Below are 128,537 nucleotides of genomic sequence, written 5' to 3'. Positions count from 1 at the left end.
GCAGGGAGCAGCCAGACCCCACTTTGGGTTACGTTATCAAGTTGCCCGTGTTGGTAGGTTGTTCCACTTCATTTCTGATTTGAACTCCATATGCGAATATCCCATCATTGTTCATTCTCTGTGCTGTGGGCCTAATGAGAGTACTTCCAGTTTGGGGCTCTTGAGGATGAAGCGGCAGGCAGTTGGCTTTCCTGCAGACAGGGCTCAATCATCTTACATAAACACCCAGGGGGGAAACTGTGGAGAGATGGCCATAGATGTGTAATGGAAGCAGGAAGGAATTTGTCAGAGTGGCTGAGCTGGTTTTCATCCTCCCCTGCAGGGCATCACAGTTAAACAGGCTCCCTTTTAAGAACCCTGAAGGGTCTGTAAGGAGAGACACAGTGAAGGGGAATAGCGGCTGTCTTTTCACGGGTCTCTACTGGCTGACTCTTTTCGGCATCAGATAAGTTGGTGCCGCAAAATAAAACACATACGGTGGTGAAGAAACCCCTGCTAATGCAGGAGACCCGGTTTTCATCCCTGGGTTGGGAAGACCCCCTGGAGGAGGAGATGGTGACCCACTCCAGGATTCTTGCCTGGAGAATCCCACGGGCAGGGGAGCCTGTGCTGTGTCAGTCAGTCGTGTCTGACTCTCTGCGACCCCATGGACTGCAGCCCACCAGGTGCCACCGTCCACAGGGATTCTCCAGGCAAGAATACTGGAGTGGGTAGCCATTCCCTTCTCCAGGGGATCTTCCCAACCCAGGGATGGAACCGAGGTCCCCCGCATTGCAAGCGGATTACTTACCATCACTAAGTCCCACTCCTGTGATCTCCATGGACTGTAGCCTGCCAGGCTCCTCCGTCCGTGGGATTCTCCAGGCGAGAACCCTGGAGTGGGTTGCCGTTTCCTTCTCCCAGAGGAGCCTAGTGGGTTACAGTCCATGCGGTCATAAAGAGTCGGACAGACTGAGCAACTGAACAATAAGCAGCCCAGGTGTCTGTACTCTAGCAATCACACTGCAATCGTGGGTTAATCCATGATTAACCACTACCCTGAATTTTTTGATTGTTTGCTTTTATTGTGGTAAAAGTCATATAACACACATTATTTTAACCATATTTAACTGTACAGTTCAGTGGCAGTAAGCACATCCACATTATTGTGTCCTACAAGTATTTACTGATCATTTTTGGCCTAGTTATTACATTGTTTTTGCGTAAGGTTGTATCCTTACTTTTGTGTAAAGTTTTCACTTTCATGCACCGGAGGAGGAAATGGCAACCTACTCCAGTATTCTTGCCTGGAGAATGTCAGGGACAGAGGAGCCTGGTGGGCTGCTGTCTATGGGGTCGCACAGAGTTGGACACGACTGAAACGACTTAGCAGCAGCAGAATCCTTACACAGGGATACAAAGTTGTATCCGTACTTTTGTGTAAGGTTGTATCCAGCTCTTGTGAACCCATGTAGCCCGCCAGGCTCCTCTGTCCATGGCATTCTCCAGGCAAGACTAGTGGAGTGAGTTGCCATTTCCTTCTGCAGGGAGTCTTCCCCACCCAGGGATCGAACCTGGGTCTCCTGCATTACAGGCAGATTGCTGTCTGAGCTGCACTCTAGGCTGTGGTTTCACAGTTTATTTATTTATTTTTATTTTTGGCTAGCTGGATCTTTCTTGATGCACACAGCCTTCCTGTATTTGCGGGTAGCCAGGGGTACTTTTCCTTGCGGTCGGAAGGCATCTCATTGTGGTGTCTTCTCTTGTGGCACAGCACTGGGCCGCAGGCTCTCCGGCTTCAGGAGTGTTTTTTCTTTTCTTTTCTTTTCTTTGCTTTGAAAGCTTTACTCTTTTACCAAAGACCTACGGTGAATTACCTGTCTTCCAGCCAGCAGGCAGCCTGCAAGGCTGCACAGTTGGCTGCAGTCTTTCTCTCGAGGAACGTGGAGTCTCAGCTGCGGCTGGTTGAGCCGAGCGACTGGCTGGCACCATGCGCCCCTCCCCAGGCGTGTGGGCCTGTGCGTGTGAGCGCGGGGTACGCTCGTGATCGCAGGGGGCCGGACTCACAGTCCTGCCTGCACAGAAGGACCGGGAGCAGGTCTTGTCCACATTTTCTGTGGCCCCTGGTCTCACTGCTGTGTCTCTACTTGGCCTGTGTGCCTGTGTGTGCGCCGTGGGGTACCCTCCTGACCGCTGGGGTCTGGGGGCGTGGTCCCGTTTGCACAGAAGGACCTCAGGCAGGCCTTGTCCGCATCTCTCCTGTCCCTCTGGCCTCGCTGCATCGCCACCACCGGGCCTGCATCTTCATCTTCTACCATCCACCCTCTGCCCCGGCCTTCCCTGGAGGCGGACTGGCGGCCGGGTCCACCTGTCGCCTCGCCTGCTGCCAGATGGACGCCCTCTCCTTCTACCATGCTGGGCGTCTGCATTTGCTGGACGTCTGGCCAGACGAACTTGGTTCAGTGACGGGTTCGGAAAGGCAGCAGGAGTCAGTCCTTTTTTCAAAATTTTTTTATTATTATTATTATTTATTTATTTTTGGCTCTGCTGGCTTTTCCGTTGCTTTTGTGTGGGCTTTCTGTAGTCGTGTCGAGTGGAAGCTTCTCTTCTTGCAGTGCGGGGGGGGGGGGGTTCCATTGTGGTGCCTTCTCTTGTCGTTGAAACCGGGCTCAACACTTGTGGCTCCCAGACTTAGTTGTTCCACACAACACGTGGGATCTTCCTGGAGCACCCCCGTGTCTCCTGCATGGGCAGGCGGATTCTTTTTTTATTTTTATTTTAACAGAATACCATTTATTGTTGATGGTTTTAATTAAGTTAGTGAAGCTAAAGAGAAAATGAGGCATAATTTATGTATTTGATAGCTTAGTGCAAGTTACCTTTATGTTTAGATCCATCTTTTTGAATATGTCACCAGTCAGTTCAGTTCAGTCGCTCAGTTGTGTCCGACTCCTTGTGACCCCCGTGGACGGCAGCACCAACTCCTGGACTTTACTCAAACTCCTGTCCACTGAGTTGGTGTCACCAATGTTTGTTCTTGTTTGTATATGTTTATACACATTTGATGGATATATTGCTCATTATTCCAAACACACTTTCTAGGTTCTAATGTTTATTTGCAAAAAATCTTGGTATTTATAGACAACATGTGTCCATTTACATGATAGAGTTTTACAAATGTCCTTTAAATTTAGTACTTTTTTGTTCATGGAAGTATTCTGATATGTAGTCGGCAAATAATGATGTTTGCTCTACATTTTTAAAGAAAGAGAAGCAATTGACTTTCTCCATCAAATACCTGGTTTAGATCATTGTGGTTGGCAGGTGGATTCTTCACCACAGAGCCACCAGGGAAGCCCGTGGGTGGCTTTGAGAAGGAGCTGTGTGCATTCAGGAATGGTGGCTTGTTCTGTGGGGTTCAGGCGTCCCCCTCCAGTCATCTGTTCGGGGAACCCAGCCACGTGTGTCGCAGAGAAGCATGCAGTGGATGACTGAGTCATAGGCGCATGAGACACAGACACCCTGGATCCTTCCAGGCCCGCTTGGAACAGCCCCACGGAACCCCCTTCCAGGGCCCTGGCTCTGAATACAGAAAGGCCAGGTCCCTCCGTGTGTCCCACTCACTGTAAACCATGAAAGTGCTTGTTCCTTTTGTTTCAGCATCCCTGACAGCACATCCCATCACTCACCAAGGCAGGGGGGGAAGATCTGGTAAAGGGACCCAAGGCATCCGGTTGTACTCAGGGTTAGGCTGACTGTGGTATTTACCAGATCACGTGTTGAGTGAGGAAGACTCAGCTAGTGGAGGTGATGGAATCCCAGTTGAGCTATTTCAGATCTTAAAAGATGATGCTGTGAAAGTGCTGCACTCAGTATGCCAGCAAATTTGGAAAACTCAGCATTGGCCACAGGACTGGAAAAGGACAGTTTTTATTCCAGTCCCTAAGAAAGGCAATGCCAGAGAATGCTCAAACTACCACACAATTGCACTCATCTCACATGCTAGCAAAGTGATGCTCAAAATTCTCCAGGCCAGGCTTCAACAGTAACATGAACTATGAACTTCCAGATGTTCAAGCTGGATTTAGAAAAGGCAGAGGAACCAGAGATCAAATTGCCAATATCCACTGGATCATCAAAAAAGCAAGAGAGTTCCAGAAAAACATCTACTTCTTTATTGACTACGCCAAAGCCTCTGTGTGGATCACAACAAACTGTGAAAAATTCTGAAAGAGATGGGAATACCAGACCACCTGACCAGCCTCCTGAGAAATCTATAGGCAGGTCAAGAAGCAATAGTTAGAACTGGACATGGAACAACAGACTGGTTCCAAGTTGGGAAAGGAGTATGTCAAGGCTGTATATTGTCACCCTGCGTATTTAACTTATATGCAGAGTATATCACGAGAAATGCTGGGGTGGATGACACTCAAGCTGGAATCAAGATTGCCGAGAGAAATATCAATAACCTCAGATACACAGATAACACCACCCTTATGGCAGAAAGCGAAGTAGAACTAAAGAGGCTCTTGATGAAAGTGAAAGAGGAGAGTGAAAAAGTTGGCTTAAAACTCAACATTCAGAAAACTAAGATCACGGCATCTGTTCCCATCACTTCATGGGAAATAGATGGGGAAACAGTGGAAACAGTGTCAGACTGTATTTTTTGGGGGCTCCAAAATCACTGCAGATGGTGACTGCAGCCATGAAATTAAAAGATGCTTGCTCCTTGGAAAAAAAGTTATGACCAACCTAGACAGCATATTTAAAAGCAGAGACATTACTTTGCCAACAAAGGTCTGTCTAGTCAAAGCTATGGTTTTTCTAGTAGTCATGTGTGGATGTGAGAGTTGAACAGTAAAGAAAGCTGAGCACCGAAGAATTGATGCTTTTGAACTGTGGTGTTGGAGAAGACTGTTGAGAGTCCCTTGGACTGCAAGAAGATCCAACCAGTCCATCCTATGGGAGATCAGTCCTGGGTGTTCATTGGAAGGACTGATGTTGAAGCTGAAACTCCAATCCTTTGGCCACTTGATGCGAAGAGCTGACTCATTGGAAAAGACACTGATGCTGGAAAGATTGAGGGCAGGAGGAGAAGGGGACGACAGAAGATGAGATGGTTGGAAGGCATCACCGACCCAGTGGACATGGGTTTGGGTAGACTTCGGGAGTTGGTGATGGACAGGGAGGCCTGGTGTGCTGGGGTTCACGGGGTTGCAAGGAGTCCGACACGACTGAGTGACTGAACAGAACTGAACTGTACAGCCTAGTGACTCAGTTACACACATACAGACATTCCTTTTCTAATATTCTTTCCCAGTGTGGTTTATTTCAGGAGACTGGATATAATTCTCAGTGCTCTACAGTAGGACGTTGTTGTTTGTGCATCCTGCATATATTAGTTTGCATACGCTAGTGTCAAACTCCCACACCATCCCTCCCCTGCCTCTTGGCACCCACAAGTCTCTATGTCTGCAAGTCTATTTCTGTTTTGTTAAATAGGTTCACTTGTGGACACCGTATATTAGTATTGCATATTGTTCTCATTGCAATCTAGGCAAAGCACTGTAGAACTACCATCTGTGGTTTATTTTCTCTTCTCACAAAGACAGTTTCAGGATTCACACCATGCTTCCTAAACAGGGTTATCACCTGCTTCACTGTGCATTCAATTTCTACATAGTTGGATTTACATGCTTTGTGCATGAGAAGTATGGCCGATGTCCTCACTGACACATATGTGCATTAATCAGTTTATTGATCAGTTTAGAAATCCAGTAACATCAACAAGAGCACAGGAGATTCATACTAGGAAAGTCATGGGTCATGACTTCCTGGGAGAGAAAAAAATGACAATTTCAAGGAAAAGGTCTATTATCTTCACACGGATGATTGTGACCCATTAGTGCTGTGACGCTGCTCATATTCTTAACTTTGTTTTCTTCTTGAAACATGAAAAAAAAAAAGCACATTGTTGAGCTGATTAGGATTAACGTGATGTTGCTCATAGCATGCAAGAGGAAACAGAAGCAGTGGATGGTGGAACCAGTGGGTAAATTTTCCTACAGCTTTCACAGAAGTCCCTCTGTGAGTGTGGCCATGTGGGGTTGCATAGAAGTATCACCTGGTGAAAGCAGATGTGAGCAACGCTGTATCAGCTCTTATGTTGAGAGTCACTGAGTTACATATTCAGAGGTCTGAGATGTAGGAGACTATATACTGTGTCACCTGTGCGGCTCTCATCTTCTGTAGACTCATTTATCATCATGAATGTGTGGTGGCTGCAAGGTCATTCACTCACAGTGGGATTCACCAGGGGTCATCATATCTCACAGCTTGGGGCTTCACACAGCATCCTCCTCTGTCTTCAGAGCATCTCACTGTGGAGTCTAGACCAGTGTTGTGTTTGGACATTTAAATCCAAACACTTACGGAAGCCCCATCCTTTGCCGCTGGCAAAGTGGACTGTTTTGTTATCCTATTCTTTTCATAAATTAGTTTTTATTGAAACGTCCTTGATTTGCAACGTTGTATTACTTCCAGCTCAGCAAAGTGATTTATTTGTATGTTTGTTGTTGCTGTTTAGTCACTAAGTCATATCCCACTGTTTGTGTCCAATGGACTATAGCTTGCCAGACTCTATCCATTGGATTTTCCAGACAAGAATACTGGAGTGGGTTACCATTTTCTACTCTAAGGGTTCAGGGATAGAACCCACGTCTCCTGTGTCTCCTGCACTGGCAGACAGATTCTCGACCACTGAGTCACCTCCAAAGCCTCAGTTATACATATATGTAGGTAAATGCACACCTTTTAGATTCTTCTTTATAAATTATTACAAGACATTGAGCATAGTTCTCTGTGCTAGCCACTATGTCTTTGTTGTTTATTTAATATATTTTACTGTGTATCTGCTCATCTGAAACTCCTAATTTACCCCTTGCCTGCTTCCCCTTTGGTAACTATTAATTTTGTCTGTGGTTGAGAGTCTGTTTCTGTTTTATGAATGGTTCATTTGCATGATATTTTAGACTCCACATGGAAGTGATACCATGATATTTGGCTTTCCTCTGTGACTTACTTTACTGAGTAAGATCATCTCTAGCTCCATATATGTGGCTACCAATGGCATTATTCCATTCTTTTTCATGGCTGAGTAATATTCCATTGTGTATGTATCCCATTCTTAAAACAGTGAAACCCCTTCCCCCAAAGTGTTAACCTACTGAAAAAAAGCTCAGTGTTGTACGTGTTATGTTTCTACTCACCCAACTGATGTTCTCTGTTCTTATGGAGGACAATCGTCTGTGAAAGAGAAAGAAGAAGGGGAATAATGGCCATTGACATGCGTTTGTTTCCAAGGATTATTTCATAACAGCTTTTTAAAAAGATATCTGTGCCAATGGGAATTTTGAATTGAATGTCCTGGTGGTGTGTTTTCATTTTGGATACTTGTTGTCATCTGGGGCTTTACCTGTTTCGATGACATTATCTATATTTTCATTCGGAATCCCCCTTTCACTGGTCAGCTCCTGATACTTCTGAAGTTCTTCTTGCGTGAAACTGGTTCCTTTGGCTGGATTTCATAGCAAACGGGGCAGAAGAGGTGTGCATTAGAATCTTTCATAGGTTATAGAGTGTCACCTGGCTCCTACCTGTGGAGATGGGTAAGTCTCACCAACACCACTGCCCTCCCCCATCATCTAAACCCTGCTCTCCAGGTACTTTCCTACAGACGTGCCTGAGTGTGCACACAGGTCTTCACCTGTGTCCATGGGGGTAGAGTCCGCATAGTTAACATGTTACCACATTCCAGCTCTCACAACTACTGAGTGAGGTACAGATCATTCAGCTGTGAGCTTAAGCATGCCCCAGTGAGATGCAATTTTTCATGGTACATCGGAGAAGGTCGTGGCAAGTCTGAGACTCAGGATTTTCCCCAACTCTAACGCTTTCTGTCTAGAATTCCACCCCTGTGGTTTGCATGAACGCTCATGAAATGAATGGGGCAGGGGAATGATTTGGAATTTTCAGAAGCACACTGACCCCATTGAGATGGTGCAGGACCATGTGTTCTTTGCCCCACCCCTGATATTTTCTGCCTGCCTTTTGTCTGTGAAAGATTGTAGTCAATGTGTAAGTTTCATCAGAGAATTGCGAATGTCATATAGCAAAGGAAAACTGTCAAAGGAGATGAAATAATAATGTCGTTATGAAGCAGAGACAAGCACCTGCATTTCCCTCCCGAGGGCAGTAGATACTGTTCTGGGTCATATCATGTGAGCTGTCTCACAGATACTGAAACCCCCACCCGCTGGACAAGTTAACGACAGGATGACCAGACTGTAGCCGTGACAGAAGCTGCCACGATCCTGAGAATTGATTTCAAGGAGATGGGACTCTCAACTGTCAATTAACTGTACCTAAAGCAATCATGATGCTGCTGCTCATACCACTGATGACCGATTTCAAAATGACTGTTGGAGCTGACTGCTGTTTTTGCAGGGAGCCCCCTCCCTCTGTCTATAAATCTCTTGTCCCACTGTTTGCCAGTTGTGGGGCGGGGCAGTCAGCCTTCGGACAGAAGCCCACCCTCCCCCCAGTTGCAAGCATCTGAACGAAAGCAGACTTTTCTTTCTAAGAAGCTGGCCTGTTAATTGCCTTTTGAAGGGCAGGCAGCAGGGTCCCACATTTGGTAACCACATCACACATGCTACTGAGGAAAGAACTCATGGTCTGTCATCCTCAAAGAACAGACACAACCCCCACCCATCCCCAATGAGGATGTAACATCAGAGGGGATAAAGCGATGTGGCAGTGAACCCAGGGGATTGGCCGGATGGCAGAATGACTGACATTCCAGACCACACCGCCTCTGCAGTCTTCAGTGTGATCCAGTGATATTTGCAGAGCATTGGGTTCAGGTTCAGGCAGTACTTTTATGATTGTAACAAAGGAGAAAGCATTTGTCGTGGAGATGAATGCAGTCATGGCCGGGACCTGTGAGTTTTCTAAACTCAGATCTAAACCTTGGTTCACTTTGGTGTCAGGACCCAGCAACTTTGTTTGTGTGATACTTGGCAAGGAACTCATGAAGCATCCTGAAATATTTCCTTGGATTTCTGGGATAAGGGTATCTCATTTTTTAAAAAGCCATCTGATAGAATCCCCAGTGGGTACGTTTCTTCATTTTTCTAGCCGACTTTCTATATCCCTGACTCACGTCGCATGAAGCCTGAATTCTCCATGTGAACACACATCTGTTCCAGCGTGCTTCAGATAAGGCGCTGTGCTTAGTTTCTCGGTCGTGTCCGGCTCTTGGTGACGCCATGGAGTAGAGCCCACCGGGCTCCTCGTCCGTGGGATTCTCCAGCCAAGAACACTGGAATGCATTGCTATTCCCTCCTCCAGGGGATCTTCCCGACCCAGGGATCAAACCCAGGTCTGCCCCACTGCGTGTGAGCTCTTGCCCATCTGAGCCGCCAGCCAAGCCCTAATACAAGTTATGTGTGTACCTCTCTCCTTTCTGTAAAAATACTGATCATACGAACACAGCTACTTTGTACTGGGTAAGCGATAGTACGTACCAGAACCTTCAGTTATTTTTGTGATCTTCTTTCGTCATCGTTTTCAAAATAAAATACCAGCATGTTGTCTGATACATGAATGATGTGCAAATAATTGGTACCCGCAACTGTGACAGAGAAAAAAAAAAATCAAACCTCAATGTGATTAACTTCTTTTCATTTGAGCGTGTCTTACTTCACATGCTATTGCCAATCTTCCCTTGGATGGTGAACTGTATCTCGCTGAGATTTCTAGTGATGCGTTGTTAGAACCAGTTAAGACAGCTGGTGAACTAGGAAAGCTTTCTCCACACCCCCTTCTCCTGAAGAGAATGAAGACTTCCAGTCTTCTAGACTGAGCAGTCTGTGAATGATAGAAAGTTGTTTATTGCAACTGTAGTAGGTGTGGAACCTCAGCCATCTCATATGAGCTCACAAGAGCTGACTATTAAATTTTCACGAATTTTGTAACCCAGTTTGCAAGTACAATCATGGTTAGAAAGGAATTCAACAATTTAAATGCATGATATTAAAATGAATGTCAGTACATCATCCTGAGTTATTTCCTAGTACAAGAGGTAATAAAAGAGGTACAAATTAGTCTATTGCGAAATGTTGGACATATATAATCTGAAATGGTTGCAGATTAGATCCTGTGGCTCTGTGTCCGCAGTTGAAATTAAAATAAATGCATCAGACCAAGATTAGAGTGCTCTGCTGTACATTTTTTCCCATAAAAATGAAACATACAGACATTTGATCACTGAATAGAATATTGCAGTACTGACATTAATATTGGAGAATTATTTCCTGTCATTTTCAACTTCAGAGATAGAAATCTATATTAATGCCCCTTTCAAATTATGTATTGATATTCATATTTGAGAATTGTTTCTCCTTATTTTAAGCTATGGAGATAGAAATCTATGCTAAAGTCCATTTCAAATTATGTAAAAATTAGTTTGAAATTTTGGCTGTTATTTTAACTGTTTCCATTTTTGGACTTTAAGTTAATCATGTTCTACTTACTAAACTTGCTAACGAGCAACTTTTAATATTTAAATAATTTATTTAGTCAGAACAAATTTCATCATGTAGGTCAAGTAAAAGCCAAAATTGTGAAAGAGTCGATATTAGCCTAAGTGGGTAATTGCACTTCTCCATGCGCGAGGAACATGAGGAGTCAGTGTTCTGGGGCTTTTTCTCAGAGACCATGAATGGCCACATTCCAACCTTGGACCTCATCCTGGTGTTGTGGGACAGAATTGATTGCTGAAAAATTAAATGGCTTTTCCAAGTTGCATTGGTAATGAGTAGAGGAAATAGTCCACCCATTGAGATATCTAGTTGTTTTGGATGAAATGGAGACTATCCATCCAAACACATTCCATGGTTTGGGGAAGACCACCCATCAGAGAAGCTGGAATACTCACACTCTATGACGTAAACACCTCCCTCTTGTCTCTGTAGCACTTCTGAGAAAAACTGGCATCTCCCATCAATCCTGAAAAGCAAACAGACAAGACATTCCTTCCTCACCATTCACTTCCCGGGGCTTGAGGACACCCTTCCGGGAATAGAGTTCGCACACCCAACTTCACAGCCATGACGCACACCTCTCCCTGTACATTGGACACCGTACCCCATGTCAGAGGTCCGCAGACTCCTTGTTCTCAGCTGAGGAGGATTGTGCTTACTTGACATAAAATGTAAGGGAGAGGTATTGGCAGTCATCAATACATTCAATCTGGCGATTATAACACCTCAGTGGGCCCCCTTCCACAATCTTCTCCTTGTTATCCGCGGCTACGTAAATAGTGCGCCGCTCTCCTGTAACCTAAGAAGGAAGGTCTTCATAAACGTCAGTCAGGCTCTTTTCTGGTTACTCACCGATACCCGGCACTATCCATGCTTCTGCACTTACCACAGAGGAGAAGTGAATTTAATCTTACTAAGCAAAGAGGAGTTCTACCCCCTACCTTGCTGAATAATGTGAGATGAAATCATCTTTCCTATTGGAGCACAAAGCATAGAATTCAGAAATTTTTGCAGACAATTCACAGTTTTTTGAAACAGCTTAAACAATGCCAGTCAAGACCAGGACAGTTTGTAACTTTCTGAGTGTTAGCATGTTAGGCTTTTTTTGTTTGTTTGTTTTACCTACAGATGAATAAGATAAGTGAAAAATACCAAGAACAGACAGAGGGTAATGTTATGTTCATGTAGATACGTGGACCACAGAAGGTGCACATCCTGGTCATCCGTATACACCAAAATATCTCTGTCACATGCACACACAACCTCACACGCACACGTGCACACACATGCGCACGTGCACACACATGCACACACACACAATCAAACAAGCAAGAACTTCTAGCAGATCAGCTCATTCTGGGTACCTTTGAGGGGTCTGTCTCAGCTGGAGTTTCCTGGGCCGCACAAACCAGAGCAAAGAGGAGCGTCAGGAACACAACCTTCATCTTGTAACTCACGTGGTCCTTCTTCTAGAGAAGCTGAGGGTGCCCCAGTTGTTGGAGAGGATGTGAAATGGTTCCACTTTTTATGGGCTCTGTCTCTTGGCGGAATACATGTTGATCAAACAGTGGTTAATCACAAGACCATGGTGAGGTAAGCATAATCTTCTGATATCCTGGTTGGCAGCTGAGCATTTTGGTATTCTGTGCTTCTTATACAACTCCTGGGTTATTCCTTTCACATTGAAGAGGTCTGTTGAAGCTTATTTTCTAAAACTAATGATGGCACCTTTGGTTTGAGAAGATAAATATGTGGTATCTCTACCAGGAATCAGTTATCAGGGCGTTCCTCAGAGGGGTCTATATATTTTTTTTAATATTGAAATTGAAGTATAGTTGATGTACAATATTTTTTGTTACAGGTGTACTGTATAGGTATTCATAATTTTATTTCTCCTTTTGGAGTTATAAAAATATTGGCTTTTTTATTCCCTATGTTGTACAATCTTTATTTTTCAAATAATTTTTGTATGTTATTTATTTTATGCATAGTACTTTGTACCTCTTATTCCACTGCTTGTGTGTGCATTACTGACTTCTTTCCCTCAGCATATTCGTTTGAATAAACATCCATATATTTTTGTAGACTCCTTTCCCATTGACCCTGCATAGTATCATCAGGATATGTTCCACTTTTATCCATTCCAGTGTTGATGGATACATGTTCATAGACAAGATTTTGTAAGGAAGAGAGCCATCTTCTCTCTTGGGTAGAGACTTAGGGGCTCAACTTCTGGATCTCGGTGCCTCTTGATTTTCGATTCCTGCCAACAGGTGACGAGACTTTCCATTACTCCATCCTTGCCAGGACTCAGTATGGTCAGTTGTTTTCATTTCAGAGATTGTATTAAGTGTGTGAGTGTATCCAATTTCAGAAGTAGTTTCCATTTCCTCAATGAATAAAGTGGTGGATTTGCCATTTGTCTGTTTCCTTTGCTAGGTGTCTCTGCAAGTCGCTTGTTCACGACTGTGTGAATTATTTGTTTTTTTAGGCTTTTACCTTTTCTGGATATGAGTCTCTTTTCAGATGGCGATGTGCGAATATTTTTCCCCTGCCACTGGCTTCACTTGTGTTTCCTTAAAGTTGTCCCTCAAAGATGCAAATATTTTGATTGAGGCTTGGTTACTAACATTCTGTTCCCAGTGTGGGATCCTGCTTGGTTTAGATTCTAATCAGTAACCGCCTAGTCTGTGGTCACAGAGTTTCCGCCTGTGTTTTTCCTCTAGAGTCTTTCTTGCTTTGGGTCTTAAGTACACGTCTATGAGTCTCTCTGTGTGAGTTGTAAAGCGTGGAGCGATGAAAGGGTTGAAGCTCTTTATATTTTTTTTGGCATATGAATTCCCAATTTCTCCAGCAGTCCTCCTTATAAGATAATTATGCTCTTCTGAATTTCCTTTGTAACTGTATCCAAAATCTATGCCTGTATAGTCCTGTCCCTTCCCCATGAGCAGATTTGGTTGTGTTTTGGTTTGTGTTTCCCCATTCTTGGTCCTTTTTGGGGGCAGTGTTAGACACAGTTGGAACATGAAGACCGTATGACTAGCCTTCAACCAGTTTGTGTCAAAAACCAAGTGTTCACGGTTCACAAGCTTGTGAAAATAGAATTTTCATCCGTTTATGGATCATTGCTGCTGCTGCTGCTAAGTCACTTCAGTCGTGTCTGACTCTGTGCGACCCCATGGACAGCAGCCCACCAAGCTCCTCTGTCCACAGAATTCTCTAGGCAGGAATACTGGAGTGGGTTGTCTTTTCCTTCTCTTTCTGGATCATTAGAGCAGTGCATATTTCTGTTGATTTTCACAAACCGTGTCTGAAATAGCAAGACATTAGTTTTGCTACATTTTGGAGCCAAAGGAAATAATCCTTGAGTAAATGCTGGCTGCAGAGTTCTCAACATAAGCCGATACTCGGTTTCAAAAAACCGTAAGGATTTAATTGACTTAAGTTCTACTGTTGTTTTTTTTTTTTTTTTTTTTTTGATATGCTTTTTCCTGTTTAGTGATAATTACCTTAGGAGCTCCTGTGATTTAAAGAAATATGTAATGAACAGCATGGTGACTATGACAAATAGGATTGCACATATATCTGTCAGTGATTTAGAGCAGAACTTTTAGGTGTTTTTATCTCATACACACACAGACACACACACACAGGGTAAAATGAGTAACAGATGTGTTAGTTAACTTGTGTCTTATGTAAATCACCAGTGACGGTTTTTCTTCGACTCTGCCTTCCTGCTCTTTATCTCCCTGCAATCTTCTAAGCGTTGGTGTATATCCACGCTGATTAAACTTAATCCACTTGTGATAGAGGACCCCTCTTCCCCAGGGTTTGATATATTGTCAGTTGGATAAAGATCCCTGAAAATAATTTCCCAGATAAAAATTTTTTAATGGTTCATATTTCCTGCCTGGTTCCTAATGTTCTTTTCATTATTCAGATGGCAACAGTTTCTCTGAGAATTTTTAAAAGTCTTTTAGTGGTGTATCTCCGTGGTCACACTTCTTATAACTTGTGCTGTTTTTTTTTTTTTTTTTTTTTAATTTTACAACACACGCTGGGTCTTGGTTGCGGTGTTGTGCCTTTCGCTAGTGCTGGACGGAGGGCTTGTCCTTGTGACGGTTCTCTTGTTCGGGCTCTGGAGCACAAGCAGAGTAGATGAAGTGCATGGACTTGGTTGTGGTACAGCAGGTGGGATCCTCCAGGATCAAGGATTCAATCTGTGTCCCTTGCATTGGCAGGTGGATTCTGAACCACCGGACCCTGGGGAAGTCCCTCTGCTCAGTGATTTTTTTTTTTCTGTTTCTTAGTTTTAATTCTTGTTTTAGTGGCTTCCTTGGGTGAGACCTAAGTGAGCATAGCTTCATTCGTTCCGGGGCTATTAGTGGTCATCCTCCACTCTTCCCCAGAAGCAATACTGGACACCTTCCAACCTGGTGGGGGGTCGTGTTCAGTATCGTATCTGTTTGCCATTTTACACAGTTTGTGGGGTTCTCCCAGCAAGAATACTGGAGCGGTCTGCCACTCCCTCCTCCAGTGGACCACGTTCAGTCAGAACTCTTCACTGTGACGCGTCTGTCTTGGGTGGGCCTACACGAAATGGCTCATAGCTTCCCTGAGCTATGCCAGCCCCTTCAGCACACAAGGTGTGATCCATGAAGGGAGTATAGCCTATTCGTCAACCGCTATTGTTCTGTTTTCTGTCAACAACTCGAGTTAACGGACACCTATATGTTGACCTTGGAGACCAGTGTGCGGTGGGAACGTGCATTCAAACTGCACGCAGCTTGCAGTGAGCCTTGGCAGGGTCCGTGCCCAGTGCCCTATTCAGTCTTTCTTCTCACTCCACAGCCGTTCAGGTGCACCCAGCCTTCCACATCCTTACGAGCCTACCAGAGGTCTCCAGAGTGGTCTAGCACGGCCTCATCTTTCCCATCCCCCTTACACATCTTTCCTGGTCTTTTGTCTAGTCCAGTGTCGTGACCTCTGGGGTACCCATGATGCTCGTTTTGCCCATTAGTAGGCACGAGTCAATGACTATTACTTTGAAAAATGTCTGATGAGGAACTTCTAAGCAGAGCCTTAGGTAACTCAGCACCTGCATCAGCAGCAAGGCCTCTGCTCCTGGGGTTTGAGCTGCAGAGTAGCACCCCCTGGTCGAACCCCACAGACCCCATGCTTTGTAAACACCATCAGGGCTCTGGCTTTACTAAACACTGTTCACTTTTCTTGTATGTGTGTGTGTGATCAGTTGATAAATCGTGCCTGACCTTTGTGACCCCATGGACTGTAGCCTACCAGGCTCCTCTGTCCATGGGATTCTCCAGGAAAGAATACTGGAGGGAGTTTCCATTTCCTTCTTCAGGGGAGAAGCCATGTGAGACTGCATTCTGCAACATCCTCGCCACCTCCTGCAACCCCACAGCAGATGAACACTGCTTGACACCATCATTGAGTTGTTTTCAGGTTCCACTTAGGACAGCTCAGATGAACGTGTCTGACCAACCAGTCCCATTTCTCTTGTGACATCTGATCGAAACCTCATTTCGCCATATAAAACTACTTTCTGTGGTGTATTCTCTCATCTAGCAGAAACACCTGCAGGATTCACACCATGCATCGTAAACAGTTATTTCCTCCTTCGTTGTACACTCGATTTTATGCGTGGTTGAATTTACATGTTTTGAGTGTTAGCAAACACAGAACCTTTGTTCACTACACATATGTGCTTTAATCAATTTATTTATCAGTTTAGGAATCTAGTAACATAAGCAAGAGCAGAGGACATTCATAGTTGGAAAGCCGTAGATTCAGGGTCATGATTTCCCGGGAGAGAAGAAATGATGATTTCAAGGAAAAGGTCTTCTGTCTTCATATGTGTGATTAGGACACATTAGTACTTTGATGCTGCTCGTATTCTCACTTCATTTTTTTCTTTTAACATGAAAAAAAGTAATACATTGTTGAGCTGATTAGGATTAATATGATATTGGCTGTAGCATGACAGAACATAGAAGCAGTTGCTGATGGAAGCAGTGGGGAAATTTTCCTACAAGACACGTTTCACAGAAGTTCCTCTCTGTGTGTACCCCTGGGGGTTCCATGGAATTGCCACCTAGTGAAACTAGCTGTGAGCAGTCCAGTATCAGGTCTGATATTGAGAGTTACTAAGCTATGTATTCACAGCTCTGAGATGTAGGAGATTATATGCTATGTGACATGTGCCACTTACATCTTCTGTAGTCTGATTTATCCTCATGCACGTGCGGTGGCTGCAAGGTCATTCATTCACAGTGGGATTCCCAAGCGATCATCCTGTCTTACAGCTCAAGGCTTCACACCACCTCCATTGTCCTTAAAGCGTCTCACTATGGATTCTAGACCAATGTCAGGGTTTAGATATTCTAATCCAAAGACTAAGGAAGCCCAAGATTTTCACACTGACAAGGTGAAGTATTTTGTCATCCCATTTATTTTTAAATTAATTTTTATTGACATGTAGTTGATGTTCAGTGTTGTGTTAGTTTCAGGTCTAGAGCAAAGTGACTCATTTATACATTTGTTGTTGTTTTATCGCTATGTTGCGTCCCACTCTTCTGTGACCGTATAGAGTATAGAGTCCCAGATTCCTCTGTTCATTGGATTATCCAGGCAAGCATCCTGGTGGGGGTACCATTTCTTATTCGAAGGATCTTCCTGACCCGGGGATAAACCCACGTCTCCTGTGTCTCCTGCATTGGCACACAGATTCTGGAACTCTTGAGTCACCTGGAAAGCCCTCAGTTACATATATATATTTAGGTATGTGTATACCTTTTGTCATTCTTCTTTTTAAAGTTATTAGAAGATATTGAGTATAGTTCTCTGCTCTCCCCAGTTTGTCTTTGTTGTTTATTTTATATATTTTAGTGCATCTGCTCGTCTCAAACTCGTATTTACCCCTTGCTGGTTTCCCCTTTGATAACCATTAATTTTGTCTGTGTTTTAGTCGTCTCTGTGTTTTATTGCTTTATTTGAACCATATTTTAGATTCCACATGGAAGTGATAGCATACGATATTTGCCTTTCTCTTGCTGAGTTACTTTACTTAGTAAGATCATCTCTAGCTTCATCCATGTTGCTGCATCTGGCATTATTTCTTTCTTTTTCATGGCTGAGTAATATTCCATTGTGTATGCATCCCATTCTTAAAGCAGTAAGCCCCCCTCCCCAAAAGTGTTAACCTACTGAGAAAAAAATGTGTTGTATGTGTCATATTTATACTCACCTGACCGCTGTTCACTGTTCTTATGGAGGACAGTTGTCTGTGAAAGAGAGTGAATAAGGGGGAAAATGACCATTGACATGCCTCTATTTCAAAGGATTATTTCCAAACAGCTTTTATTAAAGATATCTCTGCCAATAGGTAATTTGAATTGAATAGTCTAGTGATGTGTTTTCATTTTGGATACCTGTCATCGTCTGGTGCTTTACCTGTTTTGATGACATTATCTATATTTTCATTTGGGATCCCCCTTTTGCTGTTCAGTTCCTGATACTTCTGAAGTTCTTCTGGAGTCAAACTGGTTCCTTTGGCTGGATTTCATAGCAGACAGGGCAGGAGAAGTGTGCATTAGAATCCTTTATGGGTTGTAGAGTGTCATGTGGCTCCTACCTGTAGTGATCAGTAAGCCTCACTAACACCACTGCCCTCCACCATCAGCTAAACCCTGGCCCCCAGGAAGTTTGCTACAGACGTGCCTGAGTGTGCACACAGGGTCTGTGGGGGTGGAGTCCCCGTAGTTAACATCTTAGCAGATTCCAGTTCAGAGAACTCCTGAGTGAACTACTAATCATTCAGCGGAGACCTTAAACATCCCCCTAGGAGATGCAGTCTTTCATGGTACATCAAAGAAGGTCAAGGCGGGTCTGAGACTCAGAATTCCTCCCAACTCTTATCTCTTCCTGTCCACTCTGTCTACATTCTAGAAGTCCAGCCCTGGGGTTTTCATGAACCCTTATGCAATGAATGGGTGCGAGAATGATGGGGAGGTTTCAAAACCACACTAATCCTAGTGAGACGGAACAGGAGCCTGTGTTCCTTGCCCCACCCACCATGTTTTTGGCCTGCCTTCTGTCTGTGAAATGTTTAAGTCAAAGAATAAGTTTAATCAGAGAAATGAGAATGAGGAAAAGCAAAGGAAAACAGTCACAAGAGACCAAATAATAATATTGTAGTCATGAAGCAAAGACAAGGACCCGTAGTTCCTCCCCAAGGACAATAGATATTGTTTTGGGTCATATCCTTTGAGCTCTTTGCTACCACATGGACTGTAGCCCGCCAGGCTCCTGTGTCCATGGGGATTTTCCAGGGAAGAATTCTAGAGTGGGTTGTTATGCCCTCCTCCATGGGATCTTCCCTACCCAGGGATCAAACCAGGCCTCCACATTGGATGTGGGTTCTTTCCCATCTGAGCCACCAGTGAAGCCCTATTATAAGGTGTGTGTACCTGTCTCCTTCGTATAAAAATACTGATCATACGAGCTCATCTACAGAAGCTACAGTACTTACCAAGACCTTCAGTCATTTTTGTGAACTTCTCTCCATCATAATTTTCAATATAAGTTACCAGCGTGTTGTCCGATACATGAATCACTTCAAAAGTATTTGTACCCTAGACTGTGACGGAAAAAAATAATTCAAACTTCAGTATGATTAACCTCTTTCCTCTTCAGTTGAACGTGTCTTATTCTTCACACGCTCTCTATCGTCTGTTTTCCCTGTGATGGTAAACTCTGTCTCGATGACATTTCTAGTGGTGTGTTGTTAGAACCTTTTAGACAGCTAGAGAAGTAGGAAAGCTTTCTGTACACACCCCTCTCCTGAAGATCATTAAGACTTCCAGCCTTCTATACTGGGCAGTCTGTGAACGACGGCAAAGTTGCTCGTTGCAGCTAGAGTATTTGTTGAACCTCAACCAACTCATACCCGCTCACAAGAGCTGATTGTTACATTTCCAGGAATTTTGTCACCCAATTTGCGAGCACAGTCATGGTTAGAAAGGACTTCAAAAGAATTAAATGAATCTTGGTAAAATAAAATTTACTACATAATCCAGAGTTATTTCTTAGCAAAAGAGGTAACAAAAGAGGTACAAGTTAGTCTACTGCCTAATGTTGGGCATATATACCCTTTAATGATTGCAGATTAGATTCTGTGGCAGTTGAAATTAAAACAGTTGCATCAGGCCAAGATTAGAGTGCTCTGTTGTATATTTTTTCCATGAAAATGAAATCCATGGATATTTGATCACTTAATGTAATGTTACAGTGTTGATATTACTATTTGAGTATCATTTCCTGTTATTTTCAACTGCAGAGATAGAAATCTATGTTAGTGCCCCTTTCAACTTCGTATTGATATTATATTTGAGAAATATTTCTTGTTATTTCAAGGTGTGGGGATCGAAGTCTATGCTAAAGTCACTTTCAGTGTATGTAAAAATTAATTTGAAATATTTGCTCTTATTGGGAAGTGAAGTGAAAATCACTCAGTCGTGTCTGACAGTTTGCAAACCTTGCCTGTCACCCATCAGACTCCTGTGTCCATGGGAGTCTCCAGGCAAGAATACTCGAGTGGGTAGTCATTTCTTTCTCGAGGTTACTTTCCAACCCAGGGGTTGAACCTGGGTCTCCTGCATTGCAGAGCTCTTATTTTAGCTGTTCTAATTTTGGGGCTTGAAATTAATCATGTTCTCCTTACTACACTTACTAATAAAGAACTTTTAACATTTAAAGAATTTCTTCATTTTAAGCAAATTTGATCATGTAGGTGAAATAAAAGATATAAAAAGTTTTGAAATAGTGTTTATAATCTTAAGTACGTTTACACACTTCACCATGCCTAGTGTACATGTATAATCACCGTTCTGGTGCTTTTTCTGAGACCATCAATGGCCATATTCCACCCTTGGACCTCATCTTGGTGTTGTGAGACAGAATTTATTCCTGAAAAATTAAATCGCTTTTCCACGATTGCATTGGTAATGAGGAAACAGTCCAGCCATCCAGATATCTAGCGGTCTTTGCTTGGAACTGAGGCTATCCAACTGAACACGTTCCATGGTTTTGGGAAGACAGCACATTGGAAAAGCTGGAATACTCATTCTAAGACGTAAACATACCTTCTTTTCTCTTTGCCACTTATGTGAGCAACAGGCATGTGCCACCAACCCTGAAAAACCAATAGACAAGACATTCCTTCCTCACCATCCATTTCCCAGCACTTGAGGACACCCTTCTCTGAATAGAGTTTGCACCCTCAACTTCACAGCCATGACCCACACCTTTCACCGCACATTGGAGCCTGGACCCCATGTCTGAAGTCAACAGTCTCCTTGCTTTCCGTTGAGGAAGATTGTGCTTACTTGATATAGAATGTAACGTCGAGGGTTTCGCAGTCATCGATACATTCAGTCCGACGATAGTAACCCCTCAGTGGTCCCCCGTCCACAATCTTCTCCTTGTTATCTGCGGCTGCATAAACGGTACGCCACTCTCCTGGAATCTAAGAAGGGAGGTCTCCATAAGCATCAGTCAGTATCTTTTTTGGTTACTCACCAGTACACAGCACCACCTTTGCTTCTGCATTTTGCACAGAAGAGAAGTAAATTCCACCTTATTAAGCAGAGTTCTACCCTCTACCTTGTTGAGTATCATGACTTGAATTCATGACTCCTATTGGAGCAGAGAGCGTAGAATTCAGGGGTTTTTCTGAAATAAAACAGGTCATGACAGGTCATGACTCTCTGAATGATAGCATGCTAATTTTTTTTTTTTTTTAACATATAGACAAATAAGATGAAGAAAAAAATAAAAGAATGGATAGACAAAGGGTTGTATTTTGCTCAGGTAGTTACGTGGACCTGGTATGTATACAATGTGATCATGCATATAAATGAGCTTATCTCTTACATGTACACAAAACAACCACACACACACACACCAACTCAAACAAGCACAACCTTCTAGAAGATAACCTCCTCCTGGGTACCTTTGAGGGGTCTATCTCAGCTGGAGTTTCCTGGGCACCCCAAACCAGACCAAAGAGGAGAGTCAAGAACACAGTCTTCATCCTGTGACTCGTGTGGTCTTTCTTCTAGGGAAGCTGAGCGCATCCCAGTTGTTGGGGAGGTTGTGAATTGGTTGCACTTTTAATAGGATACGTCTCTTGGCAGAATACATAATGATCAAACAGTAGTTAATCACACGTTGTGGTTACATAGACGTCATCTTCCGATATCCTGGATGGCAGCTGAGCTTTTTTAGCATTCTGTGGTTCTTATAAAGTTATTTATTTTTAGAGAAGCTGCAGTGGATCTGGACATTAAATCTTCAGAGTAAATAACTCATAGAACACTTGAGATATTTCCAGGACAGTGATATTTATATTCTCGTCCATCCTCAAACAGTCCACATATCCTCAACCTCTGTGTTATTTCTTTCACATTGAAGAGGTCTGTTTAGGCTTATTTTCTAAAAGTACAGATGGCACTGTCCGGTTTAAGAAGATAGATATGTGTTGTCTCTACCAGGAATCAGTTATCAGGGCATTCCTCAGTGTGGTCTGTATTTTTTTTATATTGAAATTGAAATATAGTTGATGTACAGTATTTTTTGTTACAGGTATACCATATAGGCACTCATAATTGTATTGCTCCTTTTGAAGTTATAAATATGTGGGCTTTTTTATTGCTTTATGTTGTACAATATATATTGATACATTATTTATTTTAACATAATTGTTTGTACCTCTTATTCCACTCTTCTTCTCTCAACCTACCACTTTTCTTCACCCCACTGGTCACCACTATTTTCTTCTCTGTTATCTTTTTTGTTATATTTTAGAGTATGTTTTATTTTTTATTTTGCACATATAAGTGGAATAGAACCCTTTGCCTATCTGCTCTGTTATTTTTTCTTCCTCTTATTTGTCCGTAGGTTAAAAAACTTGCTATCATTCATAGAGTCAAGAACTATCACAGTCATTTGCCATGATATCATACAATATTTGTCTTTCTCCATCTGACTTATTTCACTTAGCATAATACCCTCAAAGTCCATCCACGATGCTCTAAACTTCACATATTCATGGTTGCCAAGTATTCCACTGATTTGTGTATGGATATACACACATAGGTGTGTGTGTGTATACATATACAGATGTTCATGCTGAATTTAGAAAAGGCAGAGCAACAAGAAATCAATTGCCAACATCCATTGGATCATTAAAAAAGCAAGAGAGATCTAGAAAAGCATCTGTGTGTGTGTGTTGGTTCCTCAGTCATGTCCGACTCTTTGCGACCCCACAGATTGTAGCCTGCCAGGCTTCTCTGTCCATGGAATTCTCCAGGCAAGGATCCTGGAGTGGATTGCCATTCCCTTCTTCAGAGGAACTTCCCAATCCTGGGATAAAACCCTGGTCTCCTGTATCATAGGCAGGTTCTTTACCGTTTGAGCTACAGGAAAGTTCATCTATTTCTGCTTTATTGACTGCGCTGAAGAGTTTGACTATGTGGATCACAACAAAATGTGGAAAATTCTTCAAGAGAAGGGAATACCAGGCCACCTTACTTGCTTCCTGAGAAATCTGTATGCAGGTCAAGAAGCAACAGTTAGAACTGGACATAGAACAACAGACTGGTTCCAAGTTGGGAAAGGAGTACATCCAGGCTGTATATTGTTACCCTGTTTATTTAATGTGTATGCAGAATACCTTATTTGAAATGCTGGGCTGGATGAAGCTCAAGGTGGTATCAGAATTTCCTGGAGAAATTTCGATAACCTCAGATATGCAGAAGACACCACCCTTATGGCAGAAAGTGAAGAGAAACCAAAGAGCCTCTTGATGAAAGTGAAAGAGGAGACTGGAAAAGCTGTCTTAAAACTCAGCTTTAAAAAAACTAAGATCCCAGCATCTGGTTCCATCACTTCATGGCAAAAAATGGGGAAACAATGGAAACAGTGAGAGACTTTATTTTCTTAGGCTCCAAAATCACTACAGATGGTGACTGCAGCCCTGAAATTAAAGATGCTTGCACCTTGGAAGAAAAAGCTATTACCAACCTAGACAGCATATTAAAAGGCAGTGAGACTACTTTGCCAGCAAAGGTCCATCTACTAAGTGCTGTGGTTTTTCTGGTAGTCATGTATGGATGGAAGAGTTGGACCATAGAGAAGGCTAAGCACTGAAGAATTGATGCCTCTAAACTGTGGTGCTCGGATGACTCTTTAGAGTTCCTTGGACTGCAAGGAGATCCAACCTGTCAATCCTAATGGAAATTAGTCCTGAATATACATTGGAAGGACAGATGCTGAAGGTGAAACTCTAGTAATTTGACCATGATGAGAAGAACTGATTCATTGGAAAAGACCCTGATTCTGGAAAAGATTGAAGGCAGGAGGAGAGGGAGACAACAGAGGATGAGATAGTTGGATGGCATCACTGACTTGATGGATGTGAGTTTGAGCAAACTCCGGGAGATGGTGAAAGACCGGGAAGCCTGGCTAGCTGAAGTCCATGGTGTTGCAAAGAGTCGGACATGACTGAAGGACTGAACTGAACTGATGTGTGTGTGTGTGTGTGTGTGTGTGTGTGTGTGTGTGTATACACATACATATATATATATATACATACACATGCACAAATGTCCTATACCTTCTTTGGGCTCCCAAGGTGGTGCTACTGGTAAAGAATCCACCTGCCAAGGCATGAGATGGGTGCAGATTCCATCCTTGAGTTGGGAAGATCCCCTGGAGAAGGGTATAGCAGCCAACTTCAGTATTCTTGCCTGGAGAATCTCATGGGCAAGGAGCCTAGCGGGCTACAGTCCCTGGGGTCACAAGTGTTTTACATGACTCAGTGACTAAAGCATCATCACCATGGTTTCTTTATATATTTTATTTAATTTTAATGAAAAATTTTCAACAGGACCCAATTTTCATCTTCTACCCCACTCAAGGATCCCTCCCAAACTCATCTCTCCAATTTAATTTTGCCTTTAGGGTATAACTTACTCTCACTGCAGCGTATGAGATTTCTGCCTTACATGCAGCCCCTGACACTGAGATCCAGGTTCTTTGAACCACCTTCCTGCCAGTCCACGCGCTATGCAAACTAGATTAAAGAACCTATGGGCAGCCACTCTCTAAATGACACTCACTTGGGCAGTTTGCTTCCAGGATGACACCAGCACTATGATGATCATCAGTTCAGTTCAGTTGCTCAGTCGTGTCTGACTCTTTGCGACCCCATGGACTGCAGCACGCCCCCCAGGCCTCCCTGTCCATCACCAACTCCCAGAGTTTACTCAAATTCATGTCCATTGAGTTGGTGATGCCATCCAACCATCTCATCCTCTGTCGTCCCCTTCTCCTCCTGCCTTCAGTCTTTCCCAGCATCAGGATCTTTTCAAATGAGTCAGCTCATCGCATCAGGTGGCCAAAGTATTGGAGTTTTAGCTTCAACGTCAGTTCTTCCAATGAATATTCAGGACTGATTTCTTTTAGGATGGACTACTCAGCTTTCTTTTTAGCCCAACTCTCACATCCATACATGACTACTGGAAAAACCATAGCCTTGACTAGACGGATCTTTGCTGGCTCAGTAATGTGTCTGCTTTTTAGCATGCTATCTTGCTTGCTCATAGCTTTTCTTCCAAGGAGTAAGCGTCTTTTTATTTCATGGCTGCAGTCACAATCTGCAGTGATTTTGGAGCATATACTAAATAACGCCTACCACTGTTTCCTCTGTTTCTCCATCTACTGGCCATGAAGTGATAGGGCCAGATGCCATGATCTTCGTTTTCTGAATGTTGAGTTTTAAGCCAACTTTTTCACTCTCCTTTTTCACTTTCATCAAGAGGCTCTTTAGTTCTTCTTCGCTTTCTGTCATAAGGGTGGTGTCATCTGCATATCTGAGGTTATTGATATTTCTCCCAGCAAACTTGATTCTAGCTTGTGCTTCATCCAGTCCAATGTTTCTTATGATGTACTCTGCATAGAAGTTAAATAAGCAGGGTGACAATATACAGCCTTGACATACTCCTTTTCCTATTTGGAACCAGTCTGTTGTTCCATGTCCAGTTGTAACTGTTGCTTCTTCACCTGCATGCAGGTTTCTCAAGAGACAGGTCAGGAGATTGGGTAGTCCCACCTCTTTCAGAATTTTCCACAGTTTATTGTGATCCACTCCTCAGTTTTCTGGCACAATAGATGATTAATTGGTATTCTTTAGAATTTTTCAAAAGTTGACAAATCTGTTGTGTGTTTATGGCTTTTGTCCCTCAGCATCTTCGTTTGAGTAAATACTTATATTTTTTGTAGATCCAGTCCCATTGGCCCTGCATAGTATCTTCAGGATATGTTCCATTTTTATCCTTTGCCGTGTTGATGGATCCATGTTCATCAACAAGTTTTTCTAAGGAACTAAGCTGTCTCTTTGGCTGGATAGTCATTTAGGAGTGGAGCTGGTGGATCTCAGCACCTTCTGATTCTTGATTCCTGCCAACAGGAGATGAGAATTGCTGTTGCTCCATCCTGGCCAGCATTCAGTGTGGTCAGTTGTGTTCAGTTTGGATATTATAATAAGTGTGTGATCAAATGCAGTTACAGTTGTAATTTCCATTTCCTTAATGAGTAAAGAGGGGTGATTTCCATATCACCCCTTTGTGAAGTGTGTTTGTGACGTGTCTCTGCAAGCCATTTGCTCATTCCTGCGTGGATTAAGGTTTCATTTTTTATGAAGTTTGTAGGTTTTTAAGATATTCTGGGTATGAGTCCCTTTTAAGATAGAGATGTGCCAATATGTTTCCCCCATTACTGTCTTCTCTTCTGCTTCCTTAAGATTGTCCCCCAAAGATGTAAATATTTTGATTGAGGCTTGGTTATTAATATTCTGTTCCCAATGTGAGATCCTGCTTGGTGTATATTCTAATCAGTTACCGCCTAGTCTCTGGCCACAGAGTATCCACCTGCTTTTTACCTCTAGAGGCTTTCTTGCTTTCTGTCTTGCATATAGGTCTACAAGTCTCTGTGTTACTTGTAAAACATGGAGCAATGAATGAGTTGAAGTTATTATTTTTTTTTTTTTTTGTCAAATGAATTTCCAATTTCTCCAGCAGTTTTCCCTCTACGGTAATTATTTTACTGAATTTCCTTTGTAACTATATCCAAAATCTATTTGTATATTCCTGCACCTTCCCCAAGAGCAGGTTTCGTTGGGTTTTGGTTAGAATTTCCCCACTCTAGATTCCTTCTTCTGGGCAATGATAAAAGACAGTCAGAGGATGAAGGTCATATGACTAACCCTCAGCAAGTTTGTGTCAACAGCAAAGTGTTCACACTTCACAAGCTTGTGAAAATAGAATTTTAATCGATTTATGGATCATTAGAGCGTTGTATGTATGTTTTGATTTTCACAAAGGGTGTCTGAAATAGCAAGACATTAGTTTTTCTGCATTTTGGAGCCAAAAGCAATAATCCTTGAGTAAATGCTGGCTGCAGAGTTCTCAACAGAAGCAGATATTTGCTTACAAACATAAGGCTTTAATTAAGTTCTACTGTTGATTTCTTTTTGTTTTTCTATGTGTTTTTCTGTTTATTGTATTATCTGAAGAGCTCATGTGAATTAAAGATGTAATGAACAGCATGGTGACTACGACAAATAGGATTGCACATGTAACCTGTCAGTTGCTTAGAGAACTTTTAAGTATTTTTATCTCTAACACACACAGACACACACACATATGGGGTAAAGTGAGTAACAGATGTGTTAGTTAATTTGTGTCTTATGTAAATCACCAGTGACATTTTTTCTTTGACTCTTGCTTCCTGCTCCTTATCTCCCTGCAAACTTCTAAGAGTTGGTATATCCACACTGATTAAACTTAATCCACTTGTGATAGAGGATCCCTCTTCCCCATGATCTGATACATTGTCAGTTGGATAAAGATCCCTGAAAATAATTTTTCAGATAAAAATTTTTTAATGGGTCATATTTCCTGCCTGGTTCCTAATGTTGCTTTCATTATTCAATCTGCACCTTTTTCTGTTAGAAGTTTTACAAGTCTTTTAGTGCCGTATCTCAGTGGTCACACTTCTTACAGCCTCTGGTCAGCTTTGTTTTGATTTTTAAAAACATACACTGGGTCTCAGTGCTGTGTTCTGCTTTTCTCTACTTGCAGTTCGAGGGTTTCTCATGGTGACGGTTCTCTCTTTCGGGGTCTTGAGCACAAGCACGGTTGATGTAGTGCATGGACTTGGCTCTGGTATAACATGTGGGATCTTCCCCGATGAGGAATTCAGTCTGTGTCCCCTGCACTGGCAGGTGGATTCTGAACCAGTGGACCCTGGAGAAGTCCCTCTGGTCAATTTGTCCTTTCTTTGTTTTAATTCTTGTTGTAGGTGGCTTGCCTGGGTGAGAACTAAGTGAGCATTGCTTCATTCTTTCCGGGGCTTTTAGTTGTTATCCTTCACTCTTCCCCAGTAGCAACATCGGACACCTTCCAACCTGGGGGACTCATCTTTCCATGTCATATCTGTTTGCCATTTTACACAGCTCCTGGGGTTCCCGCAGCAAGAATGGAGTGGTTTGCCCACCCCCCTCCAGTGGCTGACGATTTGTCAGAACTCTTCACTATGACCTGTCTGTCCTGGATGGCCCTGCACGAAAAGGCTCACAGCTTCACTGAGTTATGCCAGCCCCTTCAGCACACAAGGCGGTGATCCATGAAGCGGGTATAGCTTAGTCGTCAACCACTATTGTTCCGTTTTCTGTCAACAACTCGAGTTAATGGAGACAAGTATCTTGACCTTGGAGATGAGTGTGTGGTTGTAACATGCATTCAGCGCACATGTAGCTTACAGGGAGCCCTGGCAGGGTACGTGAGCAGTGCCCTACTCTGTCTTGTCTGTCACTCCTGCAGCATTTCCGGTGCACCCAGCCTTCCTTATCCTCAGGAGCTCACCAAAGGTCCCTGAGTGGTCTAGGAATGCCTCATCTCTCCCATCTCCCTTAATCATTTTGCCTGGTCTCTTGTCTCATCCAGTTGCATGATCTATTGGGTACCCATGATGCTCCTTTATTCCCATCAGTTGTCTGACTAACCAATTCTATCTCTCCCATGACATCTGACAGGAACATTATATCACCATATACAACTACCATGTTTGGTTTATTTTCTCTTCTCATAAACACACTTGCTGGATTCACACCATTTGTCCTAAACAGCATTATCCCCCCCTTCTTTGTACACTCGATTTTCTTCACAGTTGAATTTACATGTTTTGTGCATTTCCCAGTAGAAGTTTGTTCAGTACACATGTATGCATTAATGAATTTATTGATCAGTTTAGGAATCCAGTAACATCAGGAAGAACAGAGGACATTCATAGTTGGAAAACCGTGGGTTCTGGGTCATGATTTCCTGGGAGAGAATGAATGATGATTTCAAGGAAAAGGTCTATTATCTTCATACGTATGATTGGAACACATTACTGCTTCGATGCTGCTCATATTCTTACTTCTTTTTTTTCTTTACATCTGAAAGGAAAGTAACATATTGCCCATAGCAGGAATGGTAAAAGAGAAGCAGTTTCTGATAGAAACAGTGAAGAAATTTTCGTGCAAGAGTCATTTCTGAGAAGTTCATCTGTGTGTGTGCCCCTGTGGGGTTGCATAGAATTACCACCTGGTAAAGTTAGTTATGAGCAGTCCTGTATCTAGTCTTATATTAATAGGTACTAAGTTACGTATTCACAGCTCTGAAATGTAGAAGATTATAAACTATGTGAAATGTGCCACTTACGTCATCTGTAATCTCATCTATCATCATGCATGTGTTGTGGCTGCAAGGTCATTCATTCTCAGTGGGATTCCCCAACGATCATCATATCTTACAGCTCAGGACTTCACACAGTCTCCTCGTTTGTCCTCAAAGCATCTTTCTGTGGAGTCTAGACCGTGTCCATCTTTAGATATTTAATGCAAAGACTGAGCCTTTGGCACGTGGCAATGTGAAGTGTTTTGTTATCCCATTCTTTATTAAAATTGATTTTTATTGACGTATAGGTGATGTGCAATGTTGTATTAGTTTCAGGTGTAGAGGAAGGCGATTCATTTATACATTTGTTGTTGCTGAGTTGCTAAGGTGTGTCCCAAACTTTGTGTCCTATGGGGTATATCTTGCCAGACTCCTCTGTTCATTGGATTTTCCAGGCAAGAATACTGGATGGGGTTTCCATTTCCTGCTCCAAGGGATCTTCGTGACCCAGGGATAGAACCTGCCTCTCCTGTGTTTCCTGCATTGGGAGGCAGGTTCTCAACTTATGAGTCACCTTAGAAGCCCTCATTTATACATATATGTAGGTACATGTATACCTTTTTAGATTCTTCTTCTTTTAAGTTATTACAAGCCATTGAGTATAGTTCTCTGTGTTATCCAGTAGATCTTTTTTGGCTTATTTTATATAATTTCACGTGTATCTGGTCCTCTGAAACTCCTAATTTACCCTTTGCCTGCTTCCCCTTTGGTCACCATTAATTTTGTCTATGAGAGTCTGTTTCTGTTTTATTAATGGTTCATTTGCATCATATTTTAGACTCCACATGGACTTGATAGCATATATTTGCCTTTCTCTTTCTGACTTACTTCTCTCAGTAAGATCATCTCTAGGTCCAACCATGTTGCTGCAAGTAGCATTATTTTCTTCTTTTTCATGCCCTGGTAATATTCCATTGTGTATGTTCAGTTCAGTTCAGTCACTCAGTCGTGTCTGATTCTTTGTGACCCCATGAATCGCAGCACTCCAGGGCTCCCTGTCCATCACCAACTCCCGGAGTCTACCCAAACCCATGTCCATCGAGTCAGTGATGCCATCCAGCCATCTCATCCTCTGTCATCCCCTTCTCCTCCTGCCCCCAATCCTTCCCAGCATCAGGGTGTTTTCCAATGAGTCAATTCTTCGCATGAGGTGGCCAAAGTATTGGAGTTTCAGCTTCAACATCAGTCCTTCCAATGAACACCCAGAACTGATCTCCTTTAGGATAGACTGGTTGGATCTTCTTGCAGTCCAGGGCACTCTCAAGAGTCTTCTCCAACACCACAGTTCAAAAGCATCTGTTCTTCGGCGGTCAGCTTTCTTCATCGTCCATCTCTCACATCCATACATGACTACTGGAAAAACCATAGCCTTAACTAGACGGACCTTTGTTGGCAAGGTGATGTCTCTGCTTTTAAATATGCTATCTAGGTTGGTCATAACCTTCCTTCCAAGGAGTAAGTGTCTTTTAATTTCATTGCTGCAATCACCATCAGCAGTGATTTTGGAGCCCCCAAAATTAAAGTCTGACACTGTTTCCATTGTTACCCCATCTATTTCCCATGAAGTGATGGGACCAGATGCCATGATCTTCGTTTTCTGAATGTTGAGCTTTATGCCAACTTTTTCACTCTCCTCTTTCACTTTTATCAAGAGGCTCTTTAGTTCTTCTTCACTTTCTGCCATAAGGGTGGTGTCATCTGCAAATCTGAGGTTATTGATTTTTCTCCAGGCATTCTTGATTCCAGCTTGTGTTACTTCCAGCCCAGAGTTTCTCAGGATGTACTCTGCATATAAATTAAATAAGCAGGGTGACAGTGTACAGCCTTGACGTATTCCTTTTCCTATTTGGAACCAGTCTGTTGTTCCATGTCCAGTTCTAACTGTTGCTTCCTGACCTGCATACAGGTTTCTCACAAGAGAGGTCAGATGGTCTGGTATTCCCATCTCTTGAAGAATTTTACACATTTTATTGTGATCCACACAGTCAAAGGCTTTGACATAGTCAATAAAGCAGAAATAGATGTTTTTCTGGAATTCTCTTGCTTTTTCGATGATTCATCAGATGCTGACAATTTGATCTCTGGTTCCTCTGCCTTTTCTAAAACCAGGTTTAGCATGTGTATGTATCCCATTCTTAAAGCAGTAAAATACTCCTCCCTCAACGAGTAAACGGACAGAAAAGAAACTCAGCCTTGTTATTTGTCACATGTCTACTCACCCAACCGATGTTCTCTGTTCTTATGGAGGACAATTGTCTGTGAAAGAGAATGAATAAGGGGAAAGATGACCATTGACATGCCTCTATTTCAAAGGATTATTTCAAAGCAGCTTTTATAAAAGATGTCTCTGCGAAAGGGAAATTTGACTTGAATGTCCCCGTGATGTGTTTTCCTTTCGCATACCTGTTGTCGTCTGGGGCTTTACCTGTTTCGATGACATTTTGAATATTTTCATTGGGAATCCCCCTTTCACTGTTCAGTTCCTGATACTTCTGAAATTCTTCTTGAGTGAAGCTGTCTCCTCTGCCTGGGTTTCATAGGAAACAGGGCAGAAGAAGTGTGCGTTAGAATCTTTTATAGGGTATAGAGTACCACCTGGTCATAGCTGTAGTGTCCAGCATGACTCCCCAACACCACTGCCCTCCACCATCACCTAAACCTTGCTCTCCAGGTAGTTTTCCACAGATGTGCCTGAGTGTGCACATAGGTCTTCAGATTTTTCCATGGGATAGAGTCCACATAGTTAACAAGTTACCACATTCCTGTTCTTACAACTACCGAGTGAGCTACGGATCATTCACCTGTGAGCTTAAGCATCCCCCAGTGAGATGCAATCCTTCATGGTGCATCAAAGAAGTTCATGGCGAGTCTGAGACTCAGAATTCCTCCCAACTCTAACATTTCCTGTTCACTTTGTCTACATCCTAGAATTCCATCCCTGTGGTTTTCATGAACCCTCATGAATGGGCGGGGAATGATTTGGAATTTTCAAAAGCACACTGACCCCATTGAGATGGTGCAGGACCATGTGTTCTTTGCCCCACACCTGATATTTTCTGCCTGCCTTTTGTCTGTGAAAGATTTTAGTCAAAGAATAAGTTTAATCAGAGAATTGAGAATGTTGGATAGCAAAGGAAAACAGACAAAGGAGATGAAATAATAATAATGTCATTAAGAAGCAAAGACAAGAACCTGTAGTTTCTCCCCAGGAGCAATAGATATTATTCTGGGTCATATCCTGTGAGCTGTTTTATACACACTGAAACCCCCAACCAATGGACAAGTTTACTATATGATGACCAGACTGCAACCATGATATAACCTGCCACGGATTAGAGAATTGACATCCAGGAGATGGGAACATAGTGACCCTGGAACTGAAGATTAACTATCTTGAAAGCAATCAAGATGATGCTGGTCAGAACCCTCATGGTCAATTTCAAAATGACTGTCAGAGCTGACTGTTTTTGCAAGAAATCCCCTCCCTCTGTCTGTAAAAGCTTTTGCCCCACTGGTTGCCAGTTGTGGGGTGGAGCAGTCAGGCTTTGAACAGAAGTCCACCCCACCCCCACCCCCTTGTTGCTGGCATATGAACGAAAGCATACATTCCTTCCTACGAAGCTGGGCTCTTAGTTGGCTTTGGAAAGGGGAGTAGCAGGAACCCACTTTTGGTAACAACCTCACACACACTTCTCAAGGATTCATTCAGGCTTTGTCATCCTCAAATACGAGGCAAAATAGCCATCCACCTCCAATGCCCATATAATACCAGAAAGGATAAAGGGATGTCAGAGAACCCATGGGATTGTGCAGATTGCAGAATGATTGACATGCCTGTCCACAATTCCTCTGCAGGATTCAAATCATTGAGAGGTATCTGCAGAGCATTGGGTTCAAGTTCAGGGATCGTTTTAATAGTGTGATGAAGAAGACAGTGTTAGTTGTAGAGATGAATGCAGCCATGGCCGGGACCTGTGAGTCTGCTAAACTCAGATTTAAACCTTGGTTCACTTGGGCATCAGGACCTGGGAACTCTGTTGTCTGATACTTGGCGAGAAACTCATGGAGCTTCCTGGAATATTTCATTTGAAATCTGGGATAAGTGTATCTCATGTTTAAAAATGCCATCTGATAGAATCCCCAATAGATATATTTCCTCATTTTTCTAGCAGACACACTTTCTATATCCCTGACTCATGTCACATGAAGTCTGAGTTCTCCATGTGAACACATGTCTGTTCCAGGGTTCTTCATAGGAGGTGCTGTGGTTAGTTGCTCATTCCTATCTGACTCTTTCAAACCCCATGAACTCCAGCCTTCCAGGCTCCTCTGTCCATGGGATTCTCCAGGCAAGAACACTGGAGTGTGTTCCCAGGCTCTCCTCCAGGGATTTCTTGACCCAGGGATAGAATCCAGGTGTCCTACGTTGCAGGTGGGTTCTTTTCCTGTCTGAGCAGCCCCAAAGCCATCATATAAGGTATGTGTGTACTTATCACATTAGTATAAAAATACTGATCATAGGAACACATCTACTTTTTATTGACTAAACTACAGTACGTACCAACACCTTCAGTCATTTTTGTGATCTTCTCTCCATCATCATTTTCAATATAAGTTACCAGCATGTTGTCTGATACATAAATCAGTTGCAAAATATTTGTACCTGCGACTGTGACAGGAAAAAAAAAAAATCAAGCCTCAATATGATTGACTTCTTTGCTTTTCATTTGAGTGTGTCTTATTCCTCACATGCTGTCATCAGTCTTCCCTCCGATGGTGGACTGTAACTCGCTGACATTTCTAGTGCTGTGTTGTTAGAACCAGTTAAGACAGCTAGTAAACTAGGAACGTTTTCTCCACACCCCTTTCTCCTGAAGATAAAAGACTTCCAGTCTTCTAGAATGAGCAGTCTGTGGACGAGGCAAAGTTTCTTATTGCAGCTATCATAGGTGTTGAACCTCAGCCATCTCATACCAGCTCACAACAGCTGACTGTTAAATTTTCAGGAATTTTGTGACCCAGTATGGAGGTGCAGTCATGATTAGAAAGGAATTCTAATAATTTGAATGAATTATAGCAAAATAAAAGTTAATACTCAATCCAGAGTTATTTCCTAGTACAAGAGCTAATAAAAGAGGTACAAATTAGTCTATTGCAAAATGTTGGGCATATATACTCTGCAGTGATTGCAGATTAGATCCTGTGGCTGTGTGTCCACAGTTGAAATTGGAAAAGATTCATCAGACCAAGATTAGAATCCTCCTTTCTACATTTTTTCCATGAAATTGAAATATATGGACATTTGACCACTTAGTATATTACAGTATTGATATTAATATTTGAGAATTATTTTCTGTTATTTTCAACTACAGAGATAAAATCTATGTTAATGCCCCTTTTAAATTATGTATTTATATTCATATTTGAAAATTATTTTCTGTTATTTTCAACTACAGAGATAAAATCTATGTTAATGCCCCTTTCAAATTATGTATTTATATTCATATTTGAGAATTCTTCTTATTTTAAGCTATAGAGATAGAAGTCTATGGTAAAGTCCCTTTCAATTATGTAAAAATTAGTTTGAAATTTGGGCTCTTTTTTAGCTGTTCTCATTTTTGGGCTTTAGGTTAATCATGTTCTACTTACTAAACTCTCTAGTGAAGAACTTTTAATATTTAAAGAATTACTTTAGTTATTGCAAATTTGATCATGGAGGTCAAATAAAAGAAAAAAAAAATTGAGAGAATTGTTACAATTCTAAGTAGATCTATGCACTTCTCCATGCCCGAGGAACAGGAGGAGTCAATAATCTTGGAATTCTTCTCAGAGAGCATCAATGCCCACATTCCAACCTTGGACCTCATCCTGGTATTGTGGGGCAGAATTGATTGCTGAACAATTAAATGGCTCTTCCAAGGTTGTATTGGTAATGAGTAGAGGAAATGGTCCACCCATCCAGACATCTAGTTGTCTTGATTGGAACTGAGACTATCCACCTGAACATGTTCCATGGTTTTCTGGAAGACGGCCCATCTGAAAAGCTCAAATACTCACATTCTATGACGTAAACATCTCCTTCTTGTCTCTTTAGCACTTCTGTGAATAAAGGGCATCTCCCGTCATCCCTGAAAACCAAACAGACAAGACATTCCTTCCCACCATTCACTCCCCAGGGCTTGAGGACACTCTTCTGGGAATAGAGTTCACACTCCCACTTCACAGCCATGATTCACACTTTTCACTACACATTGGAGACTGGACCCCATGTCAAAAGTCAACAGACTGCTTGTTTTCAGTTGGGTCAGATTGTGCTTACTTGGCATAAAATGTAAGGGCGAGGTATTCACAGTCATTGATACATTCAATCCGACGATAGTAACCCCCCAGTGGGCCCCCTTCCACAATCTTCTCCATGTTATCTGCAGCTGCGTAAATGGAGTGCCACTCTCCTGTAACCTAACAAGGAAGTTGTATGTTAACGTGAGTCAGTCTCTTTTCTGGTTCGTCACCAATACACAGCACCATCTTGGCTCTGCATTTACCACAGAAGAGAAGTAAATTGAATCTTTTTAAGCCAAGAAGATTAATAAATTAAAATATGCTTGCTCCTGGAAGAAAAGTTATGACCAACCTAGACAGTGTATTAAAAGGCAGAGACATTACTTTGCCAACAAAAGTCCATCTAGTCCAAGCTATGGTTTTTCCAGTAGTCGTGTGTGGATGTGAGAGTTGGACTATAAAGAAAGCTGAGCACTGAAGAATTGATGCTTTTGAGCTGTGGTGTTGGAGAAGACTCTTGAGAGTCCCTTGAACTGCAAGGAGATCCAACCAGTCCATCCTAAAGGTGATCAGTCCTGAATATCCATTGGAAGGACTGATGCCGAAGCTGAAACTCCAGTGCTTTGGCCACCTGATGCTAAGAACTGACTCACTAGAAAAGACCTTGATGCTGGGAAAGATTGAAGGCAGGAGGAAAAGGGGATGACAGAGGATGAGGTGGTTGGCTGGCTTCACGGACTCGATGGACACGAGTTTGAGTAAGCTCCGGCAGTTGGTGATGAACAGGGAGACCTGGTGTGCTGCAGTCCATGGGGTTGCAAAGAGTCGGACACAGCTGAGCGACTGAACTGACTCACTGAAGCAAAGAAGATTTCTACTTCCTACCTTGCTGGATAACATGACATGAGATCACGATTTCTGTTGGAGCAGAAAGCATAGAATTCAGAGATTTTTGTAATAGCTGAAACAACGCCAGTAAAGACCGTGAGAGTTCATAACTTTCTGAATGTTAGCATGTTAGGCTTTTTTTGTTTTGCTTTACCTACAGACAAATAAGATAGAAGAAAAATACCAACAGCAGGTAGACTGAGTATTGTGTTACGCTCGTATAGATACAGTGGACCATGGTATGTGCACAGTCTGATCATACATGTAAACAAGAATATCTCGGTCACGTGCACACACAACATGTGACACACACATGCACACACACAATAATAAGCAAGACCTTCTAGCAGATCAGCTCATTCTGGTACCTTTGAGGGGTCTATCTCAGGTGGAGTTTCCTGGGCAGCACAAATCAGGACAAGGACAAGACTCAGCAACAGAACCTTCATCTTCTGACTCTCGTGTTGCTCCTTCTAGAGAAACTGAGGGTGCCCCAATTGTTGGAGAGGATGTGAATTGGTTCCGCTTTTTATAGGCTCTGTCTCTTGGCGGAATACATGTTGATCAAACAGTGGTTAATCACAAGACCATGGTGAGGTAAGCGTAATCTTCTGATATCCTGGTTGGCAGCTGAGCATTTTGGTATTCTTTGCTTCTTATACAACTCCTGGGTTATTCCTTTCACATTGGAGTGGTCTGTTTAAGCTTATTTTCTAAAACTAATGATATCACCTTTGGTTTGAGAAGATAAATATGTGGTATCTCTACCAGGAATCAGTTATCAGGGCATTCCTCAGAGGGGTCAAATTTTTTTTTTTTTAATATTAAATATGCAGTATAGATGATGTACAGTCTTTTTTGTTACAGGTGTACCATATAGGTATTCATAATTTTATTTATATTTTTGAAGTTATAAAAATATTGGCTTTTTTACTCCCTATGTTGTACAATCTTTATTTTTCAAATAATCTTTGTATATTGTTTATTTTATGCATAGTACTTTGTACCTCTTATTCCACTCCTTGTGAGTGCATTACTGACTTCTTTCCCTCAGCATATTCATTTGAATAAACATCTATATATTTTTGTAGACTCCTTTGCCATTGTCCCTGCATATTATCATCAGGATGTGTTCCACTTTTATCCATTCCAGTGTTGATGGATACATGTTCATAGACAAGATTTTGTAAAGAACTGAGCCATCTTATCTCCTGGGTAGAGACTTAGGGGTTGAACTGCTGTATCTCAGTGCCTCTGATTTTCGATTCCTGCCAACAGGAGACGAGACTTTCCATTGCTCCATCCTTGCCAGGACTCAGTATGGTCAGTTGTTTTCATTGCAGAGATTGTATTAAGTGTGTGACTGTATCCAGTTTCAGAAGTACTTTCCATTTCCTCAATGAATAAAGTGGGATGATTGCCATTTGTCTGTTTCCTTTGTCAGGTGTTTCTGCAAGTCGCTTGTTCATTATTGAGTGAATTATTTGTTTTTTTATTAAGTTTGTAAGTTTTTAACATATTCTGCATATAAATCTCTTTTCAGATGGAGATGTGCAAATATGTTTTCTGCCATCGCTGGCTTCTCTTGTGTTTCCTTAAGGTTGTCCCTCATAGATGTAAATATTTTGATTGAGGCTTGGTTATTAACGTTCTGTTCCCAGTGTGGGATCCTGCTTGGTGTATATTCTAATCAGTAACCGCCTAATCTTTGGCCTCTTTAGTCACAGAGTGTCCACCTGTGTTTTGCCTCTAGAGTCTTTCTTGCTTTCGGTCTTAAATACACATCTGTGAGTCTCTCTGTGTTAGTTCTAAAATGTGGAGCAATGAAAGAGTTGAGATTATTTATATATTTTTTGTCATATGAATTCCTAATTTTTCCAGTAGTTTTCCTTATAAGATTATTGTTTTCTTCTGAATTTCCTTTGTAACTGTATCCAAAATCTATGCCTGTATCTGCCTGTCCCTTCCCCACGAGCAGATTTGGTTATGTTTTGGTTTGTGCTTCCCCACTCTTGGTCCTTTTTGGGGGCAGTGTTAAAGACAGTTGAAACATGAAGACCATATGACTAGCCTTCAACTAGTTTGTGTCAAAAACCAAGTGTTCACAGTTCACAAGCTTGTGAAAATAGAATTTTCATCCATTATGGATCCATTCATCAATCCATTTATGGATCATTAGAGTAGTGTGTATTTCTGTTGATTTTCACAAAGGGTGTCTGAAAGAGCAAGACATCAGTTTTTTGCTGTATTTTGGAGCCAAAGGAAATAATCCTTGAGTACATGCTGGCTGCAGAGTTCTCAACATAAGCAGATACTCGGTTTCAAGCATAAGGGTTTAATTGAGTTAAGTTCTACTGGTTTTCTTTTGTGTGTGTGTGTGTGTGTGTGTGTGTGTGTGTGTGTGTGTGTGTTTTCCCTGTTTAGTTGTAATTACATAAGGAGCTCGTGTGATTTAAAGAAACATGTAATGAACAGCATGGTGAGTATGACAAATAGGATTGCACATATACCTGTCAGTCGCTTAGAGCAGAACTGTTAAGTGTTTTTATCTCACAGACACACACACACACACAGGGGATAAAGTTAGTAACAGATGTGTTAGTTCACTTGTGTCTTATGTAAATCGCCAGTGAAATTTTTTCTTTGACTCTACCTTCCTGCTCCTTAACTCCCTGCAAACTTCTAAGAGTTCATATATCTGCATTGGTTTAAACTCAACCCACTTCTCATAGATCCCTCTTCCCCTGGATTTTATATATTGTCAACTCGATAGAGATCCTTGAAAATAATTTTTCAGATAAAAAATTTTTAGTGGTTCATATTTCCTGCCTGGTTCCTAATGTTTTCATTATTCAAATGGCAACTATTTCTCTGAGAATTTTTTAAAGTATTTTAGTAGGGTATCTCAGTGGTCACACTTCCTATAACTTCTGCTAAGGGTTTTTTTTTTGTTTTTTGTTTTTTTTTTAATTTTACAACACACGCTGGGTCTTGGTTGCTGTGTTCTGCCTTTCGCTAGTTATGGACTGAGGGCTTGTCCTTGTGATGGTTCTCTTGTTCAGGCTCTGGAGCACAAGCAGAGTTCGTGTAATGCATGGCCTTTGTTGTCATATAGCACGTGGGATCTTCCAGGATCAAGATTCAGTCTGTGTCCCCTGCATTGGCAGGTGGATTCTGAACCACTGGACCCTAGGGAAGTCCCTCTTTCAGTTTATTCTTTCTTTGTTTTAATTCTTGTTTTAGTGGCTTCCTTGGGTGAGACCTAAGTGAGCATAGCTTCATTCTTTCCGGGGCTATTAGTAGCTGCCGTCTGCACTTCCGCAGTAGCAATACCTTCCAACCTGGGGGGCTCATCTTTCAGTGTCATATCTGTTTGCCATTTTGTACAGTGCGGGGTTCTCCCAGCAAGAATACTGGAGTGGTGTGCCACTCTCTCCTCCAGTGGATCATGTTCTGTCAGAATTCTTCACTATGACACGTCTGTCTTCGGTGGCCCTACATGAAATAGCTCATAGTTTCACTGAGTTATGCCAGCCCTTTCAGCACACAAGCACTAATCCACGAAGGGGGTATAGCTTAGTCGTCAACCACTATTGTTCCGTTTTCTGTCAACAACTGGAGTCAATGGACACCAATATCTTGATCTTGGAGACTGTGGTTTATTCTCTCTTCTCCCAAAGATACTTTCATGATTCACACCATATGTCCTAAACAGAGTTATCACCTCCTTCATTGTACACTCAATTTTCTGCTTGGTTGAATTTACATCTTTTGTGCATTTGCGAATATAGCACCTTTGTTCACTAGACATATGGGCATTAATCAATTTATTGATCAGTTTAGGAATCCAGTAACACCAGCAAGAGCAGAGGACATTCATAGATGGAAAGCCATAGGTTCAGAGCCTTGATTTCCTGGGAGAGAAGAAATGATGACTTGAAGGAAAAGGTCTGTTATCTTCATCTGGATGATTGGTACACATCAGTGCTTTGATGGTGCTCATGGTCTTACTGTTATCCTTATGGGAATGCCCTTGTGTGTTATTTGTTGTTTTTCCCTTGCTGCTTTAAAATTTTTTACTTTTTTTTGATCTTTGTTAATTTTATTAATATGCATCTTGGGGTGTTTTGTCTTGGATTTATCCTGTTTGGGACTCTCTGATTTTCTTGTACTTGGGTGGCTATTTCCTTCCCCATTTTAGGGAAGTTTTCAACTATTGTCTCCTCAAGTATTTTCTCATGACCTTTCTTTTTGTCTTCTTCTGAGACTCCTATGATTCGAATGTTGGGGCGTTTGACATTGTCCCAGAGGTCTCTGAGGTTGTCGTCATTTCTTTTAATTCTTTTTTCTTTTTTCCTCTCTGCTTCATTTATTTGCACCATTCTATCTTCCACCTCACTTATCCTATCTTCTGCTTCAGTTATTCTACGATTGGTTCCCTCCAGAGTGTTTGTGATCTCCTTTATTGCAATATTCATTATGATTGACTCTTTTCTCTTTCTTCTAGGTCCTTGTTAAACATTTCTTGCATCTGCTCAATCCTTGTCTCCAGGCTGTTTATCTGTAACTCGATGTTGTTTTCAAGATTTTGGATCATTTTTACTGTCATTATTCTGAATTCTTTTTCAGGTAGACTCCCTATCTCCTCCTCTTTTGTTTGGTTTGGTGGGCATTTATCTTGTTCCTTTACCTGCTGAGGATTTCTCTGCCTTTTCATCTTGTTTAGATTGCTGTGTATGAAGTGGCCTTTCTGTATTCTGGCAGTTTGTAGTTCCTCTGTATTGTGGAGGTTCCTCCCTGTGGGTGAGATTGGATGGGTGGCTTGTCAAGGTTTCCGGGTTAGGGAAGCTTGCATAGGTGTTCTGGTAGGTGGAGCTGGATTTCTTCTCTCTGGAGTGCAATGAAGTGTCGAGTAGTGAGTTTTGAGATGTCTATGGGTTTGGTGTGACTTTGGGCAGCCTGTATATTAATGTTCAGGGCTCTATTCCTGCATTGCTGGAGAATTAGTGTGGTATGTCTTGCTCTGGAACTTGTTGGCTCCTGGGTGGAGCCTGGTTTCAGTGCAGGTATGGAAGCTTTTGGATTAGCTCTTATCGATTAATGTTTCCTGAAGTCAGGAGTTCTCTGGTGTTGTAAAATTTGGGATTTAAGCCTCCCGCCTCTGGTTTTCAGTCTTATTCTTGCAGTAGTCTCAAGACTTCTCCATCCATACAGCACCAATGATAAAACACATAGGTTAATGGAGAAAAGATTCTCCAGAGTGAGGGACACCAAAAAAGGTTCGCTGAATTAGATGGAAAATTGAAGAGGGAGGAGGGAGATAGAGGTGACCAGGAGGAGAAGAGGGGGAATCAAGGGAGAGCGCAATCTAGTCAGTAATCAATTCCCTATGTGCTCTTCACAGTCTAGAACACTCAGAGAAGTTCACAGAGTTCCATACACAAGAGAAGATGAAGGAAGGAGATAGAGGTGACCAGGGGGAGAGGAGGAGGAGTCGAAAGGAGAGAGACCAATCTAGCCTGTGATCAGTTCCCTACATGTTCTCCACAGCCCGGAACACCCATAGAGCTTCACAGAGTTGGGTAGAGAAGAGAAGGGGGAGGGAGGAGATAGAGGTAACTTAGGGGAGAAAAAGGAGAATTAAAAGGGGGAGAGGGCAGTCAAGCCAGTAAACACACTAAGTAAAAATGGGTACTGAAGATTGGTTTCTTAAAGGTACAAAGATTAAAAAGCAAAGATTAAAAATCTAGAGCAGAGGTTAGACTCTCAAAAATACAATATTAAAAAAAACAAAACAAAATCACAAAAATTATGAAAACTATATACGAAATTTGCTTTAAAAATAAGGTCTTTTTTGCAAGGTAATAGTAGGTTATGAAAATGAAAATTAAAGGAGCAATAAAGGACTGAAAAGTAAAAAGAAATTAAAAATTTTAAAAATGATAATAGTAAAGATATGTCTAGGAATATCTCTGGGCGTGTGGTGGGTGGCGTGGGGTTAGTTCAGTTTCAGATAGTTCCTTGTTCTAGCTTATATTTCTCAAGGTCTATAGGCCCCTTCCAGTGTAGTCGGTGGCAAGTACAAGGTTTTAATGTGTTGCACCTTTCACTTCCAAAGTGGTTCCCTCTGTTTATTTTGGCTTGTTGTGTTTGCAAGTCTCTTCAGTGTCTAATTTCCGGCCTGACACAAGGGGGTGAAAGTGGTCACTTATTTAGGCTCACTTGTTCTGTCGTGCTGTGGGGAGGGAGGAACACTGCAAACAAATATCATTGGTGTGTGTGGGGAGTGCTTGCAGTGTCTCGGCCACATTGGGTTTGCCCCCGCTTACAGCGTGTGTGCTTTCCCAGTCTACACTGCTCAGGACAAATAATCCTTGAATAAATGCTGGCTGCAGTCTTCTCAACATAAGCAGATACTCGGCTTCAAACATAAGGCTTTAATTGACTTGAGTTCTACTTTTTTTTTGCATGTGTTTTTCTGTTTCACTATCATTACCTAAGGAGGTCCTGTGATTTAAAAAAGATGTAATGAACAGCATGGTGACTATGACTAATAGTATTGCAGTCGCTTAGAGTAGAACTTCTACATGTTTTTATCTCATACACAAAAACACACACGGGTTAATGTGTGAGGAGGGAGATGTGTGAGTTCCCTTGTTTCTTATGCAAATCACCAGTGATATTTATTCTTTGATTCTACCTTCCTGATCCTTTACACTCTGCAAAGTTCTGAGAGTTACTATGTCAGCACTGATTAAACTCAATGCACTTGTCATAGATCCCTCTAGCCCAAGATTTGATATATTTTTAACTGGCTAAAGATACTTGATAATAATATTTCATATACGTGTTTTAATGGTTCATATTTCCTGTCTGGTTTCTAATGTTGCTTTCATGATTCAAACTGAAGTTGTTTCTGTTAGAATTTTAAAAACTATTTTATGATGTGTCAGAGTGGTCACACTTCTTATAACTTCTGCTCACTTTTATTCTTTTTTTTTAATTTTAAACTACACACTGGGAGTTGGTTGCTGTGCTCTGCTTTTCTCGTCTTGCAGTTGGAGGGCTTCTCATGGTGATGGTTCTCCAGTTGGGGCTCTAGATCCCAAGCACAGTTGATGTAGCTCATGGGCTTAGTTGTGCAGCATAGGGGATCTTTCTGGATCAGGGATTCAACCTGTGTCCCCTGCATTGGCTGGTGGATTCTGAAGCACTGGACCCCAAAGTCATTTTTTTGTTTCTTTGCTTTGCTTCTTGCTTTAGGCAGCTTTCTCATGGTGAGAATAAATAAGCATTGCTTCATTCTTTCCGGGGCTAATAGTAGTCATCCTCCGCTCTTCTCCAGTAGCAACATCTAACACCTTCCAACCTGGGGGACTTATCTTTCCGTGTCATATCTGTTTGCCATTTTACACAGCTCCTGGGGTTCCTGCAGCAAGAATGGAGTGGTTTGCCCACCCCCCTCCAGTGGCTGACGATTTGTCAGAACTCTTCACTATGACCTGTCTGTCCTGGGTGGCCCTACATGAAAAGGCTCACAGCTTCACTGAGTTATGCCAGCCCCTTCAGCACACAAGGCAGTGATCCATGAATCGGGTATAGCTTAGTCATCAACCACTATTGTTCCATTTTCTGTCAACAACTCTAGTTAATGGAGACAAGTATCTTGACCTTGGAGATGAGTGTATGGTTGTAACATGCATTCAGCGCACATGTAGCTTACAGGGAGCCCTGGCAGGGTACGTGAGCAGTGCCCTACTCTGTCTTGTCTGTCACTCCTGCAGCATTTCCGGTGCACCCAGCCTTCCTTATCCTCAGGAGCTCACCAAAGGTCCCTGAGTGGTCTAAGAATGCCTCATCTCTCCCATCTCCCTTAATCATTTTGCCTGGTCTCTTGTCTCATCCAGTTGCATGATCTATTGGGTACCCATGATGCTCCTTTATTCCCATCAGTTGTCTGACTAACCAATTCTATCTCTCCCATGACATCTGACGGGAACATTATATCACCATATACAACTACCATGTTTGGTTTATTTTCTCTTCTCATAAACACACTTGCTGGATTCACACCATTTGTCCTAAACAGCATTATCTGCCCTTTCTTTGTACACTCGATTTTCTCCACAGTTGAATTTACATGTTTTGTGCATTTCCCAGTAGAAGTTTGTTCAGTACACATGTATGCATTAATGAATTTATTGATCAGTTTAGAAATCCAGTAACATCAGGAAGAACAGAGGACATTCATAGTTGGAAAACCGTGGGTTCTGGGTCATGATTTCCTGGGAGAGAATGAATGATGATTTCAAGGAAAAGGTCTATTATCTTCATACGTATGATTGGTACATATTGCAGCTTCGATGCTGCTCGTATTCTTACTTCGTTTTTTTCTTTAAGTCTGAAAGGAAAGCAAACCGTTGTTTAGCTGACTAGGGTTAATATGATATTGCCCATAGCAGGAATGATAAAAGAGCAGCAGTTTCTGATGGAAACAGTGGAGAAATTTTCATACAAGATTCATTTCAGAGAAGTTCATCTGTGTGTGTGCCCCTGTGGGGTTGCATAGAATTACCACCTGGTAAAGTTAGTTATGAGCAGTCCTGTATCTAGTCTTATATTAAGAGGTACTAAGTTACGTATTCACAGCTCTGAAATGTAGAAGAGTATAAACTCTGTGAAATGTGCCACTTACATCATCTGTAATCTCATCTGTCATCATGCATGTGTTGAGGCTGCAAGGTCATTCATTCTCAGTGGGATTCCCCAACGATCATCATATCTTACAGCTCAGGACTTCACACAGTCTCCTCGTTTGTCCTCAAAGCATCTTTCTGTGGAGTCTAGACCATGTCCATCTTTAGATATTTAATGCAAAGACTGAGCCTTTGGCACGTGGCAATGTGAAGTGTTTTGTTATCCCATTCTTTATTAAAATTGATTTTTATTGACGTATAGGTGATGTGCAATGTTGTATTAGTTTCAGGTGTAGAGGAACGCGATTCATTTATACATTTGTTGTTGCTGAGTTGCTAAGGTGTGTCCCAAACTTTGTGTCCTATGGAGTATATCTTGCCAGACTCCTCTGTTCATTGGATTTTCCAGGCAAGAATACTGGTGTGGGTTACCATTTCCTACTCCATGGGATCTTCCTCTGCCTGGATATAACCCGCCTCCCCTCTATCTCCTGCATTGGCAGACAGATTCTTGACCTCTGAGTCACCTGAAAAGCCCTCAGTAAATGTGTAAATGTAGGTAAATGTATACCATTTTACATTCTTGTTCTTATAAGTCATTTCAAGACATGGAGTATCATTCTCTCCAGTAGGTCTTTGTTGTTTATTTTATATATTTTAGTGTGTATCTGTTCATCTCCAACTCCTAGTTTATCCCTTGCCTACTCCCCCTTTGGTAACCATTAATTTTGTCTGTGCTTAAGAGTCTGTTTTATAAACGGTTCATTTTCATCATATTTTACATTTCACATGGAAGTGATGGTATATGATATTTGCCTTTCTTTCTCTGACTTATTTCACTTAGTAAGATCATCCCTAGGTCCATCGATGTTGCTGCAAATGGCATTATTTCATTCTTTTTCATGACCAGATAATATTCCATTGTATACGTATACCATTCTTAAAGCAGTACAACCCACCCCCCCCAACACACACAAAGAGTGTGAACCTCCTGAAAAAAAAGCTCAGTGTTGTTTGTGTCACATTTCTGCTCATCCCACTAATGTTCTGTTTTCTTATGGAGGACAATTGTCTGAAAGAGAATGAATAAGGGGAAAAATTACCATTGACATGCCTCTATTTCAAAGGATTATTTCAAAACAGCTTTTATAAAGGATGTCTCTGCCGATAGGAAGTTTGACTTGAATGTCCTAGTGATGTGTTTTTATTTTGGATACCTGCTGTTCTCTGGGGCTTTACCTGTTTCAATGACATGTTCTATATTTTCATTTGGGATCCCCCTTTCACTGTTCAGCTCCTGATACTTCTGAAATTCTTCTGGAGTGAAGCTGTCTCCTCTGCCTGGATTTCATAGCAAGCAGGGCAGAAGAGGTGTGCGTTAGAATCCTGTATAGGTTATAGAGAGTCACCTGGATGCTACCTGTAGTGATTGGTAAATCTCACCATAATTACTGCCCTCCCCCATCACCTAAACCCTGCTCCCTGGGTATTTTTCTACAGACATGCCCGAGTGTGTACACAGGCTTTCAGATGGGTCCATGGGGGTAGAGTCCACATAGTTAACATGTTATCATGTTCCAGTTCTCACAACTAGTAAGTAAACTATAGATCATTCACATGTGACCTTAAGCATGCCCCAGTGAGATGCAATCCTTCGTGGTACATTGGAGAAGGTCATGGGGGGTCTGAGACTCAGAATTCCTCCCAGCATTAACTCTTCCTTTCCACTTTGTCTACATCCTAGAATTCCATCACTGGGGTTTTCATGAACCCTCATGGAATGAATGGAGGGTGGGAATGATTTGGAATTTTCAAAAGGACGCTAATCCCATTGAGATTGTGCGGGACTTTATGTTTTTTGCCCCGCCCGCCATGTCTTTGGCCTGCCTTTTCTCTATGAAAGATTTTAGTCAAAAATAAGTTTAATCAGAGTATCGAAAACATGGGATAGCCATGGAAAACAGTCAAAGTAGACGATATAATAATAATGTAGTCATGAAGCATAGACAAGGACCTGTAGTTCCTCCCTGAGGGCAGTAGATACTGTTCTGGGTCTTAGCCTGAAAGCTGTCTCATAGACAATGAAAACCCTACCTGGTGGACAAGTTAAATACAGGATGACTAGACCTGCCACGGTTCAGAGAACTGACGTCAGGGAGATGGGAATAAAGTGACCGTGGAACTGACGGTTAACTGTACTGAAAACAATCAAGGTGATGCTATTCAGACCGCTGATGACCAATTTCAAAAAGACTGAGCTGCCTGCTGTTTTTGCAGGGAGCCCCCTCCCTCTGTTTATAAGCTTCTTGGCCCCTCTGGTTGCCAGTTGTGGGGTGGGACAATCAGCCTTTGGACAGAAGTCCACCCTCGCTCCATCTGCTGGCATCTGAATGAAAGCAGACATTCCTTTCTACGAAGCTGGCCATTTATTTGGCTTTTGAGTGACAGCCAGCAGGACCCCACTTTTGATAACAACACTACTCATGCCACTCAGGGAAGAACTCAGGCTTTATCGTTCTCACAGACCAGACACAACCCTCAGCCACCCTAAACATGCATATAATACTGGACAGGATAATGAGGCATGTCCGTGAGCCCAAGGGATTGGCCAGACGGCAGAATGACTGACGTTCCTGACTACACTTCCTCTGCAGCCTTCAGTGTGACCCTGAGGTATTTGCAGAGCATTGGGTCCAGGTCTCAGGAAGTGTTTTAACAATTGTGACAGAGAAGAAAGCATTTGTGGTGGAGATGAATGCAGTCATGCCGGGAACCTGAGAGTCTGCTAAACTCATATTTAAACCTTGGTTTCCTTTGGTGTCAGGAGCCAGCAACTCCATTGTGTGATACCTGGCAAGGAACTCATGGACCCATTCTGGAATATTTCCTTGGATCTCTGGGGTCAGTGTATTTCATTTTTTAAAAAGCTATGTAATAGAATCCCCAGTGAATACATTTCCTCATCTTTCCAGCAGACAACCTTTCTGCAGCCCTGACTGACCTAAAGTCTGAATTCTCCCATGTGAACCCATATCTGCTGCAGTCTGTTCCTTACAAAGTGCTGTGCTTAATTGTTCAGTAGTGTTCAATTCTTTGTGACCCCATGGACTCTAGCCTGCCAGGCTCCTCTGTCCATGGGATTTTCCAGGCAAGAATATTGGAGTGGGTCGCCATGCCCTCCTCCAGGGGATATTCCCCACCCAGGAATGGAACCCAGGTCTCCCGCATTGCAGGCAGATTCATTGCCATCTGAGCCAGCAGGGGAGCCCTAATATAAGTCATGTGTTTTTCTCTCTCCCTACTATAAAAATATGGATCATATGAACACATCTACTTTGTATTGGATAAGCTACAGTACATACCGACGCCTTTAGTTTGTTTTGTGATCGTCTCTCCATCATCATTTTCAATATAAGTTTACCAGCATGTTGTCTCATGCATGAATCAGTTGCAAAACATTTGTACCTGCGACTGTGACAGAAAAAAAAATTCAAATTTCAATATGATTATCTGCTTTCCTTTCTAATGAATGCATCTCATTCTTCACACGCTATTGTCTGTCTTGCCTCTAATTTTGAACTCGGTCTCATTGACATTGTAGTGGTATGTTGTTAGAACCAGTTATGACAGCTAGTGAACTAGGAAAGCTTTCTACATACCCCTTTCTCCTGAAGATAATTAAGACGTTCAGTCTTTTAAGCTGTGCAGTCTGTGAATTATAGCAAAGTTGCTTATTGCAACCATCATGGGTGTTGAACCTCAACCATCTCATACCAGCTCACAAGACCTGACTGTTAAATTTTCAGGAATTTTGTGACCCATTTTACAAGTACAGTCATGGTTAGAAATGAATTCTACAAATTTAAATGAATAATATTAAAATGAAAGTTAACACGTCATCCAGAGCTATTTCCTAGTACAAGAGGTAATTAAACAGGTACAAATTAGTCCATTGCAAAGTGTTGGAAATATATACTCTGAAATCATTGCAGGTTAGATCCTGTCACTGCATGTCCACATTTGAAATTACAATAAATGCATCAGACCAAGATTAGAGTGCTTTGTTGCACAGTTTTTTCCTTGAAAATGAATCATAGGGATATGTGATCACTTAATATAATATTACAGAATTGATGTTAATATTTGAGAATTATTTCCTTTTATTTTCAGCTACTGAGGTAGATGTCTATGTTAATGCTCATTTCAAAGTTTGTATTTCTATTCATATTTGAGACTTATTTCTTATTTTAAACTATAGAGATAGAAGTCTATGCTAAAGTCTCATTCAAATTAGGTAAACATCAATTTGAGATTTTTTTGCTCTTACTTTTGCTCTTAAGGTTTCTCATTTGGGGCCTTACATTAAACATGTTCTACTTACTCAACTTGCTGATAAAGAACTTTCAATATTTAAAGAATTCCTTACTGAAAGCAAACTTTTTCGTGCAGGTCAAATAAAAGATAGAACAAGGCTGGGAAGAGTCATTATATTTTCAGGTAGTTTCTTTCACTTACTCATGCCCGAGGAGCACAAGGAACCAACGTTCTGGGGGTTCTTCTCAGAGACCATCAATGGCAACATTCTACCCTTGGACTTCATCCTGGTGTTGTGGGACAGTATTGATTCCTGAAAAATTGAAAGGCTTTTCCAAGGTTGTCTTGGTAATGAGTTGAGGGAACAGTTCACCCATTCAGACATCTAATTGTCTTGGATGGAACCGAGACCGTCCATCTGAACACGTTTTATGTGACAACCCATTGGAAAAGCTCAACTCCTCACATTCTATGATGTAAACATCTCCTTCTTGTCTCCTTGCCACATTATGGAATAAGTGGCATGTCCCGTCAACCCTGAAAAACAGACAAGAAATTATTTCCTCACCATCCATGCCCCAGTACATGAGGACAGCCTTCTACGGGTAGAGTTCACACACTCAACTTCACAGCCATGACCCACACCTTTCACTGCACCCCATGTCGGAAGTCAACAGTCTCCTTGCTTTCAGTTGGGTCAGATTGTACTTACTTGACATAAAATGTAAGGGAGAGGTATTTGCAGCTATTGATACATTCAATCCAACGATAGTAACACCTCAGTGGACCCCCTTCCACAATCTTCTCCTTGTTATCCGCAGCTGCGTAGAAGGTGTACCACTCTCCTGCAACCTAAGAAGAAAGGTCTCCATAAACATCAGCCAGACTCTTTTCTGGTTACTCACCAATATACAGCAACATCTTTGCTTCTGCATTTACCACAGAAGGGAAGTGAATTGATCCTTATTAAGCCAAGAAGAGTTGTACCCCCTACTTTGTTGAGTAACCTGACATGAATTCATGATTCCTATTTGAACAGAAAGCATAGAATTCAGAGAATTTTGCACAGAATTCAGAGTTTTTTGAAATAGCTAAAACAAAGCCAATAAAGACTGGGATGGTTCACAGCTTTCTGAATGATCACGTTAGGCTGTGTTTTTTTTTTTTAACCTACAGAGAAATAACAACAGCAACAAAAATACAAAGAGTAGCTCATGTAGTTAATGGACTGTGTTATGTATACAATCTGCTCATACATATAAACATGAATATCTCTGTCACATGCACCCCGCAAACTCTCAAACAAGGAAGCCCTTCTCCCACGTCAGCTCGTTCTGGTACCTTTGAAGGGTCTATCTCAGCTGGAGTTTCTGGGCAGCACAAACCAGGACAAGGACAAGACTCAGCAACAGAATCTTCATCTTCTGACTCTCGCATTGCTCCTTGTAGAGAAGCTGAGGGCGCCCCAGTTGTTGGAGAGGTTGTCAATTGGTTCTGCTGTTCATAGGATACATCTCTTGGCGGAATACATATTGATCAAACCGTGCTTAATCACCAGACCATGGTGAGGTAAACATAATCTTCTGATATCCTAGTTGGCAGCTGAGCTTTTTGGCATTCTGTGCTTCTTATGGAATGCCTGTGTTATTTCTTTAACATGGAAGAGATCTTTTTAAGCTTGTTTTCTAAAGCTAAAGATGGCACCGTCCGGTTTAAGAAGATAAATATGTGGTATCTCTACCAGGAATCAGTTGTCAGGGAGTTCCTTAGAGGGGTCTATATTTTTTTATATTGAAGTGGAAGTATAGTTGGTGTACAATATTTGTTGTTACAGGAATACCACATAGGTATCTGTTATTTTATTTCTCCTTTTGAAATTATGAAAATGTTGGATTTTTTTATTCTCTGTGTTGTACAATCTTTATTTTTAAAATAATCTTTGTATATAATTTATTTTATGCATAGTACTTTGTGCCTCTTACTCCGCTCCTCCTGCAAGTGTGTTACTGACTTCTTTCCCTCAGCATATTTGTTTGAATAAACATTTATATATTTTTTTGTAGACTGCATTCCCATTTCCGCATAGTATCATCATAGCATAGTCTTACCAGGACACGTCCCATTTTTATCCATTCCAGTGTTGATGGATACATGTTCATAGACAAGTCTTTGTAAGGAACCGAGCCATATTATCTCATGGGTAGAGACTTAGGGGTCTCAGTGCCTTCTGATTTTCGATTCCTGCCAACAGGAATTGAGACCTTACATGGCTCCATCCTTGCCAGGACTCAGTGTGATCAGTTGTTTTCATTTCAGAGATTATAAGTGTGTGCTGACATCCAGTTGCCGTCGTAATTTCCACTTCCTGAATGAATAAAGTGCTGGGATTGCCATCTTCTATTCTCTTTGTTAAGTGTCTTTGCGAGTCATGTGTTCATTGTTCAGTGAATTATTATTTTTTTTTATGAAGTTTGTAGGTTTTTAACATATTCTGGATATGACTCACTTTTCAGTTGGGGATGTGCCAATATTTTTCCCCTGTTGCTGGCTCTTGTGATGGTCTTAAATATAGGTCTATGAGTCTCTCTGTGTTAGTTGTAAATCATGGAGCAGTGAATCAGTTGAAGCTCTTTATATATTTTTTCATATGAATTTCCAATTTCTCCAACAGTTTTCCCTATAGGATTATTATTTTTTACTGAATTTCCTTTGTAACTACATTTAAAATCTATTTGTTTGTATATTCCTGTCCCTTCCTCACGAGCAGATTTGGTTGCGTTTTGGTTTGTGTTTCCCCATTCTTGATTCTTTTTTTTGTTTGTTTTTGGTAAGCTTAAAGATAGTTGGAACATGAAGATGATATCACTAGCCTTCAACAAGTTTGTGTCAAAAGCAAAATGTTCACGGTTCAGAAGCATGTGAAAATAGAATTTGTCATCCATTAATGGATCATTAGAGTAGTGTATATTTCTGCTGATTTTCACAAAGGATGTCTGAAATAGTGAGACATTAGTTTTGCTACATTTTGGAGCCAAAAGAAATAATCATTGAGTAAATGCTGGCTGCAGAGTTCTCAATGTAAGCAGATACTCGGTTTCAAACATAAGGCTTTAATTGACTGAAGTTCTGCCGTTTGTTTGTTGGTTTTTGTGTGTGTGTGAGTCTGTGTGTATGTGTGTGTTTCTGTTTAGTTATCATTACCTAAGGAGCTCCTGTGATTTAAAGAAAGATGTAATGAACAGCATTGTGACTATGACTAATAGTATTGAACACATACGTGGCAATCGTTGAGAGCAGAACTTTTAAGTGTTTTTATCTCAGACACATACAGACACACACACACACACGTGGTGTAACTATGTGAGGAGACAGATGTGTTAGTTCACTTGTTTCTTATGTAAATCACAAGTGACATTTATTCTTTTACTCTGCCTTCCTGCCCCTTACCTCCCTGCAAACTTTAAATGTTTGTATATCTACACTGATTAAACTCAAACCACTTGTCATAGATCCCTCTTCCCCAGGATTTGATATGTTGCCTCTTCCCCAGGATTTAATATGTTGCCCCTACTGTTCAGTTTTGTTGTGTGTGTCTGTGTGCTCAGTTGAGAAATCCTGTCTGACTCTTTGCCACCTCAAGAACTGTATAGCCCACCAGACTCCTCTGTTCATCGGATTCTTCAGGCAAGATGACTGGACTGGGTTTTCAATTCCTCCTCCAGGGCATCTTCTCGACACAGGGAATGAACCTGCATCTGTTGCATCTCCTGCCTTTTTTTTTTTTACCAGGGCACCCCTGTATTTTTTACCAGGGCACCCCTGGAAGCCCATGGAAGACTGCATTCTGCAAAATACTTACCACCCTCTGCAACCCCACAGCAGAGGAATGCTGCTGTGTAAAGCACCCCATAGTTGAGTGAATTTCAGCTGTTACTTTGGACTACTTCCATTCTATTTGAAGTTGTGTGATTTACTAATCCCATCTCTCTCGTGACATCTGCTGGGCACCTTATACAACTCTATAAAACTACCACCTGTGGTTTATTCTCTCTTCCCGACAAGACCCTTGCAGGATTCACACCATGCATCCTAAACAGAGTTCTCCTACTTTATTGTTGCTAGATTTTCTGAATAGTTGAATTTACATGTTTAGTGCATTTGCAAATACAGCATGTTTGTTCATTACACATATGTGCATTAATCAATTTATTGATCAGTTTAGGAATCCAGTAACATCAGCAAGGGCAGAGGAGATTCATAGTGAAAGCCGTGTCCAAGATCATGACTTCCTGGGAGAGAAGAAATGAGGATTTCAAGGAAAATATCTTTTATCTTCATATGGCTGATTGTGACACATTAGTGCTGTGATGCGACACATATTCTTTCTTCGTTCACTTCCATAAAGAGAAAAAAAAAAAAAACGTAGTTGAACTTAATAAGATTAGCATGATGTTGGCCAGAGAATGAAACAGAAAATAGAAGCAGTTGCGGTTGAAAGCAGTGGAGAAATTTCCCTACAAGACCCATTTCGCAGAAGTTCCTCTGTGTGTGTGCCCATAGTGGGTTGCGTAGAACTACCATCTGATGAAACTACTTGTGAGCAGTCGTGGATCAGCTGGTACGTTGAGAGTTGCTGAGAGGCATCTCCACAGCTCCCTGGTGTAGGGGATTACTGTGTAACCTGTTCCTCCTACTTCTCCTGTAAAACTTATTTTTCATCATGAAGGTATTGTGGCTGTCAGGTCATTCATTCGCAGTGGTTTTCACCAGGGGTCATCGTATTTCACAGCTCAGGGCTTCACACAGTCCTCAAAGCATCTCACGGTGGAGTCTATACCGGTGTGATTGTTTGGATATTTAAATCCTAACACTTACGGAATCTCGAGCCATTACCATGTGGCAAGGTAAAGAGTTTTGTGTTCGTACTCCTTTTTAAAATTATTTTTTATTGAAATGTAGTTGATGTGCAATGTTTTGTTAGTTTCAAGTGTATAGCGGCATGATGGTTTGTGCATATGTTGTAGTTTAGTGTCCAAGTCCTGCCCAACATTTTTGTGTTCCTATGGACTTTAGCCTGCCAGGCTCTTCTGTCCATGGGATTTCCCCGGCAAGAATATTGGACTGGGTTGCCATTTTCTCCTCCAGAGGATCTTCCCGACCCAGGATCAAACCACATTGCCTACATTGGCAGGCAGATTCTTTGCCGATGAACGACCAGGAAGCCCTCAGTTACACATATATGTATATACACACCAGGAGTGTGTATCTCTTAATGCCAAACTCCTAGTATATCCCTCTCCCCATTTTTTTCTTTAGGAACCATCATGTTTTTTTGGACTGTGAAACTGTTTCTATTTTGTAAATAGTTCATTTGTGCCATATTTTACGTTCCACATGGAAGTGATATCAAACTCGCCTTTCTCTTTCTGACTTACTTCCCTTCGTATGATCATCTCTAGATCTGCCCATGTTACTGCAAATGGCATTATTTCATTCTTTTACATAGTTGAGTAATATAGTCCACTGTGTATATATCCCATGCTTAAAGCAGTGTGCCCCAGAATAACGTCTTACCTTAGGAAAAAAAACCTGCATGTTGTATATGTGATTATTCTACTCACCCAGCAGAGGCTCTCGGTTCTTATTGAGGACAGTCATCTGTGAAAGAGAATGAATAAGTGGAAAAATAATCATTGACATGCCTCTATTTCAAAGGATTATTTCATAACAGCCTTTGTAAAAGATGACTGTGCAAATAGGAAATTTGAATCGAGTGTCCTCATGATGTGATTTCATTTCAGATCCCTGTTGTCTTCTTGGCTTTACCTGTTTCAGTGACATCTTCAATATGTTCTGTTGGAATCCCCTCTTCTTTGTTCAGTTCCTCATACTGCTGAGTTTCTTCTTGAGTGACACTGTCTCCTTTGGCTGGGTTTAATAACAGAGGGCAGAAGAGGTGTGCGTTAGAATCCTTTGCAGCTTATAGAGTGTCACCCAGCTCCTATGTGTAGTGTCCAGTCAGTCTCACCATCGCCATGGCCCTCTTCAATCACCTAAACCCTGCTCACCAGGTAATTTTCTACAGAGGTGTCTGAGTGTGCACACCAGGTCTTCAGATGTGTCCAGGGGATAGAGTCCACATAGTTAACATTTTATCACATTCCAGTTCTTACAACCACTGAGTGAACTACAGACCATTCACCTGTGAGCCTAAGCATCCCCAAGCCAGATGCAAGCTGGAATGATACATCGGAGAAGGTCATGGTGGGTCCTGAGACTCAGATATCCTCCCAAGTTTAACTCCTCCTGTCCACATTGTCTGCGTCCTAGAATTCCGTCTCTGGGGTTTTCCTGGACCTTAATCTATTAAGATGTGTAGAGACCATCACAGACTCAATGGACAAGTGTTTGAGCAAACTCTGGGAGATACTGGACGGCAGGGCAGCTTTGCGTGCTGCAGTCCATGGAGCCACAATCAGACACGACACCACGCATAACTCAACAACAACGTTGAAATGAATGGGGGATACATTTTTCGGGGTTCTCACCAAGCACGCTCATCTCATTGCACATGCTACTCAGAGAAAACCTCAGGCTCTGTCATCCTCAGAGACCAGACACAAGCCCCACCCACCCCAAATGAGAATATATCAGATGGGATAAAGGGTCATGTAAAATGAAACTTGTGGTTGGCCAGTTGTCAGAAAGATTGGCATGATTGACCACGCTGATTCTGAAGGATTCTGTATGATCCAGGGGTGATTTGCAGAGGGTTGGGTTCTGATTTCAGGTATTATTTCAGTGATTGTGGCAAAAAAAGAAAGCATTTTTATTCAAGAGGAATCAGTCATGGCCAGGACCTGCAAGTCTTGGAACTCAAAGTTCCAACCTTGGTTAACTTTGATGTCCAAACCCGGCAACTCCAATATGTGATATTTATCAAGAAACACACGGAGCATCCTGGAATATTTCATTGCACCTCCTGGGTAAGTGTGTCTAATTTTTTAAATGTCAACCAATAGAATCCCCAATGGATGCATTTCTTCAGTTTTCTAGTAGACAACCTTTCTGCAGCCCTGAATCATGGCACATGAAGTCTGAATTCTCCCATGTGAATTCATGTCTACTCTAGTGTGCTTATAAAACATAAGGTGTTCATGCACTTCTGTCCTTAAATGAAATAATGATAATATGAACACTGTTAATTTGCTCAGAATAAGCTTCAGTAACGTACCGAGGAGTTGACTCACTTTTGTAATCTTAACACCATCAAAGTTTTCACCGTAGATTACTAATGCGTTGTCTGATACAGGAATCAGTTTGAAAGAATTTGTACCCATATCTGTGACAGGAAAAAAAGAATTCAAATCTCAATGTGATTAACTTCTTTACATTTGGAAGTGTCATGTTCTTCACATGCTATCATCAATCCTCCCTCTGATAGTGAGATGCCACCGTCTCACTGGCATTTCTTGTGGTCTGTGGTTAGAACCTGTTGAAACAGTTAGTGAACCTGAAAAGCTTTCTCCACACACCGCTCTTCTTAAGAGAGTAAAGACTTCCAGTCTTCTAGACCGAACAGTCTGTGAACAATAGCAAAGCTGCTTATTGCAACTATAGTAGGTGCTGGACCTCAATCATCTCATACGAGCTCACCAGAGCTGACTGTGACAGTTTCAGGAATGTTTTGACCAAATTCACAAGTGCCGTTATGATTACAAAGAGACTTCGAAATCATGTGAAAATAAAACTTAATAGATAAACCAAAGTTACCTTCTGGTATAGAGGTAATCAGAGACGTAGAAATGAAGGTATTGCCACATGTTAGAGATATATACTCTGAAATGTTTCCTAATTAGGTCCTGTGTCTAATGTCCACAGATGAAATAAAAAAAAAAAAATGCCTCTGACCAAGATTACAATGTTCCATTGTACATTTTCTCCATGAAATCAAATAGGTACTTTTCATTACTTAGCATTACAGTATTGTTATTTGAGGTTTCTTTCTAGTATTGAAACTATAGAGATCAAGGTCTGTGCTAGTGCCCCTTTTGATTTCAAATTAGGTAAAAATTAGTGTGAAACTTCTGCTGTCATTTTAACTATTCTTATACTCATCTGTCGGAGAAGGCAATGGCACCCCACTCCAGTACTCTTGCCTGGAAAATCCCATGGATGGAGGAGCCGGGTAGGCTGCAGTCCATGGGGTCGCTAAGAGTCGGACACGACTGAGCGACTTCACTTTCACTTTTCCCTTTCATGCACTGGAGAAGGAAATGGAGTTATACTGGAAATACTGCAGTATACTGCCAATGCAGTATACTGGAAATACTCCAGTATTCTTGCCTGGAGAATCCCAGGGACAGCGGAGCCTGATGGGCTGCCGTCTATGGGGTCGCACAGAGTCGGACACGACTGAAGCGACTTAGCAGCAGCAGCATACTCATCTGTGAGATTTAGATGAATCAGGTTCTACTTCTTCAACATGCTAAAAAGTAACTTTTCATGTTTAAAGGATTTCTTTAGTTAAAGACAATTTGATCTTGACAGTTAAATAAGGGACTTCTCAGGTGGCTCAGCGATAAAGAATCCTCCTGCCATTGCTGGAGATGCAGGAGACTTCATCTTGATTCCTGGGTCAGGAAGATCCCCTGGAGGAGGAAATGAAAACCCATTCTAGTTTTCTTGCCTGCAGCATCCCACAGACAGGAGCCTGGTGGGCTAGAGTCTATGGGGTCACAAGAGTCAGACACAGCTGAGCGAGCATTTAACATGCTTCGGAAGACACACACATCAGAAGAGCTCCCATACTCACATCCTGCGTGATAAACATCCCCTTCTGCCTTTGCAACTACATTGAGTAATGTGCATTTCTCGTGAAACCTGAAAAACAAACAGACAGGATGTTTTTTTGTCATCATCTGTTCCCAAAGTTTGAAGGCACTCTTCCATCGATAGAGTTCGCACACTCAACTTCACTCCCTTGACTCACACCCTTCGCTACACATTGGAGATGTGACCCCATGTCAGAAGTCAGCAGTCTCATTGTATTCATGTCAGGCAGATTGTGCTTACTTGGCATAAAATTTAATGGATAGTGAGGAACAGCCGTCAATACATTCAAGCTCACGGATGTATGCCCTCAGGGGGCCTTCTTCCTCAATCTTCTCCTTGTTATCTGCGGCCGTGAGAATGGTGTGCCAGTCTCCTGTAATCTAAGAAGGCAGGTCTCCATAAACATCACTCAATCTTTTTACTGGATTCTCACCAATACCCAACACAATCATTGCCTCTTCATTCACCTCAGAAGAGAAGAAAATTCAATCTTAGTAAACGAAGTAGGATTCTACCCCCTGCCTTGCAGAATAACATGAAATAATCATTCGTATTCAAGCAGAAAGCATAGAGTTTGAGTTTCTTAAAATAGCTAAAAGAGCAACATTAAAGACCATGGCAGTTCATTGATCCCTAAAGGATAGCATGGTTAGCTTTTTTCTTTTTTTCACATGGAGACAAATAAATTGAGAAAAAAATGCCAAGAGCAGAAAGACAGAGGGTTGTATTATGTTCATGTAGATAGGTGGACCATGGCATATGTATACAATCTGCTCATACATATAAACAAGGCTATCTCTGTCTCTCTCTCTCTCACACCCACACACACACTCAGAGACCAAGACCTTCCCCAGATCAGCTGAATTTGGGTACCTGTGAGGGGTCTAGCTCAGCTGGAGCTTCCTGGGCAGCACAAACCAGACCAAGGAGAAGAGTCAGGAACACAGTCTTCATCTTGTGACTCTCGTGGTCCTTCTTCTACAGAAGCTGAGGGTGTCCCAGGTGTTGGAGAGGCTGTGAATTCATCCCTCTTCTTATAGGATGGGTCTCTTGGCAGAATACATAATGATCAAACAGTGGTTAATCACAAGACCTTGGTTATATAAACGAGATCTTCTGATATCCTGGTTGGCAGGTGAGGTTTTTTTGTAATCTGTGGTTTTTATAAAGAGATTAATTTTAAGGGAATCTTAGTTAGATCTGGACAATTTCCTTTAGATTAAATGAGAAATTAGAGAACATATGAGGTATTTCAAAGACACTGATACTTATATTCTTTAGGATCTTCAGATTCTAAAATGGGACAAAGAGTCCAAGACTCATAGTCCCAACTCTCATGTTATTTATTTAGCATTGAAATGTCAGTTTAAGTTTATACCCTAAAACTAAATAAAGACAGTATAATCTGGTTTAAAAGATTAATATGTGGCTTCTTTACCAGCAATTGGTTGTCAGGGCATCCCTCAGAGGAGTCTATATTTTTTGTTTTGAAATTGAGGTATAGTTGATGTACCAAATTATGTAAGTTAGAGATGTACCATATAGTGGTTCATAATTTTTATATACTCCATTTATAGCTATAAAATATAGGCTTTTTCCCCCCTATGCTGTACCATATATCTTTGTACCCTGTTTATTTTATACATAGTAGTTTGTACCTCTTATTCCCCTCCTGTTACCTTACACCTGCGCCCCTTCCCACACTTCTAACCACTAGTTAAATATTTGGATAGAGGCCTGGTTACTGTTCCCACTGAAGGCTCCTTCTTGGTGTATATTCTAATCAGTAACCACTTAATCTTTGCTCACAAAGTAACCACCTGTGTTTTACTGCCAGAATCTTTTGGGCTTTCGGTCTTACATATAGGTATGTGAGTTTCTCTCTGTTAGTTGTAGAACATGGAGTAATGGATGAGATGAAGTTCTTTTTTTTTTTTTTTTTTTTGGCATATGGATTTCTAATTTCTCCAGCAACTTATCTCTATCATTTCAGTTCAGATCATTTGCTCAGTCTTGTCCAACTCTTTGTGACCCCATGGACTGCAGCATGCCAGGCCTCCCTGTCCATCACCTACTCCTGGAGTTTACTCAAACTCAAGTCCCCTGATTTGGTGATGCCATCCAACCATCTCATCCTCTGTCGTCCCCTTCTCCTCCTGCCTTCAATATTTCCCATTATCAGGGTCTTTTCCAATGAGTCAGTTCTTCCCATCAATATGAAGTATAGCAGTTTCAGCTTCAGCATCAGTCTTTCCAATGAATATTCAGAACTGATCTCCTTTAGGATGGACTGGTTGGATCTCCTTGCAGTCCAAGGGACTCTCAAGAGTCTTCTCCAACACTACAGTTCAAAAGCATCCATTCTTCAGCACTCGGCTTTCTTTATAGTCCAACTCTCACATCCATTCATGACTACTAGAAAAACCCTAGTGTTGATTAGATAGAAATGGTTGGCAAAGTAATGTCTCTCCATTTTAATATGCTGTCTAGGCTGGTCATAGCTTTTCTTCCAAGGAGCAAGCATCTTTTAATTTCATCGCTGAGTCATCATCTGCAGTGCACTTTTGCGGTAATTTGAGCATTCTTTTGCATTGCCTTTCTTTGGGATTGGAATGAAAGCTGATCTTTTCCAGTCCTGTGGCCACTGTTGAGTTTTCCAAATTTCCTGGCATATTGAGTGTAGCACTTTCACAGCATCATCTTTCAGGATTTGAAATAGCTCAACTGGAATTCCATCACCTCCACTGGCTTTGTTTATAATGATGCTTCCTTGGGCCGACTTGAGTTTGCATTCCAGAAAGTCTGGCTCTAGATGAGTGATCACACCATCGTGATTATCTGGGTCATGAACATCCTTTTTTGTATAGTTCTTCTGTGTATTCTTGGTACCTCTTCTTAATATCTGTTGAGGTCCTTTAATGGACCGGAACCTTGTGGTCCAGAGTCGATGATAAGAGAATGAAAGAGAAAAAGATAGATAGAAAAGGAAAGAGAGAGAGAAACAAAGACACAGGGACCCAAGCCTCTGATGGAGGAAGGGTGCTTCAATGATCTTTCTATGAGTATATATATGCTGTGTTACAAGAAATTTCTTTTGACAATGACAAAGATCAGAAAAGCAAACATACAACAACCGTTACCAAGGGAACAAGGGAATAATAATAGTCACAAGGTCAGGAGACAAACCATATCTCAAAACATAGGATCGAGACTAATTAGTTTTTCCTGAGGAGAATGGTTACTGAAGGAGACCCTAGCCTGTCTCATTCCATGACCTCTGTCCTGGGAGCAGCTTGCCGTTCCACTTGATAAGGAACAGAGGTTTTATGAGAAACAGCACGTAGAAATCCTGCTGTTAAACAGTCCCTGATAATTCCCCCTTATTTATTTATAATATTTGCAAAAAGAGTTCTGACCATTTGAGTTTGTTTGTTTGCTATTAACAATTCTTGCCTGCAGGCAACTGTAAACAACAAATATAATTGTCAAGACAATCACCAAAATTATAGTTCCAGATCCGATATTGTGAGTAATGCTTTGAAACCATCCACGTGGGTCTAGCCCAGATAATTGATCAGCTAGTTGTTCAGCTAAAGTTTCCAAATTAGTTGAAGAGGGCAGATTTTTAGAAAAGGTTTCAATGATTTCTTTCTGTAATAATTATACATTCAGAGAGGCATTATCATGTATGTCTTGTAAATGAAATCTGATTTGTTCTCAGTTGTAGGCACTATGATTGAATTGAACAGGAGTAACACAGAACTGAGTAGAATTCCAATCACACTTTAGCATCACCTGTTTTTGCAAATCTCTCAGTTGATCTCTAATCCATTGATGGCTATTCTTAGGTCCTGTATTTCATCTTGAATATCCTCATCTATCTTAGCCTGAGTGTCCCGCATAGTATGAGCATGTTCAGTCCAGTTTTGGATAAAATTATGTGTTTGAATTGAGGTTTGTAAAGCAACGCCAGTGACTGTAGCAGTGGTGCAAATAGCTATTAATCCCAAAATGCCAAGAATCAGCCATCTAACGAATCATTTAGATCACCGGAGCAGTTTAGTAAGTAACCAGGAAGCAAGTCCAGCCATGGGACCTTCCTCCCAGGGCCCCTGGAGATTTATTGCTAACCACAGATTACATCAAGATTGAAGAATCAAAAGGGAATTGTTTCTTAAAGAAATAGAAGAGTTAAGACAAGTATACAGTTTGCAATTTATACAAGTTACAGAACGTAAAGGCTTATTGAATTTTAAGTTTCCTATAGCTACAACAAAAGGAAGTGGAACACAGGCTTGTATAAAATATGATTGATTATAGTGAAAGAAATAATTATTATGACTACGATTGGTCCCTATGAAATGTTCGGTCCAAGTCCCAAGTTCCTCCATGCTTGCAGCAAGTTTCTAGATGTCCCATTGTTCAGGCCCAATCTGTTCATCGAGGATGATTTGAGGACGATGGGGGGGGGGGGCATTCCATTGTCAAGCCAGCCAAGAAGTCCTTTGTCATGATAATGTTCCATAGTAGTTTTAGTAACTTTTCATGCTACTTGAGTAACATAATCACACACAGTGCTGTTAATATCATCTGAGCAGTTAGATAACCACATACCATAGGGTCCCCAATCGACAATTGTATGATTAGCCATAAACATTAATTTTCCTGATTTTTCTTGACATCTGTCCCAATGAACAGGGGCATATTTAAAGTTCTTATGGGTAAACCCTTTGCATAGTGTTCTTTCTTCTTTCCCTAACTCTTTCCCTAAAGTTTCAGTAGTATCAACATAGTTGATGGACAAAGAAAGGGCAGTAAATAATCCAAGCAACATCCGAAAGTCCTCTTTTGGAGGCAGGGTGAAAGCCCAAGTTTGTTGGCTAATGTTTATGCATAATTCTGCTGGGTCCATACACAAAGGAAGGACTTCATAACCTAGAAAGATATTAATTAGTTTCCCTTCTTCTTCAGGGCATGAGAGCCCTTTAAAGCTCCAAGGAGAAGGCATATGTATGGAGCTATTGGTTCAAACGATTGGTCCTTTTTCCGTCCATTCTATGCTGCTGCTAAGTCACGTCAGTCGTGTCCGACTCTGTGCGACCCCATAGACGGCAGCCCACTAGGCTCCTCCATCCCTGGGATTCTCCAGGCAAGAATACTGGAGTGGGTTGCCATTTCCTTCTCCAGTGCATGGAAGTGAAAAGTGAAAGTGAAGTCGCTCAGTCGTGTCCGACTCTTCGCGACCCCGTGGACTGTGGCCTACCAGGCTCCTCCGTCCATGGGATTTTCCAGGCAAGAGTACTGGAGTGGGGTGCCACTGCCTTCTATAACCTGAAGTAAAAGGGGGTTGGGTATGTAAGTCCAGTAATTATGATTTCTTGATTCAACTAGAGCAAGGGAGGCATAAGCAAGCAAAACAAGTGGGGCAGCAAAAAATATTTTCAGGATTCCGAGGCATTTCTGTTGAGAAACCAAATTTTTGGCTTGATTAGTAAGAGTTTATATTTGTCCCCAAGTGGGGAGATCATAAGGTTGATGCTGCCGGGGGCAGTGCTTTCTGGAGATCTTTAGAGCCACCGTGGCCCGTATTGGAATTTCTACTTCCTGGGATTTTTGTTGTTTTGTCTCTACTTTGAAGGCTGGGGGCCCCTCCGGTCTTCCATCTCCTCGAAATGTCTTTATGCTCCTGTCAAGACATTTTCCTGTGGTATGTTTAAAAAATTTAAAACAAACAAAGCTGTATTAACAATAGTAATAGCTTTAGAAAATTTCTTATGTTGGAATTTAGTAAAGTCTGCTTTAGATAAGGAAGACAGCAGTGTTCCTGTGTATATTCTCTTCTTTAATTTTTTTATTTGTAATTTTAGTGTGTGTTGTGCTCATTCAACTATGTCTTGTGTTTGTGGATTATAAGGAACGCCTGTAACATGTTTAATAGAAAAGGATTGTAAAAATTGTTTGAAATATCTTGAAGTGTAGGCTGGGCCATTATCTGTTTTTAAAAGCCATATTCCAAGAAAACTTGGTTCTTTTATCAGGAAGAGAAAAGAAAATTCCAGATTGGTATCAGCTCATATTTACTGTGAAACATTAGTTATTTACTTAGTCAAAGTAATAATAAAAGATCTCAAAGGCAGTCTAATGACTTAAGAAACTTGAATCGTGCATAAAACTCGCTTTCAATTGCTATAAACCCCTTTTATATTTTTTGTATTTATCATTCTATATGTCCACTCACAGAATAGCCAGCCACCTGTAAGTTCAGATTTATTTATTTATTTATTTTTAATTTAGAACTGTTTGATTTGTAAGTGCTTACTTTTCTTTAGGCCAGATAAACAGACCTTGTTGACTAACTGGCCTTTAGCAATTTTGTCCAAGGACAAAGAGTGAGACATACATAAATCTGGACAGAGACTTTATAGATTTTATATTTAAAATGTTTTTGCCCAGTTTTTTCCTTGGCTTCAAGTTCCACCAATTTTCTCATGCCTGGAGTTTCAGATGGAGTGAGCTGTATATCTCAAGGACATGATAAGAGTTAACTTCAGGTTTTTCTCAGACATGTTTTTGTTTCTCAAGCAGGATCAGAGCTCAAAAACAAAATGTTTTTTAATAAGCCAGTTTTTACCTAATTGTAGGTGCAAAAAGAAACAATTTTGCAATTTCTAAAAGACTTCATTTTAATCAGTTTTTTCTGGAGTCTAAAGAATATCGTGACAATTCAGTTTCAAAAATGTCATTTCTCTTTTTTGTGGTTATAGTTTCAACCAGGCAGTGTTCAAATTGGCTCTGCTGACGGGGGTAGGTTGGCTGATAAGATGTTGTCCCAGCAGGGATTGTCTCTGTAAAATGGGTATAGATCTATTCTATTGGGTGTTTTAGTTGGGCGAGAAGTCTTGTGGGGGAATAAAGAGAGGCGGGTATAAATAATTTTAGAGGTAAATTAAGTCTAATGTGAGCAAGAAACTGTTTTTATAATTTATTTTGTATTAAATAGAGTTCCTCTCATGCCTCTTGAGAAAGTGAACGAGGGCTATTTAAATTAGGATCTCTTTTCAAAGTATGAAATAGATTAATCAGTTGATAATTAGCAATGCCTAATGAAGGTCTAATCCAGTTTATATCACCTAATAGTTTTTGAAAATCATTTAAAGTTGATAATTTATCAACATGAATCTATGTTAGGTGGGGAGTAATATGTTGTCTATTAACAACAATTCCTAAATAATGGTAAGGTATAGAGGTTTGAATTTTTTCAGGGGCAATAAGTAATCCAGAGTTCTTTAAGCATGGTTGAGCTATATCAAACATGTGTTGAGTTTTTAAAACAGATGGAGCCGAAAACAATATATCGTCCATATAATGAATAATAAGAAAGTCATGAAATTGTTTTCTCATAGGTTTAAGGGCTTCAGCTATGTAATATTGACACATGGTGGGAGAATTCATCATTCCTTGGGGCAGCACAGTCCATTGGTATCGTTTATGAGGCCCAGTATGCTTAGGATAAGGGAGGGAGAAAGTGAAATCTTTCCCAGTCTAAAGGGTGTAGGGGTATATTGAAAAAACAATCTTGTATATCAATAATAATAATAATAATATGTCAATTTTGAGGAATAGTGGCAGATGATGGGTTTCCTGGTTGGAATGTACCCATAGGTTTCATAGATGCATTAACTTTTCTAAGGTCTGTTAAGAGGCGCCATTTGTTAGATTTGTTTCTTATAACAAAAATAGAGTTCCAAGGAGAGCAAGATTCCTCAATATGTATCAATTCTAATTGTGTGTCTATAAGTTCTTTAGCAGCCTGTAGTTTTTCTTTCCTAAAGGGGCCATTGTTCTGTCCAAATAGGCTCTTCATTCTTCCAAGTTATTTTAATGATTGCTTTGTTTGTTAAATGAGCAGTGGCCCCTAGAAAAAATGTGGAATGTATGTCTGAGTTTGCCATTGCATGAGTCCCTGCCTATTAGATTAAGGGGTGCATTTATCACATAAGGTCTTAATGTTGCAAGTTGGCCTTCTGGCCCCTCACATGCGAATATTTGAACATTATGATAGACTTCTTGCATATTGGTTTGAGAAATTCCTGCAATTTGGCAAGAGACCTTTTGTATAGGCCAGGGTTTAGGCCATAAGTATTTGGAAATAATAGTAATATCAGATCCAGTGACGAGGAGATCAGAAAATCTTTTACCATTAATGTTGATATTTATATTTAATCAGGTATTTTCAGATACCAATTATGTCCGTCAAGATTGTTTTTGATTTGTACTGCCAAATCTGCCTGTCCGTACATTATTAGAGTAGTTAATAGAAATGTAAGGCCAAAGAAGTAATTGCGCAATTTTGTCCCTCCTTTTGTATTTCCATAGAATGTGAGATGACATCATAATTTGAATCTCTCCTTTATAATCTGAATCAACTACTCCAGGGTGAACAGTAATTCCTTTAGAAGTCAAACTAGATTGGCTATGTAAAAAACGGAAAGTTTGTGGGAGCAGGGGTCCATAAAGTCCGGTAGGTATTCTACAAGGGACTGCTTGAAGGTAAAGGAAAAAATCATTTAGAATTGGTATATGAATGGCAGCACTGTCAGATGTTGAGGATTTGAGGGAAAAGATAGAATTTGTCTATGGTTTTTGTAGAAGGGGACCTGGGGGTCCCCTGCTTGAAGTTTCCCGGAATAGCTTTTCCTTCAATATCAAATTTAGATTTACAGTTTTTGGCCCAGTGCATTCCTCTATGGCAGCGAGGGCAGATTCTTGGAAGTTTTTTATTAGCTTTCTTAGGGCAGTCTCTTTTTAAATGGTTCTTATCTCCACATGTAAAGCATCCTTTATTCCCCTTTCTAAAGGCAACAGCCATTGTCTCAGCTAGCATTTGCATCTCTTGAGTTTCTGATCCTAGATTGTGGCAAGCCTTCAAATAATCAATAATAGTCCCAGTCTCTCGACCTGGAGTGATAGCTTTTTGACATTTCTGATTTGCATTCTCATAAGCAAGTAATTTTTTTTTTTTTTAGCTGTTTTTTGGCTTCTTCTCTAATTACAGTACAGGAAATAGCAGTTTCTAATCTAGCTAAAAAATCGGCATGACTTTTATTAGGTCCTTGTAATATTTTATTGTAGCTATTTGCAGGCTCTCCTTGAGGAGTCATTTGATCCCAAGCTTCAAGGGCCACTGTTTTTAATTGTACATGCAACAAGGGAGGGCATTGTATTTGAGCTTCTATGGCATCAAATTGTGCGGTGCCAGCTAACATTCCAAAAGTAATTTGGTTTTGGGGAGTGCCAGCTCGAGCATTCTTGTTAGCGTGATCTCTGGCTATGTTGTGAAAGATATTTTCCTGGTTTAAGGAGAGTTAACTCTGGGGCCAAAGATAGGTTTTAGTCATTTAAGGCTTTGTGTGTGAAATCTTACTTAAAGTGACAGAACAGAGAAAGCTTCTGTCTTAGATATCAAAAAGGGGGTAGAAAGAGGATTTGTCTTATTACTTTAAGTGAGACCTTATATCTTTTTCAGTTAGTTATTGAGAATAGATAAAAATAATACTTTAACATTGTAAGAGTTCTATTTGGCCCTTTCCCAAGACATACATTCTGAGATAACTTTGGCATAAGATTAGTCAGAGAGAACAGATTCCATATAATGTCTCTGGGCAAGATATATTGTTGCTGTGCAATCAGGGGTACAAGTCTTGAGATACAAGATCCTAGGCAAGATTTGTTACAATTCTAATCATTAATGTAGAGCCTAAGAAAAGCATTTCCATGAGTAAGACATTGTGCTGTGTAATTATTAGTTTTGGACCTAAAGAAAGGTCAGTTTTCCGGCAAGATACATTGTTGCGTAGGGCTTAAAGAAAGCATGAGTGAGAATGTTTCCTTCCCATTTATAGGGCCTGGACTGTGTGTTAAGTTTTAATTCTTTCATTTTCTCCTGCTTTTAGGAGAATATGATTGTCAGGGAAAGGGGTGCAGAAATCTTTTTGTAACCTCTTCCTGCTGGGAAGGGGCATAGGTCTTAATTTGTTGAGGCAATAAACTGTAGGAGCATGAATAAGCCTTTTGTGATTCAAATGCTTAAGCCACTTAGATATAAAATTCACTATATAGTTACAGATATAAAAAGCAAACAGCAAGAATAAGACAACTACAATTATTACAGTCAAGATAGTTTTCCACCAATTAAAGAGAAAAATAGTGGGGCTTTCCAGCTGTTTAACCCGTGTCTCAGTACTTACCAGCCTCAATAGGCTCTGGGTCATTCCAGCCAAACTGCCATGTATACCAGTCCCTGTTCTGGGCGCCACCTGTTGGGGTCCTTTAATGGACCGGGAATTGGTGGTCTGGAGTCGACGATAAGAAAATGATGAATGGATAAGGAAGCTGTGGTACATATACACAATGGAATATTACTCAGCCATTAAAAAGAATACATTCGAATCAGTTGTAATGAGGTGGATGAAACTGGAGCCTATTATACAGAGTGAGTAAGCCAGAAAGAAAAACACCAATACAGTATACTAACACATATATATGGCATTAAGTTAATCAGTAAAGATAACCCTGTATGTGAGACATCAAAAGAGACACAGATAAATAGAACAGTATTATGGACTCTATGGGAGAGGGCGAGGGTGGGATGATGTGGGAGAATGGCATGGAAGCATGTAAATTATCATATGTGAAATGAATCGCCAGACCAGGTTCGACGCATGATACAGGGTACTTGGGGCTGGTGCACCGGGATGACCCAGAGGGATAGGATGGGGAGGGAGGTAGAAGAGGGGTTCTGGAAGGGGAAAACATGTACACCCATGGTGGATTCATGTCAATATATGGCAAAACAAATGCAATATATTAAAGTTAAAAAAATAGAAAATAAAGTAATTGAAAAAAAACAGAAATAAAATGAAAGAGAGAAAGATAGATAGAAAAGGAAAGAGAGAGAGAGAAAGAAAGACATGGGCCCCATGCCTCTGATGGAGGAAGGGTACTTTAATGATCTTTCTATGAGTATATATATGCTGTGTTACAAGAAATTTCTTTTGACAGTGACAAAGGTCAGAAAACCAAACGTACAGCAACCATTACCAAGGGAACAAGGGAATAATAATAACCACAAGGTCAGGAGACAAACCATATCTCAAGACAGAGGATTGAGACTAACTAGCTTTGCCTAAGGAGAATGTTTACTGAAGGAGACCCGAGCCTGTCTCATTCCATGACCTCTGCCCTGGGAGCAGCTTGCTATTCCACTTGATAAGGAACAAAGGTTTTATGAGAAACAGCACGTAGAAATCCTCCTGTTAAACATCCCCTGATAAATACCTTTTGCTTCTGTTAGGTCGATGCCATTTTTGTCCTTTATTGTGTCCGTCTTTGCATGAAATGTTCCCTTGGTATCTTTAAGTTTCTTGAAGACATCTGTAGTCTTGTTTTCCTGTATTTCTTTGCCTTGATCACTGAGGAAGGCTTTCTTATCTCTTCTTGCTATTCTTTGGGTCTCTTCATTCAAGTGGGTATATCTTTCCTTTTCTCCTTTGCCTAATCCAACTAATCAAATGGATCACATGGACCCTAGCCTTGTCTAACTCAATGAAACTACGAGCCATGCCATGTAGGGCCACCCAAGATGGATGGGCGTGGTGGAGAGTTCTGACAGTGTGTGGCCCACTGGAGAAGGGAATGGCAAACCCCTTCAGTATTCTTCCCTTGAGAAGCCCATGAACAGTATGAGAAGGCAAAAATATATGACAATGAAAGATGAACTCCCCATGTTGGTTGGTGCCCAGTATGTTACTGGAGAAAAGTGGAGCTGTAACTCCAGAAAGAATGAAGAGATGGAGTCAAAGCAAAAACAACACCCGGTTGTGGATATGACTGGTGATGGAAGCAAAGTCCAATGCTGTAAAGAACAATATTGCATATGAAACTGGAATGATAGATCTGTGAATCAAGGCAAATTGGAAATGGCCCAACAGGAGATACAGAAGAACTGTACAAAAAAGATCTTCATGACCCAGATAATCACGATGGTGCGATCACTCACCTAGAGCCAGACCTCCTGGAACGTGAAGTCAAGTGGGCCTTAGAAAGCATCACGATGAACAAAGCTAGTGAAGGTGATGGAATTCCAGTTGAGCTATTTCAAATCCGGAAAGATGATGCTGTGAAAGTGCTACACTCGATATGCCGGCAAATCTGGAAAACTCAGCAGTGGCCACAGGACTGGAAAAGGTCAGTTATCATTCCAATCCCAAAGAAAGGCAATGCCAAAGAATGCTCAAACTACCGCACAATTGCACTCATCTCACACACTAGTAAAGTAATGCTCAAAATTCTCCAAGCCAGGCTTCAGCAATACATGAACCGTGAACTTCCAGATGTTCAAGCTGGTTTTAGAAAAGGCAGAGGAACCAGAGATCAAATTGCCAACATCTGCTGGATCATTGAAAAAGCAAGAGCATTCCAGAAAAACAACTATTTCTGCTTTATTGACTATGCCAAAGCCTTTGACCATGTGGATCACAATAAACTGTGGAAAATTCTTAGAGAGATGGGAATACCAGACCATCTGATCTGTCTGTTGAGAAACCTGTATGCATGTCAGGAAGCAACAGTTAGAACTGGACATGGAACAACAGACTGGTTCCAAATAGGAAAAGGAGTACGTCAAGGCTGTATATTGTCACCCTGCTTATTTAACTTATATGCAGAGTACATCATGAGAAACGCTGGGCTGGAAGAAGCACAAGCTGGAATCAGGATTGCTGGGAGAAATATCAATAACCTCAGATATGCAGATGACACCACACTTATGGCAGAAAGTGAAGAAGAACTAAAGAGCCTCTTGATGAAATGATAGAGGAGAGTGAAAAAGTTGGCATAAAGCTCAACGTTCAGAAAACTAAGATCATGGCATCTGGTCCCATCACTTCATGGGAAATAGATGGGGAAACAGTGTCAGACTTTATTTTTGGGGGCTCCAAAATCACTGCTGATGGTGATTGCCGCCATGAAATTAAAAGATGCTTACTCCTTGGAAGGAAGGTTATGACCAACCTAGATAGCTTATTTAAAAGCAGAGACATTACTTTGCCAACAAAGGTTCGTCTAGTCAAGGCTGTGGTTTTTCCAGTGGTCATGTATGGATGGGAGAGTTGCATGGTGAAGAAAGCTGAGCGCCAAAGAATTGCTGCTTTTGAACTGTGGTGTTGGAGAAGACTCTTGAGAGTCCCTTGGACTGCAAGGAGATCCAACCAGTCCATCCTAAAGGAGATCAATCCTGGGTGTTCATTGGAAGGACTGATGTTGAAGCTGAAACTCCGATACTTTGGCCACCTGTTGCAAGGAGCTGACTCATTTGAAAAGACCCTGATGCTGGCAAAAATTGAAGGCAGGAGGAGAAGGGAACACCAGAGGATGAGATGGTTGGATGGCATCACTGACTCAATGAACATGAGTTTGAGTAGACTCTTGGCGTCGGTGATGGGCTGGGAGGCCTGGTGTGCTGCAGTTCATGGGGTTGCAAAGAGTCGGACACGACTGAGCGACTGAACTGAACTGAACAAGCACCATCATGAATTTAAGGAGATGATGTGAAAATAAAATTAATAGATAAACCAAAGTTACCTTCTGGTATAGTGGTAATCAGAGAGGTATAAATGAGGCTATTGCCAAATGTTGGGAGATATATATTCTGAAATGTTTCCTAATTAGGCCCCGTGTCCGCGTGTCCATACACGAAATTAAACATGCCTCAGACCAAGATTAGAATGTTCCATTGTACATGTTTCCCATGAAAATCAATTATGTAGGCTTTTCTTTGCTTAATACTACAGTATTGATATTTGACATTTATTTCTAGTATTGTAAACTATAGAGATCAAGGTCTGTGCCAGTGCCCCTTTTGTTTTCAAATTATGTAAAAATTAGTGTGAATTAAAAAAAAGTATTTATTTATCTATTTTTTTACTTTGCAATATTGTATTGGTTTTGCCATACATTGACATGAATCCACCATGGGTGTACATGTGTTCCCCTTCCAGAACCCCCCTTCCACCTCCCTCCCCATCCCGTCCCTCCGGGTCATCCTGGTGCACCAGCCCCGAGCACCCTGTATCATGCATCGAACCTGGACTGGCGATTCGTTTCACATATCATAATCTACATGCTTCAATGGCATTCTCCCATATCATCCCACCCTCGCCCTGTCCCATGTTCTATACATCTATGTCTCTTTGCTGTCTCGCATACAGGGTTATCTTTACCATCTTTCTAAATTCCATATGTATGCATTAGTATACGGTATTGGTGTTTTTCTTTCTGGCTTCACTCTGTATAATAGGCTCCAGTTTCATCAACCTCATTAGAACTGATTTGAATGTATCTTTTTTTAAAAAAAAACTTTCTCTCTCTCTTTTTTTCGCTTTATTTTATTTTTTGTATTTATTTATTTTAGTTGGAGGCTAATTACTTTACAATATTGTAGTGGTTTTTGCCATACATTGATATGAATCAGCCATGGGTTTGCTGTAATATTCCATTGTGTATATGCACCACAGCTTCCTTATCCATTCGTCTGCTGATGGACATCTAGGTCGCTTCCATGTCCTGGCTATTATAAACAGAGCTGTGATGAACATTGGGGTACACGTGTCTCTTTCAATTCTGGTTTCCTCGGTGTGTATGCCCAACAGTGGGATTCCTGGGTCATATGGCAGTTCTGTTTCCAGTTTTTTGAGAAATCTCCACGCTGTTCTCCATAGTGGCTGTACTAGTTTGCAATTTTTTTTGCTTTTGTTTTAACTATTCTCATACTTATCTGTGAGATTTAAATGAATCAAGTTGTACTTCTTCAGCATGCTAAAGAACTTTTCATATTTAAAGGAAATTGGTTAGTTAAAGAAAATTTGATCTTGATGGTTAAATAAAGGGTTTCTCGGGTGGCTCAGCAATAAAGAATCTGCCTACCATTGCTGGCGATGCAGGAGACCTGAGTTCGATCCCTGGATTGGGAAAATCCCCTGGAGTAGGAAATGACAACCCGCTCTAGTATGTTTGCCTGCAGAATCCCGTGGACAGAGGCACCTGGCAGGCTAGAGTCCATGGGGTCGCAAAGTCAGACACTGCTGAGCAACTAACATGCTTGAGAAGACACACACATCGGCACAGCTCGCATATTCACATCTTAGGACATAAACATTCCCTTCTCTCTTTGCAACTGCATTAAGTAACATGCATGTCTCATAATGCCTGAAAAACAAACAGACAAGACGTTTCTTGGTCACCATCTGTTCCCCAGCGCTTGAGGGCACCCTTCCATCTATAGAGTTCACACAGTCAGCTTCACAACCATGACTCACACCGTTCACTGCACATTGGAGACCAGACCCCATGTCAGAAATCAGCAGTCTCATTGTTTTCAGTTTAGGCCGATTGTGCTTGCTTGACATAAATTATAGTGGAGACCTCTTTGCAACTGTCAGTACATTCAAGCCAACGGACATATGCTTTCAGGGGACCTCCTTCCTCAATCTTCTCCTTGTTATCTGCAGCCGTGGAAACGGTTTGCCACTCTCCTGTAATCTAAAAAGTCTAAGTCTCCATAAACATCATTCAGTCTTTTCACTGGATTCTCACCAACACCCAACACAATCTTTGCCTCTGCATTTACCTCAGAAGAGAAGAAAATTCAATCTTATTAAGCAAGGTAGGATTCCACCCCCTGCCTTGCAGAAGAATATGAAATGAAATAATCATTCATATTTGAGCAGAAAGCATAGAATTTGAGTTTCTTGAATTAGCGAAAGCAGCAACATTAAAAACCATGACAGTTCTTAGCTCCCTGAATGATAGCATGGTAACTTTTTTTTCACATACAGACAAATAAGATGAAAAAAAAAATACAGAGCAGAAAGACAGAGGGTTGTATTATGTTCATGTAGATAGGTGGACCATGGCATATCTGTACAATCTGCTCATACATATAAACAAGGCTATCGCTCTCTCACAGGATGTATGAAGTATTTCAAAGACACTGATACTTATATTCTTTTATATCCTCAGATTCCAAAATGGGACAAACAGTCCGAGACTCATAGCCCCAACTCCCATGTTATTTGTTTAGCATTGAAGAGATCAGTTTAAGCTCATGTTCTACAACTAAAGACGGTACTGTCCGGTTTATGAAGATTAACGTGTGGGTTCTTTACCAGGAATTGGTTGTCAGGGCATCCGTCAGAGGAGTCTGTATTTCTTTGTTTTGAAATTGAAGTATAGTTGATGTACATTATTATAGAAGTTAGCGACGTACCATATACTGATTTCCAATTTTATTTAGCCACTCAGTAGTGTCTGACTATTGCAACCCCATGGAATGTAACCCACAACCCACAAGGCTGCTCTGTCCATGGGATTTTGTGAGAAAGCATACTGGAATGGGTTGCTGTTTCCTTCTCCAGAGGATCTTCCTGATCCAGAAATTGAACCTGGGTCTCCTGCATTGCAGGCAGATCCTTTCCTGACTGAACTACAAGGAGTTTTTGTTTAGTTACAATTACCTGAAGAGATCCTGCGGTTTAAAGAAAGATGTAATGAACAGTATGGTGACTGTAATTAATAATATATCACGTATACTTGTCATTCGCTTAGAACATAGCTTTTAAATGTTTTTATCTCACTCACAACACACACACAGGGTAACTACATGATGAAACAGACGTGTTCCCTCACTTGTTTCTTATTAAAATCACAAGTGGTTTTTACTTTTTGATTGCACCTTCCTACTCCTTAACTCCTGGAAAACTTTAAGAGCACACTGATGCACACTGATTAAACTCAGTCCTGTTGCTATTGTATTGTTCAGGCCCTCAGCGTATCCAACTTTTTGCAACCCCATGGAATGCAGCACCCCAGGCTTTCCTGTCCTTCACCATATCCCAGAGTTTGCTCATACTCATGTCCGTTGCGTTGGTGATGCCATCTAACCATCTCGTCCTCTGCCATCCCCTTCTCCTGCCTTCAATCTTTCCAAGCATTAGGATTGTTTCCAGTGAGTTGGCTCTTCGCATCCAGTGGCCAAAGTATTGGAGCTTCACTGTTGGCATCAGTCCTTTCAGTGAATATTGAGGATTGATTTCCTTTAGGATCGACTGGCTTGATCTCCTTGCAGTTGCAGGGACTCTCAAGAGTCTTCTCCAACACCACAGTTCAGAAGCATCAGTTCTTCAGTGCTTAGCTTTCTTTATGGTCCAACTCTTACATCTATACTGGAAAAACCATAGCTTTGACTAGATGGATGTTTGTTGGCAAAGTAATGTGTCTCCTTTTTAATACACTACCTACATTTGTCATAGCTTGTCTTTGAAGGAGCAAGTGTCTTTTAATTTCATGGCTGTAGTCACCGTGCCATAGACCCCTCTTCTCTAGGATTGGATATATTGTCAACTGGGAGAAAGACCTTGAAAATAATTTTTGAAGATAAAATATTTTTTAGTGGCTCATGTTTCCTGTTTGGGTCCTAAGATCACTTTCGTTATTTAAACTGCCGCCATTTCACTTTAAATTCTTGAAACTATTTTAGTGGTCTGTCTCCCTGGTCACACTTGTTATTGTACCTCATTATTATATTTAAGAGCATTTGTGTAAACCTTCCTTGCATTCAATAACAAACTCTGTTTATATTGCAAAAGCTTTGAGTAATGTCTCTTCCATTACTCTTATGTGGAAAACGTAAGAGGGTTTTATAATTAACACCTGAATTTGTGTCTGTCCACACAATACTGTCTACTTCAGTCAGCAAAACTGCATTGTCATTTAGTAAGTTTTGATTTTGGCTGCATTTCTCCTGTGACCTGCCACCTATCCATACTCAGCTTTTGATTTCATTTTCATGTGGTTCAGATACCTGAGAGCTCAGAGATATAGAGAGAGCAAGGTGCACATGTTCCCATAGACTCTTGTAGCAAAATAACTTGGGGAATAGAAACCCACATAGACACCTAAATGAAATTATTATTATTATTATTATTATTATTTTACAGTAGTTTGGAGTTGATGTGGAGCAGGCCATGAAACGGTTCCTATTGCCAAATTTTCAAAATGTATTTATGAAGTGCCCCTTTTAAACCAGAGCAAATGAGAGAATGATGTTAGAACAAGGCATTCGTTCAGAGAAAGGAGCTGAGGGCTGGAGTCCCTGAAAATAAATGAGATGCCCACAGCAGTGGTGGTGAATGGTGAACAGAAAAGACAAATTCTATTCTGTCCCAAATAAAGACTAAAAATTATCGTTTTCCTTGCCAGCATACTGTAAGTTCAGTTCAGTTCAGTCGCTCAGTCGTGTCAGACTCTTGGCGATCCCATGAAACGCAGCACGTCAGGCCTCCCTGTCCATCACCAACTCCTGGAGTTTACCCAAACTCATGTCCATTCAGTTGGTGATGCCATCTAACCATCTCATCCTCTGTCGAGCATAATGTAGGTGCTTTGAAATATTTCGACTAACTGAGAAACTAAGAAACTAAGATCATGGCATCTGGTCCCATCACTTCGTGGGAAATAGATGGGGAAACAGTGGAAACAGTGTCAGACTTTATTTTTGGGGGCTCCAAAATCACTGCTGATGGTGATTGCAGCCATGAAATTAAAAGACGCTTACTCCTTGGAGGGAAGGTTATGGCCAACCTAGATAGCATATTTAAGAGCAGAGACATTACTTTGCCAACAAAAGTCCATCTAGTCAAGGCTATGGTTTTTCCAGCGGTCATGTATGGATGTGAGAGTTGGACAGTGAAGAAGGCTGAGCGCCGAAGAATTGATGCTTTTGAACTGTGGTGTTGGAGAAGACTCTTGAGAGTCCCTTGGACTGCAAAGAGATCCAGTCAGTCCATCCTAAAGGAGATCAGTCCTGGGTGTTCATTGGAAGGACTGATGTTGAAGCTGAAACTCCAATACTTTGGCCACCTGATGGAAAGAGTTGACTCATTGGAAAAGCCCCTAATGCTGGGTAGGATTGGGGGCAGGAGGAGAAGGGGACGACAGAGGATGAGATGGTTGGATGGAATCACTGACTCAATGGACATGGGTTTGGGTAGACTCCGGGAGTTGGTGATGGACAGAGAGGCCTGACATACTGCAATTCATGGGATCTCAAAGAGTCGGACACGACTGAGCGACTGAACTGAACTGAACTGAACTGAGAAATACTTAATTTGGCATAAACTCGCATTGGGCTTCCCTGATAGCTCAGTTGGTAAAGGATCTGCCTGCAATGCAGGAGACCCTGGTTTGATTCCTGGGTCGGAAAGATGCACTGGAGAGGGGATAGGCTACCCACTCCAGTATTCTTGGGCTTCCCTGGTGGCTCAACTGGTAGAGAAGCTGCCTGCAATGTGGGAGACCTGGGTTTGGTCCCTGGGTTGGGAAGATCTCCTGGAGAAGGGAAAGGCTACCCACTGCAGTATTCTGGCCTGGAGAATTCTGTGGACTGTATAGTCCACAGGGTCACAAACAGTTGGACAGGACACAGTGACTTTTACTTACCTGCTTACTATAAACTTTCCTCAAGGGATCTGTAGTCTATTTATGAAACAATTGAGAAAATTGTATTATAAAATGTGGTGAGGTAGATAAATATAGAACACAAAGATGAATACATTACCAAAAGCAAGAAAGTAAGGAGGAAGAAACTATTTGGATTAAATACGGAAGGATGAAAAATAAATAAATACGGAAGGCTGAACGGTGTGTCCTTAAGCAGAAATGTGGGTATTTGGCCTGAAAGTTAGGATGGCATCAGTATTTTTTTTTTTTTTTTTTTGGCTGTGTCGACTCTTCGTTGCTCCATGGCACGTGTGATCTTGGTTCTCCGACCATGGGTGGAACCCAACATTCTGTGCTTTGGAAGGTGCAGTCTTAACTGCTGGACCACCAAGACAGTGGCTGCATCAGTATTGTTGAATTTCAAGACAAGAACCATGTAAGATTTGGTTCTTTATCCCCTGGAGATTGCTAAAAATGTTGAAGCAGGAAGTGACACGGTGAAGCGCGTTTACCTGGATTCTGAGTGAAAGGCGCCTTGGGCATGGGGTGAGCCGTGTTGCTAAGCTTCCGGGTGACGGTGGACTTACGTCTCGAGAATATTGACATCTTAGGAGGCATGGTAGGGGAGTGGTGTTTCATCTGAGCTATAAAGTAGCAGAAGGAAGTCACTGCTTCTGGGCTCCGTTTCTGCACCCCCACCCTGGCCCGTTCCCTGCAGGGTCAGAGCTCCCGCTGACCTCTGGTTACTGTGTGTCCTACTGAGGACCGGTCACCATGTGGCTGGTGGGATCCTGGGAATGGAAGTGGACGGAGACACACCCTTCTGGGAGCCGAGGCCTGCGGTTCTTTTCTTTGTACGGGGATTGACTGTGATTTGATTCCCTCCTTCCTGCCTCTTACCACTTTATTAAAAAAAAAAATGGAAGTATCTTTGATTTCCATTGTTGTGTTAGTTGCTGCCATGCAGCAGTGATTCAGTTATAGACATAGACAACGTCTAGTGTTTGCCAGATTCTGTTCCAGTATAGATTGGTATGAGATATTGAATCTAGTTCCCTGTGCTGTGCAGAAGCACCTTGTTGTCCCTCTCAGTGCTTCTGGCTCATCTTTAGAATGTTCTAGAACCCTGGTTGTCCTGGTACCCTGTTATCTATTGGCCTGCATGCTCCTCCAGTGACAAGGAAAGTGTCTATCGGCATGTCTGTGTCTCCTTTAGGAGACTCGAAGGAAACAGCTCAATATCTATATACAACATAAGGTGTGACAGGTCATGGCAGTATTTATATGCCATAGGCAGTATTCCATATGTGTAAAGTTATGTATAGCTGCCTTGATTATACTGATACATTCAGGTATATAACACATGAGTGGAAACTATATAAACATTTATTTATTCACACACGGCAGCTCTGACTCTTTGTTGAGCATGCAGACTTTCTGTACTTGCTGCGAGTGGGGGCTTCTCTCTAGTTGCAGTGCAGCATTGTGTAGCTTATCTTTTTGTGGAGGCCGGGCTCCAAATTGTGGGATTCAGTAGCTGCTGCACATGGGCTCACTATTTATGGTATACGGGCTGAGGTGTCCCAAGGTATGTGGAATCTTCCTGGACGTGGGATGAAACCCGTGTACCCTGCATTGGCAGGTGGAGTCTTTACCACTGGGCCCTCACACAAGTCCATTATTTATTCATAAATTAAATACATCATGTAAATAACGTGCATATTTGTGTACATTTTATTATATGACTCTCACAATTATATGATCAATTAAACATTAAATATATATTTAAGTACAACTACTCATTGTTATTATAGTATCTATTGATAACACTCAACGCTGTCTCCATTTATAATGATACAATATTCATAAGTTTATATTGTAAGTTTTATGGAAATTTACTTCTGTATTTATAAATAAGTAAATAATAAAGTTGCATTTCTATTTATAGTATATTTAGGAAATGGTGTATTTATTAAATTCATCTGGTGTAATACACACCTGCATATAAAGCTGTGTCTTTCTTTTATTCTCTGTGAAGAAGAATTACAGAGTCAGGGAATGTGGGCCCACCATCCCATGAGTGAATCCTGAAATATGTTTTAGAATTAAAAAAAAATTTGGATTTCAACGAATTAATGTACCTCACTTAGTTAAGAAAAAATGAACTCTCTTTGCATATTAATGGAAGAAATGCCTCCCCTTTTGCAGAAGCACAGTCTCCAAAGGATCTAGTGTGTTGGGAACAGTCATGAGGTGTTTACTGCTTGGTAGTGTTTTCTCAAGGATGAAATGGCAGCAGCTGTCACCCTGACTCAGCAATTCATACACCTCCTGACCACACCCCCACTTTCTGCTGGCCTTATGAGCAAGTTATGGAAACTCTGAATCCTTCTGTGCTCGAGAAAAGTCACCGCTTCACTCATCAGGTTATTAGAGAAACGTCTGTAAAGTGTAGCACATGTGGTGTCTGTGTGCAATCTGGGAGCATTTTGTTCTCATCAGCTACAGAGTTGTCCCCATGTATTTCAATCCAGAACCAAGAAAAATGGCACGTGCGCACACACAAACACACAGACAGACACACACACACACAGACACACAGAAACAGACACACAAACACATAGACACATACACAAACATACACAAACTAACACACAGACACATACAGACATGTGCAAACACACACACACTATTTTCATCACTGTAGCTCTAGGCATTACAGTCCTGTTAAATAAAAGGAGTTTATTAAAAAGTTTGTTCCTCCAAGACATATACAGGCAGTTTCAAACCATGAAAAGTATTTGATGCTTTAATATAATGAATTAACATATAACATATAATTTTTCATAGATATAATTTGTTATAGGTATAGTTTATTGTATATGGGGAGAAGGAAACAGCAACCCACTCCAGTATTCCTGCCTGGAGAACTCCATGGACAGAGGAGCCTGGTGGGTTACAGTCCATGGGGTTACAAAGAGTCAGACATGACTGAGCAACTAACACACATTATGTATGGACTATATATATAAAGTATATAATTAATATAGAATCACCTGAGAGACGTCCGGTAGATGTCTGCAGTAAAATGAAGCCCATGGGACGGAACGAATACCAACAGGCACTTAGAGACCCGAGAAATACCAGACTTAAACCCAGCCATGCAGTGACCTGCAACAAGTACGAATGAACTATACACCTAAATGAAACAGAAGGCAGATTGTCTTTTGTATTCTCGAAGGAAGACAGAACTACATGTATTCTTTTCTTTTTTTTCTTTGCCTTTGTCTTGATTATTCTAGGCTTCTCTACAAACATTTTATTTATTTATTTGTTTAAAATAAATGTATGTATTTTAGTTGGGGGCTAATTACTTTCCAATATTGTAATAGTTTTTGTCATACATTGACATGAATCAGCCATGGGTTTACATGTGTTCCCCTTCCTGGACCCCCCACCCACCTCCCTCCCCATCCCATCCCTCTGGGTCATCCCATTGCTCCGGCCCTGAGCATTTGTCTCATGCATCGAACGTGGAATGGTGTTCTCTTTCACATATGATAATATACATGTTTCAATGCTATTCTCCCAGAACGTCCCACCCTCACCTTCTCCCTCAGAGTCCATAAGACTGTTCTATGCATCCGTGTCTCTTATTCTGTCTCGCATATACGGTTATCGTTACCATCTTTCACATTCCATATATATGCATTAGTATACTGTATTGGTGTTTTTCTTTCTGGCTTACTTCACTCTGTATAATGGGCTCCAGTTTCAACCATCTCAATAGAACCGATTCAAATGTATTCTTTTTAATGACTGAGTAATATTCCATTGTGTATATGTACCACAGCTTCCTTATCCATCCGTCTGCTGATGGACACTAGTACAGCCACTATGGAGAACAGTGTGGAGATTCCTTAAAAAACTGGGAATAGAACTGCCATATGACCCAGCAATCCGACTGCTGGGCATACACACCGAGGAAACCAGAATTGAAAGAGACGCGTGTACCCCAGTGTTCATCACAGCACTGTTTACAATAGCCAGGACATGGAAGCAATCTATAAACATTTTAGATTGGCCTGGTCATGACCATCCGAGCTCTGAGTATAAACTGAACTACCTGCGTTCTCATCTCAGTGCCTGGCACCCCTTCCTGCACAGAATCCACTTCCGATGGATCTTAGTGAAACCGAGCAGGACTCTGTGGCCCTTCCCCCCATGTCCTCCACCTGCCTTTTGTCTGTGGAAAAACTTGAGCCAGAGAATCAGTTTAACCAGAGAAGCGATAAACGCAGAAGCAAAAAAAAACATCCAACCATACTAAACACTAATAGTGTAGTCAGTGAGCGAATTCAAGGCCTTTCGTTTGTCCTCAAAGGTTGTAGACAGTATTCTGAGCCATGTCCTGGGAGCTGTCTTACAGACACTGAAACCCCCGCCAGGAGGACAAGTTACCTACAGGATAACCAGACTGTCGTCATGACATAAGTTGTCACAATTCTGAGAACGTGCCTCAGGAAGAGGGAAAGAAAATGACCGTGAAACTGATGATTGTTGTTGTTGAGTCGCTCAGTCGTGTCCTGAGTCTTTTCCAGGCCATGGACAGTAGCCCACCAGGCGCCTCTGTCCAGGGGATTCTCCAGGCAAGAATACTGGAGTGGGCTGTCATTTCCTTCTTTAGGGGATCTTCCTGACCCAGGGATCAAACCCACATCTCCTGCATTGGCAGGTGGGTTCTTGACTGCTGAGTCACTTTGGAAGCCCCGTTTTAGATCAGTATAGAGTAACAGATTTGAATTCTCATTTTTCACCTCTCTGGGGCAGTTGTTTCCATTATTGTTTTGAATGTAGGGCTGAACAAACTGTTCTGTTTTTTTGTTGTTTTTTTTTTAATTTACTGAGAACCAGTAATAAATTTACAGTCTTAGTTCACAGCAGAGTGCAGCCGCTGAAGCCGCTGCTCTGCATTTGTTTAATTTTAAAATACACACTAGTTATTTGTTGTGTTCTCTGCCTTTATCTACTGTGATATGAAGGCTTCTCGTGGTGGTGGTGATCTTGTTGAGTCTCATGGTCTATAGAGAAGAAGGTCAGTAGTGCTTCAGAAAAGGCAATGGCAGCCCACTCCAGTACTCTTGCCTGGAAAATCCCGTGGACGGAGGAGCCTGTTAGGCTGCAGTCCATGGGCTCGCAAAGAGTCAGACGTGACTGAGCGACTTCACTTTCACTTTTCACTTAAATGTATTGGAGAAGGAAATGGCAACCCACTCCAGTGTTCTTGCCTGGAGAATCGCAGGGACGGGGGAGCCTGGTGGGCTGCCGTCTGTGGTGTCACACAGAGTCAGACATGACTAAAGCAACTTAGCAGCAGCAGCAGCAGCAGTGCTTAGTTGCCTGCTGCATGTGGGATCTTTCAGGATCAGGGGTTCAACCTGTGTCTTCTGCTTTGGCAGGTGGATTCCCAACCTCTGGGCCCCTAGGGAAGTACCTCTGCTCAGATTTTTAATTTTTTTTTTTTTTGGTTTGATTTGAACTCTTGCTGTCGTTTTAAGGTTAGCTTAAGAAACTAGAGAGCAAATTAGAAAACAGAGACAGTACCTTGCCAATAAAGGTCCATATAGTCAAAGCCATTGTGTTCCCAGTAGTCATGTATGGATGTGAGAGTTGGACTATAAAGAAAGCTTGAGTACCAGAGAATTGATGTTTTTGAACTGTGGTGTTGGAGAAGACTCTTGAGAGTCCCTTGGGGTGCAAGGAGATCCAACCAGTCCATCCTAAGGAAATCAGTCCTGAATATTCATTGGAAGGACTGATGCTGAAGCTGAAACTTCAATATTTTGGCCACCTAATGGGAAGAACTGACTCATTGGAAAAGACCCTGATGCTGGAAAAGATGGAAGGCGGGGGGAGAAGAGGATGACCGAGGGTGAGATGGTTGGATGGCATCACCGACTCAATGGACATGAGTTTGAGCAAGTTCCAGGAGTTGGTGATGGACACTAGCACCCCAAATAAGACACCACATACCCGGTGCCTTGTATCCAACTTCAGTGCTCTTTCTTGAGTAGTTACTGTTCACTTTTGTTATATATGTGTGTGTGCTAAATCAATAAATCATGTCTGACTCTTTGAGACCCCATGGACACCATAGCCTGCCGGGCTCCCCTTTCCATGGGATTCTCCAGGCAAGAATACTGGAGTGGGTTGCCATTCGCTTCTCCAGGGGATCTTCCCAGCCCAGAGAAGGCTCCCATGTGTCTTGTGTGACCTGCATTGGTCAGCATATTCTAAACCTGGAAAACCCATGTAACACTGCATTCTCTTAAATCCTTGTCACTACTGACAACCCCATAGCAGGTGAGCACTGCTTAGCCACAGAATTGAATTGTTTTCCAATACCAGTTAGGAAAGCACAGGTTCTGTTTCAAGTTGTCTCATTAACCAGTCCCATTGCTCACATGACATCTCGTGGGAACCTTCTATCACTGTATAAAATTAATGAAAGTGAAAGTCGCTTAGACGTGGCTGACTCTTTGAGAACCCATGGACTATACAGTCCATGAATTCTCCAAGCCAGATTATTGGAGTGGGTATACATGGACTTCTCTGAGGTTCTTCCCAACCCAGGGATGAAACCCAGTTATTCCCCATTGCACGTGGATTCTTTACCAGCTAAGCCACAAGGGAAGCTCAGAGAAAGTTAGTATCTGTCGTTTATTCTCACTGATCTCTAAGATACTTGCAGTGTTCACACCATGTATCCTAAACAGAGTTATCACCTGCCACACTGTATACTCAAGTTTCTACACAGTTGGATTTACATGGTTTTAGTATTTGCAAATACGGCACCTTTCTTTACTGACACATATGTGCATTAATCATTTTATTGAACAGTTTAAGAATTCAGTAACATCAGCAAGAGCAGGGGAGATTTGTGGCAGGAAAGTCATGGGTCCAGTCTCATGATTTCCTGGGAGAGAAGAAAGGGTGATTTCAAGGAAAAGCTCTGTTATCTTCATATGAATGATTGTGACAGATTAGTGATGCGATGCTTCTCATAATCTTATTTCATTTTCTTCTTTCATGATGAAACAATTTAAAACGTTGTGGAGACGATTAGGATTAGCATGATGATGGTCAGAGAATGAAAGAACATAGAAACAGTTACTGGTGGAAGCAGTGGAGAAATTCCCTTACAAGCCCCATTTCACAGAAGTCCCTCCACGTGACTGCCCTTGGGGTTTGCATAGAATTACTACCTGCTGTCCATCTAGTAAAGCTATGGTATTTCCCCTAGCCCATATATGAGTATGAGAGTTGGAATATAAAAAGGGTTGAGCGCCGAAGTTTTGAAGCTTTTCAACTGTGGTGTTGAAGAAGACTCTTGAGAGTCCCTTGGACTGCAAGGAGATCCAACCAGGCCATCCTAATGGAAATTAGCCTTGGATATTCATTGGAAAGATTGATGCTGAAGCTGAAACTCCAATACTTTGGCCACCTGATGGGAAGAACTGACGGACAGGAAAAGACCCTGATGCTGGAAAAGATTGAAGGCGGGAGGAGAAGGGGATGACGGAGGGTGAGATGGTTGGATGGCATCACCGACTCGATGGACATGAATTTGAGTAAGCTCTGGGAGTTGGTGACGGTCAACTGGTGTCCTGCAGTCATGGGGTCCAAAAGTGTTGGACGTGACTGAGCAACCAGAGTGAAGTGAAACTAGCTGTGAGCAGCCTGGTATCAGGTCTTATGATGAGAGTTACTAAGTTACGTATGAACATGTCCGAGATGCAGGAGACTATGTACTGGGTCACCTATGCTGCTTACATCTTCTGTAAAGCTTCCTTATAATCATAAAGATGTGGTTGCGAGATCATTCATTCACCCTGGGATTCCCCAGAGTTCATCATGTTTCACAGCTCAGGGCTTCACACAATCTCCTTTGTCTGCAAAACATGTCACTGTGGCATCTACATCCCTGTGAATGTTTTGATACTTAAATCCAAATACTTACGGAAGCCCTAGCCTTTGACACTTGGTAAGGTGGACGGTTTTGTGATCCTACGTGTTTAAAATAAAGTTTTATTGAAATGTAGTTGGCTGATTCATGTCAATGTATGGCAAAAACTATTACAATATTGTAAAGTAATTAGCCCCCAACTAAAATAAATAAATTTATTAAAAAAAAAAAGAAATGTAATTGATGTGCAACGTTGTGTTAGTTTCAGGTACACAGCGTGCTTTACGCATATATTAGTTGTTTTTGTTTAATTGCCAAGTCGTGTCCCACTGCTGTGTCCCTATGGGACGTTGCCAGATTCCTCCGTCTTGGACGTTTTCTAGGCAAGAATACCTGAGTGGCCAGTCATTACCTATTGCATGACCCGCATCTCCTGCATCAGCAGGCAGATTCTTTATACTGAGCTCCCAGGGAACCCCTTAGTTATACAAATATATGTACGTAAATATATACCTTTTTAGATTATTCTCTTTACAGGTTATTCCGAGTCATTGAGTATAGATTTCTGTGCTCCACAGCAGATTCTAGTTGTTTATTTTGTGTTTAGTTGTATGTATGTCTTAAACCCAAACTCCCAATTCATCCCTCCCCCCAATTAGCAGTTTGGTAACCATAGTTTGTTTTCTGTCTTAAGTCTGTTTCTGTTTTGTAAATAGTTCATTTGTGTCGTATTTAACATTCTCCATGTAAGGGATATCATATCACGTGTGCTTTTCTCTTTGTGACTTATTGCCTATCTCTGGGTCCATCCATGTTGCTGCAGATGGTATTATTTCAGTCTTTGTCACGGTGGAGTAATAGACCATTGTGTATATATCCCATTCTTAAAGCAGTATTCCCCCAGAAAAAAAGCCTTAACCTACTAAAGAAAACCCAGTGTTGTTAGGTACCGTGTTACTACTCACCCAACGGAGGTTGTCAGTTCTTATCTAGGACAGTTGTCTGCGAAAGAGAATGAATAAAGGCAAAAATGACCATTGATATGCCTCTACTTCAAATAATTATTTCACAACAATCTGTATGAAAGATGACTGAGTGAGAAGGAAATTTGAATCGAGTATCCTCGTGACGTGTTTTAATTTCTGATACCTGCTGTCCTCAGGGCCTTTACCTGTTTTGGCGCCATCTTCTGTATTTTCATTTGGAATACCCCTTTCGTTGTTCAGTTCCTCGTACTTCTGAATATCTTCTTGACTCAGACGGTCTCCTTTGCCTGGATTTCATAGCAAACAGGGCAGAAGAGGTGTGGGTTAGAATCCTTCATAGGTTACAGAGTGTTCCCTGGCTCGTATCTGTAGTGTCCAGTAAGTGTCACCGTGACCATGCCCCTCCTCCGTCGCCTGAACCCTGCTCACCAGGGAATTTTCTACAGAGGTGCCCGTGTGTGCCTACAGGTCTTCAGATGGGTCCAAGAGGGTGGAGTCCACATACTTTCCATTTTTTCACGTTCCAGTTCTCAGAGCTACTGAGAGACCTACAGACCATTCACCTGTGAGCTTAAGCAGCCCCGAGTGAGTGCTGTCTGTAGTGGGACATCCGAGAAGGTCATGGTGGAGATTGAAACTCAGAATTCCTCCCAACCCCAACCCTTCCTGTCCACCTTGTCTGCATGCTAGAATTGCATCCCTGGGGTTTTCATGATCTGCAGTCAAAGGAGTGGTTAGATAGCACCACTGACTCAGTGAGCATAAGTTTGAACAAACTCTGGGACAGAGTGGAAGACAGAGGAGCCTGGCGTGCTGCAGTCCATGAGGTCGCAAAGAATCAGGCAGAACTTAGTGACTGAACAATGATATTCAAACGGTGGGGAAGAAATGATTTGGACTTTCACCAAGCACTAATCTCCTCACACATGTTACTGAGGGTAAAAACTCAGGCTCTGTCATCCTCACAGCCCAGACACTCCCCTTACCCAGTCCCAATGTGGATTTAATATCAGAAAGGATAAAGGGACCAGGCAGTGACTCTGTGGGGTTGGCTGCCTGGCACATGATTCACACACGTGACCACATGCCTCTGAAGGATTCAGTATGATCCAGTGCTTTTTGCAGAGCATTAATTCAGGTGTCAGGATTTAATGATTGTGACAAAGGCTGAAGCATTTTTGGTGGAGATGAATGCACTCATGATCGGGAACTGTGAGTCTGCTAACCTCAAATTTAAACCTTGGTTCGCTTCGGTTTCAGAATCTGGCAACTCCAATATGTGATGTTTGACAAGAAAGCCATGGACCATCCTGGACGATTTCATTGCACCTCCAGGAGGAGTGTATCTAATTGTTTAAAAAGCTACCTGATAAAATCGCCAGTGGCTACATTTGTTCAGTTTCCTGATAGACAACCTTTGTGCAGCCTTGACTCGTGTCACATGAAGTCTGAGTTCTCCCATGTGAATACATGTCTGCTCCAGTGTACTTAATAAAATATACAGTGTGTAATGTCTTCTGTTCTCAATACAAAATGACCGATAATATGAACATGACTAGTTTGCACAGAATGAGCTACAGTACATACCGAGGGCATAAGTCACTTTTGTGATCTTCTCTCCATCAAAGTTTTCAGCATAGAATACCAGCAAGCTTTCTGATACACGAATCAGTTGCACAGAATTTGTACCCATGACTGTGACAGAAAAACATAAATTCAAACCTCAATACAATTGGCTTCTTTCCTTTTAATTTGGACATCTCTTATTCTTCACATGCCTCTAATGGTGGTCTTAGTTTCATTGACATTTATAGTGGGTGTGTTGTAAGAAACAGTCAAGACACCTAGTGAAGTAGGAAAGCTTTCTCCACATGACTCTCTTCTGAACACATTAAAGACTTTCAGTCTTCTGGACTGCACAGTCTATGAACAATAATGAAGTTGCTTATTGCAACTATAGTAGATGGTGGACCTGAACCATCTCATACCAGCTCATAAGAGCTTACCGTTAAAGATGGCTATTAACTTTTCAGGAATTTTGTGACCAAATTTACAAGCACAGTCCTGATTACAGAGGTATTCTCTAAATTTAAGCAGATCATATTAAAATAAATGTTAATAGATAAACTGACATTATAAAGTACAGAGGGTGGTAAAAGAGCTAGAAATGAGGCAATTGCCAAATGCTGGAGATATACTCTCTGCAATGATTCTTACAGTTTCTGTGGCTGCATGTACACATTGGCAATTAAAAAACATGCAGCAGACCAAATTAGAATGCTCCGTTGCACATTTTCTCCTTGAAAATCAAACATGTAGACATTTAATCACTCAATGTTACAGCACTGGTATATGAGAATTCTTTCCCGTATTGCAAACAATAGAGATGGAAATCTGTGCTAGTCCCCTTTTGTTGTCAAATTACATAAAAAATATTTTGAAATGTTACTGTTACTTTATCCTCATACTTTTCTGTGGCATTTAATTTAATCAGGTTCTACTTCTTATTGAGACTAGTAAAAACTTTTAATTTTTAAAGAATCTCTTTGGCTAAAGCAATTTTGATCTTGTAATGTTAAATAAGTGGCTTCCCAGGCGGCTCAGCTGTAAGAAATCTGCCTGTCAGTGCTGGAGATGCCTGAGATGTCCCTTTGATTCCCAGGTCAGGAATATCCCTGGAGGAGGAAATGGCAACCCCCTCCAATATTCTTGCCTGGAGTATCCCATGAACAGAGGACCTGTAGCCTATAGTCCATGGGGTCATTAAGAGTCAGTCGAGACTGAGTGTCTAGAGCACAGACACATGCACGTCAGATAACGAAAATCATTTTTGAATGGATTCTTGCAATCTTAGGTAGCTGTATACCCTTCCCCGTGTCTGAGGAACATGGGGAATCAGTGTTCTGGGGCTTTTTCTCAGATGCGATCAATGGCACCTTCCAAATTGTACCTTATCCCAGTTTTCTGGTGCATAATTAATGCCTGGAAAATGTAATGTCTTTCCCAAGCTGGCATTTGTAATGAATAGAGAAAATATACACAAGTCCAGACATCTGGTTGTCTTAGATGGAGCCAAGCCCATCGATCTGAGCATGGTCCATGGTTTTGGGCTTCCTGTTGGCTCCGGTGTAAAGAATCTGCCTGAAATGCAAGAGACCTGGCTTTTGTCCTCGGGTTGGCAAAATCCCCTGGAGAAGTAAATGACTACCCACTCCTGGAGTCCCTTGGACAGCAAAGAGGTCAAACGAGTCAATCCTGTAGGAAACCAACTCTGAATATTCACTGGAAGGACTGGTTCTGAAGCTCCAATACTTTGGCCGCCTAATGGGATGAGCTGACTCATTGGAAAAGACCCTGATGAGGGAAAGTTTGAGGACAAGAGGAGAAGAGGGTGACCAAGGCTGAGATGGTTGGATGGCATCACTCAGTGGCCATGAGTCTGAGCAAACTCTGGGACCTGGGGAAGGACAGGGAAGGCTGGTGTGCTTCAGTCCATGGGGTCACAAAGAGTCGGACCCCACGTGGTGACTCACATCCTTGAGGAGACACACACTGACAGAGCTCGCCTACTCACAGTCTGCGCGGTAAACATTTCCTTCTGCTCTCTGTGCCACGACTGTGACCAACGTGCAGCTATGGTAATTCCTGAGAAACAGACAGACAAGACATTCCTTAGTCACCATCCATTCCCCAGCAGTGGAGGTCACCCTTCCATGAGCAGGGTTCACACACTCATCTTCACTTGCATCACCCCCACCATTCACTGCACATTGGAGACCAAATCCCATGATAGAATTCAACAGTCTAGTTGTGTTCAGTTGGGGAAGCTTCTGCTTACGTGAGAATAAAAGTAATGGACAGTTTTTTACAGTTGTCAATGCATTCAAACCGGCGGAAGTATGTCCGCAGTGGGCCTCCTTCTTCAATCTTTTCCTTGTTGTCTGCAGCCATGTAAATGGGGTACCAGTTCCCTGTAATCTAACAAGAAAGGTCTCCATAAACATCAGTCAATCTCCTTCCATGTTTTTCATCAACACCCAGCACAACCTTGGCTTTTGCCTTTACCTCAGAAGAGAAGTAAAGTCAATCTTATTAAGCCAAGTAGTGTCCTGCCTCCTACCTTGCTGAATAATGTGAAATGAAATAATGATTCATATTCAAGCAGAAAGAATTCAGAGTTTCTTGAAATAGCTAAAACAGTACCATTAAAACCATGACAGTTCCATAGCTCCCTAAATGATAGCATATTAGCTTTTATTTTTCTTACATACAGACAAATAAGATGAAAAAAAATACAAAGAGCAGCAAGATAGAGTGTTGTATTATACTTCTATAAATATGTGTATCACAGTATGTGTGTGTGTGTGTGTGTGTACATATACGTATACATACATACACAAACTGGTCATCCATGTTAACAAGACTGTCTTTCTCTGTCACACTCACAGAACCAAGACCTTTTCCCAGATCAGCAGAATTTGGGTACCTCTGAGGCTTCTGGCTGAGCTGGAGCTTCCTGGGCAGCACAAATCAGACCAAGGAGAAGAGTCAGGAAGACAACCTTCATCTTGTGGCTCTGTGGTCCTTCTTCTAGAGAAGCTCAGGGTGTCTCGGTTGTTGGAGAGGTTGTAAATTGGTCCCACTTCTTAAAAGATGGGTCTCTTGGTGGAAAACGTGATGATCAAACAGTGGTTGATCACAAGACTTTGGTTACGTATGCATCATCTTCTTATATCCTGGTTGGCAGTTGAGCATTTTTTGCAATGTTTGGCTTTTAAAAAGAGATTAATTTTAAGGGAAGCTTAGGTAGGTCTGGACATTTGCCTTCAGAGTAAATGAGAACTCACAGGATGTATGAAGTATTTCAAAGACACTGATACTTATATTCTTTTATATCCTCAGATTCCAAAATGGGACAAACAGTCCGAGACGGACAAACAGTCCGAGACTCATAGCCCCAACTCCCCTGTTATTTGTTTAGCATTGAAGAGATCAGTTTAAGCTCATGTTCTACAACTAAAGACGGTACTGTCCGTCTTTATGAAGATTAACGTGTGGGTTCTTTACCAGGAATTGGTTGTCAGGGCATCCGTCAGAGGAGTCTATATTTCTTTGTTTTGAAATTGAAGTATAGTTGATGTACAATAGTATAGACGTTAGTGATGTACCATATAGTGATTTCCAATTTTTGTATACTCCATTTATAGTTATGAAATTCAGGCTTTACTCTCTATGTTGTACCATATATATTTGTACACTGTTTATTTGACACATAGTAGTTTGTACCTCTTACTCCCCACCTGTTACCTTACCCCTACCCCCTTTCCCACACGACTCATCACTAGTTTGTTTTCTGTATCTATGGATTTGTTGCTTTTTTGTTATATTCACTAGTTTGCTTTATTTTTTAGATTTCACATGTGTTATCATACAGTATTTGTCTTTCTTCAACTTTATGCACTAGGCCTAATGCCATCAAAATTCATCCATGTTGCTGCAAATGGCAAAATTTCAACTTTTTTATGGTTGCATAGTATTACACGTGTATGCGTGTTTGTATGTGTGTATACACTATGACTTCTTTATGTTTAGATTGTTATATTTTAATTTAATAAAGTGTTTTCAACAGGAGAAAATTCTTATCTCCTACCCTACTCAAGTATTCCTCCCAGGTTCATCTCTACAGTTTCATTTTGCCTTGTGGATATAACCTAGTCTCACTACAGTTGGTAAGATTTCTGCCTTACATGTAGCTCCTGATACTAAGATCCATGTTCTTTCAACCTTCCTCCTGAACTTATCCATGCATTACAGAACATAGATTAAAGAAACCATGGGCAACCTCTCTCTAAATAATACTCAGTTTGCTCTCAGGACGACACCAGCCCTATTAATTAAAAAAAAAAAAAAAGTAAATGGATGGATAGTGATTGGAGACATAAAAATACAGATATTGAACTGAACCTCTGTAACTGAACTGAACTCTAGAGCTGAAGTGAAAGATGAGCTTTTAAAAGCATTATCTGAGATACAACAAAAGTCCGTCTAGTCAAGGCTATGGTTTTTCCAGCGGTCACGTATGGATGTGAGAGTTGGACAGTGAAGAAGGCTGAGCGCTGAAGAATTGATGCTTTTGAACTGTGGTGTTGGAGAAGACTCTTGAGAGTCCCTTGGACTGCAAGGAGATCCAGTCAGTCCATCCTAAAGGAGATCAGTCCTGGGTGTTCATTGGAAGGACTGATGTTGAAGCTGAAACTCCAATACTTTGGCCACCTGATGGAAAGAGTTGACTCATTGGAAAAGACCCTGATGCTGGGAAAGACTGAGGGCAGGAGGAGAAGGGGACGACAGAGGATGCGATGGTTGGATGGCATCACTGACTCAATGGACATGGGTTTGGGTAGACTCCGGGAGTTGGTGATGGACAGAGAGGCCTGGCGTGCTGCAATTCATGGGATCTCTAAGAGTCGGACACGACTGAGCGACTGAACTGAACTGAACTCAACTGAGAAATACTTAATTTCGCATAAACTCTCATTGGGCTTCCCTGATAGTTCAGTTGGTAAAGAATCTGCCTGCAATGCAGGAGACCCTGGTTTGATTCCTGGGTCGGAAAGATGCACTGGAGAGGGGATAGGCTACCCACTCCAGTATTCTTGGGCTTCCCTGGTGGCTCAACTGGTAGAGAAGCTGCCTGCAATGTGGGAGACCTGGGTTTGGTCCCTGGGTTGGGAAGATCTCCTGGAGAAGGGAAAGGCTACCCACTGCAGTATTCTGGCCTGGAGAATTCTGTGGACTGTATAGTCCACAGGGTCACAAACAGTCGGACAGGACAGAGTGACTTTTACTTACCTACTTACTATAAACTTTCCTCAAGGGATCTGTAGTCTATTTATGAAACAATTGAGAAAATTGTATTATAAAATGTGGTGAGGTAGATAAATATAGAACACAAAGATGAATACATTACCAAAAGCCAGAAAGTAAGGAGGAAGAAACTATTTGGATTAAATACGGAAGGATGAAAAATAAATAAATACGGAAGGCTGAACAGTGTGTCCTTAAGCAGAAATGTGGGTATTTGGCCTGAAAGTTAGGATGGCATCAGTATTTTTTTTTTTTTTTTTTTTTGGCTGTGTCGACTCTTCGTTGCTCCAGGGCACGTGTGATCTTGGTTCTCCGACCATGGGTGGAACCCAACATTCTGTGCTTTGGAAGGTGCAGTCTTAACTGCTGGACCACCAAGACAGTGGCTGCATCAGTATTGTTGAATTTCAAGACAAGAACCATGTAAGATTTGGTTCTTTATCCCCTGGAGATTGCTAAAAATGTTGAAGCAGGAAGTGACACGGTGAAGCGCGTTTACCTGGATTCTGAGTGAAAGGCGCCTTGGGCATGGGGTGAGCCATGTTGCTAAGCTTCCGGGTGACGGTGGACTTACGTCTCGAGAATATTGACATCTTAGGAGGCATGGTAGGGGAGTGGTGTTTCATCTGAGCTATAAAGTAGCAGAAGGAAGTCACTGCTTCTGGGCTCCGTTTCTGCACCCCCACCCTGGCCCGTTCCCTGCGGGGTCAGAGCTCCCGCTGACCTCTGGTTACTGTGTGTCCTACTGAGGACCGGTCACCACGTGGCTGGTGGGATCCTGGGAATGGAAGTGGATGGAGACACACCCTTCTGGGAGCCGAGGCCTGCGGTTCTTTTCTTTGTACGGGGATTGACTGTGATTTGATTCCCTCCTTCCTGCCTCTTAACCACTTTATTAAAAAAAAAAATGGAAGTATCTTTGATTTCCATTGTTGTGTTAGTTGCTGCCATGCAGCAGTGATTCAGTTATAGACATAGACAACGTCTAGTGTTTGCCAGATTCTGTTCCAGTATAGATTGGTATGAGATATTGAATCTAGTTCCCTGTGCTGTGCAGAAGCACCTTGTTGTCCCTCTCACTGCTTCTGGCTCATCTTTAGAATGTTCTAGAACCCTGGTTGTCCTGGTACCCTGTTATCTATTGGCCTGCATGCTCCTCCAGTGACAAGGAAAGTGTCTATCGGCATCTCTGTGTCTCCTTTAGGAGACTCGAAGGAAACAGCTCAATATCTATATACAACATAAGGTGTGACAGGTCATGGCAGTATTTATATGCCATAGGCAGTATTCCATATGTGTAAAGTTATGTATAGCTGCCTTGATTATACTGATACATTCAGGTATATAACACATGAGTGGAAACTATATAAACATTTATTTATTCACACACAGCAGCTCTGACTCTTTGTTGAGCATGCACTTTCTGTACTTGCTGCGAGTGGGGGCTTCTCTCTAGTTGCAGTGCAGCATTGTGTAGCTTATCTTTTTGTGGAGGCCGGGCTCCAAATTGTGGGATTCAGTAGCTGCTGCACATGGGCTCACTATTTATGGTATACGGGCTGAGGTGTCCCAAGGTATGTGGAATCTTCCTGGACGTGGGATGAAACCCGTGTACCCTGCATTGGCAGGTGGAGTCTTTACCACTGGGCCCTCACACAAGTCCATTATTTATTCATAAATTAAATACATCATGTAAATAACGTGCATATTTGTGTACATTTTATTATATGACTCTCACAATTATATGATCAATTAAACATTAAATATATATTTAAGTACAACTACTCATTGTTATTATAGTATCTATTGATAACACTCAACGCTGTCTCCATTTATAATGATACAATATTCATAAGTTTATATTGTAAGTTTTATGGAAATTTACTTCTGTATTTATAAATAAGTAAATAATAAAGTTGCATTTCTATTTATAGTATATTTAGGAAATGGTATATTTATTAAATTCATCTGGTGTAATACACACCTGCATATAAAGCTGTGTCTTTCTTTTATTCTCTGTGAAGAAGAATTACAGAGTCAGGGAATGTGGGCCCACCATCCCATGAGTGAATCCTGAAATATGTTTTAGAATTAAAAAAAAATTTGGATTTCAACGAATTAATGTACCTCACTTAGTTAAGAAAAAATGAACTCTCTTTGCATATTAATGGAAGAAATGCCTCCCCTTTTGCAGAAGCACAGTCTCCAAAGGATCTAGTGTGTTGGGAACAGTCATGAGGTGTTTACTGCTTGGTAGTGTTTTCTCAAGGATGAAATGGCAGCAGCTGTCACCCTGACTCAGCAATTCATACACCTCCTGACCACACCCCCACTTTCTGCTGGCCTTATGAGCTAGTTATGGAAACTCTGAATCCTTCTGTGCTCGAGAAAAGTCACCGCTTCACTCATCAGGTTATTAGAGAAACGTCTGTAAAGTGTAGCACATGTGGTGTCTGTGTGCAATCTGGGAGCATTTTGTTCTCATCAGCTACAGAGTTGTCCCCATGTATTTCAATCCAGAACCAAGAAAAATGGCACATGCGCACACACAAACACACAGACAGACACACACACACACCTAAATGAAACAGAAGGCAGATTGTCTTTTGTATTCTCGAAGGAAGACAGAACTACATGTATTCTTTTCTTTTTTTTCTTTGCCTTTGTCTTGATTATTCTAGGCTTCTCTACAAACATTTTATTTATTTATTTGTTTAAAATAAATGTATGTATTTTAGTTGGGGGCTAATTACTTTCCAATATTGTAATAGTTTTTGTCATACATTGACATGAATCAGCCATGGGTTTACATGTGTTCCCCTTCCTGGACCCCCCACCCACCTCCCTCCCCATCCCATCCCTCTGGGTCATCCCATTGCTCCGGCCCTGAGCATTTGTCTCATGCATCGAACGTGGAATGGTGTTCTCTTTCACATATGATAATATACATGTTTCAACGCTATTCTCCCAGAACGTCCCACCCTCACCTTCTCCCTCAGAGTCCATAAGACTGTTCTATGCATCCGTGTCTCTTATTCTGTCTCGCATATACGGTTATCGTTACCATCTTTCACATTCCATATATATGCATTAGTATACTGTATTGGTGTTTTTCTTTCTGGCTTACTTCACTCTGTATAATGGGCTCCAGTTTCATCCATCTCAATAGAACCGATTCAAATGTATTCTTTTTAATGACTGAGTAATATTCCATTGTGTATATGTACCACAGCTTCCTTATCCATCCGTCTGCTGATGGACACTAGTACAGCCACTATGGAGAACAGTGTGGAGATTCCTTAAAAAACTGGGAATAGAACTGCCATATGACCCAGCAATCCGACTGCTGGGCATACACACCGAGGAAACCAGAATTGAAAGAGACGCGTGTACCCCAGTGTTCATCACAGCACTGTTTACAATAGCCAGGACATGGAAGCAATCTACAAACATTTTAGATTGGCCTGGTCATGACCATCCGAGCTCTGAGTATAAACTGAACTACCTGCGTTCTCATCTCAGTGCCTGGCACCCCTTCCTGTACAGAATCCACTTCCGATGGATCTTAGTGAAACCGAGCAGGACTCCGTGGCCCTTCCCCCCATGTCCTCCACCTGCCTTTTGTCTGTGGAAAAACTTGAGCCAGAGAATCAGTTTAACCAGAGAAGCGATAAACGCAGAAGCAAAAAAAAACATCCAACCATACTAAACACTAATAGTGTAGTCAGTGAGCGAATTCAAGGCCTTTCGTTTGTCCTCAAAGGTTGTAGACAGTATTCTGAGCCATGTCCTGGGAGCTGTCTTACAGACACTGAAACCCCCGCCAGGAGGACAAGTTACCTACAGGATAACCAGACTGTCGTCATGGCATAAGTTGTCACAATTCTGAGAATGTGCCTCAGGAAGAGGGAAAGAAAATGACCGTGAAACTGATGATTGTTGTTGTTGAGTCGCTCAGTCGTGTCCTGAGTCTTTTCCAGGCCATGGACAGTAGCCCACCAGGCTCCTCTGTCCAGGGGATTCTCCAGGCAAGAATACTGGAGTGGGCTGTCATTTCCTTCTTTAGGGGATCTTCCTGACCCAGGGATCAAACCCACATCTCCTGCATTGGCAGGTAGGTTCTTGACTGCTGAGTCACTTTGGAAGCCCCGTTTTAGATCAGTATAGAGTAACAGATTTGAATTCTCATTTTTCACCTCTCTGGGGCAGTTGTTTCCATTATTGTTTTGAATGTAGGGCTGAACAAACTGTTCTGTTTTTTTTTTTTTAATTTACTGAGAACCAGTAATAAATTTACAGAGTCTTAGTTCACAGCAGTGTGCAGCCGCTGAAGCCGCTGCTCTGTATTTGTTTAATTTTAAAATACACACTAGTTATTTGTTGTGTTCTCTGCCTTTATCTACTGTGATGTGAAGGCTTCTCGTGGTGGTGGTGATCTTGTTGAGTCTCATGGTCTATAGAGAAGAAGGTCAGTAGTGCTTCAGAAAAGGCAATGGCACCCCCTCCAGTAGTCTTGCCTGGAAAATCCCGTGGACGGAGGAGCCTGGTAGGCTGCAGTCCATGGGCTCGCAAAGAGTCAGACGTGACTGAGCGACTTCACCGTCACTTTTCACTTAAATGTATTGGAGAAGGAAATGGCAACCCACTCCAGTGTTCTTGCCTGGAGAATCGCAGGGACGGGGGAGCCTGGTGGGCTGCCGCCTATGGTGTCACACAGAGTCAGACATGACTGAAGCAACTTAGCAGCAGCAGCAGCAGCAGTGCTTAGTTGCCTGCTGCATGTGGGATCTTTCAGGATCAGGGGTTCAACCTGTGTCTTCTGCTTTGGCAGGTGGATTCCCAACCTATGGGCCCCTAGGGAAGTACCTCTGCTCAGATTTTTAATTTTTTTTTTTTTTGGTTTGATTTGAACTCTTGCTGTCGTTTTAAGGTTAGCTTAAGAACCTAGAGAGCAAATTAAAAAACAGAGACAGTACCTTGCCAATAAAGGTCCATATAGTCAAAGCCATTGTGTTCCCAGTAGTCATGTATGGATGTGAGAGTTGGACTATAAAGAAAGCTTGAGCACCAGAGAATTGATGTTTTTGAACTGTGGTGTTGGAGAAGACTCTTGAGAGTCCCTTGGGCTGCAAGGAGATCCAACCAGTCCATCCTAAAGGAAATCAGTCCTGAATATTCATTGGAAGGACTGATGCTGAAGCTGAAACTTCAATATTTTGGCCACCTAATGGGAAGAACTGACTCATTGGAAAAGACCCTGTTGCTGGAAAAGATTGAAGGCGGGGGGAGAAGAGGATGACAGAGGGTGAGATGGTTGGATGGCATCACCGACTCAATGGACATGAGTTTGAGCAAGTTCCAGGAGTTGGTGATGGACACTAGCACCCCAAATAAGACACCACATACCCAGTGCCTTGTATCCAACTTCAGTGCTCTTTCTTGAGTAGTTACGGTTCACTTTTGTTATATATGTGTGTGTGCTAAATCAATAAATCATGTCTGACTCTTTGAGACCCCATGGACACCATAGCCTGCCGGGCTCCCCTTTCCATGGGATTCTCCAGGCAAGAATACTGGAGTGGGTTGCCATTCCCTTCTCCAGGGGATCTTCCCAGCCCAGGGAAGGCTCCCATGTGTCTTGTGTGACCTGCATTGGTCAGCATATTCTAAACCTGGAAAACCCATGTAACACTGCATTCTGTTAAATCCTTGTCACTACTGACAACCCCATAGCAGGTGAGCACTGCTTAGCCACAGAATTGAATTGTTTTCCAATACCAGTTAGGAAAGCACAGGTTCTGTTTCAAGTTGTCTCATTAACCAGTCCCATTGCTCACATGACATCTCGTGGGAACCTTCTATCACTGTATAAAATTAATGAAAGTGAAAGTCGCTTAGACGTGGCTGACTCTTTGAGAACCCATGGACTATACAGTCCATGAATTCTCCAAGCCAGAATATTGGAGTGGGTATACATGGACTTCTCTGAGATTCTTCCCAACCCAGGGATCAAACCCAGTTATTCCCCATTGCACGTGGATTCTTTACCAGCTAAGCCACAAGGGAAGCTCAGAGAAAATTAGTATCTGTCGTTTATTCTCACTGATCACTAAGATACTTGCAGTGTTCACACCACGTATCCTAAACAGAGTTATCACCTGCCACACCGTATACTCAAGTTTCTACACAGTTGGATTTACATGGTTTTAGTGTTTGCAAATACGACACCTTTCTTTACTGACACATATGTGCTTTAATCATTTTATTGAACAGTTTAAGAATTCAGTAACATCAGCAAGAGCAGAGGATATTTGTGGCAGGAAAGTCATGGGTCCAGTCTCATGATTTCCTGGGAGAGAAGAAAGGATGATTTCAAGGAAAAGGTCTGTTATCTTCATATGAATGATTGTGACAGATTAGTGATGCGATGCTTCTCATAATCTTACTTCATTTTCTTCTTTCATGATGAAACAATTTAAAACGTTGTGGAGACGATTAGGATTAGCATGATGATGGTGAGAGAATGAAAGAACATAGAAACAGTTACTGGTGGAAGCAGTGGAGAAATTCCCTCACAAGCCCCATTTCACAGAAGTCCCTCCACGTGACTGCGCTTGGGGTTTGCATAGAATTACTACCTGCTGTCCATCTAGTAAAGCTATGGTATTTCCCCTAGCCCATATATGAGTATGAGAGTTGGAATATAAAAAGGGTTGAGCGCCGAAGTTTTGAAGCTTTTCAACTGTGGTGTTGAAGAAGACTCTTGAGAGTCCCTTGGACTGCAAGGAGATCCAACCAGGCCATCCTAATGGAAATTAGCCTTGGATATTCATTGGAAAGATTGATGCTGAAGCTGAAACTCCAATACTTTGGCCACCTGATGGGAAGAACTGACGGACAGGAAAAGACCCTGATGCTGGAAAAGATTGAAGGCGGGAGGAGAAGGGGATGACGGAGGGTGAGATGGTTGGATGGCATCACTGACTCGATGGACATGAATTGGCGTAAGCTACGGGAGTTGGTGACGGTCAACTGGTGTCCTGCAGTCATGGGGTCCAAGAGTGTTGGACGTGACTGAGCAACCAGAGTGAAGTGAAACTATCTGTGAGCAGCCTGGCATCAGGTCTTATGATGAGAGTTACTAAGTTACGTATGAACATGTCCGAGATGCAGTAGACTATGTACTGGGTCACCTATGCTCCTTACATCTTCTATAAAGCTTCCTTATAATCATAAAGATGTGGTTGCGAGATCATTCATTCACACTGGGATTCCCCAGAGTTCATCATGTTTCACAGCTCAGGGCTTCACACAATCTCCTTTGTCTGCAAAACATGTCACTGTGGCATCTCCATCCGTGTGAATGTTTTCATACTTAAATCCAAATACTTAGGGAAGCCCTAGCCTTTGACACTTGGTAAGGTGGACGGTTTTGTGATCCTACGTTTTTAAAATAAAGTTTTATTGAAATGTAGTTGGCTGATTCACGTCAATGTATGGCAAAAACTATTACAATATTGTAAAGTAATTAGCCCCCAACTAAAATAAATAAATTTATTAAAAAAAAAAAGAAATGTAGTTGATGTGCAATGTTGTGTTAGATTCAGGTACACAGCAAAGTGCTTTACGCATACATTAGTTGTTTTTGTTTAATGGCCAAGTCGTGTCCCACTCCTGTGTCCCTATGGGACGTTGCCAGATTCTTCTGTCTTTGACGTTTTCTAGACAAGAATACCTGAGGGGCCAGTCATTACCTATTGCATGACCCGCATCTCCTGCATCAGCAGGCAGATTCTTTATACTGAGCTCCCAGGGAACCCCTTAGTTATACAAATATATGTACGTAAATATGTACCTTTTTAGATTATTCTCTGTACAGTTTATTCCGAGTCATTGAGTATAGATTTCTGTGCTCCACAGCAGATTCTAATTGTTTATTTTATGTTTAGTAGTATGTATGTCTTAAACCCAAACTCCCAATTCATCCCTCCCCCCAATTAGCAGTTTGGTAAGCATAGTTTGTTTTCTGTCTTAAGTCTGTTTCTGTTTTGTAAATAGTTCATTTGTGTCGTATTTAACATTCTCCATGTAAGGGATATCATATCACGTGTGCTTTTCTCTTTGTGACTTATTGCCTATCTCTGGGTCCATCCATGTTGCTGCAGATGGTATTATTTCAGTCTTTGTCACGGTGGAGTAATAGCCCATTGTGTATATATCCCATTCTTAAAGCAGTATTCCCCCAGAAAAAAAGCCTTAACCTACTAAAGAAAACCCAGTGTTGTTAGGTACCGTGTTACTACTCACCCAACGGAGGTTGTCAGTTCTTATCTAGGACAGTTGTCTGCGAAAGAGAATGAATAAAGGCAAAAATGACCATTGATATGCCTCTACTTCAAATAATTATTTCACAACAATCTGTATGAAAGATGACTGAGTGAGAAGGAAATTTGAATCGAGTATCCTCGTGACGTGTTTTAATTTCTGATACCTGCTGTCCTCAGGGCCTTTACCTGTTTTGGCGCCATCTTCTGTATTTTCATTTGGAATACCCCTTTCGTTGTTCAGTTCCTCGTACTTCTGAATATCTTCTTGACTCAGACGGTCTCCTTTGCCTGGATTTCGTAGCAAACAGGGCAGAAGAGGTGTGGGTTAGAATCCTTCATAGGTTGCAGAGTGTTCCCTGCCTCGTATCTGTAGTGTCCAGTAAGTGTCACCGTGACCACGCCCCTCCTCCGTCGCCTGAACCCTGCTCACCAGGGAATTTTCTACAGAGGTGCCCGTGTGTGCCTACAGGTCTTCAGATGGGTCCAAGAGGGTGGAGTCCACATACTTTCCATTTTTTCACGTTCCAGTTCTCAGAGCTACTGAGAGACCTACAGACCATTCACCTGTGAGCTTAAGCAGCCCCGAGTGAGTGCTGTCTGTAGTGGGACATCCGAGAAGGTCATGGTGGAGATTGAAACTCAGAATTCCTCCCAACCCCAACCCTTCCTGTCCACCTTGTCTGCATGCTAGAATTGCATCCCTGGGGTTTTCATGATCTGCAGTCAAAGGAGTGGTTAGATAGCACCACTGACTCAGTGAGCATAAGTTTGAACAAACTCTGGGACAGAGTGGAAGACAGAGGAGCCTGGCGTGCTGCAGTCCATGAGGTCGCAAAGAATCAGGCAGAACTTAGAGACTGAACAATGATATTCAAACGATGGAGAAGAAATGATTTGGACTTTCACCAAGCACTAGTCTCCTCACACATGTTACTGAGGGTAAAAACTCAGGCTCTGTCATCCTCACAGCCCAGACACTCCCCTTACCCAGTCCCAATGTGGATTTAGTATCAGAAAGGATAAAGGGACCAGGCAGTGACTCTGTGGGGTTGGCTGCGTGGCACATGATTCACACACGTGACCACATGCCTCTGAAGGATTCAGTATGATCCAGTGCTTTTTGCAGAGCATTAATTCAGGTGTCAGGATTTAATGATTGTGACAAAGCATGAAGCATTTGTGGTGGAGATGAATGCACTCATGATCGGGAACTGTGAGTCTGCTAAACTCAAATTTAAACCTTGGTTCACTTCGGTTTCAGAATCTGGCAACTCCAATATGAGATGTTTGACAAGAAAGCCACGGACCATCCTGGACTATTTCATGGCACCTCCAGGATGAGTGTATCTACTTTTTTAAAAAGCTACCTGATAAAATCGCCAGTGGCTACATTTGTTCAGTTTCCTGATAGACAACCTTTGTGCAGCCTTGACTCGTGTCACATGAAGTCTGAGTTCTCCCATGTGAATACATGTCTGCTCCAGTGTACTTAATAAAATATACAGTGTGTAATGTCTTCTGTTCTCAATACAAAATGACTGATAATATGAACATGACTAGTTTGCATAGAATGAGCTACAGTACATACCAAGGGCATAAGTCACTTTTGTGATCTTCTCTCCATCAAAGTTTTCAGCATAGAATACCAGCAAGCTTTCTGATACACGAATCAGTTGCACAGAATTTGTACCCATGACTGTGACAGAAAAACATAAATTCAAACCTCAATACAATTGGCTTCTTTCCTTTTAATTTGGACATCTCTTATTCTTCACATGCCTCTGATGGTGGTCTTAGTTGCATTGACATTTATAGTGGGTGTGTTGTAAGAAACAGTCAAGACACCTAGTGAAGTAGGAAAGCTTTCTCCACATGCCTCTCTTCTGAACACATTAAAGACTTTCAGTCTTCTGGACTGCACAGTCTATGAACAATAATGAAGTTGCTTATTGCAACTATAGTAGATGGTGGACCTGAACCATCTCATACCAGCTCATAAGAGCTTACCGTTAAAGATGGCTATTAACTTTTCAGGAATTTTGTGACCAAATTTACAAGCACAGTCCTGATTACAAAGGTATTCTCTAAATTTAAGCAGATCATATTAAAATAAATGTTAATAGATAAACTGACATTATAAAGTACAGAGGGTGGTAAAAGAGCTAGAAATGAGGCAATTGCCAAATGCTGGAGATATACTCTCTGCAATGATTCTTATAGTTTCTGTGGCTGCATGTACACATTGGCAATTAAAAAACATGCAGCAGACCAAATTAGAATGCTCCGTTGCACATTTTCTCCTTGAAAATCAAACATGTAGACATTTAATCACTCAGTGTTACAGCACTGGTATATGAGAATTCTTTCCAGTGTTACAAACCATAGAGATGGAAATCTGTGCTAGTCCCCTTTTGTTGTCAAATTACATAAAAAATATTTTGAAATGTTACTGTTACTTTATTGTCATACTTTTCTGTGGCATTTAATTTAATCAGGTTCTACTTCTTATTGAGACTAGTAAAAACTTTTAATTTTTAAAGAATCTCTTTGGCTAAAGCAATTTTGATCTTGTAATGTTAAATAAGTGGCTTCCCAGGCGGCTCAGCTGTAAGAAATCTGCCTGTCAGTGCTGGAGATGCCTGAGATGTCCCTTTGATTCCCAGGTCAGGAATATCCCTGGAGGAGGAAATGGCAACCCCCTCCAATATTCTTGCCTGGAGTATCCCATGAACAGAGGACCTGTAGCCTATAGTCCATGGGGTCATTAAGAGTCAGTCGAGACTGAGTGTCTTGAGCACAGACACATGCACAACAAATAACGAAAATCATTTTTGAATGGATTCTTGCAATCTTAGGTAGCTGTATACGCTTCCCCATGTCTGAGGAACATGGGGAATCAGTGTTCTGGGGCTTTTTCTCAGATGCCATCAATGGCACCTTCCAAATTGTACCTTATCCCAGTTTTCTGGTGCATAATTAATGCCTGGAAAATTTAATGTCTTTCCCAAGCTGGCATTTGTAATGGATAGAGAAAATATACACAAGTCCAGACATCTGGTTGTCTTAGATGGAGCCAAGCCCATTGATCTGAGCATGGTCCATGGTTTTGGGCTTCCTATTGGCTCCGGTGTAAAGAATCTGCCTGAAATGCAAGAGACCTGGCTTTGGTCCTCGGGTTGGCAAAATCCCCTGGAGAAGTGAATGACTACCCACTCCTGGAGTCCCTTGGACAGCAAAGAGGTCAAACGAGTCAATCCTGTAGGAAACCAACTCTGAATATTCACTGGAAGGACTGGTTCTGAAGCTCCAATACTTTGGCCGCCTAATGGGATGAGCTGACTCATTGGAAAAGACCCTGATGAGGGAAAGTTTGAGGACAAGAGGAGAAGAGGGTGACCAAGGCTGAGATGGTTGGATGGCATCACTCAGTGGCCATGAGTCTGAGCAAACTCTGGGACCTGGGGAAGGACAGGGAAGTCTGGTGTGCTTCAGTCCATGGGGTCACAAAGAGTCGGACCCCACGTGGTGACTCACATCCTTGAGGAGACACACACTGACAGAGCTCGCCTACTCACAGTCTGGGCGGTAAACATTTCCTTCTGCTCTCTGTGCCACGACTGTGACCAACGTGCAGCTATGGTAATTCCTGAGAAACAGACAGACAAGACATTCCTTAGTCACCATCCATTCCCCAGCAGTGGAGGTCACCCTTCCATGAGCAGGGTTCACACACTCATCTTCACTTGCATCACCCCCACCATTCACTGCACATTGGAGACCAAATCCCATGATAGAATTCAACAGTCTAGTTGTGTTCAGTTGGGGAAGCTTCTGCTTACGTGAGAATAAAAGTAATGGACAGTTTTTCACAGTTGTCAATGCATTCAAACCGGCGGAAGTATGTCCGCAGTGGGCCTCCTTCTTCAATCTTTTCCTTGTTGTCTGCAGCCATGTAAATGTTGTACCAGTTCCCTGAAATCTAACAAGAAAGATCTCGATAAACATCAGTCAATCTCCTTCCATGTTTTTCACCAACACCCAGCACAACCTTGGCTTTTGCCTTTACCTCAGAAGAGAAGTAAAGTCAATCTTATTAAGCAAAGTAGTGTCCTGCCTCCTACCTTGCTGAATAATGTGAAATGAAATAATGATTCATATTCAAGCAGACAGAATTCAGAGTTTCTTGAAATAGCTAAAACAGTACCATTAAAACCATGACAGTTCATAGCTCCCTAAATGATAGCATATTAGCTTTTATTTTTCTTACATACAGACAAATAAGATGAAAAAAAATACAAAGAGCAGCAAGATAGAGTGTTGTATTATACTTCTATAAATATGTGTATCACAGTATGTGTGTGTGTGTGTGTGTGTACATATACGTATACATACATACACAAACTGGTCATCCATGTTAACAAGACTGCCTTTCTCTGTCACACTCACAGAACCAAGACCTTTTCCCAGATCAGCAGAATTTGGGTACCTCTGAGGCTTCTGGCTGAGCTGGAGCTTCCTGGGCAGCACAAATCAGACCAAGGAGAAGAGTCAGGAAGACAACCTTCATCTTGTGACTCTAGTGATTCTTCCTCTCCAGAATATGAGGGTGACACTCCAGAATATGAGGGTGACTCTCCAGTTGTTGGAGAGTTTGTGAATTGTTTCCACGTTTTATAGGATACATCTCTTGGCAGAATATGTAATGACCAAACAGCAGTTATTCACAAAACCTTGGTTACATAGATACCATCTTCCAGTATCCTGGTTGGCAGCTGAGCTTTTTTCACAATCTGTGGTTTTTATAAATGTATTAATTTTAAGAGAAGCATAAGTAAATTTGGACATTCGGCCTTCAGAGTAGATGAGAAATCATAGCACATATGAAGTATTTCAAGCACAGTGATATGTATATTATTTTGTTTCCTCAGATTCCAAAAGGGGTAAACAGTCCTAGACACATAACCCCAAATTCTGTGTTATTCCTTTAGCATTGAAACAGTCAGTTTAAGCTGATTTTCTAAAACTAAATATGGTACTGACTGGTGTGCTTTAGTCACTCAGTTGTGTCTGACTCTGCTCCCCAAGGACTGTAGCCCACCATCCTCCTCTGTCCATGGGATTCCCCATGGACAAGCAAGGCTACTGGATTGAGTTGCCGTTTATGTCTCCAAGGGATCGTCCCGACCGGGGATTGAACCCGGGTCATCTGCATGCAGGCAGTCTCTTGTATTGCAGGCGCGTTCTCTACCAGCTGAGCCATGAGGGAAGCCCCTGTCTGGTGGAAGGAGATGAGTATGTGGCATCTGTCCCAGGACCAATTATGAGAGCATTTCTCAGAGCAGTCTATATTTTTTATTTGAAATTGAAGTATTAGTTGATGTACAGTTAGTCAGTTCAGTCACTCAATCATGTCCGATTATCTGCAGTCTCATGGACTGCAGCATGCCAGGCTTCGCTGTCCATCACCAACTCCCAAAGCTTTCTCAGAGTCGTGTCCATCCAGTTGGTGATGCCATCCACCCATCTCATCCTCTGTCATCCCCTTCTCTTGCCTTCAGTCTTTCACAGCATCAGGGTCTTTTCCATTTTTAATGTACAGTATTATATAGGTACAGACATATCATGTAGTGATTCATATTTTTATATACTCCATTTATCATTATAAGAATATTGGCTTTATTCCCTGTGTTGTACAGAATAGGTTTGTACACTGTTTATTTCATACCTAATAGCTAATACCTCTTTCTCTCCTCCTGTTAACTTACCCCAACCCCCTTTCCTTCCACACTAGGAACCACTAGTTTGCTGTGTCTATCTGTCAGTTTGCTGCTTTTTTATAATATTGACTTGTTGGATTTATTTTTTAGATTTAACATGTAAGTGATGTGATACAGTATTTGCCTTTCTCTGTCTAAAGTCGTTCACTTAGCCTATACCCTCAACATCCATCCAAGTTGCTACAGATGGCAAAACTTCAACTTTGTTATGATTGTGTAGCATTCCATCCTGTGTCTGTGTGTATACACTATGGCTTCTTTTAATTCAGATTGTTATATGTAAATTTAATGAATTATTTTCAACAGGAGAAAATTCTTATTTGCTATCCTACTCAAGGATTCCTCCCAAGTTCATCTCTACAATTTTGTTTTGCCTTGTGGGTATAACCTAGTCTGACTAGGTAAGATTTCTGCCTTACTTTTAGCTCCATTGTGTTCTTTCAACCTTCCTCCTGAACTATTCGTGAGTCAGGGAACCCAGATTAAAGAATTCATGTGCAACTACTTTGTAAATAATACTCAGACAGTTTGCTCTCAGGACGACACCAGCTCTGTGATGATCTTGTTAATAATAATAAAAAAAAAATGGGTGGATAATGATTAGAGATGTAAAAGTACAGAAATTGAACTGAACCTCTGTAACTGAACTGAGCAAACTCCAGGAGTTGGTGACGGACAGGAAAGCCTTGTGTGCTGCAGTTCATGAGATTACCAAGAGTCAGACATGGCTGAGCGACTGAACTAAACTGAACTGAACTCTATAGCTGAAGTGAAAGGTGAGTTTTTTAAAACTCATTTAGTTGAGATTCGACAAAAGTTCACATATTTGAGGTGCACGGTTGATAAGTTTTGGATGAACTGAGCTGTGAAAACCTTTCCTCAGTCAGCATGGTGAGCTTATCTGTCACGTTCAGGACTATCCTCGGGCTCCTTGGTCATCCTTCCTTCTACCCCTTCTCATCCACCTTCCACCCGGTCCTGGGATCCCCTTCTTCAGTTTTCTGGCACAGTAAGTCAGCTGACATTCTTTAGAATTTTCCAAAAAAGGAATATGCGTGTGTTTCTGGCTTCTTTCACTTAGCCTGTTCATTTTAATAATCGTCTATATTCTTTGTAGACTCCATTCCTATTGACCCCTGCGTTGTATTATCCTGGGACTTGCCTGATGGCTCAGATGGTAAAAAAATCCGCCTGCAATGCAAGAGACCTCGGTTCTATTCCTGGGTCGGAAAGATCAACCTTTTGGTCTTCCCTGATAGCTCAGTTGGTAAAGTATTATCTTGCTTGGGCACAGTGAAGTGTGTGGGCTCAGTCGCTAAGTGTGTCCAAATCTTTTGAAGCCCCATGGACTGTAGCCTTTGTCCATGGACAGGCTCTCTGTGGGGGTTTCCCAGGGGAGGCTGCTGGAGTGGGTGCCGTTTTCTCCTCCAGGCTGTCTTCCCGATCCAAGGATGGAACTGGTGTCCCCTGCATTGGCAAGTGGGTTCTTTACTCCTGAGCCACCAAGGAAGTATGGATATATCCCAATCTTAACCATTCACATGTTGATGGATACAGGCTGATACAGGTTCATCTTATCTCCTAGGTAAACAGTTAGGGGCGGAACTATGGGATCTCCGTATGTTCTGATTTTAGAGTACTGCCAACAGTCGGCGAGAGACCCATTGCTTCAGATCCTTGCCAGGACTCAGTGGGATCAGTTGTTTTCATCTCAGACATTGAACTAAGTGTGTGAGCGTATCTAGTTATGGTTGTAACTTTCACTTCCTGAAGGAATAAAGCCATGGGGCATCTTTTTTAGGTCTCTACTTCCAGTTTTTCTATTTTCTTTGGCAAGTGACTCTTTAGATCATGGGGTCATTATGAAGTGAATTATTTGTTTCCTTATTATGAAGGTTGGAGGTTGTATATGTATTCTGGGAACAAGTCCTTTTTGAGATAGGGGGGCAAATATTTTTCCCCAGCCCCAGGCTTCTTTTGTACTTTCTTAAGGGTGTTGCTCAAGTTTGTAAATATTTTCATGTTGATATAGGCCTGGTTACTAACATAGTGTCCCCTGTGGATGAAACTGTCTTGGTACTTTTCCTAATCAGTAACCTTTTGGTCTTAGATCACAGAACTTCCTCCCATGTTTTACCTCTTGAGTCTTCCTTGCTTTGAAAGTGAAAGTCGCTCAGTTGTGCCCGACTCTTTGTGACCCCATGGACTATACAGTCCTTGGAATTCTCCAGCCCAGAACATTGGAGTGGATAGCCTTTCCCTTCTCCAGGGGATCTTCCCAACCCAGGGATTAAATCCAGGTCTCCCGCATTGCAGCCGGATTCTTTACCAGCTCAGCCACAAGGGAAGACCTTTCTTGTTTTAGGTCTTACATATACGTCTATGAATCTCTCTGTTATTTCTAAAACATGGAACAATGACTGCATTGAATTATTTATTTATTTTTTTTTTGGCATATGGATATCCCACTTTTCCAGCAACTTTACTCCATAAATTTCTTATTTTCCACTGAATTTCCTTTGTACTTTTATGTGAAATTTGATTGGGTGTATATTCTTGTCTCTTTTCCTGGCACAGGTTTCCTTTTGTTTTGTTTTATCCCTCCAATTCTTTATTTGTGTTTGAGACAGCATTTAATTAAAGATAATTAGAACATGAAGCTCATATGTCTAACCTTCAACACATTGGTGTCAAAAGCATCAAGTGTTCATGGTTCACAAACTTGTGAATATAGGACTGCTCATCCATTTATACTAGATTACAGTATTATGTTTTTCTCCTGATTTTCCCACAGAGCTGTCTAAACAAGCAAGACCATATGTTTGCTACAATTTGAACCAAAAACATATAATCATTGAATAAATGCTTGAGACTTGCAGAGTCCTCAACATCATCAGATCCTCAGTTTCAAACATAAAGCTTTATTGACTTAAAAAGGTGTTGTCGTTTAGCCACTCGGCAGTGTCCGACTATCGTGACCCCGTGGAGTGTAACCTACTAGGCTCCTCTGTCCATGGGATTTCCCAGACAAGAATACTGGAAGGGTTTGCCGTTCCCTTCTCCATGGGATCTTCCTGACCCAGGATTTGAAGCCGGATCTCCTGCATTGCAGGCAGATTCTTTCCCAACTGAGCTACAAGATGTTTTTGTTTAGTTATAATTACCTGAAGAGCTTCTCTGATGTAATGAAAGATGTAATGAACAGTATGGTGAGTGTAATTAGTATTGCACATATACTTGTCCCTCACTTAGAGCATAGCTTTTAAGTGTTCTTATCTCACTCATGTAACACACAGACAGGGTTAGTGTGTTAGGAAGTAGATATGTTTATTAACTCGTTTCTTATTAAAAGCACAATGGCATTTACCCCTTGACTATACCTTCCTGCTCCTTGCTGTTCAGTCCCAAATTTGTATCCAATTCTTTGCGACCCCATGCACTGTAGCACGCCAGGCTTCCCTGTCCATCACCAACTCCCGGAGCTTGCTCAAACTCAGGTCCATTGAGTCGGTGACTCCATCCTACCATCTCCTCCTCTGTCATTCCCTTCTCCTGCCTTCAACCTTTCCCAGCATCAGGGTCCTTTCTAATGAGCCCCACTCCTTAACCTGCAAAGTTTAAGAGTTCATTGATCCACACTGATTAAACTCAATCCATAGATTGAGATTAAACTTGCCATAGATTCCTCTTTTCTAGGATTTTATATATTGTTAGCTGAAGAAGATCCTTTAAAATAATTTCTAAAGGTAAAAATTTTGCAATGGCTCCTATTTCCTGCCTGTGACTAAGTCATTATTTAAACTGCAAACATTTCACTTAAAATTCTTCACACTTATTTCAGTGGCCTGTTTCCCTGGTCACTTTTATTGTATCTCATGATTATATTTAATAGCGACTGTATGAACCTTGCTTTCACTCAGTATGACGTCTGTTTATATTACAAAACCTTTGAGTAATGTCTCTTCCGTTAGCCTTATGTGCAAAATGAAAGAAGGTTGTATCAGTAAGACATGAATTTGGATCTGTCCACACAGTAAAATCTATTTCAGTCAGGATAGCTTGGTTGTCATTTAGTGAGTGCTGTAGTTTTTGGCTGCATTTCTCCTGTGACTTTCTGCCTCCTATGTTTACTCAGTTCTTGATTTCATTTTCATTGGGTGCTAATAACTGAGAGCTTAGAGATACAGAGAAAGCAAGGTACACATGTTCCCATAGACCTCACCAGAAAATACCTTGGGGTACAGGAACCCACATAGACCCCTAAATGAAATCCTTTTTTTTTTTTTTCCAAAGTAGTTTGTACTCGATATGGAGCAGACCATGAAACAGTTCCTATTGCCAAGTTTCAACATGTACTTAAGGATTCCCCCTTTTAGACCAGGAAAGTTGAGACAATGACAATTGTGTTCAGATAAGGCATAGGTTCAGAGAAGGGCCTTGAGGACTGGTGTCCCCGGTAATTAATCAGGTGCCCAGCAGTGTAGTGGAGGGTAACTGAGAGGACAGATTCTTCTGTCCCAATTAAAGACCTAAAGTGTTCTTGTTTTCCTTGTGCAAAATAATGTAGGTGCTTTGCAATATGTAGTCTGAGAAATTTTTAAGTTAAGAATTCTTTACACCATAGGTGAAATAGATGACTAGTGCAAATTCAGTGCATGAAGTAGGGCACCCGAAGCTGGTGCTCCGGGACAGTTCAGAGGGGTGGGGTGGGGAGAGAAGAGGGAGTGGTGTTCAGGATGGGGGGGACCCATGTACAACCATGGCTGATTCACGTCTGTGCACGGCAAAAACCACCACAATATTGTAGTCATTAACCTTCAATTAAAACAAACAAATTAATTAGGAAAAGGGAAGAATTATCTAGTTCAGTTCTATCAGGGGATGTTTAACAGGAGGATTCCTACGTGCTGTTTCTCATGAATCCTCAGATTGTCAGGGAATGGTTAACAGGAGGATTCCTACGTGCTATTTCTCATAAAACCTCTGTGCTGTTTCTCATAAAACCTCTGTCCCTTATCAGTGGGACAGAACACCATTCCCAGGGCTGAGGTCATGGAATGGGACGGGCTCCGGTCTCCTTCAGTAAACATTCTCCTTAGGCTAAACTAGTTAGTCTCGATCCTCTGTCTTGAGATATGGTTTGTCTCCTGACCTTGTGACTATTATTATTCCCTTGTTCCTTTGGTAACAGTTGCTTTACATTTGGTTTTCTGACCTTTATTATTGTCAAAAGAAATTTCTTGTACAACAGCATATATATACTCACAGAAAAATCATTAAAGCACCCTTCCTCCATCAGAGGGTTGGATCCCCATATCTCTCTTTCTCTCTCTTTCCTTTTCTCTCTCTCTATCTTTCTCTCTTTCATTTTCTTATCATCGACTCTGGACCACCAGATCCCGGTCCATTAAAGGGCCCCAACACAGTTCAGTTCAGTCGCTCAGTCATGTCCGACTCTTTGGGACCCCATGAATCACAACACGCCAGGCCTCCCTGTCCATCACCAGCTCCCGGAGTCTCCCCAAACTCATGTCCATCGAGTCGGTGATGCCATCCAGCCATCTCATCCTCTGTCATCCCCTTCTCCTCCTGCCCCCAATCCTTCCCAGTATCATAACTCATATCAAGGTGTGTGTAGTCTATTTATGAAATGATCTAGAAAATTATAAACTATAATCAGGTAGATAAATAATGAACACAAAGATGAATACATTATCAAGATCCAAAAAGTAAAAAAAAAAAATGAAGAAACTATTTGGATTAAATACAGACAGATGAACAGTGTATCTTTAATACAAATGTGGGTATTTGGCCTGAAAGTTTGGTTGGCATCAGTATTTTTCTTTTTTGTGGCTGTGTCAACTCTGCAACTGCTCCAGGGCATGTGTGATCCTACTTCTCTGACCATGGGTGGAACCCAACATTCTGTGTTTTTGAAGGTGGAGTCTTAACTGCTGGACCACCAAGACAGTGGCTGCATCAGTATTGTTGAATTTCAAGACAAGAACCATGTAAGATTTGGTTCTTTATCCCCTGGAGATTGCTAAAAATGTTGAAGCAGGAAGTGACACGGTGAAGCGCGTTTACCTGGATTCTGAGTGAAAGGCGCCTTGGGCATGGGGTGAGCCATGTTGCTAAGCTTCCGGGTGACGGTGGACTTACGTCTCGAGAATATTGACTTCTTAGGAGGCATGGTAGGGGAGTGGTGTTTCATCTGAGCTATAAAGTAGCAGAAGGAAGTCACTGCTTCTGGGCTCCGTTTCTGCACCCCCACCCTGGCCCGTTCCCTGCAGGGTCAGAGCTCCCGCTGACCTCTGGTTACTGTGTGTCCTACTGAGGACGGGTCACCACGTGGCTGGTGGGATCCTGGGAATGGAAATGGGCGGAGACACACCCTTCTGGGAGCTGAGCCCTGCAGTTCTTTTCTTTGTGTTGGAGTTTACTGTGATTTGATTCCCTCCTGACTTCCTTACTGCTTTTTTAGAACAGTGAAATATCCTCGATTTACGGTGTTGAGTTAGTTTCTGCTGTGCAGCAGTGATTCAGTTATACATATATTCATATCTAGTGTTTTTCAGATTCTGTTCCATCATAGATTGATATGAGATATTCACTATAGTTCCCTTTTTGCTCCTCTAACTGCTTCTGGCTCATCCATCGACTGTTCTAGACCCCTGGTTTTCGCAGGATCCTGTTATCTGATAGCCTACCTGCTCCTGTAGTGAGAAAAAATGGATGGTCAGCATCTCTCTGCTTCCTTTAGAAGACTGAGAGGAAATAGCTCCATATCTCTATACAGTATAAGAATATGCTATAAGCCATAATCCATTTATGTAGTGTTATCTACAGCCACATTTATTATATTGATATGATCAGCTAAGTAACACATGAATGAGAAGTATATAAGCATTTTATATATTTATTTATGTTTGGCTGCACTGGGTCTTTGCTGAACATGCAGGCTTTCTGTACTTGCAGCAAGCGGGGGTTACTCTCTAACTGTGGTACACAGACTTCTCATTGCAGTGGCTTCTCTTTTTTTGGAGGATGAGCTCCTGAGTACGGGCTTCAGTAGTTGCAGCACATGGGCTCAGTAGTTGTGTACAAGAGCTTAGCTGCCCCATATCACGTGGAATCTTCCTGGAGCAGTGATCTAACCCGTGTCCCCTGCACTGGCAGGTGGATTCTTTACCATGAGATCACCAGGGACTTCCAATATTTATTTATAAATTATGTAAACCATGTAAACATTTCTGTATTTGAGCATATTTTATTATATGAAACTCATAAATGATTAAACAGTACATACATATTCACAGTTATACATTGTTATTACCTTATACATTGATAGCACACAAACAACCCTGTACCCATTTATAATGATATGTTATTGATAACTATATTGCAAATTTTATGGAAATTAATCCTTGGAAGTAAAGCTGTGACAAACCTAGACAGCATATTAAAAAGGAGAGACATTAGTTTGCCAACAAAGGTCCGTCTAGTCACAGCTATGTTTTTTCCAGCGGTTATATATAGATGTGAGAGTTGGACCATAAAGAAAGCTAAGCGCCAAAGAATTGATGGTTTTGAACTGTGGTATTGGAAAAGACTCTTGAGAGTTCCTTGGATTGCAAGGAGATCCAACCAGTCCATACTAAAGGGAATCAGTCCTGAATATTCATTGAAAGGACTGATGCTGAAGCTGAAGCTGCAGTACTTTGGCCACCTGATTCGAAGACCCAACTCATTGAAAAAGACCCTGATGCTGGGCAAGATTGAAGGCAGGAGGAGAAGGGGACAACAGAGGATGATGTCGGTGGGTTGCATCACTAACTCAATGAACATGAGTTTGAGCAAGCTCTGGGAGTTGGTGATGGACAGGAAAGCTTGCCGTGCTGCAGTCCATGGCATCAGAGTTGGACACGACTGAGTGACTGAACTGAACTGAACTGATGTATTTATAAATAAATAAGCAAGCGATACTTGTATTTGTATTTATGGTACATTTATAAAATGGCATATTTATTAAATTCATCTGGTATGATACACATGTGCAGTATAAAAATTTGTCTTCCTACAAGTTATAGTCTCGTTCTTTGTGAAGAAGAATTACAGAGTCAGGAAATGTGAGCCCACCATCCCATAAGCGAATCCTTAAATACATTTTAGAATTCAAAAAATTTTGTTTCAACTAATTAATATACATGACGTAGTTTAAAAAAATGTTGTTTCTTTGCACAATATTAATGGAAGAAATGGCTCCCCCTTTCCAGACACAGTCTCCAAAGGATCTAGTGTGTTGGGAACAGTCATGAGGTGTTTACTGCCTGGTAATGATTTCTCAAGAATTAAATCGCAGTAGCTGTCACCCTGACTCAGCGATTCATGCACCGCCCATCTCCTGACCACACCCCCACTTTCTGCTGGCCTTATGAGTGTGTTATGGAAACTCTGAATCCTTCTGTGCTCGAGAAAAGTCACCCCTTTGAAAGGCTGTCGCTGAGCCACAGAAAAACGGCCGGGATTCTTGGCCTCTGGAGGAGAAGAATTCAATCCTGGGCCAGAGACGAGGCTGGATCGCTCAGAGCTTTGGTGTCATAAAGTTTTATTAAAGTATAAAGGAGATAGAGAAAGCTTCTGACATAGGCATCAGAAGGGGGCAGAAAGAGTACCCCCCCTGCTGGCCTTCAGCTGGATGTTATATAGTCACTAGCAGTTTGTTAATGTAAGAAAGGAATGTCTTAAACTCAGAATGGCACCAGACCCCTCATCCATAAGATGTATTTTCGAATAATCTGGGCACCTGACATTCCAGGTCATAAAACGATTGACTTGAATTTTGCAGAAAGGCAGATCATGCCAATAGTTTCATTTACATAGATTAGGGGAACAGTGTCTGAGTATAACATACTGGTTTGCCAAGTAGGTTCTGAGCCATTAGGCGGAAGACAGCGTTTGGGGTAAATGCACTGCACATTAACATAGCTTAAGACAAACATTTCCATAAGAAAAATGCATTGGTTAACTCAAAGTTTGAGAATAGTTAACTTCAGGTGAAACCAGGTGTCATGGCAACACAGTATTTTAAGAGAAACCTGTTTTAAATTTGTATAGAGAAGGGAAAAATATCGCTCATTTGTTTCCTCCTGCCGCTTAAGAGAGATAAAATGTCTGACACTTGCAGCCTATTACCTCCGTTTGGAGACCCCTGGCCTTCCTGCCTGTTGCCTTCTCTCACCTTCACTCGTCAGGTTATTAGAGAAACGTCTGTAAAGTGTAGCACGTGTGGTGTCTGTGTGCAATCTCGCAGTGACCTGTTTCTATAAACTACAGAGTTGTCCCCGTGGTTTTCAGTCCAGAACCAAGAACAATGGGGCACACAGAAACACACACACACTCATAGACACAAACACAAAACGCAGACACACACACAGACACGCACACTCGTAGATACACAGAAACACACATGGACACACGCACACAGAGACACACACACAGACACAGACAGACACAGATATACACACACACAGACCCACAGAGACACACAGACACAGAGACACACACAGACATAGAAACACACATACAGACACACACAGAGACACACACACAGACATAGAAACAGACACACACAAAGGTACACACAGACCCAGACACACACAGACACACACACACACTGTTTTCATCATTGTAACTCTAGGAATTATAGTCCTATTATGTCAAAAAAGTTTATTAAAGAGTTGGGACCTCCCTGACATGTACAGGCAATTTCAAACCATGAAATGTGTTTGATGCTTTAATATAATTAAGTATAATTAGTTAATATATAACATGTATATAATTTATTTTGCATAATTTATTACACATATAATTTATTATAGATATAATGTATTATATATAGAGTATATATATAAAAGACATATAATTGATATAAAATCATCTGACAGACCTGAAGTAGATGTCTGCAGGGAAATGAAATCCATGGGACACAAGAGGAGAACCAACAGGCAGTTAGAGATCTGAGAAATGCCAGACTTAAACCCAGCCATGCAATGAACTGCATTAAATATAAATGAAATGAACAATGTAATAAAGGAAAAGGTACAAATTGTCATTTTGGATTTTCAAAGGAAGACTGATCAATGTGTATTCTTTTTTCCTTTTTTTTTTTTACTTTGATTTTATTATTCAGATTTCTCTACAAACACCTTATAGTCCACTTGATCATGACCTTTGGAAACCTTAATCTAAACAGAACTGCGTGTTTTCTACTCACAATGCATGGCATCTCTTTCTGCACAAAATCCCTTTCCCAGGGACCTTACTGAAATGGAGTGGGACCCTATGGTCCTTGCCCCTCACATCCTCCACCTGCCTTTGGTCTGTGGGAAAACTTTGGCCAAAGAATCAGCTTAATCAGAGAAGATAGAACATGCAGACAAAGGAAAACAGTCCAACAAGTCTGAGTATTCTGTGAGTATTGAGGGTTTGTGCATTATAGCCGCAAGTTCTTCATCTTGCATCTGCATTGTTTTCCTCCAACTTAAACTTCTCAGATTTCAGCTGCTTGCTCATCTTCAATGGCTAGTCATTATAGTCCACAGGGGCTTCCCTGAGAGCTCAGTTGGTAAAGAATCCGCCTGCAATACAGGAGACCTCCGTACGATTCCTGGGTCCAGAAGATCTGCCAGAGAAGGGATAGGGCTACCCATTCCAGTATTCTTGGCCTTCCCTGGTGGCTCAGACAATAAAGGATCTGCCCACAGTGTGGGATTCCTGGGTTTGATCCCTGGGTTGGAAAGATCGCTTGGAGAAGGGAAAGACTACCCCCTCTAGTATTCTGGCCTGGAGAATTCCATGGACTGTATAGCCCATGGGGTTGCCAAGAGTTGGACACAAGTGAATGACTTTCACTTTCATTATAGTCTAAGGGAAATGATATCTCTCATTTTCAGGAAAGAACTATAAGCAGATGAGATGTGGAGAGAGTTTATCAATTGAAGCTTTCTCTAAATTACACCACTGGTCATATTGCACTGTATGTCTTGATATGTATGTATGTGTGTGCGCTCAGTTTTTGCAACCCCATGGACTGTAGCCGCAAGCACAGAATGGTATTTTGAACTTGTCTGAATAACCAGGCCCATCTCTCATTGACATCTGGTGGGAGCTTCATGTCAAAGTTAGTCACTCAGTTGTGTCTGACTCTTTGTGACCCCCATGGATTATAGCCCATCAGGTTCCTCTGTCCATGGGATTCTCCAGGAAAGAATACTGGAGTGGGTTGCTGTTCCCTCCTCAAGGGGATCTTCTTGACTCAGGGATCAAACCTGGGTCTCTCTCATTGCAGGTGGATTATTTATGGCCCGAAGCCCCAGGGAAGCCCTGGGCAATATTTTATCAAACAATAAAACTACCATCTGTGATTTGTTTTTTTTTTAATTTTTTTAAAATTAGTTTATTTATCTATTTTTTAACTTTACAATATTCTATTGTTTGTTGGCAGGTGATCCTCGTTGGCAATCTGTGTGTTTTATAGAGAGATTAATTTTAAGGGAAGCTTAAGTATATCTGGACATTTGCCTTCAGATTAAATGAGAAATCACAGGACATGTGAGGTATTTCAAGGGCAGTGATTTACATTCTTTTAGATCCTCAGTTTCCAAAATGGGGCAGACAGTCCAAGACACATAGCCACAACTTCCGTATTATTACTTTAACGCTGAAGAGGTCTGTTTAAGCTCCTTTTCTAAAACTGAAGATGGGACCCTTGTCCAGTTTAAGGAGATGAATATATGATGTCTCTGCCAGGAATCGTCTTATCAGGGCATTCCTCAGAGGAGTCTCTATTTTTTGTTTTGAAATCAAAGTGTGGTTGATGTGAAATATTGTATAAGTTAGAGGTGTACCATATAGTGATTCATAATTTTTATATACACCATTTATAGTAATAAGAATATGGGCTTTAATCCCTATGATGTACGATACATCTTTCTACATTATTTATTTTATACATAGGAGTTTGTAGCTCTTACTCCCCTCCTGTTACGTTAACTCTATTCATTTCCTCTCTGCAGTAGTAATCACTATTTGTTCACTGTATCTGTGAGTTGCTTCCGTTTTGCTATATTAGTTTGTTTTATTTTTTAGATTTTACACAGAAATGGTATCGTTTGGTATTTGTCTTTCTCTGTCTAACTTATTTCACTTAGCCTAATGCTATCGAAGTCCATCCAAGTTGCTGCAAATGGCAAACTTTCCACTTTTAAAGGTTGTGTAGTATTCCATTTTGTGTGTGTGTGTATGTACACTACAGCTTCTTTATATTTTTATTTTTTTGTTTATTTTTTAAAATAAATTTATTTATTTTAGTTGGGGGCTAATTACTTTACAATATTGTAGTGGTTTTTGCCATACATTGACATGAATCAGCCATGGGTTTACATGTGTTCCCCTTCCTGGACCCCCCCCCCACCTCCCTCCCCATCCCATCCCTCTAGGTCATCCCATTGCCCCAGCCCTGGGCATTTGTCTCATGCATCGAACCTGGAATGGTGTTCTGTTTCACATATGATAATATACATGTTTCAATGCTATTCTCTCAGAACGTCCCACCCTCACCTTCTCCCTCAGAGTCCATAAGACTGTTCCATGCATCTGTGTCTCTTATTCTGTCTCGCATATAGGGTTATCGTTACCATCTTTCAAATTCCATATATATGCATCAGTATACTGTATTGGTGTTTCTCTTTCTGGCTTACTTCACTCTGTATAATGGGCTCCAGTTTCATCCATCTCAATAGAACTGATTCAAATGTATTCTTTTTAATGGCTGAGTAATATTCCATTGTGTATATGTACCACAGCTTCCTTATCCATTCATCTGCTGATGGACATCTAGGTTGCTTCCATGTCCTGGCTGTTGTAAACAGTGCTGCGATGAACACTGGTGTACACGTGTCTCTTTCAATTCTGGTTTCCTCCGTGTGTATGCCCAGCAGTGGGATTGCTGGGTCATAGGGCAGTTCTATTCCCAGTTTTTTAAGGAAGCTCCACACTGTTCTCCATAGTGGCTGTACTAGTTTGCATTCCCACCAACAGTGTAAGAGGGTTCCCTTTTCTCCACACCCTCTCCAGCATTTATTGCTTGTAGACTTTTGGATAGCAGCCATTCTGACTGGTGTGAAATGGTACCTCATTGTGGTTTTGATTTGCATTTCTCTTATAATGAATGATGTTGAGCATCTTTTCATGTGTTTGTTGTCCATCTGTATGTCTTCTTTGGAGAAATGTCTGTTTAGTTCTTTGGCCCATTTTTTGATTGGGTCGTTTATTTTTCTGGAATTCAGCTGCAGGAGTTGCTTGTATATTTTTGAGATTAATTGTTTGTCTGTTGCTTCGTTTGCTATTATTTTCTCCCATTCTGAAGGCTGTCTTTTCACCTTGCTTATAGTTTCCTTTGTTGTGTAAAAGCTTTTAATTTTAATTAGGTCCCATTTGTTTATTTTTGCTTTTATTTCCAATATTCTGGGAGGTGGTCATGGAGTATCCTTCTGTGATTTATGTCAGAGAGTGTTTTGCCTATGTTTTCCTCTAAGAGTTTTATAGTTTCTGGTCTTACGTTTAGATCTTTAATCCATTTTGAGTTTATTTTTGTGTATGGTGTTAGAAAGTGTTCTAGTTTCATTCTTTTACAAGTGGCTGACCAGTTTTCCCAGCACCACTTGTTAAAGAGATTGTCTTTTCTCCATTGTATATTCTTGCCTCCTTTGTCGAAGATAAGGTGTCCATAGGTGCGTGGATTTATCTCTGGGCTTTCTATTTTGTTCCATTGATCTATATTTCTATCTTTGTGCCAGTACCATACTGTCTTCATGACTGTGGCTTTGTAGTAGAGCCTGAAGTCAGGCAGGTTGATTCCTCCAGTTCCATTCTTCTTTCTCAAGATTGCTTTGGCTATTCGAGGTTTCTTATATTTCCATACAAATTGTGAAATGATTTGTTCTAGTTCTGTGAAAAATACTGTTGGTAGCTTGATAGGGATTGCATTGAATCTATAGATTGCTTTGGGTCGTATACTCATTTTCACTATATTAATTCTTCCAATCCATGAACATGGTATATTTCTCCATCTGTTTGTGTCCTCTTTGATTTCTTTCATCAGTGTTTTATAGATTTCTATATATAAGTCTTTTGTTTCCTTAGGTAGATATATTCCTAAGTATTTTATTCTTTTTGTTGCAATGGTGAATGGTATTGTTTCCTTAATTTCTCTTTCTGTTTTCTAATTATTGGTGTATAGGAATGCAAGGGATTTCTGTGTGTTAATTTTATATCCTGCAACTTTACTATATTCGTTGATTAGCTCTAGTAATTTTCTGGTAGAATCTTTAGGGTTTTCTATGTAGAGGATCATGTCATCTGCCAACAATGAGAGTTTTACTTCTTCTTTTCTTATCTAGATTCCTTTTATTTCTTTTTCAGCTCTGATTGCTGTGGCCAAAACTTCCAAAACTATGTTGAATAGTAGTGGTGAGAGTGGGCACCCTTGCCTTGTTCCTGACTTTAGGGGAAATGCTTTCAATTTTTCACCATTGAGGATAATGTTTGCTGTGGGTTTGTCATATATAACTTTTATTATGTTGAGGTATGTCCCTTCTATTCCTGCTTTCTGGAGGGTTTTTATCATAAATGGATGTTGAATTTTGTCAAAAGCTTTTTCTGCATCTATTGAGATGATCATATGTTTTTTATCTTTCAATTTGTTAATGTGGTGTATTACATTGATTGATTTGTGGATGTTAAAGAAACCTTGCATTCCTGGGATAAAGCCCACTTGGTCATGATGTATGATCTTTTCAATATGATGTTGGATTCTGTTTGCTAGAATGTTATTAAGGATTTTTGCATCTATGTTCATCAGTGATATTGGCCTGTAGTTTTCTTTTTTTTGTGGCATCTTTGTCTGGTGTTGGAATTAGGGTGATGGTGGCCTCATAGAATGAGTTTGGAAGTTTACTATCTTCTGCAATTTTCTGGAAGAGTTTGAGTAGGATAGGTGTTAGCTCTTCTCTAAATTTTTGGTAGAATTCAGCTGTGAAGCCATCTGGTCTTGGGCTTTTGTTTGCTGGAAGATTTCTGATTACAGTTTCGATTTCTGTGCTTGTGATGGGTCTGTTAAGATCTTCTATTTCTTCCTGGTTCAGTTTTGGAAAGTTATACTTTTCTAAGAATTTGTCCATTTCTTCCAAGTTGTCCATTTTATTGGCATATAGCTGTTGGTAGTAGTCACTTATGATCTTTTGTACTTCTGTGTAGTCTATATTTAAATGCCATGAAATATTTTCAACAAGAGCAAATTCTTATCTCCTACCCTGCTCAAGGATCCCTCCCAAGTTCATCTCTACAGTTTTATTTTGCCTTGAGGGTATAACCTAGTCTCCCTACAGTGGGTAAGGTTTCTGTCTTACCTGTAGCCCCATGTCCTTTCAGCCTTCCTCCTGAACTATCCACACATCCGGGAACCTAGATTAAAGAAACCATGGGCAACCGCTCTCTAAATTATACTCACTTGGACAGTTTGCTCTCAGGATAATAGCAGCCCTATGATGATCATGTTCGTAATAATAAAAAAGAAATGTTAATGTTAATAATAATAAAAAAGAAACAAAATGGATGGATAGTGATTAGAGATAGAAAAATATAGAAATGGAACTGAAGATTTGCAACTGAACTGAACTCTATAGCTGAACTGAAATGAGTTTTTAAAACTAATTTAGTTGAGATACAGCAAAAGTTCACCTATTTCAGGCATCCAGTTGATATGCTTTGTATAAGTAGAACTGTGAAAACTTTTTCCCCAGTCAGCATGGTGAGCATATCTGTCAAGTTCAAAACTATCCTCAGGTTCCTTGGTCATGACTCTTCCTGCTGCTTCTCAACTATCTCCCACCTGGTTCTGGGAACCCACTTTTTAGTCTTCTGACACAATTCATTAGTTTGTATTTTTTCAATTCGTCTTCAATTCAACCGCTCAGTTGTGTCTGACTCTTTGCGACCCCATGGACTGCAGCATGCCCGGCCTCCCTGTCCATCACCAACTCCCGGAGCTTACTCAAACTCATGTAAATCGAGTCTGTAATGTCATCCAACCATCTCATCTTCTGTCATCCCCTTCTCCTCCCACCTTCAGTCTTTCCCAGCATCAGGGTCTTTTCCAATGAGTCAGCTCTTCACATGAGGTGGCCAAAATACTGGAGCTTCAGCTTCAGCATTAGTCCTTCCAATGAATCTGCAGGACTGATTTCCTTTAGGTTGGACTGGTCAGATCTCCTTGCAGTCCAAGGGACTCTCAAGAGTCTTCTCCAACACCACAGTTCAAAAGCATTGATTTTGTGGCACTCAGCTTTCTTTATAGTCCAACTCTCACGTCCATACACGACTACTGGAAAAACCATAGCTTTGACTAGACGGACCTTTATTGGCGAAGTAATGTCTCTGCTTTTCAAAATGCTGTCGAGGTTGGTCATAGCTTTTCTTCCAAGGAGCAAGCATCTTTTAATTTCATGGCTGCAGTTAACCATCTGCAGTGATTTTGGATCCCAAAAATATAAGGTCAGCCACTGTTTCCTCATCTGTTTGCCATGAAGTGATGGGACCAGATACCATGATCTTAGTTTTCTGAACGTTGAGTTTTAACCCATCTTTTTCACTCTCCTCTTTCACTTTCATCAAGAGGCTCTTTAGTTCTTCACTGTCTTCCATAAGTGTGCTGTCATCTGCATATCTGAGGTTATTGATATTTCTCCCCACAGTCTTGATTCCAGCTTGTGCTACATCCAGCCCAGCGTTTCTCATGATGTACTCTGCAAATAAGTTAATAAGGCAGGGTAACGATATACAGCCTGAGTGTATTCCTTTCCCAATTTGGAACCAGTCTGTTCTTCCATGTATTCTTTAGAAGTAGTTAAAAACTGGATCTGTGTGTGCTTCTGGCTTCTTTCACTTAGTGTATCTATTTTAATAATTGTTTATACTTTTTGTGTAGACCCCGTTTGCATTTACCTCTGCATAGTATTATCTTGCTTGGGTACAGTGATGTGTGTAGGCTCAATTGCTAAGTCGTGTCCAACTCTTTTGTGACCCCATGGACTGTTGCCTCCCAGGCTCCTCTGTCCATGGGATTTCCCAGCAAAGAATACTGGAGTGGGTTTCCATTTCCTCCTCCAGGGCATTTTCCCAACCCATGGATGGAGCCTGCATCTTCTTCATTGGCTGGTGGGTTCTTTCCCATTGAGCCACCAGGGAAGCCTGGATATATTCCATTTATATCCATTAATGGATACAGGTTGATGGATAGAGGTTCATAGACAAGTCTTTGTAAGGACATGAGCCATCTTATCTCCTAGGTTGACACTTATGAGTCAAACTCCTGGATCTCAGTGCCTTCTGATTTTAGAGTCCTGGCAACAGTCAGTGAGAACTTCTGTTGTTCCAGATCCTTGCCAGGACTCAGTGTGATCAGTTGTTGTCATTTCAAATGCAAAAATAAGTGTGTGATGGTATCTACTTACAGTTGTAACTCATTTCCTGAAGGAGTAGGGGCGTGGAACATCTTTTTGGTCTCATTCCTGTTTGTCTATTCTCTTTGGTAAGTGTCTCTGTAAATCATTTGGTCATTACCCAGTAGATTGTTTGTTTCCTTATTATGAAGTTTGAAGGGCATTAATGTATTCTGGATACAAGTCCTTTTTCAGATAAAAGTGCAAATGTTTTCTCCAGCCACAGGCTTCTCTTGTACTTTCTTAAGAGTGTCCCTCAAAGGTGTAAATAATTATGTGATGATTGAGGTCAGGTTACTAACTAATCTTTTCCCATGGAATGATCATCCCACTGAATGTATGTTCTAATTAATAACCTCCCACTCTTTGGTCACAGAGTTTCCACCTGTGATTTACCTCTAAAGTCTTTCTTGCTTTAGGTCTTACATAGAGGTCTGTGAATCTCTCTGGGGCAAAGAATGGTTTGAAGTACTTTTTTATTTTTTGTTTTTTTGATGTATTGGATATTCAATATGTCTATCACCTTTTCTCCCTAAGATTATTCTTTTCCACTGAATTTCCTTTGTACCTTTATCGAAATTCCATTTTTCTGTAAATTCCTGTGCCTTCCCCTGGAGCAGATTTCATTTTGCTTTCATTTGTTCTTTCCCTGCCCTTTACTCCTGTTTTGGGCAGTGTTAAAAACAGAACATGAAGACCCCATGACTTCCTTGATGAATACACTAATACATAAGCTCCAACGACCAACCAATCAGAACAGTCTCCCAGAGTCACTCTTATTCCATTTTCCTTTTGGTGATAGTCCAGACAAAATTCTTCAGTTTTTAGGTTTCCTAACTGATACCGGGCAAAGTAGTGCATCCTCTGCAGTGCAGTGACCATATGAGCCCAAAGCATTCAACACCTCCTTCCTCCTCAAAGCGAGCACTTCTTTCACAAAAGACTCTCCTTGTAAATCGAAGAGACGTATACGGACACTTTATTTGCATTGTTCTATATTTCAAAAGACTCTTTAAAGATCTGATCGTTAATACAACTTGTTCATTACATCCAGTTAGCTAAGCATGAAAGGCATTCCCCTATTATTTGCTTTTCTTGTTGTTGCTTAAATTTTTATTGAAGTATATTTACTTTCCAAAGTCGTTAGTTTCTACTGTACAGCAAAATCAATCAGCTATATATCTGTGTGTGTGTGTCTATATATATGCCCTCTTTTTGGGGTTTCCTTCCCATTCAGGTCACCACAGAGCATTGAGGAGAGTTCCCTCTGCTATTACAGTATGTTCTCATTAGTTATATATTTAAAGAAGAGAATCTCATGGACAGAGGAGCCTAACATTCTATAGTCCACAGGGTTTCAAAGAGTTGGACATAAGTGAAGTGACTTAGCAAGCACATATGCACAGGTACACACACATACATCAATAGTGTATAAATGTCAATCCTAATCTCCCAATTACTCCACCCTTTCTTCCCCCTTGATGTCCATATGCTCGTTCTATACATCCATGTCTGTTTCTGCATTGCAAAAAAGATCACCTCTACCAGTTTTTTCAGATTCTACGTAGATGTATTGAAAGTGAAAGTCGCTCAGTCGTGTCTGACTCTTTGCTACCCCATGGACTCTACAATCCATGGAATTCTCCAGGCCAGAATACTGGAGTGGGTAGCCTTTCCATTCACCAGGGGATCTTCCCAACCCAGGGATGGAACCCAGTTCTCCCACATTGGAGGCAGATTCTTACCAACTGAGCTGTCAGGGAAGCCACATATATGTATTAATAACATGATATTTTTTTATGTCTCTGACTTTCATCACTCTGTATGGTGGTCTCCAGGTATATCCACAACTCTGCATATGGCACAATTTTGTTCCTTTTTATGGCTGAATAATATTCCACTGTATATATGTACCACAGCTTTGTCCATTCATCTGTTGACGGGCATTTACGTTGCTTTCATGTCCTGGCTATTGTAAATAGTGCTGCAGTGAACACTGGGGCACATGCGTCGTTTTGAATTATGCTTTTCTCATAGTATGTGCCGAGAAGTAGGATTTCTGGGTCACACGGTAGTTCTGTTTTTAGTTTGTTAAGGAACCTCTGTACTGTTCTCCACGGTGGCTGCAGCAATTTACTTTCCCACCAGCAGTGTAGGAGGGTTCCCTTTTCTCCACACCCTCTCCAGCATTTATTGTTTGTAGATTTTTTGATGATGGCCATTTTGACCAGTTGGAGGTAATACCTCATTGTGTTTTTATCAAACTTGGGTCCGATAGCTGGCTTGGGAAATCCCCTGGAGGAGGGCGTGGCAACCAACTCTAGTATTATTGCTTGGAGAATCCTGTGGACACAGGAGCCTGGCGGGCTGGAGTCTTCAGGGTTGCAAAGAATCACACATGACTGAAGCAATTTACCACAGGACAGCAGCAGTGTGTGTGTGTGTGTGTGTGTATATATTTATTCATATATTTATAATATATATAAATTATATATATATATAAGTTTCTAATATAATCTCTTTTATTATGGTTTATCAAAGGATATTGAGTCGAGTTCCCTGTTCTATACAGTAGGTCCTTGTTGCTTATCCATCATGTATACAAAATTCGCATCTGCTAGCCCCAATCTCCCAACCAGTCCTTCCCCCAACTTCTTCCTTGGCAACCATAAGTCTGTTCTGTGTGCCCGTGTGTTTGTTTCTGTTTTGCAGTAAGTCCTTGCTGATTATCTGTTTTATGTAGAGCTGTGTGTATGTTAATCCCAAACTCCTAATTTATCCGTGTCCCCTTTCTGCCTGGGCTTCCCTTGTGGCTCAGCTGGTAAAGAGTCTGCCTGCAATGTGGGAGACCTGGGTTCGATCCCTGAGTGGGGAAGATCCCCCTGGAGAAAGGGAAAGCCTAACCACTCCAGTATTCTGGCCTGGAGAATTCCATGGACTGTATTGTCATGGGGTTGCCAACAGTTAGGCACGACTGAGACTCTGACTTTCACTTTCGCTTTCCCCCTTTTGGTAACCATAAGTTGGTTTTCTCTGTCTGT

General features: G+C 41.4%; 3 protein-coding genes, 1 long non-coding RNA gene and 2 pseudogenes across 6 annotated transcripts; 1 reads left to right on the top strand and 5 right to left on the bottom strand.

The window, feature by feature from the left end:
- Positions 1-7,247: 7,247 nt before the first annotated feature.
- On the bottom strand, positions 7,248-12,038 carry LOC145537821 (allergen Bos d 2-like; annotated as a pseudogene). Its single transcript, XR_014076440.1, has 6 exons — positions 11,948-12,038; positions 11,243-11,382; positions 10,979-11,049; positions 9,567-9,673; positions 7,454-7,555; positions 7,248-7,284 (listed from the first exon to the last, which is right to left on the bottom strand). The product of XR_014076440.1 is annotated as an allergen Bos d 2-like (transcript).
- Positions 12,039-12,053: 15 nt separating this feature from the next.
- LOC145537823 (uncharacterized) lies at positions 12,054-92,875 on the top strand. The gene is made up of 3 exons (XR_014076442.1): positions 12,054-12,176; positions 80,221-80,438; positions 91,413-92,875. It is a non-coding gene; the product is annotated as an uncharacterized LOC145537823 (long non-coding RNA).
- On the bottom strand, positions 14,672-21,696 carry LOC145537657 (allergen Bos d 2-like). The gene is given in 7 exon segments (XM_081568512.1): positions 14,672-14,803; positions 17,851-17,887; positions 18,035-18,158; positions 19,135-19,283; positions 20,743-20,796; positions 20,990-21,129; positions 21,616-21,696. Coding segments are annotated over 7 exon segments (717 nt in total).
- Positions 27,796-39,949, bottom strand: LOC145537655 (allergen Bos d 2-like). The gene is made up of 6 exons (XM_081568511.1): positions 36,982-39,949; positions 35,763-35,902; positions 35,501-35,571; positions 34,005-34,112; positions 31,847-31,970; positions 27,796-27,955 (listed from the first exon to the last, which is right to left on the bottom strand). The coding sequence occupies exons 1-6, from the start codon at positions 37,060-37,062 to the stop codon at positions 27,796-27,798; spliced, it is 684 nt and encodes a 227-aa protein (XP_081424637.1). The 5' UTR covers positions 37,063-39,949.
- On the bottom strand, positions 46,365-54,038 carry LOC145537654 (allergen Bos d 2-like; annotated as a pseudogene). Its single transcript, XR_014076409.1, has 6 exons — positions 50,965-54,038; positions 50,336-50,475; positions 50,090-50,160; positions 48,672-48,780; positions 46,549-46,650; positions 46,365-46,381 (listed from the first exon to the last, which is right to left on the bottom strand). The product of XR_014076409.1 is annotated as an allergen Bos d 2-like (transcript).
- A 9,287-nt stretch (positions 92,876-102,162) lies between the features above and the next one.
- LOC145537667 (allergen Bos d 2-like) lies at positions 102,163-106,725 on the bottom strand. Its single transcript, XM_081568519.1, has 6 exons — positions 106,645-106,725; positions 105,998-106,137; positions 105,734-105,804; positions 103,747-103,854; positions 102,323-102,446; positions 102,163-102,175 (listed from the first exon to the last, which is right to left on the bottom strand). Exons 1-6 carry the CDS (start codon positions 106,723-106,725, stop codon positions 102,163-102,165), a joined length of 537 nt encoding a protein of 178 aa, XP_081424645.1.
- Positions 106,726-128,537: the final 21,812 nt, after the last annotated feature.

The sequence above is a fragment of the Giraffa tippelskirchi genome, chromosome Y (assembly GCF_054371585.1).
Source record: "Giraffa tippelskirchi isolate mGirTip1 chromosome Y, T2T-mGirTip1v1.2.pri, whole genome shotgun sequence".
Classification (NCBI taxonomy): Eukaryota; Metazoa; Chordata; class Mammalia; order Artiodactyla; family Giraffidae; genus Giraffa; species Giraffa tippelskirchi.
This window is presented reverse-complemented; position numbering and strand designations above follow the sequence as displayed.

Bases quoted from the DNA above. Each gene is read 5' to 3' on its own strand.
- LOC145537655 (XM_081568511.1), bottom strand. From the start codon at position 37,062: ATGAAGGTTCTGTTGCTGAGTCTTGTCCTTGTCCTGATTTGTGCTGCC. The intron at 35,572-35,762 runs GTAAGCACAATC...TTTGGTTTTCAG, and splicing joins GCCCTTACATTTTATGCCAA to GGATGACGGGAGATGCCCTT. The intron at 34,113-35,500 runs GTGAGTATTTGA...TTCCTGTCACAG, and splicing joins AGATGTTTACGTCATAGAAT to TCGCAGGTACAAATATTTTG.
- LOC145537667 (XM_081568519.1), bottom strand. From the start codon at position 106,725: ATGAAGGTTGTCTTCCTGACTCTTCTCCTTGGTCTGATTTGTGCTGCC. The intron at 105,805-105,997 runs GTAAGCAGAAGC...TCTGTTTCTCAG, and splicing joins TCCATTACTTTTATTCTCAC to GAATTACCATAGCTGCACGT. The intron at 103,855-105,733 runs GTGAGTAGGCGA...TTTCTGTCACAG, and splicing joins AAATGTTTACCGCCCAGACT to TCATGGGTACAAATTCTGTG.